General features: G+C 40.4%; 1 protein-coding gene across 7 annotated transcripts; it reads right to left on the reverse strand.

Annotated features, from left to right (window-relative positions):
• Positions 1–24,467: 24,467 nt before the first annotated feature.
• LRRC3B (leucine rich repeat containing 3B) lies at positions 24,468–111,174 on the reverse strand. 7 transcript variants are annotated; one of them, XM_074312746.2, is made up of 3 exons: positions 110,581–111,171; positions 90,819–90,954; positions 24,468–25,763 (listed from the first exon to the last, which is right to left on the reverse strand). In XM_074312746.2, exon 3 carries the CDS (start codon positions 25,567–25,569, stop codon positions 24,790–24,792), a length of 780 nt encoding a protein of 259 aa, XP_074168847.1. In that variant the 5' UTR covers positions 25,570–25,763; positions 90,819–90,954; positions 110,581–111,171; the 3' UTR covers positions 24,468–24,789. The 7 variants fall into 7 exon arrangements, with proteins under 7 accessions (XP_074168847.1, XP_088654437.1, XP_088654438.1 ...); XM_088798311.1 differs by lacking the exons at positions 90,819–90,954; positions 110,581–111,171 and adding exons at positions 108,337–108,592; positions 110,012–110,153; XM_088798312.1 differs by lacking the exons at positions 90,819–90,954; positions 110,581–111,171 and adding exons at positions 100,943–101,027; positions 108,337–109,709.
• Positions 111,175–144,179: the final 33,005 nt, after the last annotated feature.

Here is a 144,179-nt window from a genome sequence, read left to right on the forward strand (position 1 = left end):
TCTGTGTGATTTTTTTCTTCAATGAATCAGACTTTATATGAATCAATTGTCTAAAATTGGAACATACCTGTTCAGTTTGCTGTTCTTGAAACATGCTACAAATTGACTTAAACGTGAAACTTCATTAAAATAACAAGATTGAGACAAAAACACAAGCTAGTATTTTTCTTGGCTGGAATCCTTGGGAACCCTGAATAATCCCACTTAAATATACAATCATCTGATTTTCTATGTAAATGCTTATTTATCTTCTTCTTTTGGGGATGTTTTTGAAAATATTGAAATCTCTCCTATGCTTTTTTTAGTAACCTTCTCAAATGGGACTGGCAAATGTCCCTTTTGCTAACCAGTGAGAGGAAATGACTGAGGTCACCTTTTAAAGTATGAACGTTAGGTTTTCCTGATGAAAAACAAACTAAATAAGACTCAGGAAGCTGTTTCTGGGGGTGAGGTAGTGTTGAGTAACTATCATGTGAGAGGTGACTCAAGGACACATTTATTTCCATCTTGAAGCCCGAAGGTTCCTTGAGCATGTGCCAGTCAAAGACAAAATGAAGAAAGTGTGAGGAAGGTATATGGGTCTGTTTAACCACCTAGGACTAAGGATGGACACATCGCTTACCATTAGCCAGAACTGGTCATACCAATCTGTATAGATGCAAGGGAGCTGGAAAATGTACTCCCTGATGGATAATCATTTTCCATCAATTACTATGGAAGGGGAGAATAAACCATGGATGGTCACTGAACCATCTCTGCCACATAATCAGTAAGCAACCACTTCAGAAGAATTTTCTCATTTAATCTTAAAAAAAATCCTTGAGATATTATTATTTCCTTTAATCTGCAGATAAAGAAAACAAGCCTCAAAAACATTAACTCACAAAGTTGTGCAGACACTGCAAGGGGCAAAGCCAGGATTCAAGAACATTTTCAGACAATTTATATCCTGGAAATGTATACAGTCTTACATAGCGATGGTTAAAAATCAAAGAAACAAAAAATGAAGAAGAAAAGGGACGAGCACCTAAATTTACTGTTGCAAAGATAGATGGTGCCTCACCTTTAGAAAGGATTATTTACAGTCTTAGGGAATAGGGATGACTGTGAAACACAAGTGTCGGAATGTTTTGTTTGCAGCCCTAGGGGCATGTTTCTTACTTTACCTTCAGTACCCCAGGGAATTTGTTCCGTCCTCACAACAGTATTATTCAACGTTGGGGAAGCTCTGTCTGTAATTTAACTTCCCACCACAGTCTTTACAGTGTCTATATTCTCTTGGCATTTAATCCATAAGAAAGTTTTAATGCTGAAAAATCAAAATCAATGCAGGTGCGAGCAGTTCATTAGCATTTTGTTTTCGTCTTTCTCCCTCCCAGCAGTGTTGGAGGGTCCCATGGCTTCCCACTGGATTTCCCCTCCTACTATCCTGGAGGAGAAGCCAAAATAATCCCAAATTTTGCTTGTGGGTGCCCCACACTGGGTGATTAGGTTGACGCCTACCTTTGAGCCCAAGAAAATTACATTTGGCCCACCCAGATAATCTAGGATAATCTTCCCTCTCAAGATCCTTAACTTGAATACATTTGGAAATTTCCTTTTCCTAGGTCAGATCACATAGTCACATATTCTAGGAATTAGGATGTAGACATCCTGCACATTTTAAGGGGCCTCACACTTTCAATTACAAAGGAGAAACATCATGAATATATACAAGGTGGACAATTAAGCTTGCAAATTTATCCTAGAAAAAGTGCTGCATACCTCATTGCTGAATATCACTGTGCTCACCTTCAAAGTACTCCCCTTGGGAAGCTATGCACTGACGCCAGTGCCTAGTCCACCTTTCAAAGCAATTTGGGAACTCTTTCTGGAATGGCCATCAGAGCTGTCACTGTATTACCCTTGATCTTCTGAATGTCATCAAAATGTCTTCCTTTCAATATTTTTTTTTTTTTTGCAGGTAAAGAAAGAAGTCATTGGGGGCCAGATCAGGGAGTAGGGAGGATGTTCCAATACAGTTATTTGTTTACTGCCTAAAAAATCCCTCACAGACAGTGCTGTGTGAGTTGGTGCCTTGTCATGATGCAAGAGCCATGAATTGTGGGTGAAAAGTTCAGGTTGTCTAACTTTCACATAGCCTTTTCAGCACTTCCAAATAGTAAACTTGGTTAACTGTTTGTCCAATTGGTACAAATTCATAATGAATAATCCCTCTGATGTCAAAAACGGTTAGCAACATTGTTGCAATAAGTTCGTGAACTTCATTGTCAGACCTTGTAGCAGTCTCTGCCACCGATTGATTGATTGATTAATTAATTAATTATGAAAAGATAACAAGCATTCCCCTGGGTAGATAAGAAGGTCATATTTGACTTTGTTCAGCAGATTACAGTTTCTTAGCAAAGTGATTAGGGTTTAAGGAAGAATTACAACCTTGAGAATCAAACAAAGATAAAACAGGGTTCCAATTTAGAAGAAATGGGACAAGCGTCCAGCTCCTGGAACTAGAGGGTAATGTTAGGGTTTCCTTCCTTCCTCCCTCCCTTCTTCCCTCCCTCCCTCCCTCCCTCCCTCTCTCTCTCTCTCTAAAAAATGAAGTAGTAGTCAGTTGCTAGGATGACCTTTGGCTAGCTCTCTTGTCTAAAATAAATATGGGTGTCTCTGCCTCTCAAATTCCTTCCAAGACTCAAGCCATGATTTATATATGTTGCCTCAATCCTGGACTTGAAAAGCTAAGAGTCCTCCAGCAGAAGGTCCCCAGAAGGGCAAAATGTGGTTAACACTATTTAATTTTACAAATCACAGTTTAAAAATAGCTGTGTTTGCAAATTAGGAGGCTTTCCTAATAATAGTTAAAATATCATTATTAACTTTTGGCAGGCAATTGATGTTCTTAAATTAAAGAAATAGTTTTAGAAGAAAGGGTCGGAAATATTGAAGGAAAGTAGATTTTATCTCCCCCAAAAAACTTTGTGACTGTATAAACCTTACATACTAAAGTACTACGTTGACTACAATCATAGAAAAAGAAGTCTAATTTTTTCAACTTTATATTAGAGATATCACATAGAATTAATTATATTTATTTTTACATAGCTAATTTATTTTTCTTTAACAAACAATAAAAATAACACCTTTTACCTTTTCCATATGTTCGGTTAAATCTAAATTTAGTGGTTCTTTTTCATTCTCAGAAGAAGGCTGTGATGGAGCACTCTTGGTTGAGGTTGTTAGTCACTGACAACAGAATCCACTATGGCTATTAATCAAAAAGAGATATGAGGTGGTATTAAGCAGCTCACAGGGATTTAGGCTGAGATGTCACTCAGTGTAGAACAATGCAGCCAAATGGATCAAAACATGCCATGGTGCTCTCTGCTAGAGACATGATGCTGATACCCCCTACCCGTCAGCAATATGAGGCTAAGGCCAAGACCTTAGAATGTTCCCTATGGTCCAGAATAACCATATATCTGCTTGCCAAGAATTGAGTCTTGCATTTTCTCCTTTGCCCTCTAAGACACATGGGATTCTATCTGCGTAGTAAAATTTAGTTCACTGTGGATTTCTCTCTTCCTGGCAGTTTTTAAAATGTAATTATTTTTTAATTTTTTTTAATTACAGTTGACATTCAATATTATTTTATATTAATTACAGGTGTACAGCATAGGGGTTAGACATTTGTATAATTTAAGGAGTGATCAACTTGATTAGTGGCGTACCCACCTGGCACTATACAGAGTTATTACCATATCATTGACTGTATTCCCTATGCTTTATTTTATATCTCCATGACTGTTTTGTAACTACTGATTTGTACTGCTTAATCCCTTAACTTTTTCACCCTAACCTCCAACCCCCTCCTATCTATTACCCCAATAAATCTAGTACCCATGTGACACCATACATACTTATTACAATATTTTTTACTATATTCCTTATGCATACCCTACATCTCCATAACCACTTTGTAACAACAAATTTGTACTTCTTAATCCCTTCTCCTTTTCTCACCCAAACCCCCAACCTCCACACCCATTTTGCAGCCATCAAAATGTTTTCTCTATCTATGAGTTTGTTTCTGTTTTGTTTGTTTATTGTGTTCCTTAGATTCCACATATAAGGAAAATCACATTGCATCTGTCTTTCTCTGTCCAATGCTCCACTCAGCACAACACCCTCCAGGTCCATTCATGTCACCACAGATGGCAAGAACCTATTCCATGGCTGAGCAATATTCCATTGCAGATACGTATGGCCGCCTCTTTATGCATTCTTACATTGACAGATACCTAGACTACCTCAACATCTGGGCCATTGTAAATAATGCTGCAATGAACATATGGATGCACATGTCCCCTTGAGGTAGCATTTTGGGTTTCTTCAGATAGATACCAAGAAGTGGCCTTACTGGGTACTTCTTTGTCATTTGCTATAGCCTTTGTTTTAAAGTCCATGTTTTTTTCTGGTATATAAGCAGTCATATCCCAGGTTTTTTGTTTTGTTTTGTTTTTTCATTTCTATTTTCATGAAATATTTTTTTTCCATCCCTTTACTTTCCATCTGTGTATGTCTTTCAATCTGAAGTGAGTCACTTATAGACAGCATATGTAAGGGTTTTGTTTTCTTCTCCACTCAGCCACCCTATGTCTTCTGATTGGGACATTTAATCCATTTGCATTGAAAGTAATTATTGATATATATGTAGATATTACATTGTATAATTCATATTTTTTATCTTCTTCTTAATGAAATTCCATTAACATTTCTTATAACACTGGATTGTTGGCGATAAACTCCTTTAGCTTTTTCTTGTCTGGGAAGCTCTTTATCTGTCCTTCAATTTTATATAATAGCCTTGCTGGGTAGAGTATCCTTGGTTGTACATTTTGCTTTTCATCTCATTGAATATGTTGTGCCAATCCCTCCCGGCCTGAAAAAATTTTGTTGAGAAATCAGCTGACAATCCTATGGGAGCTCCCTTATAAGTTCCCAGTTGCCTTTCTCTTGTTGCTTTTAGGATTCTCTCTTTGTATTTAACCTTTACTATTTTAATTATAATGTGTCTTGGTATACACCTGTTTGAGTTCATCTTGTTTGGGACTCTCTGCACTTTCTGGGCTTGTATGTCTATTTCCTTCACCAGGTTAGGAAAGTTTTCAGTCGTTATTTCTTCAAATAGGTTCTCAATCCCTTGTTTCGCCTCTTCTTCTTTTGGAATGACTATGATGTGAATGTTGTTATGTTTCATGTTGTTCCAGAGGTCTCTTAAACTATCCTCATTGTTTTATTTTCTTAAATTCTTTTCTTTTTGCTGTTTTGATTGGGTGTTTTCTGCTACCTTGTCTTCCAAATTGCTGATTAGATCCTCTGCTTTATCTAATCTTCTGGTGATTCCTTCTATTCATTTCAGTTATTGTAGTCTTCACCTCTGACTAGTCATTTTTTATGGTTTATATGTCTTTTTTTAATGCTTGCTATCTCTTTGTTGAAGTTCTCACTAAGTTTCTTAAGCATCCTTATAACCAGTGTTTTGAATTCTGTCTCTGGTAGGTTGCTTGCCTCAATTTTGTTTAGTTGTTTTTCTGGAGTTTTCTCCTGTTCTTGCATTTGGGATGTATTTCTTTGTTACCTTATTTTGGCTGCCGCTCTGTGTTTGTTTCTATGTATTAGGTAGATCTGCTATGTCTCCCAGTTTTGCCTGGGTGGTCTTATGTAGTAGGTGCTCTGTGGGGCCCTGGGGCACAGTCTCCCTGGCCATCTGCTTCAGGTGCTCCAGGAGTGTCCCTGGTGTGGATTGTGTGTACCCTCCTGTTTTAGTTGAGCCTTGATTGCTATTGACACATCAGTCTGTGTGGCATTACCAGCTACTGTGCAGGAGTCTTACCCTGCTGAATGGGATTCACCCCAGTGGGTTCTGGTGCCTGTTGAGACCACCCTTCGTCTGTGCTACTTGCGTGGCTAATTGGGTGGTGCTCTGCTGTGGTCTGAATACAACATCAAAGTATGTTGTTTCTGGGGCCTCTTGGGAGAAGCTCTGGTGCAGGTTCAGGTCACCCACAGCTTATGACCACCCAGGGACTACCAGGTGGGAATTACAAAGTGATCCATAGTTGTTCAGTGCCTGTGTTAAACCTGGAGGCACGTGGGAGAGGCCACGCTGTAAACCGAGGATGGCTGCCACCAGTACTGAGCCTGGGATAGCTTCACAAAAAGCCAGGACACCCTGAGGCCTGCTGCCACCTACTAGCTCTCTTAAGGTTCAGCCACTGATAGCTTCAGGTGTTATGTGTGTTGGGAGAGGCAGGATCTCAGGGAGTCACTAGAGTGGGAAGAGTTGTGGTCACCAGGTTAAGGCAGATTCTGGTTTAATGCCAGTGCTAATTCTGGACCTACTCAGCAAGTCTCCGAGCACACCGAGGCCCGTCATTGCTCACCTGGGGCCCACGGACTCCAATAGTTTTCCAAGAAAGACTACCATGTAGGTGGGGCTGCTCCTCACTGAGAAAGTGCCTCTGTCACTGGGGGAGTTAGGTGGGTTGGAGTCCCAGCAGAGCTCACTAGACCAATTCAGATTCAGGTTTGGTCAAGGGAGTTGGGGAAGGGCTCAACACAGAAAAGATGGTGCCTGCCCTCTGGCTACATGGGAGAAAGACCACACACAGGGAAAATGGTGGCTATCCTTCAGCACTTATCCCAAAGCCACACACCTCAGTCTGCCCTCATATGCCTCTGATGCCCCCCGAGTCACTGTCCATCTGCCAGAGCCTAGTGTGGGTTCTGGTGAGTGAGTGAGTCTGTGTGCAAGCCCTTTAAGAGGACATCTGGGTTTCCTGTAGCCTTCTGTCCCACCCAGAGGCTCAGAATCCCCATTGTTTTTCACAAGCAGATATTGTGGCGGCTCCTCTTCCTGGCACCACTACTCTGGGCTAAGGAACCTGGTGTGGGGCTGGGGTCCCTCACTCCTCCAGGGGGAACCTTCATGGCTGAGATATCCCTTCTGATTCTCAACTGCCTAAATCAAGGAGATTTAGGGCCAGGCCGTTTTGTATCTCTTCCCCTCCTACCAGTCTCAATGTGGCTTCTTCTTTAAATTCTTCGTTATAAAACTTCTGTTCAGTTACACTTCAGATGGTTCTCCAGGTTGATTGTTCTATAATTTAGTTGTAATTTTAATATGTTCACAGAAGAAAGTAGGCACAGTTTTTGTCTACTCTACCATCTTGGATCTTTCTAAAATGTAATTTTTAGTTTGACAGATTCTGTAGCTTAGGGAAGCAAGCTAGAATCTCTGTTGAGTCAAGCAGTGTATAATATATGCTATAAGTATTAGGCTTCCCTCTTTTAGAGTTATTTTTTTCCCCTAAAAATTAAAATGTTTGCTGAGCATAGAAGGGCTTGTATTTGGCATTGTGTATGTATGCCAGGACGAAACATCAAAAATAAAAACTACATGGGCCCTGGGTACTCTTGACCTCTGCCAGATCCGCAATGATTCTCTGGTATCTTTGTGAAACAGTGACTTGCTACTGCCCCATACTGAAAAATTCTATCTTCATTTGAATGCAACATCACATTTATCTCAGTCCTACATTTCAAAAATCAGAAGAAGAGAAGAATTTTGGCCCCAGATATTGTGGAATATACATGCCATGGTATGAGTGAGGATAGCAGCCTATGGAAGCTCAGACATTTGGAATTTGGATGTGTTGTTTTTCCTTCTGATCTCTTGTTGTCCATGAGGACAAGCATGAAACCTGTCAGGGAAATGGAGCAAGAAAAAATTATATTAATACACATTTATAGAGCACTTCTATATTTACAAAGCACTTTTTTATATATTCTTGAGTCTTGGGAGGTGGATAGTTGCAAGGTAAGTCTGAGTTCAGGTAGTGAACAGCTGTTGGAAGGGAAGAGAAAAAGCATAGAGTAATGCATACAATACAGTGTGGTAAGTGCTGGTGTAGAATTAATGTGCAGCATTCAGAGTAACCCAGTCAACATATTTAATTGACCAGCATAATTCCTTTCTAGATAGTTCTGCGTAAAAGGGAGATTGGCTGTGTCTTGACCATGAATTGAGCTATATGTAGTTCTTGGCTAAGTTGACCACAAGTGCCAAATTCCATCATGATGGGTGTTCCTGGAGCTGACCACTTTTTTCCCCCTGGTGGATGTCTTCCAGTTGAGTTATAACAATCTCTGTCTTTTAGACACCTAATCATTCTCTTAGAAGAACGCTGTAGAATTCCAGAAACCTGTCTAGTGAAAGCAGTTTGTCCTTGAAAGGGCATTAGTTCTCCAAGATTATCTCAATTGCTGTGGATTTCTTTCTTCCCCTTTAGAAAGGAAATGGATCAATCTTTGTCCTCCTGAAATTTTAAAGTGATAAAAATCACCTACAAACAGCTGTCCACTATAAGTTTTGCAGATAAAAATAGAACACTCCCTGCCAGTCACCAGTTTCCATTCTTCCCCTTCATGTCCAGATCCAAAGCTGAGAAGTCTTGAAGCATCCGACAACCTAAGTGCCACATTCCGTTATGAAGGAGATAGGATTGCATGAAAAAAAAACACACCTGCTGCTTTGAAAATTCAGGTAAAAAACATATTTCTTTAGAAATTATATACGGAATATGTGATAGGGTAGCTCTGCGAGGTTTAATTTTTCTTCCTGGATTCTCAAGTTTGGATAACTTGAAAAAAACTATTCCTTATATTTATTTAACTTTGGCTTTTTCTTATGAATGAATAGCGTGGCATTATAATGACTAAGAAAGCATTCACCACTTTCCCTAAGTTACATCCAAAAGAATTTCACATTACCATAACAATGAGACTCTCTAAACCCAAATCACAAACCTCTAATCCCTGAAAAAGCCTCAGTCACCAATGCACAATGTTAGTCATGGAGAGTTTTTTTGTTTGTTTGTTTGTTTGTTTGTTTGTTTGTTTGTTTGTTTGTTTTAAAAGCTTTGGAGTCATGGAGAGTTTTAACTAGAGGAAGGAATTATGCACTTCTAGATTATTTGGAAATTGTGAGATATTGAGACATAAACAGATAAAATGTCAGTTTGGTTTAAAAAATGAAATCTCTATTCCCAAATAATAATTAGGGAACTCTCTCTCTCTCTGTGTGTGTGTGTGTGTGTGTGTGTGTGTGTGTGTGTGTGTGTGTGTGTGTTTAGGTTAAAAATTGATACTCAGAAGGTATTTACAGCAGACATAGAACATTTAAAAATATTGGTAAATGGTCTGCATCTTTGCTATCTACAATGGAGTCGAGATAATGTCTCAAGTTGTAACATTTTTTTTTATTATTCTAAAGGCTACCAATTCTTTTTAGGTTGCTAATATTATTTCATCCATTAATCCAGGCTTCAGAGACTTTATTTCAACTTCTGATTCTAATATTTTGACATAGAACCACACCTGCAGAGTAGGAGAGAAAGAATTGGCTTCATATCTTTTCCTAGAAGCATGACTCCTGGTTTCCTAATTCTATAATGGGAATTTTTTTTGAAAGTTTGAAAGGTACCATTATTTTTCTTCAGTGATCATATTTTATGTCACATTTAAACTTTTATGCCTCAGATATTTGTCACCTCAACATTGGTTTGTCAAGTCTTCATTGTACCATGGTTCCCTTTTTATTCTGCACATAATGAAAAAGAGCATTCAGGGAAAACCGACACTTTTCATGAGTTTATCCTGTGGTAGGAATTCATTTATATTATATCAATGATATTTGAGTATCACACTGGGTACACTGAATTTCACAGATGAGAACATTTAAAATTAATAATGTTGCTGTTCAAAAGAAAGCTAAATGGGACAAAATTAATTGCTGTCTCTTTTCACAAGATATCCTTTGATTTACTTTGCATGCTTTGAGTATGATACACTGAAGGTGATTCGTTTCAAAGGCCCACAAGCATTTCCTGGAAGACAACATACGCCTATTCATCTACGTTTTTGCTTCCATCTTCTGGAAATAGGGGGTAACAAACATGCAGGACATTCTCCAGTGGGAAAGCACAGGCATTTGTTCACCTCTTTCCACTACCAGCTGACTCTTTGTTTTCCTCTCATTCTCTTTTCACATCTTTTCAAGACTCAGCTTGATCCCCCACCTTCTTCAAGGAGCCACCACCGACTCTTACCCCCAGTTCCACGTTTCTGATTTTTGTCTCCTTAAGTATAGGGGCCATGTTTCATAAATCCTAACACTCTTATAGTGTTAGGGGCATAGGAAACTCATTTCAGTTTTGCATTCATTCAATTGATAATTCATTCCACATGTTTGTTGAGAGCTCTCTAAATGTGAGGCATTACACTAAGTGCTGTGAAGGCAAGAGTGAACAATACCGTCACTACATCTTATTCAGTGTAATGACTGAATAAGTCATTACAGTGTAATGACTGAATAAGTAACACTTCTTCGGGAAGAAGTGTTCCCTAGGAAGAAGAAGCAGCCAGCAACTGACGATCTGCTGACTTCATCTCTAGCCTCCAGAGAACCCACGGAGGTCTTCTTTGCACTCAAGTTTCTCCTCATTCACCTGGGGATATATATCCAGGCTTACAGACCAGGAAGCTCCCAGGATGCTGTGACATAGCCAATAATAGAGCCAGGATGCTCTGACCAACCCCTGGGATGGTCCCATAGGATCACAGTGGGGAAAGACATCCTAGATCTGTTGAAAGATGTATGGTGATTATGGAACCTGGCTTTTTATTTCTGTTTCCTTTACATTATTGGTCACATTGAGCAGCAATCATAGAGACCAAAGGCCATTTAGTTTCTCCTCAGCTGTGGTCCTCACCCCTCTCCTCTACTTCCAGTATCTAAATGTCAGCTTCTGGGTAACAAAGGACAGAAAACGACCACTTCTCTGCTTTGGGAAAAGTGACTTAACGGGGTTTCTAAGAGGCTGAAGAGTAGTATTAGGATTTGTTTTTCTTGAAGATTATGACATCATTTTTCATTTATTATTTGCAATGTGTTAGGTATTTGTTTTGATCGTCTCTTCTTTACCACACTGTTAAGAAAGAGATTCCTGCCCTATAGGGATGGCCAAATACAAGACATCCAACAATAGGCAAATAAGGTTGACAGCCTTTTATTAGTCACATACATTCACAGGCCAGGGGAGGAAAGCAGTACCCGCCATGCAGGGTTACACAGGGGTTGCACTAGGAGCAGAGGAAATAACTAGGGGCTGTGGGAGGCAAGCTTTGTAGGACCAAGAGGGTGAGGCGCACGATTCCCAATAAGTGATTGGCTTGTTTGAATAATTCTGTGGGCTACCAGGAAACTGAAGCCCATTACTCAGGGACAAGCAAGGACTATGCCCAATCTCCATGATAAAGGAGGGTTGTTTGGCTAAGGGATCTTATCCATGGAGCAGAGTGTTCGAGAGGAAGATTAGCAATTAGGCCATTCATGTCCTGTCCAATTTTGCCAGATGTCAAAGCAGCACATAATATTAAACCCTTATCTTAGGTCTTGTATCTCAGTATTATACTATGCACTTGACACCCAATATCTCATTTAACCTTCATAATAACCCTATAGATAGTTACTATTATTTTTTCCACTTTACAGTTCTTGAAACTGAAGTTCATAGAATTTAAATCACCCCAGGTTACATCCCAGGAAATGGAAAAGCCAGGATTCAAAGCTGGATCTACCTCACTCTGTAGCTATGACAAATGCATTGATACACCTTGGGAGAGGTTCTTTGCAAATCATACCAGCCCACACTTCTGACTAACAATGCATTTTGACGTTGGGATGTGAATGAGGAAGTGAGGCGGAAATTCTTGATGTTCCTGTCACCTACTTGGTATCTTCTCAATGAGCCGCAGCCCTACTGATGGGAAGCCCTTGGGTACAGTGAGTAGCTTGGTCCTTAAGCAAAATGCTAATTATCTTGCAAAACCTCAACATAGTCCATTCCCCATGGATTGATTATGTGTCCCTTGAGTTTTATGAAGTTCTCCGGCAATCTCAGAGACATGGTTTAGATAAAATGTAGACGTATAGCTTGGAATATTTCTGATCAATTTATCCATGATGATTTTTGATACTGAGCTGAACATTTGCTGATATTTATGCCTATAGTCACTTTCCTTTTATGTGAGAATCAGATTGAACACACTAGAGTGATGTTTTGTATTGATGGTTTGCCCAAAGTATTTTACAAAGGAAGAACATGGATTGTTTCTATGTACATCACACACATACTATATATCCCCTTAAAATAAAGAGTCCCCTCCAATCTTAGAAGGCAGTAGCACTGATCTTTTTCTCCCCGTTGATATTGCGGACCATTCTACTAAAACAGTAAGCAAATTCTGGAGGGCCCTCTTGCTCATCCGTCTGCCTTTAGGTGATCCTTTAGGGTTATTTCTTATGGATCGTGGTAGTCAGCTATTGTTACCATAATACTGCATAACAAGACACCTAAGCATCTCAGTGGCTTAAAGAAGTGTTATGTACTGAATTATGTCCCCTTAATATGCATATGTTGAAATCTTCACCCCACAATGTGATGGTATTAGGAGGTAGGGCCTTTGTCAGGTGATTAGGATCAGAGGAGGACAGGAGGGCAAAGGCCTCAGAAATGGGCTCAGTGCTATGACAGGAGTCCTGAAAGAGCGGGCTTTTGTCTGCTGTCTACTATGTAAGGTAAATGAGAAGATGGCCACCTACGAACCAGGATGTGGGCTCACACCAGACACGAATCTGTTAGGACCTTGATCTCGGATTTCCCAGCCTCTGAGAGTTTGTCGTTTGCTGTGTAAATCACCCGGCCTATGCTGTTTTTTGTTATAACAACCCAAACAGACTAAGCTATGGAAGAAATATTTCTTTTTCTTGCTCACAGTTCTGAAGGTCAGCATGGGAGACTCTGCTTCAAGCTACCAGATGATTTATTTCAGGAAGTCTGTTTCATGAGTCTCTCATTCACCTTAAACCAGTGGCTTCCTGAGATATGTTTCTCTCGCGACGAATAACAGGAGCCCAGGAAGGTGAGTGGAAGTACTTCATGCCTCCGAAGGCCTAGACTCTGAACTTTCACATTGCTACTTCCGTACAGGACTAGGTGCTGCAAGACAAAGGACACTGGATGAGCCGTGATGGGAACACAGCCCAATCTACTACAGGAGTATTTGTTTTCTTCCTATTGGAGTTTTACATGGTGCCTTCTGATTCTTATACTATATATATGGAAAGCCTCTTCCAAATGTCATTTAATTTAAGTGTGGCAGAAACTGTAGGAAAAAGGAGACAAAATCATATGGAGATTACTTCATCCCCACAGCTTCTATTTCAATTATTTTTGAATTTTTTTTTTCAGATGAGTTATGAAGTTGTGCTTTGGAGGTATCTCTCTTTAGGAAAAATCAGACACTAATTTACCGCAGTTTCCCAAAGAAAAGAGTGTATGTTATGGCTAAAGCACTCCCTCTGTCATAGAGAAGAACAATTGGGACCTTCATGAATTAGAATTCAGCATGTACCCATAATGTGATGATTGTAACTTACTGTCTTAATTAAGAGCTTTACCTAGACGATGGCTGTCAAGCCTTGAAATGGTTGGTAGAATCTCAGGATTGGTGGTGTATGACAATACAGGTGAACATCAAACATTAATGTTGCTATTCAATTGTATAGCCTATTACTTATGATGAACAAGAGCTATTAAGTCATACAACTTGGTTAAGACATAGAAATGATTCACTTTGATGAAGTCCATTGTCCCTTAATTTGCAAAATGCCCAGCCGTACCTCCCCATGACAGGGGGTAGCTAACTCCAGAAGAGACAGTCAGACTTGGGGTGGGATATGTGATGTTGATATAAGGAGATGCAGCACAGAGCTCCGTGTGTCAGAAGACTGACGTTATGGTCCCTCTTCTGCCTTCCTGACTCGGGGACCCTGGGGAGTCACTAAAAGTTTTGGGTATACATCCTTACTTATAGAATGTGAATGATAATGAAGCATAGTGTTCTCAGGCTTAAATTAATTAACCTGTGTTAGTGATTATGATGATGAAACACATCGACCCGTGTTCTCCTGGCACGGAGCAACAGTACTGTGAAGCTTCAGCTCGATGACATGTACTCTGGAGTTGGATTGCCTGTACCAAAATCTCTGCTTTACCCTGGAGAAGGTGTTACCTCAGGTGAGTTAATTATCTTGCCTGCTTCAGTTCCCCCATCTGTAAAATGTGAATCATAAGAGTATCAATTTCAGAAGATTGCACTGAAGAGTAACCAAGAAAGGCATGAAAAGTGCTTAGCATGATACTTGGCACAGAGTCATTGCTTAATAAATGTTATCAGCTAAAAATGATTATTTTCATTACATTGTGGTATGTGTTCAATTTCTGCAACATAAAAGGGCCCCAGAGAAAATTTTATTAAATGGAATCTTAAAAACAATGCATTTCATCTTAGTTTTTGACAACTAGAATTTAATTCTCTGTAATGTAACAGTTTTGATTGGCCTTTTAGACTCCACGAGATGACATTTGAGTGGGATGGGAACGAATGTTTCAGTTGCTTCCATCGACCCTTAAAGAACATCTTCTTTTGTGAGCTCAGGGCACAAGCATCTCAAATTCTAATCTCCTGAATGATAGCTCAGAGGTTGCCCAGGCCTCCTAAGACACAGGTCTCCAATGTGTGGAGATGAGGGAGGAGCTTGAACGACACGACAGAGCTTTCAGTTGACGATGACTCTCAGGTCAAGGATTAGACAAGACATTTAATAAATTGCATCAATATGAGCTCCATCATTTCCCTGCAAGGTGACAAGCAAGTGCAGTTTTTGATTTAAAGCCTTCATTAAAAGAGATCTTCAAGTAAAATGAACTTCATCCTTTTCTGACAACCAGAAGAAAAGATTTAAGATCATTTAATCTCTGATGATCTTTAAATCAAATTTATTTTGGGGTACCTCAGGTTATGACAATGAAACCAGGTTGTCTAGCTAGAATAATTAGCGCGGCTTTATGAAACCTCATCTATTCCATTATTTTCGTGTATAATCATTAAACTTTAGGGACAGAACACAACTACAACAATAACAGCTACGATGACTATGGTGATGATGAAGATGAAGATGAAGAAGAAGAGCATCTACCGATGCCTGATTGCATCTCCCAAACACCTCTCAAATCCTTCTACTTCCTGTCTCCACTGTTACAATCTCTGCCCAGGTAACTAGCTTATGTCACTTGAGTTTAGTGTAAAACCTGAGCTAATCATCCCCCACCCTCCACCCCTGACAATTCATCCTGACCACGGCTGCCAGTTAGTTTTCAGAAATGCAAAGTTGATCACGCTCTCATTTCAGCTTGGAACTCTTCAAAGTGTGTGTTGTGGGCAGGAGTTTCCACGATTTCAAGATAGGAGAGGAACCTAGTGGGTTTTGGGGACAGAGGCAAGAGATCGTTCTGGAAAATTGAACAGGGTTGATCAGGAAGGGCCATGTTAGCATAAGGGGTCTGGCCTGGACATTATTGAGGGGTAACTAGGGAGCCATTAAATGTATCTGAACAATGTGCATAGTACATCTCTTTTACAGAAAATTTTACAGATGTATGTACAGGGAGAGAGGTCCAGAAGAAAGGTAAAAATATTCAGAGTAGTTACTTTTCAGTAGTGGGACTTGGAGTCATTTATACTTTCTTTTTCATGTCCTTTGATATTACTCTCATTTTCCACATAAGTCTGTATTCTCAGATTTTTAAACTTTACAGTTATTTTCAACAAGTCCTGTACTTTAAAAAAAACCAAACATATATATATATATATATATATATATATATATACATTTACTTATTTATTAACCACACCACAAGGGATATTAAAGCACAGGGTTAATTGGCCCCTGCACTTGAGGCTTTCTCAGTAGCTGAATCTGTGGCCCAATGAACTGTCTTCTAATAGGCTTCCCACTGTCTCTGGCTGAGAAATTTCAAGTCTTTTGAGTCTCTTACGGGCTGAACTGTAGTTGCTGCTAGTGCGTCATTGACCAAATGGTAAGCCAATTCTAATTACAGTGTTTTCATTGCTCTTTGAGAGGTGAGAGGCAAGAGCCATCATTTACCATCCTGGTCAGTTTTCTGAGCCACTAATCACAGAATTGATCATTGGCTTTGTAAACTGAGCTGCTCTTCTGTGAAAATTCCTGCAAGGGAACTAATAAAAACCTTCTCATTGTAAAGACCTTGCTTCTGAGGGACAACTATTTTAATGGAATAGTTGGGATTTTTAGCTCTGAGGAAAATTCCTAATGAAGCTAGGACAGGAGGTAGAGTAGAAATTCAGATGTAATTCAGAGGTAATTAAATATGGGGCACAGGGATAATTATACCATTCTTTTAATTAAGATGTTTTATTACCTGTGGCCATTTTTCCCTTTAAAGTAGTTTTCATTATCTGGAAATGAAGCCAGCACAATCGAATCATTTATTCACTTTGTCTCTTGCTCTCAAATATCTATATGGACATTCTCTTTTCTCAGAGTTATTGTACATACTTTTCAGCATGGGGGCATTTCCAGATGACAGAAGTACATCCATTTCATAAGGAAAATTGTCCCTAAAATCTAAGGGCAACACTGAAAGATAAGTGATGACATTAATTGATTAATTGCATATCCTAAAATTTTCTCATGTTGCCTCTCAAGAAAACTTTCCAAAATACTCCCTGGAAATCAAGAGTTAATATGGTATATTATTATTAGGGCCGCCATAACAAAATACCACAGACTGGGTTGGGTGGCTTAAACAACAGAACTTACTTTCTCGTAGTTCTGGGAGTTTAAGATCAAGGTGCCAGCAGATTTGATTTCTTCTGAGCCTCTCTCCTTGGCTTGCAGACGGCCACCTTCTCGCTGTGTCCTCCTATGTCCTCTGGCTCACACGTCCCTGGTATCTCTCTCTATGTCCTAATCTTCTCTTATAAGGACATATTGGATTAGGGCGCACCCTAAAGGCCTCATTTTAACTTAATTATCTCCTTAAAGGCCTTATCTCCAAATATAGTTACATTCTGAAATATTGGGTGTTAGGACTTCAACACGTAACAAGTCAGCTGGTAACATAGGGCACCAGTTGGAAAGAGTAAATGGAAAAAAAAAACCCAAAACAATAAAGCATGGAAATATTCCTTGTTGTCTCATAATATCAGCAAAAATGACAATATAATCTGCCAAATTTGGGTAGAGATGAACGTGAACTTTTTTTTACTTCCAAAAACCTGAGTGTTCTCTTGAACCAGATCATTACCTTTCTCCTTGCAATTAGTCCAAAGGTATTCATGCCTCATAAGTGAGAAGTGGATAGAGTGTGAGCTTTAGTGTCAAGAGAGCTTCTTGTAAGTCCCAGCTCTCTCATTTATTACCTGGGGAAACCTTGGGAAGGTCACGCAGCATCGCTGAATCTCAGTTTCCTCATTTGGAAAATGATGTTATCATACCCTCTATCTCCTTCCTTCCAAGGTTGGTGGGAAAACCAAATGGCAAAAAGCTACTAGGGACTGTGGGATTGTGAGGCTTGAACTTCTGGCTGATCCTGAATCCTGGTGATTCAGGTGTAGTTTCATAGAAAAGGATGGTTGGATATCAAACTTTTCTGGAACATGAAAGCAAGGGGAAACAAATTATAAAAAATCAGAACTGAAGCAATACAGAATAGGAAATGAGTCTGGAACAATCTATAAATTTGAAGGAAATGTAAACGGCAGCAAATAAGTAAATATGTATGTATATATTTTCTGTTTAATTACATAAAGAGTTTGAGAGGTCTTAAAGAAATACTTATAATAAAATAGAAAAATGCAAATAATAAATTTCAAATAATCAAAATAACTGATGACATACATATCACAACAGATCAAAAGTAGAGGAAATTAAACTGTAGATAGATGGGCTATGAGATCATATACAGTTACTAAATTAGAAGCACAGATTTCTTTTTTTTTCTCTCTCTTAATTTCCTGGAATGTGAGGACAAAAAAAAAAATCTTATTATGGGTTCACATGATACTCATTCTCCATGATGGGACAGCAGTTCACTTTTTCAAGGCATTACAGTTTTGTCAAGCACAATGTTTAAGAAGAAATTTCTAGTTCAGGATCTCCTCTTGGTCATTGATCATTGACTGTTGATCCTAGATTTCCAAGGAAAGAGGAGCCAACAAAAAACAGAGGCCAGAACCCAACCTCCAGGGACTCCAGTTTAGTATGTCTGAGTAAGGCATAAATACTTATATCTTTGAAAAGTTGTCTTAATCTGTCAGATCATTAGCCAGGCATGGGCAACACTGATGTAGGGTATACTCAGGTATCTTAGTTTGGGTTCTTCCAATAGGCAGACACCGAGACAAGGATTTGAGTGCGAAGAGTTTATTTGGGAGGTGAGGGAGACACTGATAGGATAATGTAGAAATGAGACAAAGGAGAAAAGACAGCCAAAATAGTGCCTTACCAAGCCCATTACCACAATGGGCAAATGGAGCTTCATCCTGATGGGGAAACTATGCAACGCAGAGTAGGATACATACCTCTGAGAGCAAGGGAGCAAGGTACTTATACACCAAGTCCCCAGTAGTCATGGGTTGAAGGTGTCTCATAGAGGGTGGCAACTCCCTGGAATCTCCAACCTTCTGTGTAAATGGCAAAGTGTGGTGTAGTGGCCAAAGAAAATGCTTATGCAAATGCATGTAGGAGGGGCCAGTGGAATTTTGCTAGTGGACACAGAAATGGTTGGAATGAGAGTAGACGTGGCTTCCACAAAACAATGCATTGGACACCACCCTCACCACCATCCCAGAAGCAACAGTGGAATCAAGGGCCATCGTTCCCATGATCGAGAGCTATATACATGTCTGACCTTCCCAAGAACATAGTTTACTCTCTGTACACATGGGATTTCAGGGCTGGGCACAGAGGGACGGGCGTGAAGAGAGGATGAACCACTGTGGTCTCCAAACACCAGGCTCTGTTAACTGGCGGAGTGAGCCAAGGCCTGTTTTTTTTTCTTTTGAACCTCAAATTAAGAAAAACATTTTGCCCTCTCCTCCTCCATTTAGTTTTATGGACCTGATGATGAGACTTCATAAAACGAGAGGCTGATGCGTAGGTAGGAAGTGTGGCTTAGGTGGAGCAAAGGACTTTGCACATAGCTAGATCTGGCTCCGCTACTGCACATTAGCTGTGTGATCTTAGGCAGAATACTTTCTGGGACTTAATTTTCTCATCTGTAAAATGGGAACAATGATAATGTCGACTCGGCTGTCATGAGAACTAAGGAAGGTAGGGACAGATGGAAGGAACACTATGCCAAGTAAATGATAACTGCTATTAGGGAAAGGTGAAGTCATTTGACAAAAGTTTCTTTTATTTGTAAACAATTCTTTATCTGTGATTTATACACAGGAATTCCTCAGTTCATGTTTCAATGTGAAGACAGAAGTTCTTGTTGATAAAGTGCTGAAAATGTCCGTTTAAGTCAGTCCTACGTGTTTCCCCAAAGCCTTGCTTCTAGGTAGCACTTCCCAAGATTTTCTTTGTTTCTCATTTCACATTCTTCTCGTTACTGCAACTCGCTCCTGAGAGAGACAGGGAACTGGCAAGACTGTCTGTGAGGATGAAAGACTTTGAGAGCCGACCAGTATCTTTTATGTATTTTTCTTCCAGAAGAAATGTGGGCAATCCTAAGGAAGCTGGATTAGCCCCATCCTATTTCCTATGATCCACTTTATTTTAAAATCTGTTCAGCAATCAATGCCGTTAGCTCAACAGATGGCTTGTTAATCTTTAGACCAACAGCCAGACTTCAGATTGCCTTCGATTTTGCAAACTCTTCTCTGAAGAAAAAAATTAATGAAATATCAAAGCAAACATTAGAATGTTGCTCCTAACCCCAGAGTGACCCACAGTGTATTCTTTTCAGGCCTAGCTTTTAAAGTCAGATCTGGAAAACCTTTTTCAGTTGGGTGCTCACACATCCACAGGCAAAGAAAATAAATGCATCGAACCTTTTATTTTTGAAAATAATGAGCCAATTTCAAATATTTGTCAGCCAAAGGTGGAGCACAGCTCACAAACTTGATCAACTCAGTTGCCATTAGTGACCAGCACAAATGTTTTCGCTGAACTTGCAGACAGCCTTGAAAATATATCAAAAATTTCCCCCGAAACCCGAAACCTGGGCCTTCCCTAGACCAAATTACTGACAGGTAGATTTCGTTTTCAGTGTTCTCACTATCTCTTTTCTTGATGCTCTCAGGACCTCATTCTCCATGTTACACCCAGGTGCCCAAGGACACACACACACACACACACACACACACACACTTATTAAGTGATTCACACTAGCTCTGGTTCTTTTAATGTTGAAGAAGTTAGAGCTGTAAATAGAGGTGCATTTCCTTTTACTGTACCCCCCCTCCCCCCGGGGACTCTATGTCTACCTTGTGACCTTAAGATCATAATTTCCCTGTGTTGGAAAGAAACAGTCTTAGATATTGAGTCCGCCTTGCTGTGTCTATATGACCCACTAATTCATTTAGTGCACTTGGGACCGTCCATATAATGAGTGTGGGCAAATGTGGGATGAGGAATTCATGTCTTCCTTTTCCATAAATTCTGATTCGCCTACTTGGAATTGGGAAAGGATTGGGGAGGGCATTTAAACATGTGTGATAAATGAGGTTCCCCCTGGTTTGTTTTGTCTGGTTCAGACCCAGCCCACCTGCTGAATCAATGATACCACTTTGGGAAGACACGCTGATAAGAACACTGGAAATGGAGGAGAATACTCACCACCCTCCTTCCAGCAGGGCTGTACTTGACACTCAGAGTTTATGTTGCTACACAAGGAAACACATGCTAACCAACTCTTCCTTCCCAGGAAGCTGCACCAGGATCATTTTCTCCATCTCTCCACTGAGAAACCAGATCACAAACAGCGTTGAGATATCCAGGAGCTATTAGTGAAAGGGAAACAAATCCTCATCACGTCTTGAAGAAACAAGAAGCTTTTCAGAATCGTAGGTATTCTTTGTTCCAACTCTGTGACAACGTAGGAACCTTAAATGCCTTCTGAATCCTCAAAGAAACTGCTGCCGATAGCCGGTAACATTTTCATAGTGTATAGTATTACGCTATTCCGTTTCTTTGAAGATTGGGAAATAATTTATCAGAAGAGCCCGTCAGTGTCCTGGAAGGGACTCTGGCTGGGGACTATGGAGGCATGAGTGCCAACCCCTAAGCCTGTCAGGGTTTCGATGTGAACACCTGTAAAATCAGTGGATGAGATCGTCTCCAGGATTCCTCCAGTCCTGACATTCTAAGAGGTTGCCTATCTCTGGTACCCTGAACATTTAATTAAACAGGATTTTTCCTTTGTAACTGTGCCAAATAGATGAGAGAACTTACTGCATGAATTTAAGTCTCAAGCCAACAAGGAAAACCTACCCACATCTTAGACTACCTTATGCTTGTTGATATCAGAAAAAGAATTATTGTGGATAATCAGAGCAGGACCTAAAAAAGAACAGCATGTACCTGGCAGAATTTGTATATCAGTGTGTCACAATTTGCCCGAATGTTCTTGAAAGTTAAATCTTCCATTATATAACTTTTTTTTTATCACTTTCTTAAAAATGTTCCCGTTGGGTTGGCAAGTTTTATGATTTGCCTTGCTTCAGAGCTAAGCACGTTGTCAATGATTAGGCTAAAATCCCCAGGTATTTTTGGATTTAAAAGGTTGAGGTTTAGATGCTAACGGAGAAGGTTGAGAAAGAAGCTGCTATTTAAAATATTTAGAAGGTAAGATGGTATGTGCCTCTGAGGAGTTAATTTCAAAAGCTTACAGTTATAAAACAGATAGCTCTCCATGTATATAAACATCTGCAAAGATTTGGAAAATTAAGAAGCATGTTGGGATCCAAATCAGAGCATCCATGTAGGGCCTTTTTCAGTATAGACGTGAGCCTCTGTAAACTCTTTCCACTCGATGTCATCAGACTGTCTGTCAGTGGGGTGAAGCATCCCTACAAATCTATGGGAAGAGCATTTCCTTTCAGTTCCAGTCATGAAGGAGTCCTATAGCCTGTTATTTAGTAAACTTCTTTTTTTCTCCTCCAGCTGGTTTTATGTTAAAAAATTTTCACTCTTAAATAGTGAGATGGAGCTAACTTATTCTTTTTAAAGCGCTCACACCTATGGCATTGTTAACTGAAAATCTACGCAGAGAAATCAGGCAGGGAGCTGATCATTAACTTAGGCAGCACCTCTTAACTCTATATATGCAGAGAATTACAAACTAACAACTTTACCACAACTAAACAAGACTATGACTATACTACAAGACTGCTCAGAGATTTTTCCTATATAGGTACTTTCACTGGACCAATGCAATTGGCCACTAGCAAGACAACCTCTTATTAGTAAGAATATAAAGATTATCTTGGAAGGAGAAACCTGGAATGAATTATGTAATGTGTGAGAGCTTTTATAAACTGAATGCTACTCACACAATCAAATAAACACAATTTATTTAAAAGTATAAAGGGTTACCTTAGCAAAGGCTTGATTTTCCTCTTCTTTAGGAAAAGAAAGGTGCATTCAGTTAGCATCTTTTTATGGTAGTACTTACAGAGATATATTATAACGTTGTCCTCCAGGGGGCGTTAAATCTTCAGCAAAGCTCCAAATTGTCTGGAAGGTTTTTAAATTCAGTTAGCAAAAACAGTCTGGCTTCCTTCTCATTGGAATTGGGGAATTCTGAGACCCGTATCCTGAATTTCACGTCTCAGGCTTCTAGTGTATGCTTTACACTTTTTAGTAAGGCCAGGGTGGGCATGAAAAGCCCATGGCCTTGGGGTGTGTGCCAGTGTAGTCTGGCCACATTGTTCAGAATGCCCGGCTACTGGTCTTGGACTGGTTGACTCTCATGGTCCATGCTGGTAACCCTTTAATAGACTATTGATACTATTGATACGGATAGGAATAGTGCTTTCCAAGGGCAGAAATGTGATTCCTGGAGAAGGCCCTTGGGTCAAAAGGGTACGATACCTCCTTCCTAGTTAAGCCCCACTAAGGGCTGTTTTCGCTGCTGTTTTTTAAGGCAACCATCACTTAGGAGTCTGCAAACCTCTAGGTCTGGGGAACCAGCAACTTTATGTAGTAAAGTCTACGACTGTAAAGAAATAGCGTACAGTGGTTAAGAGGTCCATAGGTTCCGGAGTTGACTGGCTGGGTTTCAATATCTGTTATACTTCTTATAAATTCTTCCTCATTCACAAAAGACTATCTCATAAGGTAATTGTAAGAATTAACTAAGACAACCACAAAAAAGTACTTGGCGCTTAGGAAGTGTTTCATGAATGCTATCGTTACTCTTATTCCCGAGATTCCCCATGATATGGCTCCAACTTATCTCTTACTTCTCCCGTACATAGACTCCTCCATCCCAAATACCTCTCTACACTTTTATCCCTTGGCTCCCTCTACTTCGTCTGTCTTCCTTAGTTACAGCACCCTCTGATGAGATCCCACCCAAATTTCAAGGATTATCTGTAATGTCACTTTAAAACAAAACAAACAAAAAAACAAAAACTGAAACAAAACCCCACAGTTCCCTACTCCAACAATTGAATGAGCTTTCTCCTATTTCTGAACAATATCAGGGATACAATATCTTTATATATATATATAAACTTATAGAACTGTACACTTAATATTGGTGCATTTCTTAATATGTATATTATACCTCTATAAGCCAACCTAGTAGGAACATAATAAGACCTCAATCTTTGGAGAGAGGAAGACTTGGTTCAAATTTAAGTTCTGATAGTTTCTACCTAGCAGTACATTGAACCTCGGTCATCTGCAGTTTCCCTCAATGTAAATGGGGGTGTATTTGTTACTTTGTCCTCTTGTAGTGAGGGTTTAGAGACATAATAATCGTACAAAAGTGACTTGCACTCTGCTGGCACACAGTTAATGCTACATGGCCCCTAGGACTTTCCTTTTCATCACAGCTATTTCTATGTTTGTCACACACCCATCTACCACACAGTAATGCTGAGGACAGAATATGTGCTATCTTTTTCTTTTCCATGTGTCTAGCATAGAGTAGACACATGGCTGAACACACCAACTTTCAGGTAACAAACACCTAGAAGCATGCCGACTTATTAAGTCTCTGCAGGATGACACACTGGGTATTATCACCTGTGTTTGCTAAGGCTCAGCGTTCTGAAGTCTGACAGATACTTTACTTGGTCGATAATCTGGCTATGGCTTCTTAGTGTACAGAAAGGTTTAATAACACATCTTTCATTATGATAGTTTTTTAGGTTTTCAAGGGTTGTCTGTTTCTCTTTAAAGCATGGAATGACTGTAGTGTTTTCTTGACCAATAAGTCACTCTGTTTTCCATGGTTCAAAGTTAAGCTTTTATTTGGTTTTAAATTAAAAAAATAAATTTCATTATTAAATAGTGAGATGGAGCTAACTAATATTCAGATAGTAGCTTACTCAGGAATATACCACCGGGGGTACAATTAAGGGGTGGATCACCTAAACTAAAATTATTTGTTATGTTGTCATGTCTGTTAAAAGTTCAACAGTGGCATAACTCAAAAGAAACTGAGATACAAAGTTTTCAATGTTTACAATGGATGGGAGAAGTAAACCACTTATTCTACTGCAATTGCAAACAAATGTCTTCCTCTGCGCCAGTCAGTTCCGACACTACACCACAGTGCTAATGTCGTCGGGTTCATCTGCTTTCTTTTGCCTGCTCGGCAAGGATTTCAAGTATTCAAGGTGTCTCCGGGCATCCTCCTGATTCTGCCTCACGTAATACACCACATAGGAGATCACCATGGTGAACCAGCCAAACATGGTGACTAGCATGGCATAGTCGGTAGTTTTTTTAGGGAGGTTACAAAGGTCAGCATCATTGGCAGCATTGAGGAATGGTCTCCCGGCATGCTCATCCAACACAGAAGTCTTACAGATCACATTGTGGGCTGTCTCGTGATTGGACGCCATGCTCCTCAGAACTTGCTGTAGAGTACAGTCGCAATGCCAGGGGTTGTTGGCAATTCTGGCCCTGGCCTTCAGGTTATTGAAGGCATTTTTGTGCACGCTTTGAATCCGGTTGTCGGACAAGTCCAGAGTCTGCAAAGTTTCAGCTACTCCTTTGAAGGCATGCTCATCAATAAACTCAATGCCATTTTTGGACAGGTTGAGAACTCTTAGTTGATGGAGGTCCTTAAAAATCTCATTGGGGATAGATGTGATCTGATTCGAGTCCAGATACAGTAAGACTGTTTCAGGAGGAAGATCTCTAGGTATTTCCTTGAGATTTGCGTTGCTGCAGGTGACGTTTAAACCCCCCGAGGAAGAACAAAGACAGCCCTTGGGACACATACTGGCAGAATGAAAGCACAGTATCATAAGAACAAAACTTTGTAGGAGGAGACACATGGAGAGGGAGCGGGTTAACCACAGGTCTACCAGATTCATGCTGGAATGTCAGCATAATCACAAGCCCATTCCTCATTGACTCCAACAACCAAGCATAGCAACGGTTCCAGCCCTGTCCACACGGTTGATTTCCACACGGTTGATTTCCACACCGTTGATTTCCTTCTTGGGTGGTTCAAAAGGTTGCAACTAACACATGTGTCTCTTCATTATTCCTGTCCTTGCTTGGGTACCTACAGGAAAGGGAAGCAGGTGCAATTAGCTCTTTTGCAAAGGGAGGTACACTGCAATTAAAAGTGTTTCTAGACATCTGGCATTCTACGTGGGCTGAGGGTTGGTTATGCAGGTAATTTCCATTAACACCACTGGGAGTTATCTGTGTAATGGGAGTCTCCTATTTAAATCCCAGGTACTGGGGGAGAACACTGTCAATAAATGACATTTCTGAATTACATTGCCTTGATTTTAGTTGTGTAGAATTAGAGCAAACAGTCCAAATTTCTCTCATCTCTATCCTGAACCTGTTATAAATTCTATAGCAATGAAGTTTAATTACACCTATCTTACAACAACAGATGCATCAATGCAATTTAGCCCTGCATTTGGGTAGCAATGAGAAATAACACTAATATTTCACAGGTAATGACCAACGATAGCAATATCTGCCATGGCTTTTGAATGGCTTTCCAATTTGGAATATGTTCTCTAAAGAAACATCTTACTTAAGTTAAGAAATGAATGAATGCATTCTAACCTTGCCAACAAAATGTTGCTAGGAACTGATAGCCCAGAAGCTCCAAAAGAGTTGCCTCCCTGTGACCTCCTGAGATTACATTATACCTGGGAGGATGCCCTTAACTGAACTTCCAAAGCATTCTGTTTTCTAAACAACAATTTCCCTCCTCAGTAGATATTCAAACATGACACATACCTCGAAGACGTTTTAAAATGTAAGATGAGAAATAAGAAATATTAGGCTCTAAAACTCCCCCAATAGCCTACTTTTTTTCTTTCACATCATGTATTATTAGTCTTGGAAGAGGCCTCAGAAATTGCAAAAAATAAGTAATATGAACAAGGTTATGAGCTTCCTCAAAAACAGAGATGAGAATATAAATTAACCCTCAGGACGACTCTCTCATGGAGAGAAGGCCGGCATCTTTGGGGCCAAGTTGCAGAGGAGGGGAGTGGATCTTGGAAAGATTATGTGAGTTGCCCAAGGTCAAATAGCGTGTAGGTGGTAGAGACAGGACTTGAGCCAAAGACTTTGTTCTGACTCATTAATCTTGCACCTCTTTCCATTACCCCCACAGCTTTCTCCCAATTCCATCTGCTCTAGGAGGACAGTCAGGATCCAGGGAGCATTGCTTGTTGTGATTTCTGATGCTGTTATTTTGCAGCTCAACCCAAAAGGAGGACCCCGTGGAGATCCACTGAGGTAGCTCTCTGCACTGTGGAGAAAGTCCAGGCCTGACTTTGGGGGATTCTCTCTCAGGACTGGAAAAATAGTCACTCCTCTTACAGGAATGAGCAACAAACGTCTTTCTGTGTGAGCAACAAATGACTCTGCAAACTTATCTTTTCTAATGATCCCAGATGAATAAATACAGAAGGAAATTACTCCAAATGTTACCAAACTCACCGAAGAGAAGATTAATGTGAGCTGAAAACATAATGAACTGGGTTGTTAATCATGGAAAAAATGAGATTAGCCAACAGCAGAATGGAGTGGATGTGCTGTTGGAATCCTGAGTCCCTTAAATGCCAGAGAATGCTAAAGAAGGACCCCTAGGCTTACTAAGCCATCCATCAATAACGCATTTCATTTCCAGTGAAATTTTCCCTCCCTTCCATACTTTTCTTCAAAAGTGCATTGCATGGTGTTTAGGGAGTCTAGTAATTGTCTAGATGGGAGAGAGAAAAAAAAATAAACAGGTGTGGAGGGGAAGACACTCAGAGAGGAAAGAAGGCGGCAGAAGGACAAGGCAAAGGATGTTAGAAGGGGGACATGAGAAGGTACAGGAGCTGAAAGAAATGAAAATCATTAGAGAAAATAAAAGGTGTCCATGTCATCAAGCATCTGCCACTAACTGAGAATGTAGGGCCAGCCTAAATCCTGCTGAAAGGTGGGAAAACTCTGGAGGACATTCCACACCTCCTCAGAGATAAATTAAGAGTCTATCTGAAGAAAAGTGTTCTCTAATTTAGCCTATAAGCTCCATGAAGGCAGAGGCTTTTTTGACTCATGCAGAAACAATAGTAAACAATTACAATTTGGGAAGTACACTGGGTTTGTATCCCGACTTTAATCCTTATTAGCAGTATGCTGTTGGGCAAGTTATTTAACCTCTCTAAACGTCAGTTTCCTTATCTTGCATAGAAATTATAAAAGCACCAGATTACAAAGGTGGATTTGACAATGATATGAGATAATCCATGTGACGCATTAAGCACAATGCCTTATAGGGGGTTAAGCGCTCAATACCTGTGAGATATAGTTACTATTATTATCTCAGATACATTCCCAACTTCTAGCATAGTGTTTGACATGCAGTAAGGACTAAATATCTATTGTATGAATAAAGTATTGAAGAATCTAGCTGTGCTTTTTCTTCTTGATGGTAACTATTTTTATTATTTTTAACATAAACATTGGCTCATCAAATGTCTATTGGTTTTACATGTCAACATGATGGTTTTGGAAAAAAATTTGAGTTCAGGATACTAGTTGATGGAAGGAAGAATGGAACTCCTTCTCAGTAGGCTCCTCTAGAGTTAATCATGGTTTCTCCAGAATGGTCTACCCAATGGTCATGGTCACAGATAAGAAATGGTCAGGACATGCCTTGAGTTCTCAATATCAGAGTGAAATTCCTCTTGAAATGGAATCCCTCATGCCTCACATGGCCCACCTACACAATGGGTGGAATGCCTATTAGGAGTACAGATACAGCATATCTCTGGCATTCAAAGAGGTTGGACTCAAAGTATTTTATGTTCTCACTATGATGCTTGATAAAAGGGGAATAAAAGCTCCTAGGATTGGCTAGATTGCTGGGCTGCTATGACTCAGCCACTAGAGCCTTCACCCTCAGTCAGGACAAAGTGAAAAAAGATGCAGGGTATAGAAAGCTGAGCCCATGGATGTCCAGGAAGCAGAGAGTAAAGCTAAAGATATTGCGTCAAGGTCATCTTTGGCAGGGAGAATGGAAGAACTGCCTCTCCACTCTATTATGCTGAATTACTGTTTCGAAAGGGATTGCCATCTTGATGTTGCCCGAAATTACTGGATAGGTCAACAGTGGTTCTTAAAAAAGAAAGACGTGGATTTGTGCCTGAGATTTAAAAAGTGGGTATTCTTCTGACATCGGTTATCGTCCAGCAGAATACAGAGCTAAGGAGGAGTCTGGAAACCTAAAACTCCTTGCTCCATCTCCAGTCAGGTTTACCCACAAACCCAAAGTCGCATACAAGCTATCCTGCTGGGGTGGGGGTGGGGGTGGGGTGGGGGCGGGGATACCAGTGGGGTACCTGTTTACTAACTTCAGAATAAGTGGGTAGAACATAAAGAAGGCTTGAGGTCCCACTGTTGATGGCAACAGAGTCACTGCCTGTCTTTCTGATAAGCAATAAGCCCTACCAAAAGAACAGACCAAATTAAACTGCATCTTTTCTACTTCCTAAGTGCCCCTCTGCAATTCTCATCTCATTAGACTACTCTTACCCCCTCATTCCCTTCAAATATGTCTGGGAGAATGACGAAGTGACAGGATTTCTGGATGTGGTCTCCAGGTATGAGTTGTGCCACCAAAGAGGTCCATGTTACCCCTAAATCCATGCCTTGCTCACATTTTCCTGTCACCAATATTTCTTCACTATAGCAATTAATGCTGGGATTGGGTGGCAGCCATCAAATTCTGTTTCCAGAAGAAAAAAAAAAACAAAAGTGCACTTATCAGACTGCCTGAGTAGATAGTTCTTTCAGTGGCTGATTAAAATCTCTGTCTTGATTTCTGTTTCTTTCTTCTTGTTCTTAGGGGATACTCAGGGACACTCAGGGCTTCTAACCCAAAGGTGTTCATTAACTCTTCTGACATAACACACTGCACCAATTCAGAAAAAAATACCAGACACACCAGTTTCTTCCAATTACATTCCATACAACTCTGCTACCAAACAGAAGAATTTGATTCAACAGCAAAAAATAGCAAAACAGAAAGGCCTTTCAATTCAGGACATAAAATTCAAATAAATGAAAACGCCTGTATAACTTTAAGTACTCAAAATTAAAACTTCTATATGGCAAAAAGGAAGACCATATACAAAGTGAAAGGACAAATGATAAAGTAAAGGGCTAATGTCTTTAACATACAAGAGGTTCTTACAAAGGAGTGAGAAAATGATACAATGGAAAGATGGACAGAAAAATGACGTTTACAAATGACCACGAAATCATACGAAAAGATTGATCTCACTGACAGTAAAATGAAATACTAATCATCTTGGTTTAAATTAGGAAAAATATCTAATGTCAATAAAAGTAGGAAGAACAAAAGTACTCTCAAACACTTGATCAGGGGATAAGTTGGCACATTTTTGTTGTATGAGCAATTTAGGAATATCTATCAAAAACTGAAAATTTAAAAAGAACATAGGCTGACTTGTACCGATGTAAAGATTTCCAACGATGACCACAAAAAAACAGCTTGACAGAAAAGGGTTCTTATAATCTCATTCGTGTAAAACTTTTAAAACGAGGAGATGAATATGCAACTATGTGATTTATATGTTTACATATGCATAGACCATTTCTGAAAGGATGTGTAAGAAACTATTAATAGTGGTTAACTGAGGAGTGGAACTCAGGGGCTGGCAGGAGAAGAGGAATTGTCTTTTTGGTTTATACTCTTCTGTAGAGTTTTAACTTTTTATGGTATAAAGGTGTTTTGTTTGTTTTTATTTTACAATAAAGATTTAAAAGATTTAATGCAAAAGGACCAGGGATTAGCTGGAAAACAGATCCAAATACATGCCTCAGAAAGCAACTGCTGAGCACATGATAGAGTTGGACAATGGCGGCCAAGAGGGTCAGGCAATTAAGAAGACAATGAACTTTTAAAAGCTGTACATGTTTCAAAATTAGACACTGAATACACAAAGGGACAATGGTGAGGCCATATATAAAAATAGAGCGCTAACTCACAACCTGTAGCAACCAACCCAGGAAGCCAAACTACAACCTCTGTAGCAATTAATCCAAATCAGGTAGATCTTGATCAATAACTGCCAGCTTCTCTAATATTTGCCCCTTTTTCCAATTTAGGACTAATCGAGGAAAGCCAAATCTGCTCCCCTAACAAATCGCAGAGGACGCTCTCATGCTAATTAGCTTGCCGCCAGCTTCCCCATGCCAAGAGGCTCCAATCAGAGCATATCTGAAGCTTTTCATTTTCCCACTATAAAGCTTTTATACTCTCCTACCCGTGCTTGGGTCTCTGCTAAATTCGAGGCATGGTGGCTAACTCCCTTGCTATCAAAAGCTCAGAAAAAAATGGCCTTTGCTTATTCTCATTTGGGTCATGCTTGTTTATCTCCACAAAGTTTAAGTTTGTGATATTTTCAATGAAATATTTCCAAAGTTAGCTTTATAATCTATTATAGAAATTATATGCTGAGTTTTTGGTATATATTCTGGTTTTCTGTAAACTAAAGCCATCGATGTACCGTGTTTCCCCGAAAATAAGACCTAGCTGGACACTCAGCTGTAATGCGTCTTTTGGAGCAAAAAGTAATATAAGATCCGGTCTTATTTTACTATAATATTACATTATATTTACTATTATATTATATTATATAAAACCTGGTCTATAAAATTATATTTACTATTATATTATACCCGGTCCTATTTTACTATACGACCTAGTATAATATAATAGTAAATATAATTTTATAGATCAGGTATAATATAATATAATAATAAATATAATATAACATAACATAACATGATACAATACAATATAATATAATATATACCGGGTCTTACATTAATTTTTGCTCCAAAAGACGCATTAGAGCTGATTGTCTGGCTAGGTCTTATTTTCGGGGAAATGGGTATGTCATTCCTGACCAAAACATTAGGGAGAGTTGGGACCTGAATAATTCATGTGAATGAAACGTATAGATAATTTTCTGTACTGCTGTTCTTTGATGTTTGTAGATACACTCCTTAATTCACATCTTTAGCACTGAGGTCAGCCATGAATTTTAGTTTCACATTTCTACTCACAACTACCTATCACCAGAAGATTCTACCAGGGCTATAAACTGGGCATACCTAAAAGTAAAATCATTTTCACCGTTCATCCCCACTCTGTTACCTTCTTCCTACACCATAAGCCACCTGTTCTTCCCTCCTAATTTTTTAAAACAATTTTCAATTTCATTCTTCCATCTACTTCTTTTTATGCTTTACATTCCCATTGCATCTTTCCTGTTCAAACCTCCATCATGTTGTTCTGAAAGCAAAAAAGCCTCCGTTCTGGACTGCCTGTGTGCAGTCTCTCCCTGCTCCCATTCTCCTTCTAACGTCCATTTTAAAGGAACACTCTAACCATGTATTCTCGCTGGTCAAAAAGCTTTCATGACTCCCCAGTTCTTTATAACAATCCTCCAATCGTATCTCCCACCATACTTCCTTCCCCAGACACAGAAACCCGAGCTCAGTCAACATAGAGTAATGATTAGAAAGCTGCTGATGAACAGCACTTCATCCTAAAATACGAGATTTATCAGAAACCATCCCACCTGAAGACCTCTCCAGCTTGGAATAGTTTTCCTGGTTTCGGCCATGAGTCATTTAAGTGGTGCATTACTAACAGCAGTTACGATCATTTAGTTGAGGATATGAACTGATAAGGCAGACAGATACAGGAGGAAATTGAGGATCCTTATATTTAAAAAGAGTATAATCTGCTCACAGATCCAGAATTGTTTAAGGCAGGGAGCTCCCAAAATCTCCAAACTCTCTCTTCTCTAATATCCTGGCCTCTACTATATTATTTACCATTTTCTATTCAAATTAAATACATCTGTTTATGTTTACTACCAGACTATGAGCTTTCAGAGGGTAGGGTCAGTATCTTACCCATTTTTATATTCTCACATTGCCCATGATAAGAATTTAATAAATATTTATTGAAATGAATTAGGATTCATTTTCATTTCATCACAAGCAGTTATCATTTATTTAGTACTTATTACACGCCTGGTATTTATTAAGTGATGAACTCCTTTAACAAGGTGGTAAAATTGAAGTTCTGACTAGATTCCTGGTTAAATGAATATAAGATTCCAAAGTGAGGTGTCAAGCTGCCATGTGAATGTTGGCTGACACACGTTCTGTGAGTCCAACATCTGCTTGTTCATTTTGAGAGTAAAAAAGTGTCAAGAGGTACCTATCCTGTCACCTCCCCAAGAAGAGAAGAGAGGTATTACATGACCCCTGGAGCTGGCAGGCAGAATATCGTAAAACAAGAACCAGGTTGACCTACTGTTTGGTGATGGAGTTGGGTTATGTTTTGATGTTGGGGTGAGCCTGTACTCCTAGTTTGTCAAACAGGGATAGGAATCTGTTTCCTATGGGTCCAAAATGGCCACCTGGGTAATGAGCTCCCCAGTGGAGAGTAGTTTGCATCCTGTCTCACTGTTCCATAGGATTCCATGGCAGGGCAGAGGGACCCCAGCAACAAGAAACTGAATGGCAGGTGCATAGATGTCATGCGGGAGACCCTGCTCGCTGCGCCATTTGTCATGCAGGGCATCCGGCGGGGCCTCTGCTCCCGCTCCCCATATAACGCAGGATATGGTGAAGCCAAAAAGGAACACCCATGGAGCCATAGGTAGGGGAGTCATACCACTATATTCTCTCTGGCGGCACTATACTCTCACTGGAGGCTGGATCCACACTGTCCGCAAACCGCCATCCACACTTGCCAGCCCAGCCGCCATCTTCTTGCTAGCCTCCATTCTTCTCTTCTCCTTCCCTTCTCTCTCTCTGCTAGCATAACCACAGCAGTTATATTAGTGGCCAATGGCTCACTGGTTACAGCTGACGGCCAACTAGCCACAGCTGATGGCCATGCAATCACAGTTGGCCATTTACTACCTGAGCCAGCACCTGTTTATGTGAGGCTGAGAACCTGGAAACTACTTTCTGGGGCTCTGCCCCACAATAGATTTTGAGTAAGTGACCATCTGGAATATATCTACTAGCAGGGTCAGGGGAGACCTATGTGTGGGGGTGGGAGGTACGAAAGGGTCCCGGGAGAGAAGCACCAGGCTCCTCCCATTTTACTTCCCAGTGAGCCTCAGAGCAGAGCAGCTTAAACCCAGTTATGTCAATGGCCTGGGAGAGGGATGGGTGAAGGGACAGAGAGGTGAAATCAAACCAGCCAACCACACCCCTTTCCCCTTCCCTGTAAGCCTGGAAGAAAATGGAGGGGAGAATAGCTGAACACTGAATGAAATTCAGAGTATTGGTAAATCTCTTGAACTAGACATTTAAATTATCATATTTAATTTGTACTTTGGTTTAAATTAATTGAGTTTATGACAAAATCATGGTACAACAATCTATTATCTACAACTAAGCACAGAATTATGGGGCTGACGTTTTCATTCAGGGACTAGAAGGGGATGGCCACTTGCACAGAATAAAGATTGATGGATGGTGGAGGTAAAAAGTTAAGTTGCATTTTATTCTGGATATACATAAATCACCCTACACAATCCTCACAGCATCGTTGAATGGTGTTAATTATAACCATTACACAGATCAGCAAATCGAGGCATAAGAGGTTAGGTAACCTGCTCACTGTCGCAGCTGCTCAGTGACAGACAAGATCTTAACTCAAGTTCCTTGGCTTCCAGAGCTTGTGTGGTCAAACATGGCACCACATACCTCTTCACAGTTAAACTATAGTCTTTTTTTTTTTTTTTCTCCTTCTCAACTGACTCCACTAAGATGAGGAAGAAGGACAAGCATGGATTTTACAGTGGGGGAATTATTGTGTGCTAAAAAGAAAGACTGGCAGGATACGGGGAGGGAGGCAGAAAGGCTTCAGTATGCTTCTAAAACAAACACTCTAAAATTATATAGTTGCCTTACATTGTGAACTACATTAGATGCTTGTGGGGCAAGTCCATGGATATGCTCCCATTAAATTATCTCTACATAACCCTGGACAGTAGAGGAATTCACTGAATGTCCTGCAGGATAGGTCCCGTTTAATGCTTATTGGTATATGTAACTCTTTTACTTGCTACTTTTGGATATGGAATGTCTGTAAATACAAGTGCTGAGTTTCAAACGCAAGCCAGCCCTCTGTTGACAGCTTCCTACAAAGTTTGGGAAAGTCAATAAAGGGGCGGAAAACTCCCTGTTCCTTGGAGAATCTCTTGGAGGCCCCGTTCAGATACAAAACTTTTATCAAAATGACATGAAATCCATTTGTTCCAGATCTCAGTCAGTTTCAGGCACTTATTTCCTCTTTTCAAACCTATTTCATAAAATAAGTCTCTAAGCAAACCCTCAATTTACTGGGGGGAAAAAAGAACCCTTATGAACATGCAGCCTCCTTCCTACACGATCTAATGCTCATAGATCTCCAGAGTGGATTCCAAAGTTCTTTCTACACATAAACCCACTGGAAAAACAAATCAACAAACAAAAATCAGTTTTTTTTGGAGCCACCACCTATCTTTTTGTGAGTACTAAGCATAGAATAAATAGAAGACTACATCTTTGTTAACATCTGTACTTACTATTCAACATGCTGCAAGTTTATAGGGAGACTGAGTTGGAACCCATTTCAGTTTCTTTCTGCTTTTTCTATTATTATTTCCCAGCAAATGCCTATGGCATTTACAACAGTGAGAGCTCTGCAAACTCTTACCGCATTGTCTACATAAATGTAGGCTCCCATGGACTCACCAGGGCCCAGAGGCAACTTGAAAGCTGCTTTGTGAACCCACTAAATTATGCTGAATTCACTTGGATTTCTGAATAAGATAAGTGAAAGTGACCATTTTTAAAAAATTTACCGTGCTTAACCCTATCCATTGACTAGGTGGGAAAAGTACAGGATTGAGATCCAAAACCAAGGTCCAGAAACTGGATTCAAACCCCAGCTTCTGAGGAATAAATTCCAGGAATTTAGCAAATCACACGTCCATAATAGTGGCCCTAGGACTATGCTTAATAATATCCATCTCGTTGGTTTCATAGTTATGAGGATAAAATGAAATCAATATATGTGAAATGTGTTTCAGAAGCTGTCACTGACCATTCAAAGATTATGCTCTGTTATGGGTTTTAATATTTAATTGTTTTCCTAAAATATCACACCATTCTTTTTCCAGAGCCTCACGTTTCTTTTTCTTAAATATAATTAACTAGGAAATGATTCTCACATCACCTATACAGTATTCACGCCAAAGTATGTTTAACCTGAATCGCATCAATAGGAAAGGATCTGACCAATCCAGAACTTAAGATATTTTATACAGTGACTGATCAGGGCTCTTCAAAGGGTTATTGAAGGGAAACAAACAAAAACAGGCTGCAGAGCTGTCCTAAACTAAAGGAAATAAAGACATGACAACTAACAGCAATGCAAGAGAAGGACTTCTGGATTTTTAAAAAATGCTGGGAAAGGGCACTATTGGAACTGGGTAAAAATTGGAATACAAACTATATGTTAGATATTATTGTGCCAAATTTAAATTTCTTGGGCTTTATCATGATATACGTAAGAAGGAGAGCGTTCTTGTTCTTAAGAGGTACATGCTGAAGTATTTTGGGGTACAGTGTTATGACAGCTGCAACTTTCAAGTTGCCAAGCAAAAACAAAACTTACATGGAGGAATGGAGAGACAAATGGGTAAAAGAGTAACAATTGGTAAATGAGAAGTGATGGCTATAAAAGTGTTCATTGTACCAATTTTTCAACTTGTGTGAAAGTTTCAAGTTTTTAAAATGAACATTTAGAGACAGGGGATTCTATGCTTAAAAGTAAACAACAAGAAAAAACATTCAGGAGAAGAAATCGCTTCCCAGGGAAGCAAGAGAGTTTTAGGAATACTAGCCAAGGTATGGCTAATATTCTCATGGTGACACAAAATAGAAACCGAAGGTAAAATGACCCTCAAATTTTAAACATTGTATTTCATGTATGCCAGGATTAGAAAAAGGACTGGCACATTAATATAGGCCATATGTCCAGGGTGGATCTGCATTTAATTGGGCTGCATGGAGAGCATGGCTTGGCCACTCTATCCCACAGTTTTCTCCATTGATCATAGAGGCTAATAATAGTTTCTACCCTGAAGGTGTTTCCCAAGGGTTAACTGAGGAAACACATAGACAACATTCTGTTACATGATGAACCCTCAGTAAGAGTTACTAGTACTGTAACTTCTACTACTACTATTATTGACATCATCACCATCATCACCATCATCATCATCAATTAATACCTTATCTTCTCCCTGCTGGGGCAATGTGGGGCGTATGGAGTGCGACCCTCCCCTTAATGCAATAAAGGAAATAATTCTGATGGTGGCTAAAGTTTCTTGGGCATCTACTATGTGAAAGGCACTGGACCAAATGCTTGACTTTGAAGATGAAGGGATATTTTGCTCCAGGATGAATCATCCCCAGAGTATCCCCATATCTGTCTTAGATGATTTAGGGACTTTTTGGAGATTTGGGACTTTCGAGCTGATGCTATTTAGATGAGATTTCGAATTTTGAGTTGTTGCTACAGTGGGTTGAGACTTTTGGGGATGTTGGGATATGATGAATATATTTTGTGTGGAGGATGGATATGAATCTTTGGGGACCAGAGAGTAGATTGTAGTAGGCTGAACCTCCCCCCTCCCCCCAAAAAAATCTAGGTCCTAATCCCTGGAATGCATAAATGTTATATTTTATGGAAAAAGAGACTTTGTAGTTGTGATTAGGAATCTTTTATTTTATTTTTAACTTTTCTATTAACAGTTGGCATCCAGAATTATTTCATATTAGCTTCAGGTGTACAGCACAGAGGTCAGACATCCACATAACCTACGAAGTGATCCCTCTGATCAGCCCAGTATTCATCTGGCGCTATATATATTTACTATAATATTATTGACTACATTTTCTATGCTGTACTTTACATCCCCTTGACAATTTTGTAACTAGTGATTAGGGAATCTTGAGATTCATGGATTATCTGGATGTTAAATTACAAATGCCCTTATAAGGAGGAGGCAGAAAGATAGTTGACACAGAAGAAAAGGAGGTAAAATGAAGTAGAAATTGGAGTGATGTGGCCCTAAGTCAGGGAACGCTGGCAGTCACCGGAAGCTGGAAGCAGCAAGACGTAGATTCTCCTCTAGAGCCTCTGGAGGAAATGGCCCTGCTGACAAACTGATTTTGGGTCTGTGAAACTGACTTCAAACTTCTGATGTCCAGAACTATCAGATAATAGATGTGTGTTATTCTAAGCCACAAGGTTTGTGGTAATTTGTTACAGCAGCCATCAAAAACTAACACAGTCGTGAGCAGGGAATACAACTCAAAGGCAGTTCTATCTGACTCCCCATTGCACTGGGTTAATTTCTGGGCAGCCAAAGGAAGAAGACAAGACTGTCAAATTACAAAATGGCCATTACTTAATATAATGAAAGATGAGTAGTTATTAGTGGAGAGAAAGTTTTCAAATTTTCACAGTTTTTAAAAGAGCACGTGAAAGGACTACCATACAACGTAATGGACAGTATCTTTACAATTTCCCTTATGATGCACGATATATTCTTCTTTGGCTTTAAGTACAAGGTGAAATCATTGCTCTGTGAAAGACTTACAAAACCACAGAAAGCTCAATTATCATCTAAGGACGATGCATACTAAAGATGCATGATAAAACAGGGACAGAATGGAAAATGTGGTAGAACAGGATGGTTAGCATGTCCCTTATAGTGAGGGGGTCCATGGAACTTACTATGCGAACAAAGTTACTCTGACAGTGAAAAGCAGTGCTGGTAACAATTGTATGGTGACCACAGGATCAAAGAGGAACAGTCCCAGAAAAATGAGACACATGGACATCTTATACACAACATCCTGAAGAATTAGGAGAGAGCCTAGTCAAATCTACAGTGTGCCATTTTAAAAGAATCTGTCAATCCCTGACCAAGACTAAAATAGGCTTTTGTTGAGGGCTCACATTCTTCCTAGAAATCAACATAAATTATCTTCTGTGGGCTATTGACTTTTACAAAAATGTTATAAAACATATTTTTTATAAATTAAAAAGACTATCCAAAATTCAAACATCTAACAAACCTACTATGTTATTCTTCCAGGCTTTATAAAATATGTGTATACAAATATCATTTTATAACAATTCTTTTTCAAGGTTCTAATCTGTCATGACATTTATCATTGTAATACCTACACAATGCCTCAGTGAATGGAATTATATATTAGATCTACTTAAACATTATTTTTTGTTAGATATTTTGGTTTTCTCCCATTTTTGCTAATGATTTACCATAAATAACTTGGACCTGAAATGAATGTTTTGAGACAATAAATTTTCCCTTTCAGGTCATTTCTTTAAGATAAATTCCCAGAGGTAGAATTACTTGAGTCAAAGGATTTCCAACTTCTCACCTAATTCTACATCATTGAAAGTGCTATTGCATAACATGACAATGTCTTTAAAATGAAAGAGTTGGTTACATCTGTCCAGTTTATATTGAATCTGTGTCCATAGTGTCAAATCCAATATAGAGTTGTTCCACAGGGAAGGTTGGAGGCTGAGTCTACTTCTCCTGGTTTTAGCCATTGTGGACCTTAGTCATAATGGCATCTGATAGGACCACTGGCTCAGTCCATTTGCTCCCTTATCAGAGCAGAGCAAACCAGAGAAGCTGGATACTATTTTTGTCAAAATTTGTATTTATAAAAAAAAACACTGTTTATATACATTTCCTATAACATTTTCTTGGCAATAGTCCATTATTTTTCCTAAGAGGAGGCACTGGGGAAAAATGATGCCTTGTATGTTTTTGTTTTCTGTTCAAAACATAATTGTGTGAAGATATACGTATAAGATTGTTTCTTCATTGAGACACTGTTATAGCAAGAGGGAAAAAATAAAAAGATAATCTAAAATTACCCTAAAAGTCCATCAATCCATCACAAAAGAAGATTAAATGTACTATATCAATACAAAAGAAAGAAGTGATTTACAAATCCTGATAACAGAAAAGACCTCAAATATATATTAGGTGAAAAATGTACATGTATGATCCTATCTCTGTAAAATGATAGAGAAAGATTTATACACACACACACATACACATACCCACCACATGTATAGTTAAAAAATTAGGGAAGAACAATAAAAAATTGATAATAGTCTTACCTCTAGGGGATGGTTCTGGAGCTGATGGTATGGAGAAAAATTTTTTGCTTTTATCTTATACCCTTTTCTACTATTGCAATTTTGGGCCATGAGCATGATCATAATAATATAACCTATTTTCTATTAGGAGTTAGAGGGATTACAAATTATTCATGACACGGTGTGTCTTCTGACAAGCTGAATCACCCTGGGCACTCATTTAAACTTTCTGAATCTCAGCCGAGTGTCCGGGAAACACCGTTGACCTGAAGTCAGGTAAAATCAGGTTCAACACTCAGTTGTGGTACCAACTCTGGGATCTTGGGCCAGTGGATTAACTACTCAGTTTCCTCAACTGTAAATAAGGAAAACATCTATTTCATGGGTCTCTGATACGGTTCTGATAGTGCCTGTGTTATGGCAGGTGCTAGACAAATACTATTAATGCTACACATAGCTTTCAAAAGGCTCAGAATCAAGTTCATATTTTCCAAGGGTTCTATGGAATTCTAGGTGTCTGAGAGTTCCACCAAATGAATGTTCTGCAGTCACATAAGCCTGAGACGTGCCCTCTTTGAGAGTCACAGTGGGTATTATCCTCTTAAATGTCCTGAGAAATTACAGCAAAGTAACATGTTAACTCAGAATTTCCCAAAAGTACTTGGTACCCCTGCCAAAGGCCTCCCCATGCTCCATTATTTTCACAGCATAATCACCGACAGAATATGATATTGGCTAAATTCAGATCTCATTAAATACCATTTACTACTACTACTACTACTGTGTTTCCCCGAAAATAAGACCTAGCCGGATAATCAGCTCTAAAGCGTCTTTTGGAGCAAAAATTAATATAAGACCCAGTATTATATTATATTATACTAATTATATGATACCAATTATATGATATGATATGATATATTATATTATATACCAAGTCTTATATTATAGTAAAATAAGACTGGATCTTATATTAATTTTTGCTCCAAAAGATGCATTAGAGCTGATTGTCCGGCTAGGTCTTATTTTTGGGGAAACACAGTATACTCTTACTTTACTCAAATATTCTGTAGATAACAAGTTTTGCAAATGAGAATTCTATTTGCACTTGATCCCTCTCAGGCTGTATAATATTACCAAAGAGAAACACCCAACACAAACTAATGTCTATTGCAGGCAGAGATGAAAAAGTGAGTAATCCATAGCTATCACTAAGGGTCATTTTGTTAAATTAAAGGAATGCCCCTTGATTAAAATTATTCCTGCCTATAAGTAAATGAAAGGGCTAGTATTATTTTTGAATTTTATCGTCTCATTTCCTCATCCTCAGATACCACTTTCATTTTTTGAAAAGATCCATAAAAACATGAATACTTAAAGACTTTGAAAACCTCACAGAATTGTGTTTTAAAGAAAGGTCTTTGGCATTAGACATACCTAAGTTAGTCTAACTTTGTCATTCAACTAATTTGTGCTAGTAATTTATAACTTATTAGTTTTATGATTTTTCAGGCATGTTACTTAACACTGGATATCAATTTTTTCATCTATAATGGGCCTATACTTATTTCAATGTGGTATGGTAGATTTTCAAAAATGGTTTCCATTATTCCCCATCCTGTATTACCCATATGCTTTTGCAAGGCAACCTTCAAGCTCCTCCCATCAAGAGGTAGAGTCTATTTCCTCACCCCTCAGATTTAGGCTGGCCTTGGGAATTGCTTTGACCACAGATGAGGCCGAAGTGACCTCAAGCCTAGGCCTCTTTAAGAAGCCATACATACTCTTGCTTTTGCTCTTGAAATCCGCCCCACACCCCCACCATCGTCCCCAGCCGCCATGTGAAAATCCCTGGCTAGCCTGCTGGATGATGAGTGATCATACAAAGAAAGACCAACTGTCCTAGCTGAGGTACTCCAGCCTAGAGCCAGCCTCACCCCCAATATGTGAGAAAGCCCAGCCTAGATCATCAGGGCCAACAATATGACTGCAGCTGACCACAGATTCATGAGTGAGCCCAACTAAGACCAAAAGAACCACCCAGCTACTCACGAATTTGTGAGCAATAATAAATGTCACTGTGTTTGGGGACACTTGTTGTCGTGCGGGGAGGCCTGCAAGGTCTCTGGTCCCGCTTCCCACATAAGAACGCAGGACACGGTGAGGCCAAAAAGGAACACCCATGGAGCCATAGGTAGGGGAATCATACCACTATATTCTCGCTGGTGGCTGGGTTGGAGAAACAGGAAACAGGAGCCATACAATTCTCAACCCTCATTGCACCGCTTGCTAGCTCAGCCCCCATCTTCTTGCCAGCCCCCATTTTTTTCTCTTTCTGCTAGTGTACCCACAGCAGTTATATTAGTGGCCAATGGCTCACTGGTTACAGCTGACGGCCAACTAGCCACAGCTGATGGCCATGCAATCACAGTTGATGGCCATTTACTACTTGAGCCAGCACCTGTCTATGTGAGGCCGAGAGCCTGGAAACTACTTTCTGGGGCTCTGCCCCCACACTTGTTATGTAGCAAAAGCTAGCTGATACAGATGACTATTTTAACAATTAAAAAAGTTAATATATTTATGTTTCTTATCACAGGGTTTAATTGAAATTTAACAACTAATAGGAGAGTATGCTTTTTAATAAAAGTATAATAGAGACTTCTTAAAAAATGTAATTGCTTAATGCTGAAGGACATTAGCAGTTACATTACCATTAGAAACCACATTATTTAATTCTATTTGCTGACCATGATAGTCAATAATGTTCTAAATTGTTATGGTGACCTCCAAGTAGCCCAGAAAAATGAATACACAGATGAAAGATATCCACCCAATTCCAAGGTCAAATCTGAATAATACATTTAAATATTCTTTGCTTGCACATCCCTAGTGCCTAGCACAGTGCCCAGCATGGAGTCAGCGCTCCATCATCATAGGCCAGTGGTTAGGAGCAAGGCCTCAGGAGCCAGGTTATCTGAGTCTGGATCCCAGTTCCTTCAATAACTTCACCTTGCCTCAGTTTCCTCATCTATAAAGGAGGATAACAGCTGTACTTACTTCTATTTGTAGTAAGGATTACGGGCGATTCCTTAAAGTACTTAGAGTAGTACCTGGCACAAAGTTAGTACATAATGAATGTTGGCTATTTCTCTCTGTTGAGTGATTTTTGTTTTAAACCTACTCATGAACACAGAGCCTGTGTGGTACTTCGGGGCATACGTGTGTAGCCATCCTAGTACTTGCTAGTTCTCTCAGGCTTTTAGAAGCTATTATGCAAACACAAAGACACACATCAAATTGATGACTACAGAGAAAGCAGAGTTTCCAGAGATTCAGTGAAGAATTTAAATGGCATGTCCTAGCAATGGTGACAAAACAGAACTGAGATAAATAACACTGGATTAATTTAGGACCTATGGCCAGCACGCTGATACTTCAGGGTTATCACCTGTTGTTTCATCTGCAAAAGGTTCCCATCAAATGGAACCCACTCTCCATTACAAAGGCCTAAAGAGTAGAACCCGGAGGGACAGGTTTCTCCAATTTCATTTTGGCCTCTCACCCATCAATAAGCCTGCCCAGACCTCTGACTTCACACAAATTCTCACCGAATAATCCAGGATGGTGACCTGAGACCCAGATTTCAATTAAAGGTGAATGGAGAACTCATACGCACTAAGATTATCCTTCCTTGTAGAGCCTCATTTTTTTTTCTTTTCAGAACCACTGTCTATCAAACCAAGTAGCAGTGCTACCCCTCCAATTTGTTAGCAGAAACCAAATGACATATAAATCATCTGCGACCTTCATGTAATTTGCCTTGATTTTGCATTTATATTCTCCGTTCTGTCAAGCATCCTAATGTACATTTTCAAGTTTCATCCTCTCAACGATCATGTGGGGGAATCACACAAGATCAAAGTTTTTCTCACTTATTTTATGCGATATATATATTAAACTTAAGTATTCCTTAAAGAAGAAGACAGAATGGAAAAAGAAAACAATATCAGTAGAACAATAAAGTCATACAAAGATACGACTTTATTAGCCACATCAGGCAAGCCTAGATACTAATGATGGCAATTTAATTCTAGCAGAAGGACCATCAGACAGGTTGCCCCGTTTACCTAATTATACCAAAGGATGAATGAGGCGGGCCTTTTTCCATCTAGTCTAGAAATTGTCTATTCCTGTTCTCCACCTGAGCCCTTTACCTTCTCAATTAAACATAGGCTCCTCCGCTCCCCCCACACAAGAAAATTTTTCCTTCTGTAGTAAGGAAATTCCACAATAGAAAATGACAACAACAACAACAAAAACAACAAAAACAGAAGTTAGAACTGAGATTCATGATTTATCTTTTCCATACTGTGTAGTTCATTAAAGTTCCACAGGGAAATATGAGGCACTGAACTGGCTTGATTTTCCTCTGGGAATCATCCGGAAAAATTAACAGCTAACCAGAGACTTCGTTTTTGTCAACAGCAAACCAAATGAAACTTTCCAAACTCATTTAATTGTCTGTCGGATGCAATAGGGCTTCCCCTACTTCCTTGCTCAGACATAATATGCCAGTTTAAATAAAACTGAATTGGTGTTCTCCATCCTAGCATTTACTCTAGCTTGGTGAACCAATCAGCCAGGTAAGAGAAGTAAGAAAGGTAAGACGCAGTCCAGGGAAAGCTAAGGAAGTCAAGCAGATGAAAGAGAGACATTTCCAGAAAAAAATAAAATAAATTCCCATCTTTTCTCCTCTAAATGCTTGCACAATTTTTAAAAAGTAAACCATCTCTTGTCACCCCAGCACTTCTTTCCCCTTCTCTCTTTCCACTTCAGCAATTCCTAAAGTCACAAATGGGAGGGTTGGACCGAGCAGAGCAAAACATCCATGTGTGGATGGGCTGGTGGACCATCTGAATGTCTCAGCTGTGAGGATGCCCATGGCTGCTTTGGGGCCAGTGTCATATAGGTGCTCAGGATATATTTGCTCAGTGGCAGGTTGGGTGGCTGAAAACACAACAAAAGCTCAAAAACCTAAGAATCTGATGGGGGAGGGGCTGGGGTGCTGGAAGTGAGGCACCCTCCTCTTACCAGTGCAGACTCCCCCCTTCCCCCTCTGTGTGGCAGTCCATGTGGGAATGGAGGAGGAGAGAGCACTGATTGTGAGCTGCTTCCTGTGCAATCAGGTTCGACATAAAAACAGAGGGCCTCTCACACTGGGGAAACAGAGAAGGCAGTGTCCAATTCATGAAAGTCAGCATCTAGCAAGATCAGGAGGATGCGCCTGCTCCCCACACGCCACCCAGGGAGGCCAAGGTCACAGGAGGTCGGGCTGTGGGATGCCTTGTTATTGTTTAACATGTCAGGACGGGTGCTGGTGTCCTAGACACACTGTCATTAAGCCTGTGACACTGGCCTGGTCCATGAGTTTTAGAAACACATAGCCAAAACATGAAGGTAAAATATCTATGGGGAATGGAGCGGCAGAGAGAGACTGGATTTGTACTAAGTAGATTTTTCACGTTAAACCTGCAACATTTTCCTCTGCCTGTACTGTGTCTCAGCTCGACAAGGTAAGCTCTCATCAGCCCTGAGGGAGATGGAGAGTCTGAGAGCCTACAAGGCCCCCTGGTGCTCAGCTGCTGGGATATCCCTGGAGACAAAGCAAACATGGCTGGACTGCAGACACTGAGTTCTCTCCAGCTGCAGAAACAGATGTCACTCATCCCAAGATGGGGAAACTGTGGCTCTTGGCCACGTGAAGCACTGATTCTCTACTATCTAGGTGGAAGATTCTTGTCTGTTTGGGGTTCCAGGTAGGTCTTTTCCAACTGACCAACAGTTTTACAGGGCAGTGGCTGTACATGCCCATCTACAGCCAGAACTAGGAATGATTCAGAAGTGTACTCCAGGCCACTGGGGGTGGAATGGAAGTGGTCCTTATTCTCTACTGGTGCTGGCAAATAGTCCCCGACGAGGCTGGATGTTAACCCCTTGGCACAAGTATTATTCTTTCTGTGGTCCTTTATCTAAAATGCATGCCCGTCCTCTGGAGGGGAGCATTATTATTCTTATCTGCTGTCCGGAGAAGAACCGATGCCTGGGTGTCTGGGTGTGGACATATTTTGAAAGGTTCATCTCTTTTCTATTAATCTGTCATCGTAAAACTTCCAAGTTCTGTCTTCCCAGGTGCATCTGGGGCACCTGAGTCTTTTCTGAGATGACCAAGATGGAAGCTTCCCGGAGGTGTCTTTATCATGTCCACAAAAGGAAGAATCCGACAGACATTTTTCCAGAAACGACTCATGGAACATCTCCTTGTTTGGTGGCACCGTCCAGTGGCTGCGTGAGAGAAAGCTGTGGGAGATGAAGGAACCAAAGCTAATTCTTGATTATTCAAACTATGGATTATCTCAAACACTGGATTCTCTCCCCGTCCCACTTGTCTCCTGGGTCCTAGTTCATTTTCACCAGCACCAGAGGGAAGGCAGAGGAAATGAAGGGAGATGAAATTCAAATGAATCAATTCTGCCACTTGTTAGCAGCTCAGCTCTCAAGTATACAACAGGGAGGCAGCTGCGGCTCTTCTGTGGGTTTCAATTCTTGATGCTATTCTTGTCCCTTCTGCTGCCAGGCAATATCGAGTGGGCTGTATGGAAATGATCTGTGGGATGAAAGAAGAAAGGAGGGGGGAAGCTCCCTCCAACAGCACCTTCTTCAAAGAAAAGGAAAGGGAATTATATGCTCAGTGGCAGCATGCCACACAGAGGAGTCCAAGTTTTACTAAACAAACTCATGTTTGGAAGCATCTTATCCCCTCAGAACTAGAGGAAAAGAGATGCTGAGACCATGTTTAGAGCAATTATAATGCAGAAGATGCACTGATTGTCATAGCAGCACAAAGAAAATGAGAAAGGACTCTTCAAAGATTATGCCAAGGACAGCAAAAGCAGAAATAAGAAAAGAATGTCTCAAAACCTGAAAGAATAATGAAAAGGAAGAAAAACACATTAAGACCTTTTTAAATCCACTATCACCGACACAGGTAGGATGGCACGGAGCAGATGGAACCCTGGAGCAGAAGGAAATGTCCTTATTTCCCCGAGCTTATAAAATAGGACGGGGTTGGACTATGGTAACCGAGGTCTCCCCCTGCCCTGTGGTGGGCACTGTGATGTGCCACCCAGATGTCCCTGCAATGCAGGGCTTGTCCCAGCTCCTGGGAGTGCTGATGGCAGAGAACTTTCAGCTGTCAGATCCTTTGGGGATTATTTCCACAACATAGAGCCACATTGCCTTCCAGGGACAGCCTACATCCAATGATTGACCAGTGGAGGAAGAAAAAGGCCTGGCCATCTTGGCCTAATCTGGGTCAGCTCTGAAGGGTCATTCTAGACACAGGGCAGCCAGTGGGTTTAGCTGAGGCTACCACTAGGTATGCATCACAACTTGACTTCTCCTTCTCTCCATCCCATCCCATCCCATCCCATCCCATCCCATCCCATCCCATCCCATCCCATCCCATCCCATCCCATTCACAAATACTGATTCCCAAGGGTCCTTCTTAATAAACCTCCTGTGTGTGGTACCCCATCTCCACAGTCTTCTCCCTTGGAAGTTCAATATGCAGTGGTCACCACTTTTGCCTCATCCTGCCTGGGATGTATAGCTTATCGCTTTTTCTGAGCTGAAGATTCGCTTTTGTATATGAGGTTGGTATATACCAGAAGAGAAGTGAGGAAACAAATTGGGGAGGTGAAGGATACAGGAAATAAAAAGGCTTTTAATGAGCCAAATGGATCAGAATAAAGAAATTTGGCTTCAAATTTAATATTAAAAGAAACAGTGCTGAAGTAACCATGAGGAACATGGAACACCAAAAAGTCACACCTACATCATTCAAGAAATATTTGTGGCACTCAAATCAGGTCCAAGCATTGGGAAGAGAACAGTGAAGGGGACAGCGTGCTGTTTCCCTGGGAAAGGCAAGGGGCATAGGCTGGGTGAATCCTCTGCCATAGCTGAATCCATTAATACGCAGGTAAGCTTTTTTTGGCTAAGCCTAAGAACGCGGTACTTTCTACTTGGGGAACTGTTTGCAATACAATCTTACAAAATAAATCACCAGATAAAGATATCAATAGCAGAGAGACTGGACTAAGTTATTGATTAATCTGGACATCCTCCCCTACTGAATGGCATTAGACACAGCTTTTAGACCCTGCATCCGAGAGGAGTAAAGCAGAAAACAGCTCAATCAATGCAGATTCATGAAACCAAGATCTTTCTGAATTGTCTTATAGGAATTTTCCATTAATTGAACTGCCTAAGAAATTTAAGATACAGACAAAAAATAAAATAGTGTGTAGCTGTTTTTAAAAACAAGATGAATACACACACCAGCGCACACACACACACACAGTCTATCACATCTTAAAAGAAAAAAAAAGCTGGTTGTAGAACAGTTATATGTGGTAGTATAATTCCATTTAATCAGCAAACACATATACAGCACCAGGTACTACATCTGATAATTTCACAATTACTAACTCATTTAACAAACAAATACTTTTTGAGAAATTTACATTTATAGTCCCCATTTTCCAGGTGAAGACATTGAGGCACAGAGAAGTCAATTAATTTGCCCAAGGTCACAAAGTTAGTAAATGTCTAAGTCAGGATTTGAACCAATGAAGAATTCCTTCTAACCACTATATTGGGCTTTCTTTCCCTTTGTCATCATGCCTGCATAAAGAGCATTTAGGGGTTTGTTTAAAAACCTCTCTCTCTCCCTCCACCACATTGAAGCTGGCCCTTGCAAAGACTAAGTACAGTGACACCACCTGACATCTGGGTGATGTCTTAGGGTTTACCCTGAACTTCACAGAGGTAAGGCTGTCATTACAGTGCTTCACCAAATTTTCAGTCCTCCTTCTTCACCCTCTTTGAAGTTAGGTGTGGCCATGTGATCACTTTGGCTAATGAATTCTGAGCAGAACTTAGGTGAGGTTTGAGGCCTCCTTACGTCCCCCCCTCAATCATCCTGGGTCAGTGAGTAACTGAGAAAAGCAGAACCCCTCACTGACCCCCGCTAGACATACAGCACAAATGAGAAATACACTTTTGTCTTTTTCAGCCCCTGAGATCTGGGATTTATTTACTATTGCAACATTACCAAGCCCATCCTCACCATTACAGTTGCTTAACCTCCTTCCACAGACAAAGAAACTAAGCTTCAGAGAAGTTTCATGATTCGTCCATGGTCACATACTAGTAAGATGGGAAGTCCTTTGACAAGCAGAGATTGGGGGCAGGATCATTTTAGGAAGAAAGAACAACTCCAGCAAAGTCAAGAAGGCAAGAAAAGTATTTTTGAGCAACTGCAAGTATCCAGTGTATGTAGGAATGTTGAATTGCTGACTGGGGTAAAATCGGAATGCTAAATGCCACAGGAAGGAGTTCATTCTGAACTTATTAAATAGAAAGTCAATAAGAGAGCTGCTGCAAAGAAGCAGACATTATCAGAGACGAGACAGAAAAATGTAAGCATAGGTGCAATATATGTCATGGTCAAGGTTAGAACATCATCGAGATTTTCCTCCCAACCTTCCCAATTCTTGACACTGCATGGTCCTTTTCACGGCCATGCACATTGACACTCCGACTTGATTTCATGGGAACCAGCTGGACTGACCATTCCCATACAATCTGCTTTCACCTTTTGGGACCTTGGCCACTATCAGAAAATGCAAAGCTTTCCCAGAGAGTGCTGGAACTTTCCCAACTTTATTTTTAAAAAGAGGGAAACAAAAGCTTCCAAGGAAATGTTTATCCAGCCATGATCCTGACTGAATAACCAGTAAGCCATCTAAGCTTAGCAGAAATGGGACAAGGGCCCAGCACACAATTCAGCCGGAGCATCCTGCCACGGTATTGAGAGGATCAAGCCCTATAGACTAAGGCTTAACCAGTGTCAGACATTGCCGTGTGTTACACTCAGAAGGGCCTGAAGAGCTGGGGCCAAGATTGGCCTGGCAAAGTGCAGCAAAGTAAGATTAGAGGTTTATTCATACGACATTTTGCTGCAGGTAACTTAGGAAGAGTGGGTGTCCCAGCTCTGCACAAATAAGCAGAGGATACAAAATGGAAGTCTGGCCAGTCTGCTCTCTGGAGCCAGAAGAATCATGAAATACAGGGCCACAGAGTGGAAGACGCTGCCCTGCTCTGAGTAGGCAGTATTTTAGGAATGGGATCTGGAATTGGTTTCACCGTTTCAGTAGGGTAGAACCCTTAGGCATCTATAGGTCCACGTCGCCACAGTCCTTCCATATTGGACCAAGCCTTTGAAAATAGCTGTGCTTTCATTCCTGACCCACAGCCTACAGCCCCGGCCGGGGCCCTGCCGTGACTCTCTCTGGTCCTTGGGGGATCCAACAGCCTGCATATCCTTGCCAACCCCTTCTTCACTTATCTAGACCGTGCGAGAGCCTATGCTTGGTCTAAACTGATGGGGCCCCAGGAACTTGATGCTGCAACTGCTCAAATCTGGCTTTGCCAACATTGGAGATTCCAGCTGCTGCTACTGAATCTTACACAACAGATAAGATGGCTGTACTGTTAATGCCATCCTGCATCAAGCCAGTGTTCACCCTGCCCCTAGAGGTGTGATTTGAACTGCTTACCCCTTCGGGGATGGAGAGAGGGAAGCCCCATAGCCTTGTTCGTTTCCTTTTCCCAGATCCTGACCTTTCCTAACCTCTTTCTTTTCCAAAAAGTGCTGCTGAAGTCTCAGCATGCCTTGGGACTAAGCATGACTAGAATATAAAAGATCTCAGAATTGAGTTGCTCGGGGTTAACTGGTATTAAAAAAAAATGAAGACAGAATTGTTTTCGCGTGTCATTTTTGATACACGCTGCAGAATGCCTGTGTAGAGAAACACGGGGTGTAAATTAGGAAATCTCAGTTCTTGCATTGTTTTGGGTAAACACAATGGAAAAGTGGAATAGGAAATAGAGAGCTAATTGATGCAGAAGAGAGAAACACAGCAATCTTTCACACTAACATTCTGTGGGTGAACACCACACGTGATATGCAACGGGAAGGGAAAGAACCAGCCCACTGGGGTAATGATACACCCAATGTGAGAACCCTGAAGTGAGGGGCCTTCACAGAGGTCCAGTGGGGCTTTAAAGTGAACAATGCTGCCACCAAACAGAGCGTTTGACTTTTCTCCAGGCTGGGGACTGCCTTTCTGGTGGCACCTGGCCAGGAAACGTATTTTCCCATCTCAGAGACAGGACTTTCTGGGGGAAAATAAATAGCTCTTCCCACCAGGAACAAAAGCAAAAGGAAATGTAGTTATGCAGTAAACCAAGTGATTAGAGAGCAACCAAAGAAGTTCTCTTCTGCAGGTGACAATGTGTGTATGCATGTGGGGGGAGTGGGTGAGGAGGGGAACAAAAGAGGGAGTGAACTTGAGAGTTTATAAGAGAAAGTGGCAATAATGGGATGGAGGTTACGTGTACAGGGGGGTCTAAATCTTAGGTAATGTATAAGAAAAACAAATTTAGCAAAAAATAAATGGGTCAGACAAAGAGGATAGGCTGGCTACAAAGCTGTTGCCAAATCCTGAGTGAGAATGAACTGGGGCTTAACTGTGTAATTTGGCTATGGTGTAAAATGGATCTAGTTAACTGCTAAATCTGGTAAACACTACACATACCGATTTATTAAATGAATTATTTTGTTTACATTTTCAATTCAAGAGCCTTGGCCTGTTCCACAAATACTTTCATTTATACTACATTCATCAACCATCTAATTGCTATGATAGTTCCAGGCAGCGGTTGACATTAATGATAATATAGTGATAGAATGACTAATTGCAGTGGCTGGCGTTTATTAGCCCTTACTTTGGGCTCTGTGCTTTATACACATCACCACATCTTATTCCACCCCCAGAGCTACCTAGAAAGGTGTTAACCACTATCACTCCTGTTTACGGACGAGGAAATCAGGCTCAGAGAGGTTTGCCCGAGTCAGTTGCAGATCCAGAGATGCTGACTACAGAGCCTGCGCTCATGGATGTTGTGGCACATCGTCTCTGGCTGTGCAGAAGTACCAGGGTTAAGGTCTATTCTTCTCTATGAGACTGGGAAGAAAAGTTTCCTGTGCTGCAAATAGTTCTCATACATATCTTTTATTTAGCCTTGGTTTTCAAATCAATTTTCCTGTTATAACTACATACTCGGTAGTACACTTTTTTTAAACCATAAAATCTACACCTATAATTATGTTTGCCAACACAATCTAGTGCAGTGCCAAAGGACTGACATTAGGCCACCTCTGCCTAAAAGAGCTGCCACAAGCACAGAAGAACAATAAGGACAGGCAAATGCCAAACGAGAACAGAAATTCTATATTCATTAAGTCACCTTCTAACCCTTCCTTACTTCTTTCTCACTCCCTCAAAAGCTGTATGTTAAAAAGCCTAATCCAGACCACAGTATTTAAATTGTCCTGTGTAGCATGTAAGTCACAAAAATACATATTTTAGAGAACAAAAGACCAGGTTTTCTCTCCTCCATCCAATGTTACCTTTGGGTTTTAGTTTCAAAAGGAAAACCCTATTAATAATAAAATAAGAAGGATAAAGTATCTTTCTAGATTAGGATACTTCTCTGAAATATTTGGAAATCTGTGTTTTAAGATATGCCACAACAGGTTTCCCCCATCTTGGGCTGGACTGTACTTTGATTCTTTTGATCACAGTGAAAACAAAAGATCTTGGAGACCAAGAGGGAGGAGCCAGCTATAGAGTTTACCCTACCAAGTGTAACAGCCCAAACAATTTTTGCATATTACCCACAGGCTTTTGGCATTCTGTCTGAAGGTGCAAAGGGTCAATTGTTTGAACAATTCTGGACTGCAGAGCAGGAACTGAATATTTGTGATTTGGGGTGACAGAGAGGCTTCTGGAAACTACCAAGGTGCCTTATGTGTGACATTTGGGGGCTACCTTTCCAGCAAATAGATAAAATGTAAAATCGTATTTCCCAGGCCCACCAGAAAATTTACAATCTCTGCCCATGGCCTCACCCAGAAAACATGCCACCAAAACTTCCTTTTACTTTATTTGTAAAACAAAGGCATAATTGAGTCTTAAGTAGATTACTGAGACATGTTTCAAAAGTGCAACTTAGCAGGATTCCTAAACATAGAAAGTTCAAGCAGAGCATTTCTACATGCAATTTTTCTTCCCTCAGCGAGTATTTTCACCAGGGAAGTTCTTGAGACCTTGGGACAATAATCACAATTTATGGGTACCTTTGGATTAATATAAGAAGGAACAATTTTACACTGCAAAAACCAGGAGATTCAGATTCCTATGGAAAATTTCCTGAGATCTCCCAGCAATTTCAGTTAATATTAAAGCTCTATGCATCCCTCTCTGAATAAAACAAACAAACAAACAAACAAACAAACAAAGATGTGCTCTCCAGCACATCTTTTCCATAAAAACAAAATTGTTATTTTAAGCCGGAATCTTCAATTTACCAGCTATGTAACTTCCAGCAAGTTACTTTAATCTCTGTACCTCAGTTTCCTTATCCGCAAAATGGGGAAAACAACTGTCCCTACCTCAAGATTTACTTACCTGCTTCTATAGTCATTCTACTAATTCTCTGTTTGACTTTAGGTAGAGTAGCAAGGACCTGTGAGCCAAGCCTGCAGGTGAAATGTAAGAGAATTTCGTACTGGCCCGGCAACCTTGGCTGTTCTTGCAAAGGTAATGCTCGGAACATCCCTCTCATAGAGTAAAAATTAATAATAACTTGCAGTGATATGGATCCACTGGGCAGCTACTCTCTTCTGCAGCCAGCCAAACATAACATGGATGCTACCGATATTAATTTAATATACTTCCTTGAAGCTATAAAAGAATAGATTTTCATGCTGGCTTGTGATGTGTAGGTGGTAAAGTGGTGGCTTCTAAATTACAGCTCTCATGTGTAAAGCTCACCTCTGGGCTAGGCTTTGCTTCTCTTCCATGTTTCTCTTTGGGGAGGGGCAGTAGGAGAGAAAGCGGCTGAGGGTTGAAATAAGGGATACTGGATGAGGATGGCAGGGATGCCTTGTGTCTCTTGAGTTTTGGGGTGGAGAAGGGAATAAACTCTTATTGGAGGATGTGGAATGCTCTTGGAGGGAAAAAATGTGACAAGTCACACACAACTCCAGTGCGCCCTACTCTTTTTCTTAGCACAGGTGTCGCTGTATCCTGTGAGTCCGTAACCATTCCCCTTAAAATACAATATTCATCATAGCAAAGAGGAATGGCATCCATTCATTCAACAACTATGTATTGAGGGTCTACTATGTTCCAGGCACTGACTAAGGAGTTGTGGATGCAGAAATACATACAAGAGTGAGCCCTGCCTTTATAAGACTACGGACATCACACAAGCAGGATGGGTACCACCTCCCTATTTAACAAATGGTTCCTATGTCTACATCTTAGTGACAACAAGGCATCATAGGAAGGAAGAATGAGATCAAGGTTAATGGACTTGCAGCCCAGGCTCAGCAGAATGATTCTGGGTAGACGACCTAACCACTCTGAGATTCTGTGAACTTATTTATGAAATGAAAGCAAGACCATATGGTCTTTCATGTATCTTTAGTCTTCACCTGTTAATTATAAATAAAAGACAGAGAGAAGACATTTTCTTGTTCTGGCAAGAAAATCTTCAGGACAATCAATATAGGAAGCTTAACACTATCAATATAGGATTCTTCACATTGCCCCCCACACAGGGCTCATTTCCTAGGGGAAAAGATTAGCCACCATCACATTTCACTGGCCACCCCAGGACTTTGAGCTGTTCAAGAAATTATCCAATCATGCTAACGTGGTATCAAATTCCCAACCAGACTGTCACAGTGGGTGTCTTTTCCCACAATCAGTAGAAACAGAGTGAAAAGGATAAATAACCGTTTACAAGTTGATACAAAAAATGCATTAAGGAACTATCCAAATAAAAAGCTCTTATGTTATTTTGGCTCTTCAGCAAAGATGAGACACATGGAAATGGAAATTATGTAATTTTAAGAGAAGAGGAGGACCCAGGACAAGCTTTTTTCTTTCCCCTTGAAATAAAAAATAACACCTGGGAAAACAAGTTTATTTTTTCAAATAAAAATAGTCAGAAAATATAAATTCCAGAATTCCAGTAGTCGGGGTTTTTGTTATTTTATAGTTTCCTTGACCTTTAATAACTTTCTTTAAAAATAAATAAATAAATAAATAGCATGGAATTAGATCCTTAGGAGAACTAATTCAGGGGCCATTTTCCTTAGTTGCCCTGGGGAGAGAAGCTGGTTTACACTGGGGACCCGCTCTCTGGTTATCGCCTGTGCATTTCACAGATCATGACTCTACCTCACCTGAGACCCAAAGATGGGAAGAGGGGGTGGGTGGGACCAGGAGGATGGACAGGGCCCTGGTGGCTTTGTTGTCCTTGTCTTTCCCAGTAGCATTGACATTTTTAGAAATGCAGAATCTCAAGCCCCACCTGAGACCTGTTACTATGTTTCCCCAAAAATGAGACCTAGCCGGACAATCAGCTCTAATGCATCTTTTGAAGCAAAAATTAATACATAAGACCAGGTCTTATATTATAGTAAAATAAGACCAGGTCTAGTATTAATGTTTGCTCCAAAAGACGCATTAGAGCTGATGGTTCGCCTAGGTCTTATTTTAGGGGAAATATGGTATATAAGGATCTACATTTTCACAAGATCCGGGTAATGTGTTCCGTATTCTACATAAAGGTTTGATACTCTGCCTCGGCCTCCTCTACAGGCGGAAGGAGGGAAGCAAGTGAGCACTGAGGGTCTGGGGTAGTGGCCGAAGGAGAAAATGAAACCAAGGAATTCCCTACTCTCCTTTATGTGACATTCTTTTGTTTTTTCCCCACCTCAGTCCTTGTGTCACTCTACTTCCATTCAGTCATTTGCTCTTTCAACAAATATTTTCTTAAGAGCCTCCTGTGTGCCAGGCACTGCTCCCCATGTTGAGGATACAGCAGTGAACAGACAGAACAGGTCCCCGTCCTCAGAATGCTGCACATTCTGGTGCAGGAGGGCAGGACAGACAGAAAGCAAATACATAAGCAAACTAGGGAGCAAAGCTCCTATGAATAATAATAAAGCGGAATAAGAAGATGGAGCATGTGGGGGTGTAATGGTATTGTTTCAGGTAGGAGGGTTGGGAGAAGCCTCTCCACGGAGGTAAACTTTGAGCAGAGAATTGACTCAACTAAAGAAATCATCTATGAAGATAGTGGGGGCGGGGGGCTCAGTGTTCCAGGCAGAAGGAACAGCATGTGCCAAGACCCTGAGACACCTCAGTTTCTTTGAGGACAAATGAATAGTCCAGTGAGGCTGAAGTAAAGCAGGCAGGGCACAGTGGTATCGACAGGTTAGAGAGCTCCGAAGGGGCCAGACCACAGAGATCCTCAAAGATCTCAAGGGTAAGGGGTTTGGTTTCCATTTTTAACATGATGAGAAGCCATTGTAGGATTGTGAGCAGAGAAGCAAGATGGTCTTATTTTTACATTGAAAGGAGCACTCCGGCTGTTGTGATCACACGGAGGCCACACTCCATCATCTCTCCTGCAGAATCACCTACCCTGCCACAGACTGTCTACCCTTGAAGATTCTGTAGCCCCTGTTCAAATATTTGATGACTAAATGAATAACTGAATGAATATGTGAATGAGGGGTCCTAGTAGCGAAGATTTTGCCCATCTAAGGTGAATAATCCTATGCTATGTCACATGCATTAAGATCCTTTCTCATCAAATTTATTTGGATTTGCTATAGGACAACAGAAATGTTGTCAACAGAAAGTCCACCCAAATATTCCTGGAAGATCTGAGCTTCCTAGAGGAAGTCCAGTTCTCACTTTGTCTTTAATGGGAGATATTGGGGAAATGTACATTTTTCTCACAGTCAAAACTTAAGTATAAGAAATTCATCACCCTTCCTTCCAGAAATCTCTTCTTTCCTCTTTACTCTCAAAGGCCTTCCCACTAACCTTCTACAGACTATGAATTGGGTATTGGATGACCTCCAAAGTCATTTTTTTTTACCTTTGGTTCTACTAATCTATGATTTTGTGTTCTCTGATTGTGGTGATTTTCCAACCCTTCTTCCAGGATAAGCTTCAAGAACCAGCATCATGCTTAGCATGTGGCTTTGAGGCTTGACTGGCTCACAGGTGCAGAATCTGGTTCCTTGGGCACCAACACTGACCCGCAATCCCACCACTTCTGCCAGATGTTCACAAGTTTCACCACGAAGGCCTCTCTTAAGGCTTTCGTATGTGCCTAAAACAACTTTTAAAAATCCTAATCCAGCAACTCATCACGTTGGTCACACAGTTTTGGCTAACAGTGAGCATGTATTACATGCATACAATGTGTTTCTTAGGAACGATAGCTTTATTGTTCTTACATACTTCGAAAATCTTCAGATATGACATTGGCATAGGGGTGCCCCCAGTGCCCCTCAATCAAATGGCCCACTGGCCAATCTGCTTTCACTCACACAGATCATCCCTTCTTCACATATAAGCCCGCCAGTCCCTCTATAGTGAGCCAGAGCCACAGTGATGGAGCCTGTCCCCTGGCAGCAGTGCGAGCTCCATGACAGGCACATACCCCCTCACCATTATGACCATTGCCAGTCACTGGCCAGATCTCCCTCGGATTCACCCTCATGTGGAAGCTTCTAGGAAGTGTACTCTCTGCAGCACAGGGCATTAAGGGTTAAATATTTTCAAGGTCAACCTACACACATTCCCGCTCCCCCAAAGAAAAACATGGCTTCCTTGTGTGATTAATGCCTTATTTTTGTTTAGCACTATACAATTTTCAATGTGCTTCATGCACATTATTTTCTTTCTTTGTTTAACATGCCTGTGAGGAAGGTGGATACAGTTTTTCTCTCCATTTTGCAGATGAAAAGATTGATGATTCACCTTCATGACAAGTCAAGGATGGAGCTTGAATGAGAATCCTACTCTCTAACCTTGAGACAAGTGCCAGGCTATTCAACCAGGATACCTCACCCAACTCCGACTTAACACTGTGATTGCGAAGCACAAACACCTCCATCCTACACGTCCACCCAGGGAATGCCTGCAGTGAAGCTTAGACTCTCACATTCCAAAACCAAGTTTCTAGACTACTGTTCATGGACATACAAAATGTCAAAATTAAACCAAGAACTGATAGAGGTTTGCCACATTTTATTTTGCCAGCTACCACCATTATTTCATAAAAGTGACATCTTCTTTTGAAATAGGATGGGAAACATAGAATAAGGTGAGCCTTCCCCAAGAAATTACTGTTAAAAGCATTTTATGTCACTCAATTTTTGAAAATATAATTAAATATTTAAATTTAAAATGCAGAAAAATGTAAACAATTTTTCTTTAACTGTTTTATATGTAATTATTAATTGACACAAGTTTGTCAAACTGAATATATATGTATATTCAACAATGCAAGGAAAAAGTTATTCCAATGAATTTCCTTTTTATCAATATCATCATCAAACCTCCAATTTCACACCCTATTTGGCAAAAATGGAAACGACATTCACTGTGGCTTCTTCACACCACTTGGAATATTCTTGGAAAAACTGAAAGAAATTGAGAATTGTTTCCACGCCACCAGTTGCTTCTCTCCCTCTCTCTCCCTCCCTTTCTCCCTCCCTCTCTCTCTCTCTCTCTCCAGGAAGAGAGTGGGCAGTTGTCCCTCATCTCATGTGCCAAAGATAGCAAGTGCTTCAGGAAGAGGAATGCTTCACCGAGAGTCATTGCTAAGATCCAGGGCCACTGGCATGAGCCGGACTCAGAACCCGATAACCCTGTCAATGAAAAGTTAGTTCATCTGATGGGTCGAAGACTCCTACCTGGCAGACCTGATTTTAAGAATCACTGGCTTTTCTTACATGTGATGCTTCAACGTCTCAATTTTATTTTAACAACATGACGAGTTCCTGCCTATGTGGTATCTACCTACTTATACAAGTGTTCACCTAAGGCAATAGAAATAAGGTGGGAAGAACTCCATAGGGAAGACATTCTACTAAAGTATCCAAAAAACACACATCAAAGACTAGAATATGTTGAGAGAAGGATTTCTTGTCCTTTCTGCTTGCGATATCCCAAGGTGTTTTCTCTTTTTTTCAAGTCAAGTCATGGAACAGCAACACAATAGCTTACCATAAAACTACTCTGAACCCATTTTAAAATTGTATTTAAGCACATGCTATTTTCTAGAGTCAGGAGGGACAATGGGCAGGACTGGGTCCATGTTGACACTCAGCTGCCAGGCCTGGTGACTCTTCACTGAGAAGGCTGCTGTCCTATGAGCTAAAGCAGGGATGGGGGAAATCTCAGGGAGGTAGCAGCCGGGACCATTCAGGGCATATGACACAATAGAAGGCAGAGCAGCCAGAGAAACTCAAGTCAGGAAGCAAGAATGAGGGCATGGCTTCCACCCCACCCCATGCCAGGGGACTGGAACCACTGGAATATTCTCTTTTGTCTATATTGTAGGTTGGGAATGGGTATGAAAGAGGTAAGCACTCACTAGTCAGTATTTCTATCCACCCCACCCCATTGCACTGCCCCATTTCTGAGACTGCCACTCAAAACCTCCCCAAGCAGCTGAGAAAGTCTTACGAGAAGTATGTTTTCATTGTACCGTGGGTCAACTCTGGTGCCATTTTTATCCCTATGTACATGTTTCATAATACCCGCCTTCAGCCTCATTGCGTTTTCATGTCACCCAAATTATGTCCAAAGGCACAGCGCTACAGCTACTGCTTGAAATGAAAACTTTAGCGTACAAGAAATAGGTGACTGCATAAGCTCAGTTTTAGATACTGCATGATTTGACTTTTTTTTTTTTAAGGATATGAGTTCTAGAATAAAAAATAAGAGCAATCTATGAAAACTTCCATTTTTCTTGATGTGACATTTGTACAGAACATTTTGCTCACTACTACAACAGACCTTCCTTTGGACTATTCAAGAGTGATCACTATGATTCATCTCACGAGGCCAGGTTTACATTTGCCAAGGCTGCAATGGGGATGCCAAGTGCTACGAGGGTGGGTGAGTGGAGTGAAGCTTTTGAACGGGGAGTAAACCGGCATCCTCATCTCATGTGCACCCTTTATGTTCTCTCAGTCATCTTGTACAGTAGCTTTGGGGAAATGATAAAAATATTGTTACTCTCTGAAAAGTGGCCCCTAAAAAAGTATGTTTTGTCTGGAGTTGTTTCTGAATTAAGGATTTCAAGAAAGACTTGGATATATTCTATTATAAATGTATTTCAAAGATATGAAAAGGGAGAAAGATCCAGTATGTGCAATGCAGAAATCTTAAGTAGCTGCCAGGGTAGCTACCATAATATGATAGATGTGGGGCTCAGGTTTCAGTCTCTGATGAAAACTGGCGAATACAGTTGAGATTTTTTGGTCTAATAATCAAAATGCTAGTACCTTTAGGATAACCAGGTTGCAGGTTGGGAGCAGGGACAGTATGAGCTGCCAGTATAAGTAGTGGATGGTAGAACTAATGTTGTTTACCAAAAGGCAGGTGGTCTTCCTGGTGTCATCACCTAAGTGAAGGGTATGCTTTTTTTTAATTTCTTTACAATTAACTTGAAATTATGGGGAGACATTTCCATATGGCTGCATCATAACTAACTCTTACTACAATTAAGAACTGACCTAGTGACTGTGGAATGAAAATAATGAGAAATGAGACTGTGATTTCTAAGATATGACATGATTAAAAGCTGTGTCCTTCTTCCTTGGTATCTCCTGCTTTGCCCTTTGAAAAAATCAAGATTATTCTCTTCAAAATGCATTTGGTCTTCAAGAAACTTATTCAATTTTAAATTTAAGGATTGAATTTAAAAAGACACATATTGCCTTAGGAGGTATCTATCATCTGTCTATCTATCATCTATCTACACATACATACATATATATTTACATTTGCTATATTTTGTATATATATATATATATATATATATATATATATATATATATCACAGACCCAGAGACACACACAAAGGGTGCCAAAAAAAAGGTGTATACATTTTAAGAAAGGAAAAAACTGTATTAAATTTACACTGATGCTAACCACTTTGAACACCTCTTGTATTAATAATTGCAGATGTGAAGCATGACATGTATTCATCTTTTGTTATCGATATATATTAAGTATTATAATTTTAATACAGTTTTTTCCTTTCTTAAAATGTGTATACATTTTTTGGCACCCTCTGTGTGTGTGTGTATGTGTGTGTGTATTCAAATAGAAGCATTTATGTATGTGTGTGTGTATATATATATATTTGATATTTTATATTCAATATTTTTCTGTAAATTAAAACATATACAGAATGATATAGTTGTTTTACCTACCAGAAAGCAGGATTTTTGGGAGGTGGGGGCAAACATCTCAATTACTGGACAACAATTTATTTCAATGGTGTCGCCTAGAGCACAGACACCATGTTTTTGAAAGGTCCACGAAATGAGTTTAACAATGAGTCATTGTTACTCTATTGGGTTTTCCATTTTCTAGCAACAAGATAGATCTTGTGTTCAAAATCCACACCATTTAAACTCTTGGCCTTGCTGTTAGGGAAGGATGTGAAGCTCAAGTTTGCAAATGTAGAAGAAAGAACTCCAAGACAAAAACTCGAAGGCCCAGAATGGTTAAAATAACTTGCTTCACAACCCTGAGCCTCAATTTCTCTATCTGCAAAGTGGGGATAGTCTTGATACTCTAAATATAGAAACTATTTTTGTAAGACACATGAGAAGAGGACTATGCCCACGTCTCCCAACGGTGAGCATACTACGCTACAACTAGCATAGTGTACAATGAAGACACACGGAATGAAATAAGTGAAATCTCAAAATTCTCCTAGCTAGTTCTTTGTATGGAATCGGAAAGACATTAATGGTTACTGAGCTTTTATTATGTTCCCAATATCACACTGAACTCTTTGCGATCATTGCTTTCCATTCTTCCAACCCAAGGACATAGTAACTATGATTATCTCTTATTTTATGCTTGGGGAAACTGAGACACAAAGTAGTCAGATAACTTGCCAGAGGTCACATAGTTAACTGATAGGACAGGGAATTCATACTTGGATTCATTATCTCTTTCTACAATAAAGAAACAAATGATTTTTGCATTCAGCGTGTTATAAAAATCTTTGATGTAGTAATGATTCCTGACATTTTTATAGCATATGTGGTATTGCATGGGATTCCCAAACAACTGGGGAATATGACTGGCTCCATTTTATAGATGTAAAAACCCAAAGCTCAGAAGGAAGAAACAATTTTCCCCAAGATATAAGTGGCAGAGTGAATAAGAATTCAAGACTTCAGAATAAAAATACAATGAACAGCCCCCTGTATCCCACTGTGACCTTCCAGAAAGCAATGGTACAGGAGGGAGGGGACAGGACTCAAATCAAATCTCTTTAGTTATTTTGGGAAACACACTAGTAATGTGTCTCTCCGTATTCTTAGGAGAGTGGTTCGTGTCTTTCGTTTCTGAAAGGCAAAGTGATGAAATGACTTCTCTTTGAAACTGAACATCCACCAGGAACTGTACAATCTTTCCTAAACCACCCTCTCTTCTCCTGTGATGAAAAAAACAGATTAATTAACAGCACACACAAGATGAAAATGAATGGGACAAAAGAGAGAAGTGATTAGAATGCGGTGCTAAACTGAAAGCAAATTCAATCAGGTACAAAAAGGGAAGGGATATTAATTCAAATAACTTAAAGCTGAGCAATGTGGAGGGAAGAAAGAGCATTTTATTAAGCTCAGGGAAGTGTGATTAAAGTTGGAATATAAGGAAGTTATCAAGTGGACTTGATCTTTCACCTGGAAGCCAGTCCCTACCCGCCAAGTAACAGAAATGAACCCAAACAAACTAAACAACTAAACTAAACTAAACTAAACTAAACTAAAATAATTGGCTCAGAGTGGTTTCTGTTAAGACATCCTGCTTATGGAAAATCCAAGAAATCATCCTTCATCAGCAACTTAATGACTTTAAGTAAGGTTCAACTTTAGGGAAAGAAAAGTAATGAAGTGTGAAATAGTTTTTTCCTTAGAATGGCAAATAGGAAACCTCTATTATTTTCTAAGTTATTGGTTTGCTCTCTTCAAGCAGGACAGATTTTACTGAGAGCAAATCTTAAAGAATAAGGAATAAATGATAGTGGAAGTTGAGTTTCAGCTACATGATTCATGGGGTAAAAAAGTAATAATCACCATCTACTCATTTCACAGATACTGGTACACTTATACAATATTTTTGCTTCAATAATCAAATCTTTCATTTTCTGGATCTAGTAAGACAGTTCAGGTTTGTTCATCCATCTATGGAAGAAGGATCACCCAACGATGGGAGCAATTTGCTTCCCCTTAGTGAAAGAAAATAAATGAGAAAATCAAAGGCAAAGGAGATTGTTCTGGAAGCATGCAACGGACATGGGCTGAAGTATGACATGGTGGAAACAGCACCGACTCCAGAAGTCACTCATCCCCTTATCAAATTTTTGTTTTCACCTTCATAAGCACAAGGACCTCCTTGGAATATCGGTATATCTGTGAACCTACCACAAAATAGTTGAACTTATTTATTATTTATTGACTGAAAAAATAACTAATGGAAGCAAGCTACTCTAAATTCAGTAGAGCTTTTGAATGAATTTGCATTTATTAATTGCAATGAATAACATCTTTGTATGTTTACCCAATGGTTGAGTGTCTGTGTGTGTGTGTGTGTGTGTGTGTGTGTGTGTGTGTGTTTGTGTGTGTGTATGGGTGTGTGTGTGTATGTGATATTATTTGTTCGGTCTACAGACAATGTTTGATAAATGTGTGGATTGGAGGACCCTTATGAGTAATCTTGTGGCTCTCCAGGATTCTTCAGCTGCCAGATGCAAACTACTAAACTTGTTCTTTCTAATAAAGACTACATGGTACAAAAATAGATTTTTAGAAGACATTCCAGCAAAAATTTGCAGTCTATATGCATCAAAGAACAGCCAGAGAATCATACAATGAAATGGTAGCAGTATTCATTGCTGGCTAGAATAGTTTAAGGAAGTTAATTTCCAAATTATCAATAATAATTATTTGTCCCTTTCAAAGTAAAAACAAACAACAAAACTTAACCAAAGGTCTCCACACCACTACATCAGGAAGGCCCTAGCAGTCCTCTGTAAACTTAAAAACCCAGATTCTGGGAAGATGTCCTCGATAGCTGCTCCTATTCTCTCCCGGAGACCCTTTCCTGCAAAGTGATGTAGGAAACTATGGAAATCTAAATGTGCATTCTGCGACCATGACATATTCCACAAAAATTGAGTTTCTGGAAAGAATAACTACATTTTCATGCAAAAGTAATCCTGTCACACTTCTGCCTAAATCCTTCAATGGATCCCCACTGACCTGAGTAATTTCATGGCCCCAAAAGCTTTCTGATCCTGCCCCATTACCTTGCCTAGCCTCATGCCTCACCACTCCGTTTAGTAACCAGCTTGGGATCTCTCCTGGCTCTTCAGAGCCATCTTGCTCGCTACTTGGAAGGGTCTAGTCATTTCCCAGAGCATATCCTCTGGAACAACAGCTGTGCAATTCTTTTAACAGGGCTCATTTTTTGTCGGGAAAAAGACAGCTTCACTCTGCTATGCATTTCCAAAAGATATTACAAAGAAAGCAAGCCCATTTTTTTAAAGATTTAACTGCAAACCAGATATGCCTCCATCATCTAGTTATTTGAAAAGTATAGGTCCAAAACACTGTTTGTGCAAAAATTTATGACAGGTCTAAAACAATGTTGAGTCCAAAAACTCCACATTGATGGTACACTGAAAATTGTTAATAACCCAATTATCCGTCTATATATGCAAGAGGGATTGTACAACAGCACCAAGTGTGGTAGTGATTACTATTTATCTTCCGATTTCCAGTCAACTTTTGCTAGACACATGACCACCTAAAATAAAAATCATATAGTACAGCCTCCTTTGTAGTTGGGAGTATCCCTGTGACCAAGTTTTCCTCAAGGAGACATAAATAGGAAGCATTGTGCTGAACTTCCAGAAAATCTTATAAGTGAGAAGGCACACCCTTCTCTTGTTCCATCACATTGCATGGCCTGTGGATGTGATGAATGATGAATTGAGTTTTACCAGCCCATCTGGACCATAAGGATGAGGCCACGCTCTTGGGTTGGCAGGAAAGTGAGCTGGAAGGGGCTTAAGTCCCTGAATGAATAATTTCTGTAGCTGTCATGCTCCGGATTGCCTACTCTGAATTGTTTCTAGGTGAGAAAAGATGATGTTTATTTAGATCTCTGTACTTGATAGTCATTAACGGAATGCAGCCAAACCTCATCTTACAGAATATACACAGCTTTGTGTGAAAACCAGGCATTTTATCAGAATACAGAATTAGAACCCTTAATAAAATTAATCATGTACTAAATGCAGTGAGTGAATGTCAAGTGTTAGCAATCCTAAAGGATTCACTTAGGCGGTCAGCAACCTCATGAAATCTCCCAGGGGCTGAAAGGCCAACAGACTGGGTACCCACATAAAAGCCTGGAATTTGGGTGATAGTGATGTATCAATTCTGGAATTTTAATCGTGACCAATAGACTCGGCTAATATAAGATGTGAACAATCCAGAGACCTGGGTGAGGGTACAGAGAAACTCTGTTCTATCTGTAGAACTATTTTGTACACCTAAAACTATTCCAAATTTTAAGATTTCATTTAAAAACATAGCAATGGTTATTGATAAGTTTGAGAGGACTAGTTAAAATAACAGGTAAAAAGCCAGGTACCTGTAGAAGGTATCCGATAAATGGCAATGTCCTTCCTTCCAAGCAAACTCTTAAAATCCCACCAACCCTTTTGTTGTCAGATAAATTCTTTGACATGTACTTCTATGTTGGTATGACTGAAAAACTCACTTCCTTATCATAAACTTTCATAAATTTGAAGATGTTTTCCTGTCCTTTTCTTCTCCACCATCAATAATCTATGTGTTGTCCGCTTTTCCTCATCATTACTCTTCTTTTTTCTTTAGTCTTTTCTCTCTGTAGTCTTTTTAAATTCCAGTCATATAACTAGATTTAGGATTCAAATCATACTAAGTATTCTCACACAGGCCTAGTAAGCTACTTAAGGGCAGAATTCCTCTTTTCTCCATGGTTCTCTCTCCTTTCCCTCCCCACGTTTGACATAGAGTAGATTCTCAGTATGATTCTGCTTAATTGATTTAAATTAATGAACACTGAGTATAGCGAAAGAATTTTTTCATGATTCTTGAATGATTTATTACCTTTGCAAACATTTCAGCATAATGTCAGATTTAATTACAACACTAAACTTTTAGCTCTCTCATATTTATTTCAAAGCACCAAGTTAGACAGATTTTCCAGTACATGAGTGAGTCTTGTGAACATTGAACGCCTCTGGGAGCTCCATGAACTCTGTCAAACAACCAGGATGAAAAGAGTGAAGGAAACCCTCTTTTAGTAGGTATGATTTTAGTAAAACAAAAGCATACCTAACATTTGACCAGATTTCCCACATTGCCAAAACATTCATCACTTAACTTCCAAAGAGTGTCTGGCAAATCAACAAACTGGTTATTTTATTTTATTTATTTTTTTAATTCTAGATCCTATCTTGCTCATTTAGCCAATTTTAGTATCTGGTTATTGATTTGTTATTCCATATATATATAGATATAGATATAGGTATAGATAGATATAGATACATATATCCATATCCATACCTATCTATCTATCTATAATTTATTGCCTCAACTCTCTTTTCTAGTTGTCAGTACTAACCTCCACTCTTTTCTGTTAGATAACAACATTTTGAAGATTGTTTTGGTAAATTATGATAAAAGAGAACACACACAGAGTCAACTGGGAAGAAAAGCATGTCAATAAGACAAAGTAGTGATGCCTCTAGGAAATACATTATACACTAAACCATTTCTTCTTATCATCCTTGTTCTCGTCTTGTCCTCCTCATTCAGTTCTGCTAATATATATATATATATATGTATAATAATATATTAGCATAATATATTAGCATAATAATATATTAGCATAATAATACATATAAGCATAAAAATATATATATTAGCAGAACTGAATGAGGAGGACAAGAAGAGAACAAGGATGATGAGAAGAAATAGTTTATTAGCTGCGATTGTCAACCACAGCGAAGTGAAGTTTGATTTAGAAGTTAAATACTCAGGTAAGTTAGTCCTCCAAATTGGGATCTGGCCTTGGATTAGAAATGGACCCAGCAGTCCTCAGCTCTGGGCAGTTCAAATCTTCTTGGGCATTAGTTAGGAGCCAGTCCCCAGAAGCAGATGCTCTGCCCTCATCACCATGGAAGCCTCAATGGTCTCAAGTACACCAGCTTCTGATGTGCTTTCACTTCCTGCAACTTGTACCCACGCCTTCACTGTAGGATGACCCTCGGGGCTGCTGGAACCCATTTTGCTTAATCTAGTAGTTCTCACAGTATGATTTGCAGACCAGGAGCATCAGCATCACCTGGGGACTTGATGGAAATGCAAATTCTTGGGCCCTATCCTAGACCTACTGTGTCAGAAACTAGAGGGGTAGAGTTCAACAATCTGCATCTTAATAAGCCTTCTAGGTGATCCTGACATGTGATCAATTTTGGGCCCTACTGCCCTGTATACATGGAAGGCCACATGACTGGAAGTTTCTATTTTTGGGGAGAGGCAGCCCTTAGCTAATGTCAATAGATGTGGGAGTATCAACACCCCAGCTGCCTCACCCCTGGTGAGGTCAAATCAGAGGTGAAACCCAAACTGTCTCCAGAACTCCCCTGTAGAACTGAACCAAAATTATCCTCTGCGGCATCTCTTGATAGTACAACTTTACCTGGTCTCCTTCCCATCACTTCCTTGTTTCACTGCCCCATCCCCCTACCAGTTTTTCCTAGGACCATATCCTAATAAATCGTTTCACATGAATCTTCAGCTCAGATTCTGCTTCCAGGGTACTAAACCAAAAATACCTCTTTCAGTGAAAACTTCAACATCATTGGTTACCACCTAGTGGCCTGGCATTTAATTATCAATTATTACTAGACTACAGGCACTATGTACCGGGGCTGCCAAATAAAAACATATACATATGGTTTGTATTCATGTTTGTTAACGGAATATTTTGAGTATTACAATTTTAACAGTTTTTTTTTCCTTCTTAAAGTGTGCATACATTTTTTTGGCACCATCCGTATACTAGAGGCTGGGCATAAAAAGATATATAGGATTCTCTCTGTCGTCAGAGAACTTAGGGCTAGTGGCAGTAGTGGCTGGGAGCAGACACATGAATGGATATTGTCAGTATAACAATACTAAAAGTTTCAATATTGCTAGGAAAACACTTTTTTCCAAAATTCCTGATATAGGCAAGAAGTCAACCTAACTGCTGAAGTACGGATGAGAATTGGTGAGTCAGAATATAGAAAGTGAAGAAAATATTTCAGCCAAAACCATGAACCAAAAAGTGGAAGTGAGAAACAGAGGAAAAACCATGCACAGTTTGGTGCTCATGTGGTGTCAAGTTGAAATTGACGCAAGGCAGGTGACAAACTTGAATAAATGGGGAAGTTCTAAAGCATAGGAAGGGTTCTATGCCCTGCTAAGCAGCGTGGGCTTTCTTCTGTGGATGATGGATATCTGCTGATGAGTTAAGCATGAGCGTAACATGTTTGGAAGAAAATAGAAATATCCTTCTGGCTGAATTAACAAGGGCAGTTCTATTAGAGGAGAGACCAAGCCAAAAACTATAGTGAATGTCTAAGCAAGACATAACAAGGGCCTGAACTGGAGGCGGGTATAGAACCCAAGAAATATTTAGGAGGTGCAATTGGCAAGACTTTGAATACATGCAGTACTAAATGACAGGGGGGAACTAGGTGAGGACAAATCCAGGCTTTCTGGCTTGAGGGATAAAATTAACTGAGACTCATAATCATTTTGATTTTGCCAGTTCAGAATGAGGACTGAAACAGCCATGCTGAGAATCGCTTCCCTACCTTGGGGAAGCTAGATACAACTAAAATTCTAAATCAATACAATTGGTGGAAAACTTTGTCAGAGCTGAAAGACACAAAGCAGCTCTGATTAGCACTGATACAGAATTACCTAAGCAAAAAAATACCAGGCACAATTAATAGCCCTTTCAGTTAAACACAATTTAGCATGATTACTTTAAATGCAAAAATTTATGAAATTTTCAAGTATTTCTTTTTTTTCCACTAGTTTCAGGTGTACAAAACAACTAAAAATGTCCAGTATTTCTTAATTAATAAAATTCTGAGTCTTGAGAAAATTAAATGTGGAGATATGTAAAAGTTTACTAAAAGAACACATGGTAAAATTAAGATGTATGTGTGTGTTACATGAGGGAGACAAAAATATAATCAATGTGAGCTGTCAACGAGTCAAACTGCAAAATGAATTCCATAAATTATCATTTGGACAGAAGCAAACACAACATCTAAGTCTGGTACATAAATAATCACATCAAATGTGCCCCTTTCTCAAAGACAGAGCTTAATTTATTAATCAGTACAGAGCTTTATTTACCAATCAAGCAGAACTATTTATTAATCAGTACTAATGCATTTCAATATTTCAACAACTGGTCTGCTGGTCCCACACATATTAGATGAATATCGGTCCTAGTAAATAAGAGTATTTTTCTACTATTAATCTCTCTCAATCAAGCCAAGAGGTGCCTGCAAAAAGGGAGAAGCTTGTGGAAATGGCTGAGAAGAGGTTTATTCCTGGTGTCTTTGTGCCTGGGTGGGCCTAAAAAACAGTCCAATCCAGCCCCATCCCCTTGATCCTGCTGCACTGGAAGCAAAAGTGACAGAATGGCCAAGCCAGCACAAGAACTTAGTTCCCTTTTGGCCCAAGTATACGGTCTTTTGATTCTTAGAAAGACCCCCTGAGTAATACAGATGCACACGCTCACGTCTCTCTTCTCTTTCTGCTCCATTTAACTTCAACTCCTTGGTATCCAAAATGAGAGAAATAGCGACAGGGAAGACCAGTTTCAGGCTTTTTCAAAAATAACAAACATGTCAATTGGCCTCCTCATGTCATCATAACCTGAAAAGAGACTGCTAAAGAAGCAGGCTGAATTGGTAAGATCAAGAAGCAGTGGTAGGAATGAAGAAATAGTCCCACCAGCAAAGGAGCCACACTGTCCAAGAAATTTGTACCGTGTTTCCCCGAAAATAAGTCCTAGCTGGACAATCAGCTCTAATGTGTCTTTTGGAGCAAAAATTAATGTAAGACCCGGTCTTATATTATATTATATTATATTATATTATATTATATTATATTATATTATATTATATTATACTCGGTCTTATCTACCGGGTCTTATATTAATTTTTGCTCCAAAAGATGCATTAGCGCTGATTGTCTGGCTAGGTCTTATTTTCGGGGAAACATGGTATCTATCACCTATCTACCTACCTACTTACCTACCTACCTACCTACCTACCTACCTACCTACCTACCTACCTACCTACCTAAAGACATGGACAAAAACCAATCAGCATGGACAACGCCATAGCTACAGCAGAGTTGAGGAGCTGGATAGCAGAGAGATTTCAGAGGAGGGCTGTCATGGCCAGGGTATAATGGAAATAGGAGAATTTAAGGGCTAAATAGGAGCCCCTTAAGGAGACATAGTGGCAGAAATGATTTATTAATCAGTACTAACTCATTTCAGTATTTCTGGTATGCTGGTACCATGCGTATCAGAGGAATATCAGTCCCAGCAAATGAGAATGTTTTTCTTATATTAAAATCTCCAAATCACAGAATGTGGAGTACAAGTAGGGCATGGAAGAGAGTCTAAGGACAGTAATGAATTAAATTGGCCATAATGACCTAGGAAACAAAAATTATACGGCAGGCTAGCATTCATAGCTAGAAGAAATGACTCTATTCCCGAACTCAAGAGAAGGATAAAGGAGGACTCGCCCTCAAAGATCTGAAATTCACATTTCTTTAATGGAGAGGTTAATATGGCCGTGTTTCTGAAACAGATAAGTGAATGCCGAGGTGATATTTAAGGACCACAGCATTTCTTAGAGGAGCCTCAGGATCCTCAGGTAATTACTAGAAGATTTTGAGGTTCACAGAGATCAGAACCTATAACCTAGAGAACGTAGTTATCTGGGCAACTTATCCGAACAGGATGAATAAACTCTCTCCATTCTGGATCTTTCTGCACTTTCCTGACCTTTTAGTCTTTAAAAGACACAGAAATGTCAGAGACCAACTTTGAGCTGGAGGAATCTAAGAAAATCAGGAAACGCAGCGGCAGACATTGACGGCAGCTGCATCAGCCCACTTCCTACTCTAATGACTACCACCGATTTGGCATACGCAGGACATGGGCACCACTGCCACAAACACAGAATCATTAACATGCACGAAGATGTTCATGATGATAGTGAAGAACTGGGACGTAAATATTTTATTCTACAAAGTTGGCTAGACAAACTGCAACTCATCCACTCAACGTGATTGTTACACAGGCATTAAAATATTTTTATAAAAATTTTTATCATAATGCTTACATTAAGATAGTGAAAAGAGAGGATATAGACTTACCTGCATGATATGATTACAGCTAACCATAACAAAGTACATAAAGACATAAAAATCACCAAAATATTAATAGCATTTGGGTGTGGGGATTGAGATTTTGAGTGGCATTTCTTTGTCCTATTTATTAGTATTTTTCTAATTTATTTTAACAAATGAATTGAAAAAAATAGTTTGCTTTGGATAGTGTGGGTACTTATATGACTTATAGAATTCTGTAGGTAGTAAATGTGGTCTTTAGAGAAGAATTACTTTTGTGGTGCCAAATTGAAGCTGTAACACTTTTTATTCTCTTCACACAAGACCTTCCACGAAAGAAAGGCCAGTGTTAGGGTGTGTGTGTGTGTGTGTGTGTGTAGTGAGGGTATTTCAATTAAAGATGCAGATACCTCTGGGGTCAGCATTTGCAAGGACTGGTTTGAAAGACACACATAATCCACTCAGGATGTTTTTGAAATTGTTCAAATATCAAAAAAACATTACTGGAGCTATTAAGATCCCACATGGATTAACAGTAGATCGAAGACAAAATTATCTCCAAATTAAACCTTAAGAATTTTTATTTTTTAAAGAAATATAGGCTATGTCACATACTATGATGGTCTGATCCCCACCAGAACCCCCTGAGGTCGGTGTTCTTATCATCATAAGAACAAGAAAACAGAGGCTTAGGCAAGATAGGTAACTCATTCAGGGTCATGCAGCTAAGAAATGGGAAAAGCATGATTTGAACTGAGTACTCTCTGACCTCAAATCCTGCATCTCTAATCACCATTCTATATTTTCTGCATTTTTGGACAGCAGAAATACACACCTAGATACCTCGGAAGTCAGTAGTCCTCACAGACTATCCTTGTCTCTCAATGTTTGCTCTAGAACAATACCAGAGAAGGTGAGCAATGCAGTGGAAGACCCAGACACATTAACTACTAAAGTTTCTTACACTGGCCATGCCAAAAGTCTAAATTATCCCTATCTGAGAAGCCATAGTTAAAGGAAAATGATAATGTAATTGCTTAATGGTTCTCTTTTTATTAAATCAGCTTCAAAGTGTTACCCATTTGCATGCATAAAATTCATTCCGTTTTTGTTCTGTTTTGAATTTGCTCATTTATTTAAGACAGCTAATCGCCTCTAACTCTAATATTTACCCTGAAAGACTTACCATGATCTGTTTCCTAAAAGGGAACAAATTCTGATATGGCTAAATGAAAAGAAATAAAGTTCTGGTTTAAAATTCACTTGCTGGAAGCAAGAATTTACGGTGGGGTAAAGACAGTCTGTCTATTCAATAAATGGTGCTGGGAAACCTGGACAGACACATGCAAAAAAAATGAAGCTGGACCACCTCCTTACACCATAAACAAAAATAAATTCAAGATGGCTTAAAATTCACTTGCTTTACTACCATGGCTTTCTGACAAAGAGAAAATTAATTTCTAACTATAATTTTTAATTGAATAAGCAGGAGGTACCTCCACCACATGCATCCAGGAACCAGAGTCATCGAAATCTTGGCCCAAGAAACACAAGCAAAACCTCCGTAAATCCTTCCTTTTTATAATTCCCTATTCTGAATTCCCCTCAGTTCTTGGGCTGACTAGGGATATAGTAATAATACAGTGATGAGGGGAGCCCTGTGTTACCGCCTCACTAAAATTCAGAGGGAGAAAAGTGTGTGCAGCTGGAACATTAAGACTCTACAAAAAGTGAGGGCTTTTGCAGAATGAGAAATATGCTGGAATGAGACAAGGCAACAAGAAAAATCATGGGCTAAATCTGAGTGCAAAATTCTATGGTGAAATGGATTTCACCATGAAACACCTTTCCAAATGAAGAGCTAAATGCAAGAGGCGTTGGAGAATCATTTCCCTCCAGATGGGCTAACACTGCAGAGAAGAATCTACAGGGAATAATATTTTACAAAATGGGAATGAATGAAATCAGATTATGGGTCTTGTATTGGTTTTTAGCAGCTACAGAACGTTCTATTTTCAGAAAACCTAAAGAAAACAAATCCAAAAAGAATTTTTTTCTTGCTTTTTGTCTAAGTGTCTAAGCAAAACAAGTTCTTCCTGAGGAAGCAGCAAAAATATACAAACATAGACTAAAGAAATATAAGTTGGCTATTTACACAATATTACTTAAAATATCCCGATGCTAATCAAATGCTTCTGTCTGATTCTAGAATCTGTCTGCACAGTTGTATATAATCTATAAAATTTCACATGCATTATCTTATTTCAACTTCCCAACAATCCTGAAAGGTTGCCAGGGCATCATTAGACCCATTTCATAAATGGTGGAACTGAGACAGAGAGACTAGAGGACTTATTAAAGGATAAATGTAAATGGCAGAACCTGAATTTGAACTCCCATGTCCTTGTCATATGCAAGTCCAGGAAAAGCATGGTAGGAGAGTGTGCTCATCAGCCAGTCTGCCCAGATTCAAAATCTGGGTTCTACTGATTGGGGCAGTATAAGAAACTAACCTTTCTGTGACTCAGTTTCTTTACCTATAAAGTGAAGATAATAATAGTACCTTCTTCACAGGGTTGTTGTAAGGATAAAATGAGTTGATGTTTGCAAAGTTCTTGACACCCAGTAAGCACCATCAATATGTCTTTATTATTAACATACATACAGATATTTGGTTCCTCCTCCCCTTTTAAATGTAAAAAATATTATCTGTGAAGTTATGTTCCCGATATTTATACTTCCATATCCTAAAATTCTCAACAGGCTGAGCACAATCATTAAGCAAGTTAGCATCTGATACCAACCCAGATTCTTAATTTTCTGTGGATCCCGACACAACCCTGCTCTTACAGGTAACCATCCCTTGTATCAGGTGATTCATTACAGTCCTGTCCAGACCATCGCTCAGATGGAATCAGATTTGTTATCTCCCTGTTTATTGTCAGCATAGATGCAATTTTAGAATTAGAGCTGCCTAGATTATGCAAACTCACAATGACCCAGAGGAAGTATTGTAAACTACTGTAGATTGAACAAATTGTGAAGATGCCACTTTCCTCCTGATTGCATTGAGAAAAAAAATCTATTTCCACAAATGCAGCTTTGTTATTTATTACTCCTTATCACAGAGACCACATCATCAGAAAATGTTTTGTATAAAGAATGAGGCCATGGTAAGAGTGGGCTTGCCTTACCCACTCTTCCCTCCTTATCAAAGTGTGGTAGCAGGACCAGGCCCAGGAGCTTCCCTGGGGAGCCTGTGAGAAATGCCAAATCCTAGGCCCCACTTCAGACCATCCATATTTGCATTTTAAGAAGATCCCAGGTGACTCCTGCACACAGACAAGTTTGAAAAGCTCAGGGCTACTGCTCTGCAGGTAGTTTACTTGCAATTTCTCTTTTATTGGGGAAGGCATTTCAAGACCAGCACTCTGCTAGTTGTTCAGTGGGTGAGTAAAGTCGAGATTACCCTAAATTTGATATTCAGAACTACGACACATTTCGGCAACCATTCTAGCACTAAAGGCAGCCAGTCTTTCCCTGATTTCCTCTAATGTCTCTTGTTATTTACTTATTAAAGTTTGAAAAAGCAGATGCGGCCTCACCTGCAACAACCCAAAAAAATAAAAGTGTGAGTCATCCTACTCCACAATTAGAAGAGCAGGCTTGCCTGTCGATTCATCGCTGGGTGAGCCCAGAAATGAATGAAAAGCCAGCCCAGACAATTATCCTTCTGCAAAACTGGGCTCAGAAGCCAACCTCGAAGGTAATGAGCACCTTGGCTGGAATTAAGAAGTTTCAAGAGACTCCAACAAGAAAAAAAAGAGGGATGGGGAGAAGATAACTTAATGAATCATTCCAATTCTGGAACTACTCAATGCATGAAAGAAAGTATGAGTCTGTTTAATGACTAACACCATCAATTCAGAGAAGTGACTTAGCAAATAAGATAATTGTAACCACTCAGGATTGTGATTTCCCTCCAAGAGAGAAAAAGGAGCTGCAAGAGCTGCAAGTTAGGTCCCAGAGGAGTCATCACTCCCTAGTCACTTTGTCTTTGGCCAGAAAGTATAGTTAAAAAGTGAATATAATTCAATTAAGTGTCCATCAGGCAGTAACTATATACCTTGCATGGTGGGAATTTCAAAGATGGAGGTGACTCAGGCTGTTCTTTCAGGAATTTGCAGTCACTCAAGGTATGTACTGAGAGTCTCTATTTTAATATTGTGAAAAAGTTATTATTTTCATGGATGGATACTCTACTTCATTTATTGAGGAGGGGAGGGCAAAGTTGGGAGTTTGGGGTTCAGAAAGGACTCTCCAGACAATAAGTAGGTCCTTAAGCAGAAGGTCCAATGATATATATATATATATATATATATATATATATATATATATATATATAAGAAATTTCATATCTCTTTGACATTTAATGGCTTTCAAACACTTACACATAGGCTACTGGTTTGTATAAACTCTGGATCTCTATAAAGAAGATAAGGGAGGTGTTTTTCCTTTTAACAGAAAAGGCTTTGCAGCTCAGAATGCTAGTAAGTGAGTCATGCTTGCACAGCTATGAAGGGGCAGAAAAAAGAATTTGAACTTGGATTCTGTATCCCAATCTAGGTCTTTGTCTACTCTCCTATGCTAAGTCCTAAGTTGCTTGCCAAAAATATCCATGTACCTTATTTCACTCTAATTTTGATCATAAATTATCCTGTGAAGCACAAAGCAACAGGGTCAGTGATTCTACTTTTGAGATGAGAAACTTGTGAAGCGGCTCAAGCAGTGGGTCATCAGGACTGAAACCACAATCTTTGGATTCCTGGACTGGGGCTCTATCTTCTGCTTCCCTGGCATGAGCATTCTCTAAAATCCATTCCTCGTCTTCTTGGATACCTGGCTTGACTATACTTCATAGCCTTCCTTGCAATTATATATGGCCACGTGACTTAATTCTGGCCAATGGAAAGAGAGTGCAAGGAATGTGTGCTCTCCTAAGGCTTGGTCTATAAAAGCAACACATATATACTCCTCTAAACCTCTTCTCCTTCTGGCTAACTGGAATGGAGACAACAGTGATACCTTGGAAGTCAGCCTAGGTCTCTGAGTGACAGCATGGAGCAAAGTCACCTTCCCCTTCACCTCACCACCAACGTTAAATTGCCCTGCACAATCACGCGATTTAGAAGTAAACTTTTGTTGTGTGGAATCATGACATGTTGTGGTCAATTTGCTCTAGTGCTTAGATTATCTTGGCTATGATACACAACTATCACTATATGCCAGCTCAGGGCAGCAGACACATACCCCATGCTTGGCTTCATAGACTATCAAATCTATCCCTGCAGTGATTCTTCAGGACACTCATAAATCACTGAGTCAAAATAACTTGGGAGAGGAGCAACCAGACACAGCCATTTGGAGGCAGTGTAGAGAAGTAGATAAGATCAGCCTTTGTGAACAAATCTGTTTTGCAGTCCAGCTCTATTAGTTATTAGCTGTGCAAACTCTGGCTGGTCCCTGCCTCTCTGAGTCTTGGTTTCCTCCTCTGTAAAATGGTAATAACAAACAGCAATAAGGTTATGGTGAATTTTAAGCCGTATCACAACTTATGAGATATGCTTGGCTCAGACCCTGCCACATAAAGGACACTTGGCAACCTACAGGCATTATTAATATTTAGCATGTGCCCTGCTGACTTTTTCTGTCACCACAACACCACGTGAATTGTAGCTGAAGGTGATATGGGTGGTTAATAATGGAGAAGTAGAGATATGAGCTCTTCTTCATCTGGTATTCTAAAGAGGACACAGCTACAAAAGACAGTGAAGACAATTCAAAAGATAAAGGTAGGTGCTGCTGATGCAAACAGGACACCTGAGTTAGCGAAATGAACAGAAGCATATCTGTCTCTGGCACTACTACATTTTACTAAGAATCCTAGGTCAATATGCCATGTAAGATCTACGTGCCAGAAAAATGCCTTAGTCATGCAATGGTAGGAGGCACCTGGATTGGAGTTTACTAATAGCTTACATAAACAAAGCAGTGTGTAACTCACGATACAGACATTATTACGCCTCTATAGGCCCTAAGAGAGCTCCAGAGGGTTAAAGAGAGTTATATTTTCTTATCCATTGGTCACGGGCTGTGGGGTAGGGTCATAATGTTTGCTCGACGACTGCAGGCTTATTTCTCTGCCTAGTAATTTTGCAACCTGACTTTAGAAAGTTCCCATTTACCATAGTACTTGGTAAACATGATACAGACACACATATGGACACCGCAGTGTTTCCACTGCTTCAAACCTAATTAAACCATCACCAAAATAAAATGTGCTCATATAAAACTATAGCCATCCAGTACACTATGCCATTCCATGACATTCCAAATTCTCACATGATTTGACATTGCATTTTTAAAATGACAACCTCGAAATTCAAGTATGTTTCGTGAGATTCCATGTTACCAGTTAAATTCATTCATATTGAGAGCAAGTACATTTTTCCTGGGATTATCAAACGCCAAGAGCTGCCTTTTCTGCAGGCAGAATAAAAGGGGATGATTAGATCTGAAAGCACCTTCACAGATCCGCTCTTCTGATTTTTACCATGTTTCTCAGCCACATCCCTTGTAGGTGTTTCAGCGTTAAAGCTGACACGTGGCAGACTGTGACGCCATTCTTTGGGGAAACACTGATAAAAATGCCCATCACCCCCGCATAGAGCCAGCAAGGACCACTGGACAAAGACTGGGTGTGTCTGCCCCTGTGCTGTCTCATTTCCATTCCTTCTCCTCCATCTCATGGCCACAACCCTGCTGAGTGCTACTCTGGCTTCGAGTCTTTAACACCATTTACAAATCTTCCATTTTCACCAAGAGACTAGGCCTCAAACTCAGAATCATTGGCAGGTGAGCGTCTCTAACAAGAAATAACTTTGTTTTATTTTTATGATACTGGTTCCTAAGGTTAAACTTTTATTTATGAAAAGTGATACTAGTTTCCCATGAAGGTAGTTATATAAGTATTTGATAGATGGATAGATACACAGACAGACATAGATATATATTCTTTAAAGGTACATTTAAGTAAAAATAAATAAAGCCATCTAAAGAAAAAAATATTTGGAAATTTTACACAAAATCATGATGATGAGTTAAGGTAATAACTAAAGTTACAGAATGTCATTGTAAAGCAACATGAGCCTCCTAATGTGATATAGGTTTACCTTAGCTCGGTGCAAAAGTAATTGTGGTTTAAAAGGTTAAAAATAATTGCAAAAACTGCAATTACTTTTGCACCAACCTAATACATACAAAATCTCATTAGCCTGGCATCCAGTCCCTTCACAGCAGCATATTCTGATATTCCCTGACAATCTCCCCGCTATTCCTTTATGCCTCCAGGCTACAGCCGAAAAGAACTTTGTATTGTCCCACCACACACTTTCTTATCTCTGGTTTTACTTGTGTTGTTCCCTCTGCCTAGAATATCCTCAGTACTCCCTGCCAAAGAAGTCTTTGTTATTTCTCCTTTATCTAAAGTACCCCTAGAGCATATCTGCATTGCTAGTCAGCATTTATTGTTCCTTATCTTGTTGTACAGTTTTGTGTCAAAACCAGCTGGGAGATTTTTAAAACTACTGATGCCTTAGCTCCAGCCCTAGAAATTCTGGTTTCATGTGTGTAGAGTGTAGAATGTGGGACTTGGAGGATTTTAGATGCTCTCCAGGAGACTCCAGTATGCAGCAAACTTTGGGAACCATTGCAATAGACACTTAAGATCGTCTCTAGGCGCCTGGTTTGGACAGTCAGCTTTTTCTGAGGAAAGACTGGAACATCCATGTCAGCATGCTGAATGGATCTGGGCCTGGGTTTGCTAAGTCCGTCCTGGCCTTATTCCGGCACACCCAAATCTCCAATAGATTTTCCATCACGATTCTATTAGCTTATTATGCAGGTTATTAGAAACAGACCACCAGAAACCGGAAGGCATCACAACAAATTCACCCAGGCTTTGGACTGCTTCCATGTCTAGGAAATGTATCATGCAGGCTATTTTAGGTTGTTAGACGCGAAAAAAGAAAAATAGCCATCTGGTGCTACCAGGTACAGAGAATAGAAACTTTTCTCCAATTCTACATGATACAATGTATATCTTTATAAACTAAATGCCACTAATCAGATGAACCATTGTTTTCAATATGGCATCTTTCAATATGACCGTGCCTACTTCCTGACACACACACCAGTATAGTCTGTTCACAAAAACAAACAGTTAAGAGCGAGTTTAAATGGGTGACATTATAGTTCATAGTAAAATCTAACACCTGGCCCTGAGCTTTAATCAGAGAAATGATCTAAAGGCCTAAATCACCCAGCATGATCAAGAGTTCTCAAAATCTCTGCTAGACTTCAGTTTACCTTACTGCTTTTTAAAGGACACTGTCAGCTTTCTTCATTGTGAGTTCTTCCTTCTGACAGTTTACAGGTTTTGTTTTATATTCCATCTCTCTCAGCTTCCCAGGGCTTAAATCAGTGAGAAATGACACATCAGTTTCTCCTAAAACATTATTAATGACAGACCAATCTCTGCAACATCTGAACTCACATGTCTAACCAAGCCGATCTTAGAATATTTTAAATCAGTCTTTCTGCCATCTTTGTTATTCTGCCTGTAGAAAAATGACAGAAATTCCGGATTTGATGGAGAAACCATCCAGATATAGACTGACTAACACATGTCAGCTGAACTGAATGTCAGGTAGATACAAGTCATTTCCCTTCCATTAATTCCCACTAATATCTTCTTCTTCCCCTAATTTTTCTCTTCCCCCACCTTTGTCTCTTAATTTTCTTTTATTCAGTCTTTTCAGTACTTTTGTTTTCTCCTCCTTAGTATATCCCCTGACACCTTGTTTATTCTTTTATCTCACAAGCCCAGCCTCTGGCTTGGGGGTGACCTCTCCCTGAGTGTGAATCTACCAGGGGGGCACTGTCCTCCCTTCACCTTCTCCTTGACCTTGGCAATGCCTTGCACTGGTAGCAGTGAAAAGAACTCCTTCCAGAAACAGATTCCAGCACATAAAGATAAAAGTTTATGACATAATAAAAATGTGTACACATATAGATCAGAACTGGAAAGGCAAGAACCCAGAAAAAAAATTGAAAATATTTTGTCATACCATAAAATTTAGGGAGATGCTTTGTTTACTTTCCTTAGTGTTATATTTTTATTATGTTATTCTAACTTTGTTAGTAGAATTTCAAACTTTCAAATTAAAAAGTATGCACTTTAAAAATTTTTGACTTAAAGTCCCTAAAACATCTATGGATTGTTTTCAAAAAAAAAAAAAGTTGGATTGTGGGGTGAGTAATTCAAAGAGTAAGATGAAAAATAATAACTTTGCAGAGGCCTACTCAGCACATGGACCTTTGAAATGGACTGTCTTCCTTATGCACAGCTGACTTTTTGGACTAAAGGCTTCTTTCACATCCTTCCCCCAGAGAACTTTATTTTTGCAGACTTTGAGCTGACACTGTTCCCCTGCCCCTTGAAGCCTTGCATTTAGTTTCCTGGCTCTTCCATGCTTTTCCTTTTGCTTCTCTCTTCCGCCCCACTTCACAGCTGTGCAATGACATCTAACACTTCCTGGCAGCATATGCTGGCAAGAGCAGGTGCCAAAGCAGCAGAGGCTGTGAGAAATGGATAGGATGCCACAAAGGGTTGGGCTCTGCCTCGCAGGTCCCAGCTGTCCTTTCTTGCCAGTCCTGGGGACAAAACAGGCCCAGAGGATCCCATGAGTAATGTCATTATCTCATCTAGAAAATGGCTTTTTTGAGAATTCATTGAGATAATACATATTAAACGGCCTAACTATAGTAAATTCTCAATATGTGGTAAGGTTTGCAGGCTGCTTGGATAGGTAAGGAAGTTGGGGCAATTTTCCATCAACTTCAAGAAAACTATGTTCTTTGGGAGAGGCAGAAAGGTACGTTGATGACCTCTTTGAAGGTCTGTTTAGATGGGCTCCAGAGAGAAGAAAATTAATGAAAGGTCTCTATGAGACATATCATGATGCTTCTCTCATTCATTCATTCATTCATGCATTTACTCAACAACTATTTATTGTGCACTGACTACCTGCTAGGTTATCTTATTAGGTGTCCAGGTACAGCATTGAAGAAGCAAATATCTTGACCCTGTGGAACGTGAGACTAGCAGAGGAAACAAATAATAACAAGTAAACAGAAACACACACACACACACACACACACACACACACACGCTCATATACAATATGTCAGGGGGTGATAAGTGCTATGGATAAAAACAAACTGAGACAAGATTAAGGAAGAGTGGGGTGGGTAGGTGTAGGGGCATGATCACAAATCTCAGATGACGGATCAGGGAAAACCTCTCTAATAAGGTGACATTTGTGTAGAGCCTTGGAAATTGTCCTTCAGTAAAACAAGCACATCTGATGCACAGGAATTCTTAGTCTATAGGACTCTCAGAGTAAATCATTTTTAACACACCCCTCCTCTGTATGAAAAACTGATTTTCAGTGATCGTCATGAAATGAAACAAATATACTTCATGTGTAACCTACAATGTGCACTCACCAAATGAAATCATGTATTTTGAAGTACCCAAAATTTAAACATAAACAAAAACCACAAGTGGTCACAGAGACTGACAGAAGTAATGTAACACAAGGTCAATTCATTTTTACAATCATTGTGCTCCATTTCTTATTCTGAATCTGAACTATTTAAATGCACAAATACATGGTGCCACAGAGGCTGGAGATACAAGCTGTACCTGAAGCAAGAAAAGGATCTCTGAACTGTTCTGTCCTGGTTGAGCAGATAACTGAGGCCATGGGTGCCAGTCTGCATAGTGAGGACGTCTCTGAATTAACTTCCATGTAGAATACAGCATTTATTTAATCATCATCATCATCATCAACATCATCTAATTTGGAGCTTATGTATATTATTAAAATTTAACAGTAACCACAGCAACACATATTTTGGGGAAGAGTTTTATATCATTGATGTTGTTTAGAAAGCCTAGTGTTTGGTGATAATAAGCAGAAGAACTCTTCGTTGGTTTTATGATAGTTTTAAATTATCAATGCTCCTTCTTACTGCCTGCCCCCATGGCATGCTGCTCCCACGGCCCTACCGTAGACAGGCCACTGATGGGGCGAGCTGGGTGACCCCTCCCTCCCCATTGCCAGATCTAGCATGCTACCTCTTCCAAATATGTTTCACGCTCTCCTTCACTGGCCTTTCAGACTTTGCATACAACAGCCCATATTCTGAACGTAAAGTGATCTGACACGGATGCTGAGGCTCAATAGAAAAGCTTACCTGACTCCCATAGGAATGGGAGCCGCCCACACTTCCTGTTTATTAGAAACAGCTTTTCCTCAGATAATTGCTGAATACCTATCACGTGTAACACAGCAAGCTAGGCAGTGAGTGGGGTACACTAAGCGGTCGTACATGGTCTTGGACCTTAAGACATACAGTCTTGGACATAGCTTACCAAAAGCAAAAAAAAATAAAAAATAAAAATAAAGCAAATATATCCAAGAGGTGAAAGCTAATTTAAAAGGAGGGATTACTTTAATCAGAGCTGGTCAAGGAAAACTCCTGCATTAGTATTTGACCCGGGTATTGAGAGGATGCAATAGCCCTGGATAAGTAAAGAGGAAGAGGAGGGAGAAAGTCTTAAGTAGAGACTACATCAAGGGCATAGACAATGCAGGGTCTGTTCAGAGTCAATCAGTAGTTTGAATCACGTCCAGCATGAGCATTGAGACGTACCAGGAAAATTATTAGGAGAAGGAGAATGGGGCCATGGCTGTCCTTGGATGTCAGGTTAAGAAATTTGACTTAATTGATAGCTGAGAGTTGCCAAATGCTTTAAGCAAGGAAGTAACCAACTCAAAGCAGTAGTTTAGGAAAATGAATCTGGCGATAATATGAAGTAATCACTGAGGTAGAGGGAGGGGGGTAAAGAAGGAGCAAATTTGGGTAGAGGCATAAAGTAATAGAGACCCGAACTGAGGAAATTCTCCTTAAAATATAATGGGAATGTACGACCTTAGGTCAAATATCATGAAAATTAAAATTCAGAGTTTGAATTTATTTTTAATTTGGGGAATATGAAGATCAGGGCCTGGGGAAAACAGTCACACGACTGGCTTCTAGGGAAGTTCTCTTCAATTTGTTGATGTCATATTCTGAAGTAAAGATGACATGTTCTGAACTAAAGTTTCCAAAGAAATAGTCTATAGAAGTCAGAGGGTCAAAGGTTGCTCTTTGAATGTTAGAGCTTAAATGTTAGTTTCTCCACAAAAGCCAGTGGAAGTTTTTAACCTCAAAAACAAGCACACAAGCAAAAGAATCAATTGCGAGACGTTCCCAGAAAATTTTGGTGGTGTTTGGTCCTCCCTGGGGCAGCCTGGCCTTGAGTCAGATGATACAATGTGAAACCCTTGGACCCCTTTAGGAATTTAAGTTCCGCCTCCTACTTCTAATTCTTTTCTTGAAAATGTAAGTAGCTTCAAAAAAAAAGAAAAAAAAAAAAAAAGAGGCGTGTTAAATCCTCTGAATGAGCTGTATTTCAGGGCTGCACTTAATTTGTGATTTCTCCTGTGGTAATTAATTCACCTCTCCTCTTTAAATAAAGCTCTCTATGAGAAAGTTTCAGTTCTCCAAAAGAGAAAAGTACCCTGTTCTTATTTGTGAATTGCCTTAAGGGAGAAAAGTAAGTTTAAGAGAGTGCAGATAGTTAGTAAATTTATCTTTATTATAGCTAATGTGCTCATTTTAAGGCATAGTACATATTACAAATTTGGTGTTGCAACTGTTCACTCTTTCAGTCGCTGAAATTGAGAATTAAAAGTAATTGAAATATTTTTTGCATTAAGCATGAAAATCCTTGTGTTATATATATATATATATATATATATATATATATATATATATATATATTTTTTTTTTTTTTTTTTTTTTTTTTTTTCCCACTAGGTACGAGCATTTTTGTAAGGATTTCTCTTGGGAGTTTAACAAACAGACTCCATTTTGTAGGAGGTGTAGGCAGGAATCTGGTCCTCTGGGTAGGGGAGAGAAGAAAACAGATCGGATGTACAATCTCCTTTTCTGATTCAGTTTACGAAAATCCTTATACTTCCAGAAAGAGGGAGACTATCCATTTTGAGAGCCATATTTCACTAATTCAGGTGAAATAGTTTTTCCCGAATTCAAAATTTGGCTTTATTCTCTTAAACTAGAAATTTCAACTTCCCCTGACACTTAAATAACTCCTTTTAATTTTCTGGCAAAACTGAGAGAAAGTGGGGAGGGAAGAACACACAGCACGCTTGCATACTGAGTCCACAAAGTGGCAGCGAGGAAGGGGTTTCACCCTCTGAAATCCACACATTTCGCTGCCTGATTTAGTCTCTATCTGGAATGATTTTCCCACTTGTAGAAAAACCCACATCTTTCTAAACATCATGAATAATGGATTGAGATTTCTGAAACCCCCCTCTTCCTTTCCCTCCACAATTTAAAAATCAAGCTCTTTCAAAGCCAGCCTACTACAACTTGATTGAAGCCTGAAAAGGTTATAAATAGTCAAGGTTGAAATTTTCCCACAAAAGTAGGTAGATGAAAAAAATAAATAGATAATCCTAGTATCCATGGGCAAGATGTCCCCGGCAGCGCATTATCAGCCCTATCCTGTTCCATCCCAGCTCTGCTGCGTTGAGGAACACAAGAAACAAAAATGGGCCATGGCCATGGCACCACTGGGCCTGCCTCCAACCTGAACCCTCTGCATTTATTTGCTGCCTCCCCCAAACCACACGTATGACGCCATTTTCTTTAAGTGAAACTTGGCATAGGGAGGCTGTGTATAGCATGAGTTCTTAATAGGTTCCCTCTGATGCTGGGCATTGTTTAAATGCTGCCTACTCTGTGTACTTATATCTGTAAACTGTTTGCTGAGTACCAATTTCCAAGCTGGAGGATTTTTTCCTCTTGCTTCAATTTCTTCCAAGTTTCGTTTGAAATGCCTGCCAAAGAGATGTGTCAGGAGTGGAGTTAGGTGTCAGAAATGCCGGAGCTTTACGGAAAATACTGAAAGAGTATGAAGAGGATACTTCAGGCTGAGGCAATGTGGAAGGGGTGCTTCATGGATGAGGTGGAGAAGACTTATTAAGTGTTATTTCCGTACTGTTTGATAATTTACAAAGCATTCTCAGAAACCTGTATCATCTGACCTTCAGATCAGTCATGCAAGGCTTTCCCATCTCTCATGGAGGTCCCACTAACTTCCAATGCAGCAAGTATTTATTGAGCAACTAGTATGTACTAGGTGCTGGTATACCATCAATAGCCAAGGCTTCTGCTTCCATAAAGCTGAGGGTTGAGAGCCAAGACAGACAATAAAAACCAACAAATGAATCATCAAGATAACATAAGACAGTGAGAGGAGCCAAGAGGAAAACCCATCAGGGTATTGTGTTAGAGAGTGATCTAGGACGGGAAGGCTGCTCTTAGTGGTGACATGTGAGCTGAGAACTAAAAGTGAATCGCAAGCCATGGGGTGACCTGAGGGAGGGGCAAATCAAGCAGAAGGCAGTGTAAACTTAGCAGCTTTGAAGCAGGAACATGCTTGATATGTTCTACAAACAGAAAGAAGGCTGGCGTGACGGACTGGAGCTGAGGGAGAGAATGGTAAGGGACTCCCTACTTGAGTGTGCGTGACCACGTACAAAGAAAGAAGACAGAGGCGGAGGAAATGAGGCTCATATTTCTTGAATGTTTACAATGGGCCAGGCATTGAACCAAGTTCACAGTCATAGGTGGTGGAGCTGGGACTCAAAACAGGTTCTCTGACTCGAAATCCTTTAGTTTTATACTATACCACACCGCCTGGCCCACACCCCACCATCTGGAAGGCCAGCTTGGTTCATTCAGGTGGAAACAGGGCAACTAGAAGGAACACTGATATTCTGAATCCTACGTCGGATCCTTTTAACCTGCCAGCCTATCTTGTGAGTGATTTTATATGTAGGCATAATGTTGGCCTGATTTTAAAAATTGGCATTTCTCTAATGCTAAGAAATATTGTTTCCATTTCCTGTCCTTGGTGGCCTCTGGGATGGAGAATAGCTGACGGATTCTACACTCTGGAGTAAATTCAAGCACTGCAGATAGAATATAATTATTAGATGTAACTGAAAAGGTGACTAAAAAAAAATAAATAAATAAATAAAACATACTTAATGCCTCCAAGAAATGAATCCAAATAGATCTCGATCTGTATTACAAGGAGAATGCAATATAAGTTATTTTCCCCACCTTCCTTTAAACAAGTTTGAATACTCTCTGTGTCACTGCTTTTGCGTGAACTCAAATTGCTTTAGAAACCTGTCATACTGAATTAGCAAAAGCAGATAGTAATTCAGAGGGGTGCCAATGTGGCATTATTGAAAATTGCTGGTTGGAAGTCTTCCTTGCAGCATTATTCAGGGACAATAACTCACTTTCATCACCTTGTGTCAGTATGAGCAAATGATGAGCTTTCTGTGGCTTTTGGATTAAACTTTCTTAAAAGCCCATCATGAAGATGAAAAGTGCACAGAGCGCATATGCATTCATCAACAAGAAAACGGAAAAACAAGAGCACACCCATACATTGGTCCTACTCTATAGTCACTTGGCATGAAATACTCCGGAAGCGCGGACCCTGTGGCAGCCCAGCAGAAGAGTCAGGTTTCAAAAGATCCTGGACCTTGACATTGGAGCAAACTCAAAGGCTGGGGGAATTAGGAATAAATAGCAGAGACATTTAAAATAAAATACTCATCCTTGTGATCTTAATGATCGATCATGTCCCCAGGGAAGCCCTCCACATCCATCCTATCTCACCCTGTTTCATCACTCTCTGTCTTGTTACCTTCATATTTTTTTTCTTTACAAGACTTAGCGATTTGTTATATCACCCAATTCATCTCATGACTTGCTTGGATACTTCCATCCCTTTCACTTCAGAACATACCAGTAATCTCCATGGCAAGTAGGATCTTAACCGTCTTCCTCCACCTCAGGAACTATTCCTGGACCACAGTAGGCACTCCAAAAATATTTATTGAAGGGCTTTGGGATTCCCTAAAATCTTATTATACCAGAGTAGAGGCTATTCTGTGTGTAACAGTATTGTTTTATCAAGTATAATGGTGAAGCCTGTGAAAGTTAGATTCCAGGCAGCCACCAAGAACAGTCTGTCCCTGGCTCTGCTGACCAGAGACCAGCTTTACATTTAATAGTTACTTGGCAGAGGGACTATTAGGGGTGGAATAGCTGCAGAGCAAAGGTGGGTCTCTGTACCTATATAAGCGTGTTCCTTACTAGGCTCAAGAAAAATGTTAAACAAACGATCAACAAAACAAAAAGACAACCTACTGAATGGGAGAAGCTTTTGCAAATGAGACATCCAGTCAGGGGTTAATATCCAAAGGATATGTTAAAAAACTCATACAACTTAACACACACACACACAGACACACACACACACACACACACACACACAATTAAATAATGGGCAGAGGACCTGAATACACATTTCTTAAAAGAGGACATACAGATGGCCAAGAGACATATGAAAAGATGTTCAATATCACTAATCATCAGGGAAATGCAAATCAAAACCACAGTGAGATACCACCTCATATATATATATATATATATATATATATATATATATATATATATATATAAAGTCAACAAATAACAACTGCTGGAGTGGATATGGAGAAAAGAGAACCCTCATAAACTGTTGATGGGACTGTAAATTGGTGCAGCCATTACGGAAAACAGGATGGGGATTCCTCAGAAAATTAAAAATAGAGCTGCCATACAACCCAGCAATTCCACTTCTGGGTATTTATCCAAAGAAAACAAAAACACTAATTTGAAAAGATATATGCACCCCTATATTCATTGCAGCATTACTAGTAATAGTCAAAATATGGACGCAACCTAGGTGGCTATCAATAGATGAATGGGTAAAGAATGAAATCTTGCTATTGGCAACAATATAGATAGACCTAGAAGGGTATTATGCTAAGTGAAATAAGTCAGACAAAGACAAATACTGTATGATCTCACGTGTAGAAAAAAATAAATAAGTAAACAAAACAAAACAGACCCACGGACACAGAGAACAAGCTGACGGTTGCCAAAGACGAGGGAGTAGAAGGATGGGTGAAATCAAAATAACGACAAAAACTTAAAAATGGAGTGGGTGAGGGATGAAAAAAAATAATAATAATAAAAGGAAAATTAGTAAAAGAGAAATGCCATCCAATTCCTCAACACCTACTTCTTGATTTACACCCTGAAATTCTTAGATTATCTCTGTGACCAGTCTATCTCAGAAAGCCTATTATTTTCTTGTAACTTTTTATTTTGAAAAGTTTTAAGTCTAAGTCTACGGAAAGGGTATAAGAATTGCACAATGAACACTCTGGATTGACCAATTGTTAATACTCTTTCATACTTGCTTTCCCTTTGCATGTAATATAGGTCTATGGCATGTTTTTATGTATGTGGGCAAGTATATCTTTGTGTCTTTGTATATGTATGTGCTTATTTATGTTACGTGTATGTATACATCTGTATGTTTATATGGGCATGATGTGTATGTGTGATGTGTATATATATATATATATATATATTTTTTTTTTTTGGCTTAAACTATTTGATGAGAATTAGTTGCAGACATTGATGTCCTTCATCCCTAAACATTTCAGCATGAATCTATTAAGACCAAGATTAGTCCCTTTCATACTCAAATTATCACACTAGGGAAATTTAAAATTTAGAACTATACTGTTTTCTAATAAGCAATTGGTTTTTGAATTTCCCACATGTCCTTTACAACTTAACTTTGACCAAGTGTCCAATCAAGGTTTACACATTATATTTAATTGTCATATCTATTTAATTTCCTTTAATCTAGAATGATTCCCCAGACATTTATTTGTTTGTTTTTTGTTTTGTGTGTCTGTGTGTGGGGGGATTGATTGTTTGTTTTGGTCCTTTATGACACTGAAATTTTTGTAGAGTCCATGACCAATTGTTTTACAGAATTTCCCTTCATACTAAGTACCTAACATGACCGATGTAAAGTAGATGTGAAATAACTCAGATTTCCAAAAGGAATTTTTAGGCTGAAATACCAAACCAATGAAGAATAAAACATTTCTGACATATATATCAGATATCACCTGATAAGACCTTTCCTGAATTTGTTAAAGGCCTCAGAATACAATTAAGTTAGTGCTTCCTACATATTAGTCACTCACATACTCCCTTCAGGAATTTTGCTACATTCAGGTTTACCTGTATTAGCATTTATGCAATCTTTTACTTTAATTCAATTGACTTATTTAAACTCTTTCTTATGCTAAGAAATAACAATGATATAAATGGTTTTGCTATGCCTGTTATAGTTTTCTAACACCCACCAAAGTATATATATCGTGTTTACCCGAAAATAAGACCTAATCGGAAAACAAGCCCTAGCATGATTTTTCAGGATGACATCCCCTGAACATAAGCCCTAATGCACCTTTTGGAGCAAAAATTCATATAAGATCTGGTCTTATTTGGGGGGAAACACGGTAAATACATAAAAAGAAATTGTATATATCTAAAACTACCTCCCATACCATAATGGAGTACTTGGGAAATACTGAGTAGAGTGTGGTCAAATAGGTTTGTGTGTGTGTGTGTGTGTGTGTGTGTGTGTGTGTGTGTGTGTGCACACGCGCACGTGTGTGCATGTAGACAGAGTTGGCACAAAAGGCCTTCTCAAGAACTAAGGAAACAAGAAGGTTCCAAGGTTGCCAGGCTAGGGACAACATCCAAACAAATGACAAGACTTGCAACTCCTGAGAGACAGAGCTTCTATCTATAGTTACCTGATGTCAGGGTGATTCCTTCTCCATTCATTTCCCAGTATCTCAACAGGCAAGATTGAAAACAGGAAAATACTTCTCAGGCAAACTCTGAAACTGATGGAATCACTGTGTCCTCTGGAAGATCACTCTTTGTGGCCTGTAAAATGTGCATATTGGATCACAGAATTCCTGATATTTCACATCCTCTATGTTTCCCAGAAGGGAGACTGAGGCCCAGAAACTCTTGGTGAGTTGTCCAAGATCATACTGCCAGTTGGAGGCAAACCAGGAACTTCATTCACCTGGAATGCCCAGGCCAGTTCATTCTACTTCGCACGCTTAGGTCTAAACCTATACAGCTATTTATATATAAAACCACCTATACATACACACCGTATCCATATATAAAACCATATATATATATATATATATATATATATATATATATATATATGCACACACACACACAACCACATACACACACTCACACACACACGTATATATGGAAAAGCATATTCTGGCTTTCTGAGTCCCTCCTAAATTCTCTTTCAAGCACAAATGTGGCCAGCCCCAAAGAGCAAGGCATTCTCTAAACCTCACCCTTGCCATCTTTGCTACTCACCTAGCAGCCATCTTTCTCTGTGTCACTGTATATGTGAACCATGCAGACTGGGACAGCCCACACGCAATGCTTTTAGTAACTCTGCCCATCCTAAATCCAATGTGTACTCATACTATAAAAAGTCAGCTATAGCTCTCCAGATAATTATCCTAGGGCTGGACCTTCCACCTTCTTTCCATCTCAGATTAAACCCTTGTGGAACAGAAGACCCGGCAGGCTCAGAGTGGGTTGAGAAACACCCCACGCCTTTACTGGCAGCTGGTAGGTATCCAGCTATCCATTGGCCCAGGATGTTCGGTTTCATCCCCACATCCCATTGGTTACTAAGTTGTGTAGCATCTGTCTCCTGAGCATCTTTGTCCTCCATCCTCGCTTCTCCTTCCCTCTGATATGCCTTGGTGAGGGCCTTTATTTTCCTCCCTAACACTGTTACAAGGTCTCCTTCCTGTATTCCTGACTACCTGCCCACCAAGCTACCCTCCACACCAATGGCTCCTGGAGGTCCCTAAGACCCTTATGGGGGATCCGTGGGAACAAGACTATCATACTGTAGACATGGTTTGAATGTACACATCATAGAGACTGTTTTCATAATGCTGTAACATAATACTAAAGACATAATTTGCCTTTTCTACCCTTATTCTATCACAAGTGTACAGCAGTTTTCCAAAGGCTTTCTGACAGGGGATATCACAACAGTGTGAATGTAGAAGCAGATCTGAGAATCAGACAGTCTTCTTTCAAGCCAGACATTAAAGAGATGTGCAGAAATGTAAATCAAATGTAAAACTCTTCTCACTAAACTTTTATTTTGGAAAACAAATTATTTTTCATAAAAATATGATCTTATATTAACATGTAATGGGTTTCTTGAATTAATAAACATGTTTTAAAATTTCTGTTTTTATTTTTGTATTATTTTATTGGGGAATATTGGGGAACAGTGTGTTTTTCCAGGACACCTCAGCTCCATGTCAAGTCATTGTTTTCAATCTAGTTGTGGAGGGCACAGCTCACTGGCCCATGTGGGAATCAAACCAGTGACCTTGGTGTCATGAGCTCTGCGCTCTAACCACTTAGCAAACCGGCTGCCCCGAAATTTCTCAGTTTTAAATTCTTATATGGCAAATATGGATAATACAACCTGCATAAACAAAAACTCTTTGGAATCCTCAGTAATTGTTGAGCATCAAAAGGTTTTTGATACCAGAAAGTTTGAGAACCACTGCTTGAGTTATTTTTTTAAAGAAAGCCCATGTTACCATGTTACTCCCCATTTATAATCCATTGCTATCCAGAGGATAAAGTCCCTAATATTTAGCAGGAACCTTAGGGCCATCTATTGCTTTATCTCTTCACAAAGGCTGACACCCTACCCTGACTGACTTCCCACTCCCCTACCCCAACAGTCCCTCTGCCCCACCCAGCCACCCCCAGCACAGGTTTCCTAAGCCAGTTTTAGTGGTTTTGTATCGTGTTTACTTAGCTCCATCTGAGCATGTGTTCTGGAATTCCCTTCCCTGTGGGGTTCAAGTTAAGATTGTCCGCAATATAAATCTGTGTGAAATTTGGAAGCAGAAGTGAACCGTCAGCGGTGTACATGGAAAGCTCTAGTGCAGCCCTCACACATTGTCACAGATCATCTAATTTAACCTGCCTGGGGAGGGCAGAGGTAGGCCCCCAGCTTGCCCAGCTCCCGCAGGGCTTTCACCCTCAGTTTCGGAATCTGTGTGAGCAGCTCCTGGGTAAAGTGCACCACGTCCTTCTACAGGCAAAGGTTTCAGTTCATTCCCCCAGGTTCCCGTTTATCCTTGCCTCCCCTCACTTCAGTCCTCTCTGAGCCCTGCTGACCTAGAGCAACGTCAGATCCACCAGCAGCAGCAGAGGCGATGCCTTCTGTTGACCTCCGCTTCAGCTCTTTTCATCATCCTTGCTCAGTGATTTCTCTCTGCTGCTCCACCTGGGCCCTGCCAGAACTCTGCATCCCAAGCAGCTCCCACAAATCTGTATGGTCTGATCCCTATAGTAAATCCATTATTCCATGTCATTCATGGGATAATGAATGACATGGAATAATGCTTCCTTGTTCACACCCTAATTCATACTAAGTCTCCAGGTGTCCTTCCCCTCCTGTCTAATGGAATACCAATTTTATCTTTCCTCAATCAACCCAAGGTCTCTGAAGCCCTTTTAAAGATATTCTCATCAACTCACAACCCAGGTGGACATGACACTTGTCTTCATGTCTTCACTGTACCCAGCACTGTAATGCTTTATAAACTCAGTTTTCCACGGATCTGTCTCTCCCTCCTATGTCTGCTACCTCTATGAGATCAGAGACAGTATCTCATGATCTATATCTTTGGATCCCCAGTCTCTGGAACAAATGGATGTTTGTTAAATGACCTGAACACAGGAGAGCAGAATAAATACAACATTGCGCATTTCTAAATGTCACACACGGGGAAAGAGGATGAATGAGAAAGCTTGGAATTGAAAAATTCCCTTTGCTTCGAAGCTGAAGGGTCTACATAAAGTTGAAAGCTTTTAAAATCTACTAGGCATGAGAATTACTAGGGAACTTGTTAAAAATGCAGATTCTTAGTGCCACAGATATCCTGTGAATAGTTGGATATTTCAGATATTCTGATTTAGCTGGTAAGAAGCACGGCCTAGAACTGTTCAGTTTAATAAGACACAGCATTCTGATGAAGGGGTCCTCAGAACACACCACTAGCAAAAACAATATAGTGGGAGGAGGGCTGCTTGGGCAGTAATTCTTCAATTAGGCTGTCCAAATTACTTGGTGGGGGGAGGTGGGGAGAGCACAAACGACTTGATAAAAATGCAGTTTCCTGGGCCCCACCCCAAATCTTCAGAATTAGCAGCAGAGGTGCTTTGAGTGTGGTGGGCATCCAGTGGGGTTTAAGTCAGGAGACTTTTCTCGTCTGGTTCAACTGCTTAGTCATAAGAACCTGCGGCAGGAGCATGAACGTCCTGTCTTCATCTCATCATCTAAACTCATCCCTGAATCTTCCATCTAGGAAGCAGAGACCACATGGTGCCTCTGGATATAAACGATGAATACACATAAGAGAAGACCCTTTGGGGGTGGTCATATAAAAGGATCCTAAAGAGAACATAGGGAACTTGGGGAAAAATACTGGATTAACAGACTGAAAGGAATGATTCATAGAAAGGACAAAACAACTGAAAGGATAAGCATCACCCCTTCATTTTTCCAGAGAGTTTAAGTGTCCACACTGTGCCTATGACTCCCTTTCCAGTTGTTTCCCCACATAATCCAGGTCTGTGCTTTTGGGAACTCCTTGTCACATGTGGCTACTGAGCACTTGAAATGTGGCTAGTGAGACTGAGGAGCTGAACGTTTAATTTTGTTTGTGATAAATTTAAATCTAAAAACTAACACTTAATTCAGTTATTTGAAAATATTTAAGTATATTTGAAACAACTTGGATATGTAAATCTGTTTTTCCAACTGTAAATTGTATGAACTCTAAGTATAGGTCAAATGTTTCTGATGAAAATTCAGCACCCAAAGTGCAATGTGCTGTATGAATAAGATACACACTGGATTTTAAAGACTCAGTCTGAACAAAAAAATTCAATAAATTTTAATTTGATTACATATAAAAGTGATCATATTAGATACAGTGGGTTAAATAAAACATATTATTAAAGTTAATTTTATCTTTTTCTTTTTCCATGTTTAATGTAGTTACTGGAAAATTTAAAATTACATAGGTAGCTAGCATATTGCTACGGTAAAGTGAGTTCTATTTAAAAATGTATAGACTGTGACTACCAAATGTTGTCACTAGATATTTTGAAGCCATCTTGGAATGTGACTTTATAGAGGGAAATGAGAGCCCCTTTATAGTAACCCCAGCACTGTAGGCTGAGTCCAATGGTACTCTCATTTTGGAAATGCTGTCTTTTCGGGGTCTCATCCCTTCCCACCTCCACCCACTATGCCTTCAGGGTAGCTGATGAGCCCCTTCCGAAATGAAGCCTTAGGGTTTTCAAGTCCCCATCTGGTGTCTACACACCTTAATCACCCTCTGCATTCAGCAGCCTTACTCCAAATGACTTTGGCTTATTTCAAAACACCAGACCCATTCCAGTTTGATAATTAATATTAATGAGAATATTCAAAACATATACCACTGCCTCTCAAAGAAGACCCAACATTATATTTTGAATCAAAGCACCGGTATCTCTCTCCAAAAGGGCCAGTTTTAAAGCCAACCACGCTCTGCAGGTTGAACTCTGGCATGTCTGTTACATCAATTATCAAACAGAAAATGACATTCTTTTATAATCTCTTTTATGGGTCTCATCTGTCTGAAAACTGCTTTGTAATTTCCCACATTATCAGGTGTATTGACTCGCACCTTGAGACAGAGGTTTTTAACTTGGAGTGCATGGTCCCCCAGTGTGGCCATGGCTAGAATGCAGGGGACCCACAACTGTGAAAGGTCTTTTCCAATTTTTTCCCCACTGATCTCCAATGAGAATTTGGTATTTCCTTACATTTTAAAGGCAAGGAACAGACTACACAACTATTATCAGTACCTATGATGGCACCAATTCAAATCGCAGCTATTTTTCATGTGACAGCACAGTTGTTCTAGAAATCCTGAAAGAACATTTATGTACATCATGACTTTAAAATCATGATAGTTAATTCTTCTGACGATAGCCTCTCAGAATATATAGAGGCAACTGCTGGTCAACGTTTCATCTAGTAGTCATTCAGCCACAAAAGGGGGCAAGTGCATTTCCTCAGCTAGTGATCCAGACTTCTGGGGTTGCTTTATGGTTTTCCCTATCTACACGTGTTTGTTCTTCATGAATACATGGAAAGACATCAGCCGTTTAAATTATTTGTTACAGTTTTGCAAAACTAGACAGTTCAAATGAGAATTTAAAAAAAATTCTCTTAAGTTAGCATTGTCTTTTGAAATATGATAAGCATGTGGGCTGCAAGTCTAGAACAGGCAAGTTTGAACACAACTGATGGAGAAGTTAACTATTAAAGTGTATTATTCAAAGTAATTTAAAAATATATATATTTGACAGATTGGGCAGTGATATAGGTCATGCAAAATGTGTTAAGTTCTGTGAGAATTAGTGTTTTGTGTAATATTTTGTTCTTTGTAATCCTATGTACTTTAACTTTTACATTTAACTTAAACAAATTTTTAAAATATATTAATTTTACATTTTAAAAAATAAGAAGGGTTACATAGGTTTCCTTAGACTACCAAAAGGGAAAATAATTAAAACCCTCTGACCTAGGCATTATATTACTAATCTAGGATCCCAATTATCCAAGTGTTTTTAACTAGAGATACCTACTACACGTAGAATCCACAAATGTTACCTCGCAATGGTCACAGTCATGCTCACACTTCCCACTCCACCCACAACTGAGTAGAAAGAAGGTTTCTCTGTATTTCTTTTCTATTGTTGTCAGCATAAAGGAAACAGTAGAGAAAGGAACATGACTCTTTAATAGAAGTCATAGTTAATGATTTCACATGAGAAAGTCTTAGAAGTTGATGATGACTTAGAGATTTTGGAGCCTGGGAAGCAAGCAGTAACTTCCTACTGTGTTTCCCCGAAAATAAAAATGGATCTTATATTAATTTTTGCTCCAAAAGATGCATTAGGGCTTATGTTCAGGGGATGTCATCCTGAAAAATCATGCTAGGGCTTATTTTCCGGTTAGGTCTGATTTTTGGGGAAACACATTAGTAACTCAATATATTACCATTAATTTTTCTAGAAACCAGTTGATTCTCCTACCTTCAATATGAAAAGTGAATTAAAATCTTGCCTGTTATTACTGAAGCTATTTCCCTCTGTCAGTTGAGTACAATATGAATGTATATTTAGAAACACTACAGCACCTTCCACTTAAAAAGAAAGCTATGCGGTACTTACACAGGAAAATGCGACTAGGCAGGAGAAAGTGACGCATATTGGAGGCCCATATTTCTCAGCACTGTTGTCCCAACAGTTAGAAACACGCCGGCGTAAAAACAACGCTGTCGCTTTTAGAAATTTTGTTCTTTTTTTTTTTTTAACACCAAAAACAAAATTCAGCCCACAATTTAATATTGCCTATACATATTCTTCATTACACAACTGGCATGCCAACTGTTACCTAAGCACTTCAGACTCTTCAAATCCCACACCCACACATTCTGAACTCATCTGCACCTAGATATGAATAAAGATGAATAGCTTCTTGAGGAAATAGCTTCCCCATTCTCAAATGGCAAAAGCCATAGAGCAAACTCTTTGTAGTGTCTGATGGATTTTTCAGAGGAACAAGAAAGAACCCTAAAGCCACCATTTTTATTTATTTATTTTCAGAAAAATCACATCCTTCTATGGCAACCTACCTATTGGGGATTTAAAATGAAAAGGGACCTCAGACGTCCTTTCCGGTATTGAGGTGCTATGATTCTCTTACAAATAAGTGACTTTTTTATTTTGTTAAACTTAATTAGGTTTTGGTAGGTGAGCAGCCCAACTCAGCATCACTTTATGGAGGATAGTTCTAGGAGAACTTGATGAAATTGCAAATGCTTAGAAACAGTCATTCGCTTGCACGCTGGGTAAATAGGAAACCATGCTGACTGTATTTATTTTACTATCATTATGTCTCCATGGGGTGAGCAAGTAAAAAAAGTGCAGGCTGTTAACAGCTTCATGATAAATATATACATACATATATATGTATATGTGTGTGTGTGTGTATATATATATATATATATATATATATAGAGAGAGAGAGAGAGAGAGAGAGAGAGAGAGAGAGAGAGATACAGACGTAGATATACATATACATATATATCTATATCTATATACTCACATATACACACACACACACAATATACTCTAAAAACATTTGTTTTTCCTGTATCTCAAACCATGATTATAGGAAATCCCTAACACTTGATGAATTGTTTTCCAAATGTTTGTTTATAAATTGGATGTTTTTCACTTCATTCATTAGTGTTCATTCATTCATTCAACATGTTGTTATTGAGTGCCTACTGTGTGCCAGGCTGGTGGTGAACATCAGATACAGTGGTACAAAAACAGGCACATCTTTGCTCAAAGAGATGTTTCACAAGGTGGCTAGGTGCCCAGGGTAACCTATAGTAACCTCCTATATTATTCAGCTTGGGCTGCCATAACAAAATACCATAGACTGGGTAGAAAAGGAATTTGGTTTTCACAGTTCTGGAGACTGGAAGTCCAAAATCAAGGTGCCAGTATGGTCAATGTTGGGTGAAGGCTCTGTTCTCGGGTTGCAGATGGCCATGTCCTGCTGTATCCTCACACAGTGTCATGCAGGGTGTCATACAGGCTATCCTGCAGGGTCTCAGCTACCACTCCCCACTTCTCTGCCAACCAACCAACAACCAACCCCCTAGCATAGCTACGGCAGTTATGCTAGTGGCTGATAGCCAACCAGTCACAGCTGGTGGCCATCTACTACCCGAGCCGGCACCTTTCCACATGAGGCCGAGAGCCTGGAAACTGCTCTCTAGGACTCTGCCCCCACACAAGGCCTTACTGCTGTGTGTGTAGGTGGAAAGAGAGGAAGCAAGCCCTTTGGTGTCTCTTATCAGGGCACAAATCCCATCATGAGGGTCCCACCCTCATAACCTCATCTAAACCTAATTACCTCACCTAAACCTAACTACCTCCCAAAGGCCTCTCCCCCAAATACCATCTTAAGAGTTAGGGCTTCAACATCTCTTTAACGTCAAAGGTGCTATTTCACCTATCATGTTAATTCAACAGACCTAAGTGTTTCCAATCCATCTCAGAAGAGTGGGACCTTGGCTTCTCTGGGGTTCGGCTCCTGCAGTGGTTGGTGGGACAGGGCCCCAGACACCAACAGGGAATGAGAGCTACAGCAGCATCAGATACCTCAGGGACCAGGTGGCTTAGGGCGTGAAGGAGAATGAACTAGACTCTGAAGCTCAGGTAAGCTCCTGAAGCAGAGGTGGTTATATCTCTGCAGTGGGGCCAAAATCCATAACTGATGGGCTTTTTAAGTCAGGTATTCTTACTTCAAGGTCTGCTTGCATCTGTGAAGCTTCTCATGATCAAGTTCAATCAGGCAATACAACAAAACACATAAAGATAATATAAAATCAGAATAACACCAAGACTCAATGGTATAATAAGCCTGAGGTTTTTGCAAAGCTGCAATTACACAGTGCTTTTAACCATGCGTGCTACAGTAGGCTGGGTGCATATCTACCTCTTTGCTGTGTGGAAGCCAACACCCACCAAGCTCAGCCCCTCGACTAGAAATAATTCAAGTCTTCTAAGGTTTGATCGTTTCCTTAAAAGCTTGCATGATCAAAGCCAGCCTGGAATGGAAAGGGATCAAAAGAAAGGAAAGCACCAAATGCAGGTACAGATTTTGAAATGACCTGGACTAACATTCAGTGGGGCTGACTTCTCAGAAATTCCTCCTGCACCTCAAAGAAACAAGCAACACACACCGTGCCGAGGCTGAGTGCCACTTTTCCCTGTGATCTTGGATCCATGCAGAAGCCATCAAGAACTCTTAGCTGGATCTTTGACATACAGACTTCCAAAATGGAATGCAAAACTCCTTGTGATGTTTTCAACAGAAATAAAAGGGAAAGAATATTCTCACATTTCTCTCCCCCCATCTATTGTTGAAATTAAAAAGGTGGGTGAGGACATTCAGGTATCTTCCGGTGACTCAAATCAGGCTTAGGGCTCTACTGAGTGTACGGCTCTGCCACAGCACGTAGGGCCTATGAATAATTCTAACACATGTCTGGTCCTTTGTGAGGGCTTTTATCTCCATGGTCCAAAGGGCTCCTCACAGCAAGGTATATAGGACAAGAAAACCAAGGCTCAGAGCATGTAAGGAACTCTCACCTGTGTTAATACAGCTAATGGCAGAATCATATTCAAAATCGGGCATTCCAACTGCAGAGCGTAACTTTACACAAGCTTGGGAACCTAGAGCTCCCCTCTCTGCATGAGGCTGGAGATAGCCTGTGGATGTGTTTTGTTTTTAACTAAATTGATTTCACCATTAAACATTAGGAGCTTTCACATAAAAAAAAAAATCTGGATTTCTGACTTTTTTTGGAAAATCCAAAGGTCCGACTCAGACTGCTGCAGGCAACAGAAAGACAGAGTTAAGAGGACAGTGTAGCTTACTTCCCTGTGGATCTTGCCATAACCCAAATATGATCAAAGACCCCCTCCCTCTGCCTCCGTGAGCTACTGCTCAGCTACACAAAACTCTAATACGTCATGCTGTTCCCTCTTTCGGGTCTATGCTCACATGACTTCCTTCCTTCTGGGACGGGACGCCTCTATCCGTCGTGCCAGTTTGATGGCTATAGGTAAGCGATCTTTCAGGATTCAGTTCAAATGCCCCTGGCTCCATGAAACCAATTCCGGTATCTCTGGGAAAACTAACCAGGCTTTGTTCGAGGCTCTTGAACATTTTCTTGTGCTTGGTTTATTGAACCTCTTTTCACATGTTCATAGTCAGTGCTGGTCACCTAGTGAAAAATTAATAATGCTGTGATCATTCCTAAAAACAAAGACAAATAATACTTCACACGTGCCAGATACTATTCAAAGCACCTTATACGTGTTAACATGTAAGCTTCACAACTACCTATTGTTATTCCCGCTCTACATAGAGCAAACTGAGGCATAGTAAAGGTCAGGAAATTTTCCCAGAGTCACTCACTCAGCTAGTAAGTTGCAGAAGAGAAATTAGAACCGAGTCTGGCTACCTCTGGATAGATGGGTGGATGGTAGGTGGACAGTTAGATGGAAGGGAGGGAGGGAAGAAGAGAAAGAGAGAGAGAGGAGGGTAGGACAGATGAACTCTCAGAAATAGGGAATGGCAAGCCAAACAGAGAGAGATGTGAAGGAGCACATTCTGTTGTAGGAACTGCAAGTCTTTCGGTGAGGAGGAGGAAATGCTGTGTGCTGGTCAATTTTAACAACAGACTCTCTAGGAAAAAAAAACACTGCTTTGTAATGTATGTTAGTTGCTATGGTGTAAATACTCCTGCCATAGCTGATTTCAAGCTACCAACATAATATCACCGAATGCAGAGCTGGAAAGAAGATATGTGAACAATTGCCAATACTAATCAGTACTAACACACCAGCTTTAACACATGGGGGTGTAGGATATGCCAAGGAAAATGACAGATAAAGAGATAGGTAGGACCGGGTGATGAGGGACTTATTAAACCATACCAACGATGTAATCCTCCTCTATGAAACCAGGAGTAATTTAAAAATTGTCAGTAGGGAGTGACATGATTTATGGATTTAAAGAGTTGGACACAAGACGGGTACACAATCAACATTTTAGAAATTCACCTTTCCTACATCTTTCCTGCATGACCGTTATTGCTGCAGGGAAACTGGTCAGTTATTTCACTCCTTTCCTACTCTATCCCTCTAGCTATCAGTTATTTTGCCTTCCACCTCCCCACTCCCATGCCCTTATTCTAGGCTCCCAGAAGTGTTCCAGGTGTCACAGGCCCTCAGGATCGTAGTGTCTATCTGTCATTGTTGGGTCTGTGGCATGTAAGTGCTGGAAAGCCTAAGCAAAGAAGTGGGCCTGACCCAGCTCGAATAGAGAAGCCATCATGTGGAGTATAAATAAAACAATCCCAGACACGTCTTTGACATTATCGACCATAGAGCTGGAAGGGGCTTTAGAAACCACTTAGAATCCAATCACCCTCTTACTGAGGAAGAAGAGTGGAGGGCAGGCCACTTAGCTAGCCTAAAGCCACCGAGCTGGTGAGGGCCAAAGCTGGAGCTAGAACCGGGTTGCCTGGGTCTCAGTCAAATGACCTACATGGACATAAAGAGTGTGTTGTCTGAGATGCTGCCTTTATCCTGCAAAGCCAAAGGCTTTCTTAAACGAGCTTTTTCTTCTACTAAGAAGGTTCCACTTCATCAATTAGAACAGACAGAAACATGGCACTATCCAGAGCAGGGACCTCCTGTCATCCTCCCCCAACAAGGACAATGTGAGCTATCTGTTTAGGAAACACTCCGTGACCACAGTCTCCTCTCTGTCACTCAAGGCCTTATTACCCAGTGTAAGAATTCTCTAGATCCTGGCCTTTTCCCATGGGTCTCTATCCACCTGCCAGCACTGAGGCCATTTCCTGATAGTGAGGAAGTGGACAGAGAACAGCAATAAACCTTTACAAGCCACTGTGGCAGCTTTGCTTTGAAAAAAAAGAAAAATGTTGGAGGGGAAGTTAAAACTTTTGGCTGAAACGCACTGTAGTCTGATAATTCAACCGCACTTCAGGTGACATTGGCCAAGTCTACAGGGCATCGGGCCACCACGGCCACTGGAAACTGAAGCGCAGGCCAGGGATCACCCAGCTAGTAGCCAGAGGCTGATGCTGCTCTGCTGAAGCCCATTTTCCAGTTCTTACAAAAGCATCCCAAAGCCTGGCTGTGGCCCTCACATGTGACCCTCTTTCGGCTAAAACGATTATTTTCCACTTCCCGTGCCCATTAGTATCCACAACCACCATCCCTGTGAATAGGGCAGAGAAAGCCAATTTCTTGGGCCAAAGAAGTGAAAACTGGTCTGGGGAGAAAGATCTGAGAGAGGGAAAAGCTGCTAACGGGAGCTTTGTTACAATCTGCCCAGGCTGTCCCAAATCACATTTACTGTCTTAGCGTAACAGCTATGCTTGCTTTCATCCTCAAAAGTAGTGCAGTTGCAGACAGTACATTATATGGTTACCCTAGTCTGGGGTTCTTAGGGTCATAGACCTCCAAGGCATTTATCAATATCATTCATGGGATTCATTAACTCATTAAATGGAAAAAAGTCACGCATTTACATGCTAACAATGAGCAACAATTTAGCACTACGTGTTATTATAAATGCAGGCCACAAACTCCAAGTGCAATACCAGTACCAGCAATTTTGTCAATATAAATCAGATCTCTTCATATCACCACACAGCTGGTACTGTAATCTCACAGCATTTGGGCTCATCCCTACTTCAAAAGAACGGTAGCCATTCGTCCCATCATTAGAGCTTGTTATAAAAACATGGGTAGGCCACAATGTTTTATATAGTCTATATAATCATCTCAATAAAATGTACATTATCATCGTATTGCTACATTTTATTCACTTAAACACATTCTGAGGTCCTGAAACTTGTCAGACCACCAAAGGGCACCATGGCATAAATAAGACTAAGAGCCCATGGCCTGCGAAAAGGGCTCTTCAATGAGCAGCCACATTAGCAAGAGATGGGAAGGTGAGAAAGAGAACCACACCCTCTGGCCGAGGAGCTAGCCTGCCTTTGAGTTATCTAGACCATGAGGAATTATTGAGGAATATTATCTTTCCCAGTACAGAGCTTCTTCTATGTCACTCCCATTAGCTTTCTTTATCTTCATAGGCCTTTGTTTTTCTTATCCTTCAGTTTCAGTTTACTATCAACTATCTCTTAATCTTCTAATCGCTGGGTTCTTTTCCTTTGGGGGTTTGTTTTCCCTAATGGACTGCCTCTTTTACCCCCATTCACTTTTTTCTTCTACCCCCACCCTCTACTGTTTCTCTGTTGCCTCTCTCTTGACCTGGCTGCCTATCTACCACACCACTTTCATGGTTTTTGTAACAGATGCTTGGGGCACTGAGAGTCCACACTATCCCTTTCATTAGGGAAGGGTATTAATTTCGTTTCGAGAAAGTGTTTTTGAGAAGCCACTGAAAAAAACCCCAAAAAACTGACCACCCAGATAAATGACTATGAAACAGTTCATGGCAGGAGGCTACATAACTTTGCAACCCCAAGCTTGAATATAATTTGTAGACAGGATGGAAAACGTTCCTGCTTGATACTGCCTGATGACCAGATGCCTAGGGAAGGTCAGCAGACTGGGCCAGGATTCTTCTCAGTGCACAAATTCCCAGTCTAGCAAAAAGAGCATGGACTGCTTAGTCACTGCTCACAGGATGAGCCCTATACAGGCCTAGACAAGGATCCCTTTCTAAATCAGAACTGAGGTTAGAGGACGAGAATGGAAAACAGTGTGACTTCATGACCTTTGTGTTTTACCTTTAGACAAACATACAAGAGCCCTGTACCTTCTCCCCACCCCACCAGGGGAAATATTTGTCCTGAAAGAGCCATCTCTCCCAGCAAGGTACTGAATACTTACATGCAGGCTGAAAATTCTATCAATGATGAGAGAGCGAGAGTGAGAGCGAGAGAGCGAGAGAGCGAGAGAGCGAGAGAGCGAGAGAGAGAGAGAGAGAGAAAAGGAGGAAGGGAAGGAGAAAGAAGAATAAAAGAAAGAAAAAAAGGAAACTAATCTATACTTGAAAACATAATTGTTTTGTAAAGTATTACTCCACGTTTGAGAATGACTCACAATATTTTATTTTTTTATATTTGTTGCCATTTTAGTTATAATAAAAGGTACAAATCTTTGTTTAAAAAATTGTCTGAAAGTGTCGTGATGCTTGCACTGGACCAGTGTTAACATAAAAAGTAGCTCAGACAGTTTAGGATAAAATGAAACCGTAAATTATACAAACTTTACCAATCTATTCATTTATCCTCTTAAAGGAAAAAAGAAATGTTTTTATCATGTTGGTTCTTTTTAATATTTACTCATTTATCTATTTTAAATGAATTATAGGGCTCTTACTGTTAACTTATCCCCTTTGGGAAAATAGATGTTCCAAGCCTGTACGTGCTCGAGAAGATTGCAAACTTCATTCTCATAAAAAAATAGCCATTTAATATGACATGTTGTGATGTATTAATTCCCTAAGTTTTTATAAAGCATATATAACTATAACTAGTATGTAAGATATAAAAGCTTCCATCCTGGTTCCCAACCACTTGTAGACTATAAAGCTCATCAAAATCACAATCTGTAGATAAAATACAAACTTCATTAATTTTTATGGGTTATTCAAATCTAAATATAGAATAAAATATTATATTTTTATTTAAAATAAAATCCATGAGGATAAAGCTTCTCAGGTTCTACTTGGTCATTTTTCCTCCATTGCCAATGTCTTCTTCAAACTCCATAGAACCTTATTATTTGGCTCCTCTTGTTATTAAAAATAGGTCAAGCTCAGATTCTCCGGTTCTTGATTATTTTTTTTAAATACCTAACTGAGAACTGGAGTTCACATTATGTATTGCATAAACATATTTATTCATTGTTTTCTGAATAAATTTTTTTCATCACCTTTTTCCCAGAGCTTATTGCTTACTAGTAATTGTCATAAAACAAACTCATATTTACACGATATAAGATAAACACACACCCAAAGAATTGCCCTATCAGAATTGTTGTGTGGACACTTTAACACGTCAGCACACAGAAGAAAACTAAGTAGAGGGCATGTGGATCACAAAATTAGGATGAGGATACAGCTAACTCTCCTACAATCCCAGAAAAAGCTAGAAATTGGGAACCAAGCTATATGCCCTGGTGCAAAAAGATGTTATTTCTGCAGTTCCTAAAAGACAGACCATTTCTTTTAGATTTTGTCTTACCTAATTTCAGCGTTACACCTTTTTTTCCTCTAACACAGTTGTAATCCAACTAAACCAGCATCCCCACATTACCCTTCTGGGGTGATCTGGTTTTTAATGGTTTTCCCTGAAGAGTGGGGCAGCTGTGCATATTTTCACCTACTTACAGAAAAACAGTATTCATTTCTAATGAATTCTCTAGAAAGTGAATGCTTTCTTTGAGATAACTGAGGACTGTGGCATTCAGACCAGCCAACCAGACACAGATGGCAGATTGAGGTGGTGGGAAAGAGGGGGAAGGGAGAAGAGCCATTTCTGTCACACCAAATCCCTTTAGCAGCCAAGCCTCATCTCCCCTAACCCCATGCCTCCATGACAGCACTGTTCCCTCACCCTCACCTCTTCCTCCTCCTCCCCTAGTTACTGCTGGAGGGCTCTGTCCTGGCTTGTCACAACATCAGGGACGACAATCCTGTTCCAGGTGACACAAATGCACCACGTTTTCACCATCTGCCTGTAACTCTTACCCCCTTGATGTGATTCTGAGAAACAGGCTTTTCCCAGTCACCCTCTCTAATTATGCCAGATGACTTTTTGTGGGTTTGTCTCCAGCAGAAGGACATCTTGGTACTGTAGCTACAGAGAAAAGACATGGGATGTTCTTAGACATCAGAATTCTGTCCTACACGAATGCCTAAGAGTATATGGAATCCCTATGCTTATGGAGAAATTCCCCTTTCTTAAAGGGGCTCAGTGGTTAAGAAATCTGCAAAGAACTATTTTTCCCCTTTCTGAGCCCCAAGTATATCCACTGGAAAGATGATATTTTGCCTCAGATTTACATCAGCCTAACATTTCACCCAACGGTCAGAAATCCAGAAGAAATAACACCAAATCATCTCATTGGATTCAAAGGGATTTTTCTCTCTGATGTACTACGTCTTTTCTTATTTACACAAATACCTGGGTGTGGTGCAGGACAGATCTACATAACGGAAGTTTGCCAAAATAGTTGCGAATCTATTTAATCTTTATTTAGAATAGTCTAAAAGCTAAGTAGAGTTTTGTTGATTTGAGGGCTTGTAAGTATTCTACTGCAATCATTTGCAAACAAGGTACATTTGTGGTGGTTTATCAATTATATGATAATAACTTTTTCTGGTTATACTGATGGAGGCATTTATGAAAAATTAGTAAAATGGTCTATTTTTTAACAAACAAGTTTTTCCCTAATTAATTAATTTTCCCTAATTAATTTTAATATGCTGAGACACAGCAGCAGTGAACACCATGCATATAGGCACAAACACAGTTTATTTTGACCAAGGGTCAGAAGACAGTGGTTCCAGGATTAGTTACACTAGAGACACACTGAATGGCCCTACATCACTGAATCTCTGAATTGGGAGGACTGATATCTGAGATCCCTTTAGTTCTACTATGTTGTGATCCAATCACCAGGAAGGGACTCCATTGCAGAATACAGTCTCTGCAGTTTGAGACCACAGAGCAAATCTCTGCTCACATTTGTATTCCCTCCTTCCACTTCTCCTCACCTTTAAAAAGGAAATGTCTACCAAAAAGTTCAGAAAAGCAGTCCAATGCCAGCAGCCAGTTCCATAAATCTGCTTCCAGTACCAGGATCCATCTTAACCAACATTCACCCCAACAGACCCTGAGGGGAGGGGAGATGTACCATCAGTCTCCCCAGTGCCACAGCCACAGGGGCTCACAGGTAAGGGCTGGCACTTACAGCATGGCCCTGGGATCTGGAGTAAAGGGCTGGAGGCCTCACCCACACTTCCATGTGGACAAAGGGTCTTTAGTATCAAATAGGGCTGGGAGCGTGTAACACTCCCAGTGTTCTCCACCCACGAGAGGACCCAGTCCCACCGCTTACTGAGTGGACGATGATGAGCAAATGATTTCTTCATGGCTTAGTTACCTCACCAATAAAATGGAAAAACATAACTTTAACTTTCTTCCGGGGTTGTTGTGAGGATTGAAACTAAAACAGCGCACATACAATATCTAGAATACGGCCTGGCACAGAGTAAGGGCTCAATAAATGCCGGCGCTGGTTAATACCTGTCTCCCCAGAATAGCTCAGCAACCTGAAAGAAACCCTCCTTGGTGAGGATCTGGTCTTCCTTCAAGTGTTCTCAGAGGCCATGTTCCAACCTGTTTCTAGGCAAAGGGAAGTGGCCTGAGCACAAATCCAGGTAATAAGCTCCCAGAAGGAAACCGGCGCTGGGGCGAATCTTGCCAAGTGAGGGACTTAATTCTGGGGTCCTACCTCAGGTATCCAGGGAATTCGGAAGAAGCCAGTGCTCTATTCCCCGACGCCTGGCCTGTGAGGGTGTGGCCTTTGTGCTCAGGAGCTGCACCGGGAGCCTGCTCGGAGGGAATCCGGATTCCCGCTCCTTGTGGGCTCTGAAGCTTGCAGCGGGGTTACAGGGAACTCGCTGCTCCAGGGCTGCCCCGGCATCGGAGGACAGACCTCGAGATTCCTCCCGGGAGCTCTGGTCTGTCGACGTCTCTTCCGGAAGGATCTGGCCAAGGCATGGGGCCCCCCAAAAGGGGACTGCACTGAGCTCTTGCTTTCTCCCACCTGGTACGGGAAAGCAAGGCCACCGCAGACACGGTTGTGCCCCCAAAAGCCTGCGCGTGGGAGGTTTGAACAGGGAGGACCAGAAGGTTTTATACGGCTCGAGATCCACGCAACCTCCAAATTCTTTTATAGGTACAGTAGGAACCGAGAGCCGGACTCTCAGCCAAAGACGCTGCTTGGAGAGGGGCGTGCACCAACTCCAAGAGAGAAGGGTTAAGTGAGGTGCGTCCAGGCCTTTGGCAGCCCAGGATATTCCCCACCAGAATGGTGCCCGGGGGCAGTCCCTCCTTTGCAACAGCAGTTCAGGCCCCCTCCCGCAAATGCTCTTCCATTCCAGATTGTCGGGGTGCAAAGGAGGAAAGAGCCTCGCCTTCTGGCATCGGCCAAAGCGTCTGGAACAACCAGAAGGATCTACCTAGGGGCTGCAAGGTGGTGAGACCCACCTCTGGGAAGGTCCCAGGGCCTGGGAGCCGGGTCTTCCCTCATCCGATGCCCACACTCCCTCGACCAGCGCGCCCTCCAACTTTGCGCTCTAGAGCCCCGGGGCTCAGCATGGGGCTCCTCTACTCCCTCGCTCCGCCCCGGTGCGATTTGCGGAGGGGTTGGGGTGGGGGATGTGTCTCCCACTGCAGCCTCCGCCCCTTCGCTCTCCTCCAACCAGTTCGGACCACTGTCTCCTCACCTGGCGCTGGGGAATTTCCCCCTACTCTGCACACAGGCCTCCCTCTGGGGGCCAGGAACCCCCTTCCCACCCTGCGGCTAAGGAGACATCCTTAATTCTGGAGCGCCCCGCAGGGAAGGTGGGCGTGGGTCTATGGACCCGGCTGCGGAGATGGAAGGGTGTAGAAGCCGGTGCCGGAGAAAGGAGGGGACTACGGTCCTCTGAGAGCCAGGAAAAGCATCCCCGGTCCATGATCTAACCACTCAGTCACCGCCCAAGACACCAACGCATTCAGAATCTCGCCGGGAGGTTTCTCCTGGAGAAGAAGAGCGCCCCATCCCAGTCACCCAGAAGCCTGCCTTCCCAAGTCTCCCGGTGCCCCGGCGTTCCAGGGCTCCATTCCACCTCTCTGCGCCGCCCCAAGTACCCAGCCCCTCCCCCACCTGTATTTACACACCCGGGCCAGCGCCCTCCCGACTCAAATCCCTTTTCCTCCCTATCAGATGACTGGGGCTGGCTCCTCGCCCACATTAGCAGAGCATTTTGGTCGCCCCTCAACCAGATCAATCCCCGACCCTCAGCTTTCTCTACCCGCACCGGCAACCTTTTCCCTCTCAAAACCACTTACTTCACCCACCCGGATCTGCACTTGCCGTTCCCACATCGCACAGCCGCAAGCCCCTCCAAGGGTTTCTTTACCGAGTTGGGGGTGGCATACTCAAGGATGGACCGACTCCCGCCGCGCTGGACAGAGCCTCAGGGGTAGCCGCAGCCTTCCCCGACTTCCCACCTCTCCTATTCCACCATCTCGGCTCCTAACCAGCCCCTACAGGCAGGATGAGCACTGCTGTGTCCCAAACCCTCGCCTCTCTAGCGGGAGCTGCAGGGAGTGAAAAGTCGACTGGCAAGAACACACACAGAGAAATGGGCAGATGTATACGGCAAGGGGGGTAGGGTGGGGAAGGCGCACGAGAGAACTAGACGTGCAACTTGCACGGCATGGGGTGAGCACCGCGCAGGGAGGGGGATCACAAAAGTTTGCAGACTGTTGCACTGCAGCCGGCTGCAAGGGGTCAAAGAGGGTCGACTTCCCCTCGCCAGGAGGGGTCTCTCCAAGGGTCTGCGCCAAGGGGAACAGGGGTTTTGGACATAGCTCAGAGCTGGTGTGATAGTTCTCTTCTACTTGTTCAGGTAGGAACGGCCTAGGCACCCGGGAAGAGAGGGAGAATACCGCTCTTTGCGAAAAGCAACAGGCGGCAGCACCTTACCTTGCGCCAGTCCCGGGCCGGGGTGGTTGCTCCATCCTCGTGGCGCAGGGAGGAGGCGTTGGGTGCGTATGCCTGGGGGTGTGCGCGCTGCCAGAGCTGCAGCGGCCGCTATCTGCACCCGGCTGCTAGCCCGGCTGCCCACCCCTGACCCGGCGTGCGGGGCGGTATGATTTCTCGGCCGCGGCGGCGGCTTTGGTGCGCCGCGGCTGGAGCGCGGGACGCGGGGCGGGCGGTGAGTGGCTCCGCTGGCGTCCTCCGGCGCCTCCACCCAGCGCGGGTGCGGCCCCGGGCGGCGGTGCAGGGCACGGTTTGGCTCCAGCGGCTGCGGCGGCTGCTGCAGACCCTACGCCGGGCCCGGGAGCCTAGCAGAAGGAGGAGACAAAGACGTGCGAGAGGCGAAGCGCCGCTCGTCCAGATGTAGTCGGCTCAGTCACTAAAGGGGAATAGCCTCCAAAACCCAACTGGGGATAAGGGAGGAGGTGCTAGGAGGTCGGAGACGGGAAAAGCAGCCGGGAGTGAGCGTGACAGAACCCTGCCACCGCCTCACCCTCGCTGCCCTCCGACCTCCCGGGTGGGGGTCCGGAATGGAGAGAGAGGGCGGGGACTGAACGTTTGCTGAGGGAGGAGATGAGCTGAGGTGGGAGTATTAGCATCCTCTGCCGCCCTCGCCTTCCTTCCTCACACCCCCTTGCATAGCTCCACTCGCAGGATGTTACGGCCCCATTCTTTCCCCAGTTTTACTAACTACTGAGATCAGAGCTAAATTTAAGCTGGCAGAAGAAACATACCATGGTGATGGACTTGATTGTCCTCTAATGAGGAAAAAAGAGGATGCTTAAAATCCACTAGACAAATGATCGCCTCCTGGGTGCCAAGTACTGTACTAGGTTATTTTGGGGTGGGGGGACGAGTAAGGAGGAATACCCCCCTTGAAGACTCCATGATCAGATCTCAGAGGGCTCATCTGCAGTTTCTGAAACCCAAAGTTCTGGGCTTGAGTCGTGGCCCCTGATCCCTAACCCCAGCCAGTTCAGTTTTTCAAAGCAGAAGGTGTTCGAGGAACTCAATATTTCCTCTTCTTCCAGGGATAACTATGAACGTGCAACTGAAATGGAGTGTATAGGCCCCTTAAAAAGTGTGTTTTCAGGTTAAAGCAAATGACTGGTTTTAGTAATGTTCTTATTTCATGACTTAAATGACCAGATCTGCACCAGAAACAAAAACAAACAAAAAATTGGGCCAGAGAAATTGCCTTCCCAGCTTCTACAAATACCACCTTTTTCATAGCCCTTTTGCATCCCCACCCCTCACCTCTGACCCCAGGCAGAATTAATCCTTCCCTGCTCTTTGCTACCACAGTTGTATTTGCCAATCACTTGCAGCACTTACATATTTATAGATTTTTTTTTTTAGATTTCTATTGCTTCACTCTCCTGTATTATTGTTATTTTTATTTTTATTTTTTAAATTTTATTATTTTATTTTATTGTATTTGGTTTCCACTGCAACATCCAGCATTGTTTTGTATATAATGGGTAAAACGAAGCTTAACTCGTTGAAGGTCGTTTTCTCCTATAAACATGGCTGAATCCCAGTGTCTCTAGAATTAAAGGGCCTCAGTAATGAAATTTGAAAGAGTCTGGGGGAGGAGAGGACACACAAAGTTATACCCACAGACCCTTTAACCTAGAAATGTGAAACTCTAATTTATTTTTGTTTCTAGGCAATCTTCTTCTCCCACGGGCTACCCCACCTCTGTTTGCTGAATTCCCAAAGGCAAAGGAAACCAAGCTGTTGCTCAACTGCATAGAGGTCCAGGTGGATAATCACCAAAAAATCTTTACCATTTCATGACCTGTGTCAAGTATGTTGAAAGCTCGCCAAGGTTTCCTCATTTCCACTGACACGCTCTTATTCTGGATGAATTTTAGAATACTTTGGGCAATACTTCATTACTGGAAGTAAGAAATGTGCTTTGTAGTCTAAGGCTATTTAAAAATCATTTTTTTAAAATTTTCTGTCCCCATTTCCTATAAATTATATAGGATGGACACCCCAGATCAAGGATGCACTATGAAAAAGGTCCAGACTGTATAGGAGATGAGAAAAAAAAAAAAAATGATGCCTAAGGTATCTTCTAAGATGATACTGTGATTGGAAAGGTTGTGGTTTGAAGTTTTGTTTATTTATTTATTTTTTTAAATTAGATTTTAAGGACCCAGACACAGATATATAGGGATGACAGGTACGTAATTTGGTATAATTTTTCTGAAGGGAAATTTAGCATTACTATGGAAAGCATAAAATTTTTGCATGCCGTTGTCTCAATGACTCTACTGGTAGAAATTCACCCTCAGGAAATAATTAAGGATGTTTAAAAAGATTTATCTACAAGGATATTCATTGCATTGTTGTTTTTACTAACAGAAAATTGAAAACAAACTCAAATGACTAACAAAAGGAAGGAATGGTGAAATATTTTGAAAAGCTGTAAATGGAATACTAGTCAGCTATTAAACTGTTATTGTAAGTGAATAGGGGAAGATTGTCATAAATGATGGTTATCATATACTTTTAGTTGAAAAAAATCAGATGCACAAGATTAGAGGTAGAACAGTAAAAATTACAATCTGGAGTTAACAGGTCTAAGTTTGGAGCCAGACATTTCCACTTGCTAGCTGTGATCTTGATCTCAAAGACCTCAGCTGTATAATTGGGTTGATGCTATTTACCTGTTTTAAATAAAATTGTATTTATGAAGCACTTAGTGCAGTGCCTAGCATGTAGTAAAATCTCAGTATGTTTGGGGGTTTGTTTTTGTTTGTTTGTTTGTTTTTGGTAATTATTAAATGTATAAAGGTGAGTTCATAGTATAATGCATTTTTTTACATATATATACTTATACTCATGTCTGGAGTAATATGCAGTCCAGTTTTAATAGTGTTTACCCTGTTAATACTGGGATTATGGGTTTCTTTTTAAAAACTTGGGTAGCAATCAAAAGCAATGGAATTTGTTTTTAATTTCGTTTTCTTTTTGTTAAAAAAAACCACACAATTTCTATCTAACTATTGACACAGGAAATCTCTAGACTTGGATGTTTTCTGCTTTGGTTGATTCACATAATAATCAACAAGACTTGCTGACTATTGGTGTCACCCATGCTATAAAAAGGATAAATGACAGGGCATGGAGTTTGTCACCTCTGATATAAACTTAGATTTGTTTTGTAGCAACCAGGAGTCAAGTCCAGCTCAGCAAAATACATTGTTTAATATGAAGAGCTGATTGGTTGCTACCCTGCCTTGTCTTGACAGCCAATAAAAAAAAAAAAAAATGAGGAGAGAAGAGGTATCAGAAGCTATATTTATAACTTTTGATTAGTGAATTAGAGAAGAAAGCCTATCATTGAAGAGTCATGAGATTCAATGACCTTAACATCTACAGTAGTGGCCTCTCTGGGTCAGAAGTGGAGATTTTGTAAAACTTGTCTGTGTATATTACAAACATTAGAGAACTATAGAAGCAAATATCACTTATTGGTGTTTTCAGTTTACTTTTTTTTTTGAAATAGGAATGCATCGTTTTAAAAATCACTGTTTCAGAAATTTTGCATTTAAAGGACATTCCTTGAGGTTTGAATTGTATTCTTCCTTTGAAACCCTAGAGAGAAATGGAAATGCATTCCTATGAGCCCCTGAGTTAAGTTTCTGAAATCTGAATATTAGTTTCTCAAACCCTGCCCTCGAATGAATGAATGAATGGGATCATGTCATGAATTCTTTGTGGAAGGTGCTCCAGTTAACTATTCTTAATAACAAACCACCCTAGAACTTCTTGGCTTCAAATAATAATAATAATCTCTTATTAGCCTGAATCTGGAATTTGGACAAGGCTCAGGGAAGAAGGCTCCATTTGGGCCCATTCGGTGTCAGCTTAGGGCCATTGAACTCAGAACGGGAGGATTTGCTTCCCAAATGGCTCACTCCCATGCCTGGCAGACTGTGCTTCCTACTGGCATTCAACAGGAGCCGAGGACCATGAACTGCAGTGTCTTCCCACGTGAGCCTCACCATGTGTATCTCTCCACAGCTTCTCAGAGATTTCCTCACTTCATGGCAGTTAGATTCACAAAGAGAGCCCCAGGAAGAATCAGCCCTTACCTGGATAATGAAAACCTGAACAGTTAAGTGTTGCCCATTATACAAACAATCTAGTCTTCCTACGATATTATACATTTTCATCCAGAACTCACACGCCAAAATAAATCAGTGAACTAGCTCATCAATTGAATAATTTAGGCAAATGGATCTTTTTTTTTTCTTTCCATTTGTTGAGATCATTTCATTAAGAATTGAAGGACTAGCTGCAAATGTAAATTGGTGCAGCCACTATGGAAAACAGAATAGAGGTTCCTCAAAAAATTAAAAAATAGAACTTCCATATAATCCAGCAATTCCACTTCTGGGTATTTATCCAAAGAAAATGAAATCACTATCTCAATAATATGTCTGCACCCCTATGTTCATTGCAGCATTATTTATAATACATGGAAACAATTTAAGTGTCCATTGATGGATGGATGGATAAAGAAAATATGATACATACACAATGGAATATTATACACCCATAAAAAGAAGGAATTCCTGCCATTTGTGACAACATTGATAGACTTCAAGGGCATTATGCTAAGCGAAATAAGTCAGATAAACAGACAAATACTGTATGATCTCACTCATATGTAGACTTTAAAACAAACAAACAAACAAACAAACAAACAAACTCTTAGATACAGAGTACAGATTGGTGGTTTCTAGAAGCAGGGGTTGGGGTGAGAGAAATGGGTTTATTTATTTAAAAACATTGGAGGACTAGCCATTTAAATGAATTCATAAAAATTTCTCTCTATATATATACATATATGTGTATTATACATATATATATATATACGTATATACATATACATATATACGTATATGTGTATATAAAAATTTTAATGATGATTTCTCATAGTGAAGACAAAATTTCTATGGTTTTCATGGGCCTCTGCCATTGAACTTTCTTCCCAGCCCTATCTCATAGCTTCCTCTAGCTTGTCACAGTTATCCATCTTATCTGGGCCTTATGTTGACTTCTATTAGCTGTTGACAATTTCACCTCTCCTACTAGGCTATACATTCTTTAGAAGAAGAAACTTTATTTCAATCAGTTTATAACCCCACAACCATCAGTTCAGAGCCATGCATGGAGGGGTTGCTTGATACATCTTATTGAAAAGATGAATTCAACACCCCTTGCCTTTCTAACTCAATCATTCCATCTCCAAAACAGCAATTATTGCTCCTGAGCTGCTCCACAGGAGAGCTAATTAATTCTGTGAACCTGGAAACTGTTTTGAAGTTCCACAGTACTTAGAAGCACTCAAGAACATTCATATGTGCAATGAAGACGTTATTATTCCTTTTCTGACACATAAATGGTGAATAATCCATTTTCAATGTGTTTATTTTTAGTATACTTGACCAATTTGCAGGAAGTGATCTACTCACAGATACCTGTGTGGACTGAATAAGATGTGGTCTCTTCTAACTCTAGTGTTTGTTCATTTCTCTGGCTTTTAGAGCTGCCATTTATATATGTTTCCTGCCAGAAAGGTACCCATGATGTGAGAATCATCCTTCTGCAGATTCCATGCCTTGACAGGTAATATGGGTATCTATGGGATTCCATGAGTACACTCATAGTCCGCCAGCCATATGATTACTGTGGGAAATGTCATATAACTACAGGGCTGAATGCTCCAATAGAGAATCCCTTTCCCAAGCGGAAACTATCAGAGTCTCTTCCCTGGGAATTTTAGATGAGAAAACTGGGAGAGTTGGGTTAGTCTATTTAATGGTTAAAGCTGCAAGATGTACATTGTAGGAGCTATGAGCAGGCATGCTGTCTGCCAGGTGGAGAAAGCCACACTGCAATGTGAATGAAAAAGCTGCCACACAGGGACAGATGTGAGAGGTAGAGTGATTTCCCATACAGTCTCAGTCCCTGGTTGCAGCTGTTTGGAGGTCCAGCTAAGTCTTTGCTTTTCCCTACAGCATTTTATTCATCCCTTCTTTTTAGTAAATTCTCCTTTTTCCTTAAACTACTTAAAATTTGGTTTCTGTCATTTGGGACCAAAATAATTCCAACTAATGCAACAGCAAAGAGAGAGTTGAGAAATGTTTCTCAGAAAATGTTTGATTAAACATTGAAGAGAGAGCACTTGGGGACTTTTTGATATGAGGCTTACATTTTGACAAGTTAAAAGCCCAATGTTAACCTAAATAAAACCCTATTTTTCCAGACAATTGAAAATGGGATCTGGTATGTAAAAACAGGATCCCAGTGTTTGTGATTTACTAGAATGGTGGTTTCTTGAGGACAGAGATTTCAATTATTTGCCACTATACCCTAATGACTATAATAGAATTCTGCATATAGTAGGGGTTTAATAAATATTTGTTGAATGACTTAATGTATATTTTATTGCAGCTCTTCTTTACTCCCAGTAAGAAATATTAAAAACAAAACAAAACAACAACTACTACTTATTGAATTCACACTATGAACCGGCCACTGTGCTAAGTGTCATCAAACATCTAGTATTTCATTTGTTACTAGACTGTGGAGTGGAAGTGGGGAAACTATGGATTGAGAGAACTTTTTCTCAGATATTAAATCGTTTGTTCAAACAGTTTGCATATAGATTCTACCTGTTGGGGTCAGGATTTGAACCGAGGAGCATCAGTCTCCACATGACGTGCCCTCTGTACTGTACCATAATCACATATTAACATTTCTCAATAGGGCAGAAATCTCTTCAGGAGCAATAAGCGAAAAGGGGTAGGGCTGGACTGGAATATTGCTTCATATATTATTCCAACTCTAATTATCACGAATTTAATGAACACAGAATTAGGCTTGATTTTATAGACAAGTAAGGGCAGAGCTATGGTGCTTGCTCCAGTACTCACCTGTCACTATCTCCCTGGAAAGTCTCATTATTGGGATGGAAACCCTCTTCTTCTTTCCCCTGCTTTTTCATAAGGAGCCATCATAACACTCCCAGTCCCTTCTAGCTGTCAGTGCTCCACCCCATTCCCTGGCATCACCATTCCCAGGCCCATAGCTTCCTACTGCAAGCACCTGTTACTCTATGCCTGGTTCCTTGAGGAGTAGTCTCGACTTACTGACCCACCCCCAATGACAGGGGAATAAATGGATAGATACCTTACACACCACTCCTGTTGGTATGACTGTAAGGCATGGTCTACACTGTCTCCTAGCGATCCTCGGTGTGATTGTGCCCCAGTTACCCACAAATTTAACTTGCTAAAAAGTGAACTCTTTAATGGCTTCCTTCCCTTCCATATTCACTTCCCTAGACCTCTACCAGAACTTTCCAAATAAGCTACTTAAACGCTCACCTTTATCAAAAGGGTCTGCTTTTGGGGTAACCCAATCTAAGTCGTCTTTCTTCACTACTGATCCCTAAGGGAAAGGGTTAAATTACCGTATCAATGAGTTTGAAAGAAGAAACTGAGCATTAACCACTACATTTCTCTCTTTTGGAGAAAGCAAGTCCATAGGACATGCATATTTGGACTCTGCCATAAGTTTAGGGGCTTGCCCTCAGGGTAAGGTCTTTAGTTAGCTCCTGGATGAATACGTCAGCTTAATTTAGGAGTGATGTATTAGGACACCCTCTAGGTCTTTATAGATCTAAAATCACGTTCTTTAATTAGCTAGCAATATAGTGGACATTTTGATTCCACCAAGATTAGGTGCACATGATTCATAACAGTCAACAGGTGAAAACAAGCCAAATATACATCGACCGACAAATGGATAGACAAAATATGTTCTATCCATACAATGGAATATTATTTGGTCATTAAAAAGAATGAAGTACTGACGCAAGCTGCAACATGGATGGACCTTGAAAACATGTTGGCAAGTGAGAAAAATCCAGTCACAAAAGACCACATTACAATTCTATTCATATACAATGTCCAGGAGATCTACAGAGACACAAAGTAGATTCGTGGTTGCTTAGGGATGGAGTGGGTGGGGGGGAAGGGGGAGGGAAGTGATAGCTAAAGGCTATGGGGTTTCTTTTTTCTTAAGATCAGCCAATGATTGATCATATTCTTTCTTTTTTTTAATAAATTTTATTGGGAAATATTGGGGAACAGTATCCAGGGCCCATCACCTCCAAGTCAGTCAAGAGCTCGTGCTCTAACCAACTGAGCCATCCAGCCACCCCTCCGGAAGCTCAGCGGCAGCTCATTGTATTCAACCTAGTCGTGGAAGGTGCAGCTCACTGGCCCATGTGGGAACCGAACCGGCAACCCTGCTGTTCAGAGCTCTTGCTCTAACCAACTGAGCCATCTGGCTACCCTGGGGTTTCCTTTTGAGGTCAGAAAACATGTTCTAAAATTGACTGGAGTAATGGTTGCCCACATCTATTAATAATACTAAAAACCACTGGAAGATACACTTTAAATAGGTGAATTACATCTCAATAAAGCTCTCAAAGTTAGGTCCACATGGTGATGCAAAATGTTAAAATTAGGGGAAGCGGGGGAAATATATATGAGAATGCTCTGTTCTATCTTTGCAACTCTCTTGTAAATATAAAATTATTTCAAAATAAACAGTTTTTAGGGGTCTAAATTTGGGAGGGCCCAAACTTGCCAAGGTTCAAAACTTCTCCGACTCAGTTTCCCTACCTATAAAGGAGAACAATACTATAACACTCATCTCATAAGGTGTTTGTAAGAATCAATTGAGAAAGTGTGCTTGATGCCAATGTATCTGGCAAATAGACTTAATCTCAATCTCTCTCTCTCTACAATAGGAACATAGGTACATAAGACGAATTACCACTGTGTCTCCAGCATTTCATTTCTTCTTGAGATCTCCATTATCTTCCATGTCTCCCTGTTAATCTCAGATGTAAGATTGGGCCTGACAAGGCATGGTCAGAGTTCAAGCAATGTGGTTAATATTCTTATTACTACAATTTAATAGATACAATGAGTCAGCTCAGTTTTCAATGCAAGAGATGTGTGTGGGGGGAATAAAAAAGCAGGGTGACATTAACAATTGATGCAAAAGTGACCCTCCTTAGCAATTAGTTGTTCTTATTTTTTTGCCTCCCCTCATAGTTATTTTCTCTATTATTTGTGCTTTATGAAAATGGTATCATCCCGTCAGACCCAAATGTAAGTCTCTAATTGCTGATGCAGGCTTTCCCCTCCTCCTTCTGTAGCACTTATGGAAGCTAGCACAGTATTTATGTTAGTTGGTCTGGAGTCAGTTCTGGATGTAATTATGGGGTTGATTTTCTTCTTTTGTATTAAAGTTTTTTCCACCCACTGGGGGCATTAGGGATGTGACAAGGAAGCTTTCCCAATCATTGTAAGAAGCCCAGTGTTGCGAGGAAATGCCCTTGTGGGTGTGGGGGCTGGGGTTTCAGTTTTTTCTCCAAATTTAAGGGCAAAAGGAAGCCGTGGGCAAAGCATTTAATTCCCCAGGTTTCACTGTTTTCCTCTGTAAAATGAGAGGATTGGCATAAATCATCTCTAAAGTTCCTCTCAGAGCTGACATTCTCCAAACTACAAGCATTTTCCTGAAATTTACTGACAAGTAGTTACCAAACACCAGAGGAATGCTGATATGTTGTTAGCTAATATTATCTCTCATCTGCTTGCAGTATCTCAATGGAAAATCATCAGTGCGAGGAGCTCTGTGTTCTGGTGTCTGTTCTGAGAAAAGGTTTAGAGCTCACAGGAAGAGGCAATAATGGGGAGGATGGGTCCCTCCAACGTGGACAGGGATAGTGTCATTTTGTTATGATGCTGAAATGCAGAGAAACCCGTGGAAGGTTGGTCTCAGTGCCTGGAAGATGAGTATTACATAAGTGCAATTTTACCTTCTGTGTTAATCTTTGCTGAGGTAATTGCTGTCATTCTATTTTCAGTGTGTTGTTGGCGATGCTGCATGGCCTACTGACAGTTGTTCAATAAAAATAGAGATTTGACTCATGAGGAAAGTACAATATTCACATGTGGCCAATGTTCCGTTTCTATGAGCCATGGTACTCAATTCCTCATGAGTTAAGTGGGGAGGGTTTTACCAGGCACTTGCTTTGAGTTCTATTTACAGGTTGTTGGGTATGTCTGGCACATAACTTTATACACAAGGAGCCATGCAACAATTTCAGCAAGGGGGGGAATCTTTACAAAATGAAGGAAACTGGAAGTCATAGTCTTCTCTTTGCTCACCACATATTCAACCTTAAGTCATATTCACCCTTACCCACCCATAGGTACCACCAAATAGAACCAAATTTACCTCCTAAATATCTCTCTAATGGTCCAAAACCCACTAACAACCCCCGCTCCCGCTGTCTTGATTCAGCACATTACCATTTCTCACCTGAGTAGTGTAATACCCTCCTGAAAGGTCTCCATGCCCCAGCTCTCCTCTCAACCTCCCTTCATTCTCAGTACAGCCACTGGAGTGATCCCCTTGCCTGCAAACGTGACCGGCCTACTGAAAATCCTTCAGTCATTCATAATAAAATCTTAACTTCATTATGCAACTTACAGCCTCATTATGATCTTCTGCCTCCATATTTCAATAGCCCCACCCTTTGCCACTTTCCCTTCTCTTAGGGTCCAGCCAAACTTAGCTGCTCCCAGTCTCTCCAAGTTCACCTCACTGTGCCTCTCCCTGAGATACTGTCTGGCATCTTCAACTCATATAGCCAGCTTCTCCATACCCTTTATGTGTCTCTCACCAACACCATCCCTGAATTGCCTTTCGTAACTCTCCAGGATGACCTAAAGACCATTTCCTCCCCATCCTCAATGTTCCATGTATGTACTTTCAGTATGGCGATAACCAAACTAGCATTGTCAAGGTGAACTCAAGTGTGATCATCTAAAGGCTAGGACCGTGTGTTGGATCTTCAACTCTCTAGCACCAAACCAGATAAGAAGGAGAGAATGGAAAGAGCATGTAGTAAGCACGTATAATCTATTACATGTCAGGTTCCATGCTTGTGATTTTGGGTGGTGGGAGACAGGAAGGGAAAGTAAGCAGTCTGTGACCACATCTGCCAGTAATGAGAGGATGGGAAGAGAAATAATAAAAAATCATGCATATTGAAAATGCAATAACCTAGAATGTCCTCTAGTCTTGGGCTGAACTTAATAAATCATGGAAGGGAAGGCAAACTAAGGTTAATATTAAGGAAATACGAATTTTCAAATAAGACTCCAAATGAATTTCAGTCCTTCAGTGAGTGGAAAGACGCTGGAGTCCTCAGTATTAAATCCTCCTGGCATATTTGAGGATGATTGTGATGATCAGACATCTAACCCATGAAATAGACTGGAAAATACAGATGTTCCAAATCAAGGGAATCCCAGTGATCAGTCTTCATGATATTCAAAGGAATTCTTAAATAGATGACTTTATACCCATAGAATTTAATCACAGGTCCTAGGAAAATTACTCTCTTATTCTTTAAGTCAGACTTTGACTTTCAGTAGAGATTGTTGGGAGGTGAGGCTGGACAAGTAACAGAGAGAAAATTCTGATGAGATTTGATGACTATACTATGGAGTTAATATTTTATCATAAAGTGTATGGGGAACCATTAAAGAATTTTGAACAAGCTACACCACAGTCACATTTGCAGGGTAGACACTTCTGACTGCTAGATGTAAGATAGATGGGAAGTATAATTGGAGGAATGGAGACAGTGAGATCATTTAGGACTCTATTATAATACTCCAAGTGAGAAATATTAATGTTCTGAATCAATACCACAGAAGGGGTGATGGCAAGTCATGGGCCAATAGAGAGATGATTATGAGGCATCTGACATTATCTAAATGCCCATGCTATGATGGATTCCAATCATCCCTTCCGTGTGGGGTATCCTTAGGTCTTCAAGATTTCCATGGCCAACAGAACCCCGGACCCACTGTTGCAAGTTTTGTTGGCTATCCAACCAAATGACCACTTTCCTTCCCACTATTTTTACAACAGAGCCCATATCTCACTATAAAGGTTGAAAACCTGCTTTCCCAGGAGACCTTGCAGTGAAGGATAGGCATCAGACATGATTCCAGTCAATGGAACCTAAGGGGAAGCTTGCAACTAGTAATTGTTTAGTAAAGACCTTTCTCCCTTTAAAAAGTATCACAAAAGGAAAAACAAATATCCCTCTTCTACTAGTCATGCACATTGCCATGTCTGTGTGTGATGCGTAGAACTGTGGCAGCCATTTTGAGACCATGAGGGAAAAGCCTGAAGATGGAAGCTATTCTGTTGAGGAGAGATAGCATGGAAAGAGCCTGTGTTCTTAATGATGTTATTTGAATTATTAAATGAGCCCTGTAACCCTCTACCTCCAAACTTGTGTTATATGAGATAATACAAAGCCTTGCTTTAAATTTTTTTCCTACTCAAAGGGTGGTCACTGGACCAACCGTATCAAAGTAACCTGGAACATGTTAAAACTGCAAAATCTTGGGCACTATCCCAGAAATAATGAATTTAAATCTGCATTTTAGCAAGATCCCCAGTACCACACCAATTTAAGCCACTTTTAATTGGGCAGTTTGCTACTTGCAGTTGGAAGTATCCTAATTAATATACTCACTATATAGAGCTCCTTTTATAAGTTAATTAACTGTGCTTTCTTCTGTTATTCCATACTATTTGACCACCCCTCAATTACAGAATGCATTTTATTTTGTCATGCTTATGTAGTACACTTAGGAATATCCATGACAGTCTGACCCATACAACTTCATACATTTCTTAAGAGTAGGCCCTATGCCCTATTGACCTTTGTATTCCCCTTTCTGCTCAGCATTAAGCTATGTGAAGACAAATATACAAATGTCTGTTGAACAAAAGAATAAGGAGGGTAATCATTTCTTTGCAATTCATCTAGTCAATGAAAATTTTAGAACCTTCAATGAACAGACATAATTCTAAGGTATGGTGATGATCTGCCTATAAATGTATTCTGTTTTCTTATTCAACCACTTTTTCAGATAGAGCTCTGCTCCACCAAGCTCTTCAGAGTGAAGATGCTCAATAAATCTTTGGCCACATCACAACCATCTTCTTAAAACTTAATTGCCTTATTGTTATTAGAATAACAAAAGTCATCTCAAGGTTTCCCGTATCGAAGTCACCAGATCTAGCTCTCTGAGGAATACTCTATAAATATGGTGTCTATTTTAAAGTAATCAATGTCACAAATCAATTTACCATTTAGCATCCAGCAGTAACCACTGAATATGGCTATGAAGGAAATCCCTGGCCATCTAGAATTCAGGAAAAGCCAAAAAGGGGCAGGCACATTGAGCTGACTCGGCTTTTCTTAAAAGGCTCTGGCAGTGGCCAAGCTTAGTGAAGCTAGAATGCTGGGATAAATATAGAAAACTGATTTACCTTTTTCATTTAATAAAAAGCATCCACAGATTTCATAATGTAGAAACCCTGCATTATATAGGTCATCCAACTAGAGGACAGACACACACATACATGCACGCACACATGCATGCATGCACGTAAGTACAGACACACACACGCACACACAGAATAGCTTTTAGCCATCTTACAACACAAGCACAAATATATAGCAATACGGTTTGACTTTCTGTTTTAGCCATGATTTTGTAAATACACTTTCGTAACCAACCATACATCTGTGTGCTGGCCTGCTTCCTCAACATCTGGCAAAGCAACAGACCTTGTAGGTGTGGTGAGCACATCCCAAGACCTAGGCTCTGACCCTAACTCCAGTCTGATTAGAGGTAAGAGGTGAGCCTACATCATGTCAGACTCAGTTTACTCAAATGAGTATCATCCTTTTGATGATGAGCAGGCTTCACTTTCAAATTTTAGGGTGGATAAGAAAAATCATACAATTATTTAGAGGAACCAGTTTCACACAAATGTTGGGAGACGTATAAGATAATTTAGAAGAGGTTGGTACAAAATTTTTCTGTTTCAACAACTTTATCTGTTTACGGACAGCTCTAATTGGGCAAAGGAGCAGACGTGCTGCACCAAAATAATCCCCAGCGGATCCTGCCATAGTTCAATATTGTCAACCAAAAGCTAAACTTTGTTGGACCAAATTGCCCAATAAGACCCACAAAAAACACACACATGGACAGCTGTGGTTATAACTCCTCAATTGTCCTTTACAAATACGGAAATTGCAGAAGCTATTTCAGAATCTTGGAAGCCTATTAACAAATTTTCCCTGTTCAAATTATGGCCTAGACTGAGAAAAATCAGTCCTATAATTGGTGAGGGTATTTTTTCACTTCCAGAATCAAAACTTTTTATGTTTATATTAGTAGGATATTTTTGAGACACTATTCATTTGAAATTCAGTGGAAGTTAATTCAGTTAATTCCTCAGAAAGATGGAGTTGGTTAACTAATTCATAGTTTCCAACTTGGGTTAATAGACATCTTACTCATGCTTACGATAAACACACAGGAAGAAAACAGAGCCGTGAGTGGTTCAGTGGCTTGCCCAAGGTCACTCAATTAGTGGCAGAACGAGGACCACAGTCTCACAGCCACTTTTGCTTAGAGCAGTGATGTTCAACAGGGGGCACTTTTGCACCCCCAGGGACACTGGACAATGTCTGGGGACATTTTTGATTGTCACACTAGAAGGAAGGTACCACTTGAATATACCGCTGGGGTAAAGGCCAGGGATGCTGCTTAACATCCTACACTTCACAGAACAGCTCCTCAGCATAGCAGTGTGAGACTAAGAAACCCAGGAATAGAAGTAACATTCAAATGCAAAGGCTTGTGTCACACACACACACACACACACACACACTCACACACGACCAGAGGAGGATAAAACAGTTGTCTACATTTTCTAACACTAGCTTAGAACAAGGACAACAGCAAACCTTAGAGTTTTCCATGACGCTTCTCTTTCACTCACTTCCCTTCCAACACCAGCACATCCTGCCAGTTCCCCTGTCAAATTATATTCCCAAACCAGCTGTGTCTTACCACTTCCAGTGACATCTCCTAGCTCTAGCATTATCTTTTGCCTAGACCATTGCAGTAGCATTCTAAATGGTGTATCTTCTTCAACTCTCCACCCATCCAATCTCTTTTTAATCACTGCATCCCCAGTGACTGCAACAGTGTAAACCTAATCATGTCACTTCCTTGTTCTAAAGCTTCCTCCACTGAGACTAATTCCATATCCCAGGGTGCTATTGGAAATGAGTAGGACAGGTTTTGGTTGTATAATAAGTGGGGTGCTACTAGCCTTTAGTAACTGGGGACACAGGAAGCCAACTGTCCTGGACTAGAAGGAATTATGAAGAACCGACCTGCCCAAAGTGTTTAGCACGTCTGGGAAGATACAGCAGCCTAGCTGCTGACCCCACTCTCCATCTTTCTCTCTGTGCTACAACCAGTAATCTTGGTGCTTTTTAAACCTGGATCATGTTTCAGTCTCAGGAATTTGGCAGTAGTTCCTCCCTGCCTAAAAGCTCTTCCTCAAATATCCATATGCCTTGCTCCCTCATTTCATTCAAGTCTTAGCTGAATTGTCATTTGATCAGAGAAACTCTATGTCACAATCTTATCCAAATTATTATCCCCTTCATTAAGGTGAGGTGTTATTCTTCTAAATGTTCCTTCCTTTCATTTATCGATATCCGATATCTAATATATGTTTATCAGTGTATTCTTTTTCTTATCTATGTCCCCATTATAAAGTGATCTCCAAGAGGGTAGGGGTTTTGTCTGTTTTACTCACATGTGCAATGAATAAATAAATGTATGTCTTCACTTAGACAAAAAAATAATTCCTCTGGAAATGTATGGTCAGAGTAGAGCTAAAAATCATTATTTTTCCTTTAACTTGATGACTGCGTATTTTAAAAACCTAATATGACTGGGGAAAAAAATTCTGCATTCACCAAGGACTGCTTGGAAAATTATTTTTAGGAAGTAGTCCTAATTGTTATTTTAATTATTTGGTAACCATATCTGTCTTTGTGGACTGAATAGTATAAATAGGTCAAGATATGTTTCAAGAACTTCAGGAATCATGGAAGAAAAAAAGTAGAAAAAGATCTACTCACCTAAGATATAATTAACAGTTTTATTGAGGGGTGCAAAGTTTCATGGACTCTTTTGTGCTGACAATCGTAAATGTGTAAATTCAGTAGGAATGGCAAAGTAAGAAAAATTCCTCTCCATTAACTTTGATGGGATCTGGGTATCTGGCAAAACTGAAATTGCCTTGAGGCCTGGTTTCAGGCCAACAGAGCAAACTGCTCCTCTCAGGGAAAAGCTTGAGTTTGGAAAGACAGCTCCCAGCAGTCCTTTGATCAGCAGACAGAACTCAGCATTCTCTCTGACTTTTCTGAGCTCTGATTGCCCCTGCATCTCCTTTACCCACCAGCTAAAGAACAATAGAGATACAGTGGGGCAAGGAGAATGTCACTGTGGAGGAGGTACCTGTAATACTCATCGTGGTTTGGATGTGTTGACCCCATGTGTTTTGAGTCAAGTTCATAGAACCAGAGCACTTGTGGGCATTTTGGTGAAAATGGTTTAGTGAGGGCTGCTCTCATGAGAAGAGGAGTGTAGGAGGCCTAACAGAGCAAGGGAAGAAATTCTAAGCAAGGATGTCGTCCTCGCTGGAGTCTAGCTTCAGCCTGATCCCATGGGAAGCTCTGGAACGTGAAGTGTACCACGGAGTTGATCCTCTTTAGGGCAAGAGGACCAGCCTTTCATACCATTTTGTCATAAGTCGTGGCCCTTTGACTGCTCAATAAAAAGGGGTATGATTTCCCTGGGGCAGCTGTGAGCCCTTAGCAGCCAACAATCACAGAAGCTGGGAGTGGGGTGCCCCTTGGGAGTGGGGATTTGGATGAGGCACCAATAACATTTTCTTCGTGTCTGCCAGTCCCAAGGAGACATGAATCACAGTATTTAAAAAAAATACCCAAGAGCACTTTCTGTAAGTATCAATCCTTGGCACAGCATTATTCATAGTGGCCTTGAGAATCATGTCTGGCATCTTGAATTTCTTCTGAGAGAATTCTGCTAATGTAGGGCAATGTCAACATGGTATTTACAATACCGAATAACATTTCCTTTTCTCCTTGAAATGTTCCAAGTATTTTACAAAGAGCCATATTAACAAGTCTCAGAGAGCAGTGGAAGAGGTTAAAAATAGATGGTCAAACAACTAACTTAACGATTTAAAAAAGGAGTCCGTTTTATCAGCAACTTTGAATAACAATCAACAGAAACCATTTCAACACGTCCTTTAGAAATCTTATTTGCATTTCTTTTCATTTCTTTTGTTTAGGGGAAAAAAAAAAGGTCTCTGAAGCAGCATGCTATGGCCCAAGGTTCTCAACCTTAGCACTATTTACATTTTGGGACAGAAAATTTAGGGTTGTTCTCTGAATTGTAGGATACTTACCAGCATCCCCTGCCTCTAACCTACTAGACTTTAGTGGCACCCCTGCCCCACCGCTCCCCACACTCATATGTGAAATGCAAATAATATCTACCTTACAGGACAACGATTGAATAGAGAACACTGGTAGAGCATAGAACCTGGCGTGTAAGTCAGTGTGTATGTGTGTCAGCTTTCTTCCTTTCCTTCTGGACTGAAATACTTTCAAAGGTGGTTTGTATTCTTACAGGTAGAATAGCGATTAAAGGACCATTTGACACAAAATAGGACACGAAGCATGGTTTTACTTCAAAGATCTAAGGTTGATTGAAAAAAACAAAACTAATTCCTTCTCATTGGGAAAGATGTCACTCGTACTTGTCCCCGTCTAGTTTTTACTAAATAGTCTTTGGGGAAAGCATATTGGGAACTTAAATAAGAATTTAAAATAACATCTCTGAATGTTTAATTGTGTAGCAGATACTGATATAAGCACTGTATGTGGGATATGTCTTAAGTAGATACTATCTCATTAAGTAGATACTATCTAATTTATAGATGAGAAACAGGAGCAGAGAGAGGTTCAGTAATTTCCCCAAAATAACAGAAAAGGATGAGGCTGGAACTTATACTGAAGTCATCTATTCAAAAGTAGAACAGCCAGCTTGGCATCGAAAAGAGAGTTGCTGATTTGAGAAGAGGACTATACCAAGAGGTGTAGACACAATGATTTCACAACTCTTCGTTGGCCTCCCTTAAAGTCTAGTCCAGAAGCCACAATTCTTCTTTCAGTTAAGATTTTAGAGACACTAAGCATGGAAAAGTAGCCACCACATTCCATATGCAGTTTAAATTAAAACAATAAAAAAACATGAATTCGATTTTAAAAACACCAAGAAAGCCCTAATTTTCCCCATGATTATATTGATGCTTTTTTGAAAACATCTAATGGCGTTTTTTTCAAAGATATTTCCCCCATATTTAGCTTGTCTATTGGGTATCCAGTACGATAATTCTGCGTTTTTTCATCCTCCTGCAAATGTCTTGATATTCAATCAGTGACCTTGACCTTAGCATGAAGGGTTCATGACTTTGGACTGAAAAAGTTAGCTTCATTCTCCTAACCTTGGTTAGACACCCTCATTTGGACCCTCCATGTCCCTTTTGATCTAGGGCAGGTACCAGCAGACTTTATCTGTAAAGGGCCAGACAGTAAAAAAATTAGTCTCTGTGGGCCATGGTGTCTTTGTCACAGACACTCAGCTCTGCCTTTGTCGTTCAAAAGCAGCCCCAACAATGTATAAACACATTGACATGGCTGTGTTCCAATAATATTATATTCCCCCAAACAGGCAATGGTCCAGATTTGGTGTGTGGGCCATCATTTGGTGACCTCTGATCAAGGGCCCTGCTATGCAACATTAGGCAAAATTACCAAATTAAAAACAACAGAACTTATGAGAAAATAAAATGAGGTTCAGGGAACAACATTCGAAAACTCTACCTGTGACGCACATAAAAAGATAAGAAGCTAATAAAATCAATGTTACAATTTACATATGTTAAATGGTTAAGAGATACACAAATACAGTAAAAAAATATTATGCTTTACCTTGAAAAAGATCTGAAGTTTGCCTACAGAAATGTGCTTTGGACCCATTGTAGTTTGTGAGCTATTGTGAACCCTGGTATCACACTGGTGCACCTGGTCACCTGGGCAAGGTGCTCATAGCCTGTTGTGGGGGGTTGGCGGGGAGGTGTTGAGGTGGCAGGAAAACATGAAGTTTTAAAACTTATAACACAACATCACTAAAGAGAAAAAAGGTGCTGTTCAAGTCTACCTGAGCAGGACATCCCATCAGAGTATAGGTCATCACGCAAAAAATGTCCAGGTATTGCAGTCAAGCTAAATATCTCTCTGTACGGATTTATATTAATATGCAAATGAATCAGACCCTGGGCCCCCTTGTGGACCACCAGACATCCAAGATTTTTACCTGCTTCCCACACATCTCATCTGTGCTGCTCATTGTATGCTTACTAGTAAATATATTTTCTTGCTTTTATTAGAAACTAGTTGTATTCCAACTGTAGATAAAAGAGGTATTAAAAAATATTTAGATTTATATTGAGTATTTCTTAAAATTAAGAATTCATGAACACTGAACTATCACTAATACTGGGTAATCCCATGCATTTTTCTTTTCCATTTAATCATATCTTTATGAGGTAGGACTTCTGAGATGACGTTGATAATTTTAGATGAGAAAACTGGGGTTCACAGAGGTTAAGGAGCCCACAGAAGTCACACAGCTAGAAAGTGACAGTGCCATTTGTCTGTTTAACTCCCTGATCTAACTACAAACTGTATTAGTTAACTATCTCTGTCCAGGCAATTACCCCAAAACTTAGCAGTTTAGTATAACAATGATGATCTCATTCAGCTTCTGAGGGTCAGGAATCAGGGAGCATCTTCGATGGGCGTTCCAGTTGAGGATCTCTCTCAAAATTATAGTCAAGATGTTGTTTAGGTCTGTGGGCATCTCAGTGCCTCACTGGATTAGAGATCCAAACTCACTCACATGAATGTTGGCAGAAAGCTTTAGTTGCTCACCATGTAGGACAACCCATAGGGCTACTTACTAGTCACAGTTGGATTCCCTAGAGTGAATGGAGAGCTCGATACCAAGACAAAAGTTCTAGGAGGTATTTCACCTAATTTCAGAAGTGACATGTCGTCACTTTTGTCATAAAATGCTCTTGGTCACAAAGGCCAAGACTAGTAGAATGTGGAGGGCACTGTACATGTGTGTGACTCCCAGGAGGCAGAGAGACTCTCAAGGGCCACCTTGGAGGTTGCACAGAATTGCCTAGCAGAGTTGAGGTGATCCCTTGAAAAGGACCCAGGAGACCCCGTGGCTTGAGGTCTCCCTAGCAGCTACATATCAGTGTGAAGAATACAGGGGATAGCTTATCTAGGCATCTTTTTCTTAGTAGAAGACCAGAAAAAGGGAAAGAAAAAAGCTACATAAATTAGTTATTTTTGCATCCTTCACAGTGCATCAGATAACATTGATTGGCTGTGACATGTTGAGGGTAGTTAACACTTCTCAGGACAAACACACGTCCATTTTTTAATTTTTCTTTTTTTTTTTTTTTAAGAGAGAGAGAGAGATATTACTTTTCCAGACTCCCTGGACACAGACTCACCATCAGATTTAATACTGTTTTTCTTATATCATGGCAGGACATAATCTTGCTTGGGAACTAAGAAAACCTGATGGGGAGAGAAAGGGAGAAATGATCCATAAATGTTGGAATTATTCCGCAGCAGCAACAACTGATAAACTCCCGCTGTTCCTCTCATAGATCTGTAACCACAATTGCACTTGTCCCTCTTAAAAATAGCAGTTGGAGTCAAGAGTATTTCTCAGATAGTAGAGTGTCATCTTCATTTTTAAACATGAATAAGCTACACAGATGAAGCCTGTGGGGGCTAAAGCATTAGACAAAAGAGACAGAGTGGAGGGAGGGGAAGAGGCAGATTTTATAGGGCATTCCAGAAAAGAGTTGTTTATTCATTCACTCCTTCAACTAGCATTTAGGTAGCCTCTATTGTGAGAGGGCCAATAAGAATTTGAGGGCATAAAAATATATATAAAACTTAGGCCCTCTTTTCTAGAAGTGAATATTATTACTTGATTCCCACAGATTTAATAGACATAATCTTAATCACGTATTTGTTCATTCACCAAATTTTACTGTGTCAGGTATTGTGTTAGACAGTGATGTGGCAAAGATAAATAAAATAAGTTGTCTGTTCTCCAGTGGAGGGTCAGAACTGAGATGGATCCAGAATGATAAGAAAAGAAAGAAAGAAGGATGCATCTAATTCTGTTTTGGGGAGAGGATGGACGGGGCTAGAGAAGTTTCTAAGGGGAAGCGTACTAAAGCTGAGTCTTAAAGAGAAAATTTAAATCAATCTTTAGATCCACATCTGTATAACTGACTTTCCATCCGTCTGTCCACTAAGGAGGTGGCTTACAGATTATAATCATGGACTCTGGTTTGAATCCAAGCTCTAACACTTATTAGCTGTGCAACCTTAGGTAAGAGAGCCTCTTAATGCCTCAGTTTCCTCATCTTTAAAATGAGCATAATAATAGAGATTACTCTGTTTGATCATTATGAGAATTAAATTAGTTAGTGTCAGCAAAGTGATCAAAAGAATACCTAGAACAAATAAGCTCTATGTAAGTATTACTTATTTCTATCTACAGAGAGAGAGAGAGAGATAGTAAAATATTCCCCTGGAATGCCTCCCAGTTATGTTCCCAGGTCTTGGGAATTAAAATTAGAGTCTATGAAAGGGCAAGCCCAAGATACAAATTGGAGAGGGTTCCAAGAGATAAGGTAAGGAATTTTTAGTGGCTGCCCATTGGGAAACGACAGAGTTGCAACTTTTTGAAAGGTAGCAGGGACCAGAGCCAGGATTCCCATTCTTCACAGTGTCAGAGGCCTTAAAGAGCAAGCTGTTGTATTGACAAATTCATGGATATTTCTGCTTATATGACCACAACCTGCAGTAGCAGGAACACTTGGGGGTGTCTACAGCAGCCTTCTTCTGGGAGGAAGGTGGCAAATGAAAACTTAGCTGACTTCAATATCCATGTCTTCATCATTGCTCCCCTTCCCCAGTCTCTCCCTTTGGGTGGCCCAGAGACTGAACCCACTGGCGAAACTGAGGCTTCAGTGTATGACATGTGTCCAAGTAACTGCTCTACAAAGTATAGAGTGAGAAATCTTATTTGTAGCAAAGGAAATAAGAGTAAATGTTAGAGTATTTTGTGGACATTGTGGTACCATACTATATATGCATCACTGTATGTCCTTTAGCTCCAAATTAGCTTCCTGAGGAAGCTATTATTATCATTCCCATTTTAGGATGAGTGAGGAGCTATTCAGAGCAATTGGTAACTTTCCCAATGTTATTATTAGTAATTGGAAGAACTGGGTTTTGAGCCTAGATCTATATGACTCTAAAGCAAGTGCTTGCAACTTCTGTGATATGTGGTATCAGGACTAAGAAGTTATGCAGCTTTAGAGAAGAGATAGAGGGGGAAATGGTGAAGACTTCCCTGGAAAAGTGGTATTTGAGTTGAGGATTAAAGATGGGCAGGGTTTACATGTGAAAAATATAGAACACATCGTTGTCAACCAAGAAATGCTAAAGGTTATGAGGACATGAGAATCATGAACCTCCCAGTGGAATGGGAAGGAGCCTGGTGTGCCCAAAGCATGGCGACGGGAGATATGGCTGAACAGGGTCCAGTTCAAGAAGGGACATTTGTTCCCACAACCTGATGGAAACTCAAGCCCATCTCTGGGGGTGGATGGCAGGAAGAATGGAGGGAGTGGCTCCGTATCAGATGATGAACCACATGCGGGCCTTTTGCCCATGGTTGATGCCCAGTTTCTGCATCACTGTCTGAAGACAATGGCACAGAGCCCAGCTGCTGGAACTCGAGACACTGCAAGTGGCCCAGACGTCTGGATTGGACTTGATGATGGGAAATGAGCAGCAGGAGAGAAACCAGTAAGAAGTTGAAATTCAAACCTGACCCTGATGGGTCATGAAGCAGAAGGGGGTGCGTGGATGTAGGAAGGGATCCCTTCTGGCTCCTGTGGGCAGCACTGATGATGTCCCACAGAGATGCTAGTCTGGACACAGCTATTCCACAGACAGCCAATGTTTTCTTGAACTGTGGTTAATAGAGATATCAAGTCTAGGGCTTGTTTTTAATGATCCTATTCTTCTCCCATGGCATCCTAGACTCGAAATCATCCCCAACAAGCTGGTATGTCATTTTCAGAGGTAATGTGAATCCAAAACAACAAAACTCTGTCCTATTCATTAGGAGAGTAGATATGCTATCAAAAAAAAAAAAAGAAACAAAGAGAGAGAGAGAGAGAGAGAGAGAGAGAGAGAGAGAGAGAGAGAGAGAGAGAGAAAGAAAGAAAGAAAGAAAGAAAGAAAGAAAGAAAGAGAAAGAAAGAAAGAAAAGATGAAAACCACAACAAAGCATTGACTGGTTTTATAACCATCGTTTCAGATTCAAGCCCCAGCTCTTAGCATTAAGCAGTGCTGTGATCTTGGAAAAAGTGGTTATCTTCCCTCAGCCTCAGGTTTCTTAAATGCGAAATAGGGCTAAGAAAATACATTTCACAGGAAGGATGTGAGCAGAAATGAGATATGCACGGAAACACAGTGTGATTTTAAAGCAGTGAGCATTTAGACTGCATGAAAGATAAGAGAGCCATTTTAGAATCTAAGAGAAATGTAATCAATCTACTTCTGCAGTCATGACCTATGAGGTGTCCAGTGTGATGCTCGCAGACACTATTCTATGTCCTGCTCTGTTAGCTCCACAAGTATAACAGTTGCTTCCTTCCAGGCAGGGGACAGAAGGGAGAAGGGTTTGGGGTACTGATGGCTCCTGCTTCAGGCAAGGCCTCTGATCACATTTATGTCCCTCTGTGTCCTAGCAAATGTTAGAAATGGTGACATCCCGCAGGTGGATTTACATTTAAATGTGCCTTGAAACAACAACACAGACCCAAAAAGCTCCCTCTCCACTGCCTTCCTGGCATGGTTAGTTACTATGTTTGTACTTCTGTGGTCTTGACAAAGGTTATTTAATCTCTCTGTGCCTCAGTTTTCTCATCTGTAAAAGGGTACTATTAATAGTACCTCCTCGGTCATATTAATATTTTGAAGAATACTTACCATATATATGGAGAGTATCTGGCACATAATACACACTCAATAAACATTAACTATTGTTAGCATTGTCATTACCCCACTACATTGCAATCCTATCATTCCTTTACATGGAGGTCTCAGCACCACCAGACTGCGTGTCCATGGGAACTGGGCAGGAGGAGGGGGTCTGGCATATAGCAGATTAAGAATAAGTGAACCAGAAAGGCCAGCCATCCCAGTGGACGGGAGTGGGGAGGGAACACGGCAGAAGAACTACTTGGAAGAGCAGAAAATAAGCTAAGACTTAAAGAATGCAGAAGTCAAGTCATTGTCAGGTGAGGAGGAGTGGCCAGAGCATCACTCTAGGGGGGGGCTCAGTGACTGACAGGAGGGCGGGGCTTCGGGCTTCCAACCAGGAGACAAGACACTGAGTGGAAGATGAGGTGGTAATCAAAGTGGTTGGAGAGGGAGGTGGGAACTGATACCGGAGGTCTCCAGGGGCATGAACTGTATCTCATGGTGTCAGTATATTCCAAACTTCCATCAGTCTCACCTTTACAATTTTTGCGAGATCTGAATAACGCAGTGTCCCTTATTGAACCTCTTGCTTAATATTTTCTTTAAATTTATCTTATTTTGATTTAAACTTACTTTATAAGAAAATTTTATTACTATTGTAAATAATAATACATATTATTTGCCATAAGTATAATGGTGAGAGAAGTGAAGTAAAACCAAAGTATCTTAGTACACTCTTGCTAGATACTTTTGCCTGCAAAGGCTCTGAGCCCACTGTCTCTTGTCTAAAAAGGGAAATCAGTAGGTTTTCAAGGAGTGTGAAAGCCATCAAGCACATATGGCCAACTTTTCATTTAGAAGGATGGAGAAAAGCTGGGGAGGGAGCGGGCTTGCTGCTGTGGAATCTATCATGAGGTAACACTGTCACCACGGATCTCTAAAAGCAGCCTCAGAGCTGCCAGTGGCAAGGCTTCCACAATTAGGGAAGCCCTCATGAGGTGATGGGGACATCTTCGAAAGATTTTAGGGAAGGAAATTTACCCTTTTAGAGCACCTTTCTGGCTACATTGTGAGATGTGCGTTTACAGAAACGATGACTGGTGGCCAGGAGATTAAGTAGACAGAAACTGCCACAGTCCAGGTGAGAGGTGATAAAGATCTGATTGAAAAGTGCGGCATGCAGGGTGGGGGAGGAGATAAGCTATTGATGGAATATTCGGGGAACATGGATTGTGTGTGGTGATTGACGAGGCAAAGAAATAATCTATGATTACTTCCAAAGAGTCAACTTGAGTGAGAGGGGAAAATAATGGTGCCACAGTGAGAGAGAGAATTCTGCAGGTGATGTTCTGACTTCTCTTTTCTGACCTGATCTGGTCAGTTACTGCCAGGCTCCCAGACTCTTCCTGCTGATTTCCAGGGTGCTCAGACCTCAGGATGCCCCCAGTCAGGCCTAGGGAACAGTTTACACTCAAACCCATCACCTTGTCTAGGACTCTCAAGGGAGGGGGCAGGCTGAAGACAAATCACTCTACATCTTTCCATCTCCACTTCACTACTATTGTACAGTGAAGAACTGCTTTAAAGGAACATTCTACACAGGTGGAAAAGGACCTTCAAAATTCACCCAGAGAATCCCACAAATCCAGGTGTGGATTCCAGGAGCTGACCAACTTCCTTTTTCCAGTTGGTGTCTAAGTGCAGCAGAGAAACTTAGAGTATAAGTGCATGTGTTTGCATCTTGGACAATTTCTTAGTGTTGCTGAGGAACAATTTCTTTGGCCCCAGGCTGTCATGCTTCACTGCTCAGACATCTTTAATTGTCATCACATCAATTTGGTGTATCCTGGAAATGACATATCCATCTTATTCTCCATGATCTAAATGAAAATAACAGCTGGCAGTCACAGCAGAAAATGGCTGACAAACTGGTTCACACTATGGTGTGAATGACTACAAACAGGTTAACTATCTAATATTCAGCAACAAATTAAACCAAAGCAATGGATATCTTATGTGCAGTACCTTTAGATCCTTGGGGCTTTATTTGCAAGTGGAAAATACATCTTTTCCTTCCTGTGAGGTTACCCTAAATCAACAGATATAAGGCACTTAACTTACATTGATTCTGCAGAATGGGCTATAAAATACACTCCTAAGAGAGTTACTGGCAGTGTACTTTCAAATCCAGCCACAGAATCAACTAAGTTCTGAAATAAACACCTTCTCTTTCTAAGAATGATCACACCCATTTCAAAGTGAAAACTTCTCATTTGGTGATGTTTTAAATTGAAAACACACTAAAGCTAGCGGCAAAAATGCATGAAGGCTCTCTGTGGAAGATCAAAGTGTTTCCATGCAGTAACTTTATTTGTGGGTGGACTAGTGATGTAATCTGACATTTCTTATGGAAATTCAAACATATTATCTGAGTAGGAAAATGGAAGAGAACATAGGAGAGCGTGATAAACATTCCAGGAATTAAAGGGAACCCATGGAATTCACTATTTTGAGACAGTAGTGGTTTCTCTCTCCCTCATTATAAACGTGTCAATTATCTTTAAGTGGTCAGCCATTGAATTTGTTCTTGCTGACAAATTTCCTACTTTCCTACTTGTTGATTCAATTTTGAACCTCTCCTACTTGAAAAGATTCAAGAGGATGATTCTCATTAGGTTTAAAATACTTCTTAGCTCTGAGACGGTAGGTCAAAGGTGTTGCAAATTGTGGACATTCAGAATCCATAAGGTCAATGTCAGCCAGCAGGTCTCTTTTTTTTTTTAACCTTTGGGGGGGCAAGTAGCTTAAGCATGTAGCTGTATTACTCCCTGCTATGCAGAAGAATCAAAATTAATGATATGGTCCATAGCACATATTTTTTTCTCCATCAAGCTATATTTTTCTAGACTAGAAGTACGTTCTTTGACATAGTACTTGGGTTATTCAGTCAAATCATAGACTCCTAAGATAAAAGTGAACTTACATGTACCTCTAACCTGTTCTGCTACATCTAAAATAATGGTTTCCAAACCTGGATGCTCATCAGAATTGCATGGGGAGCTTTTAAAGAAGTGCATATGCCTGAGCCCTGCTCCTGAGCTACCACGTTATTATCGGTGGGCCCAGGCTTTGGTATTTTTGAAAGTAACCCTCCACCTCCCTGACCCTGATGAACAGCTAGGGTTGGGAACCACTGACTTGAAAATCAAACTCATCTCTCTCTACTGTTCAGAACTTGCTTCTAAGTGTCAAATTCAAGCAACACTTGGCTCATCTATAAGGGGTTTAACTTTTAAAATGAGCACTGAGGCAATGTTTCATTTGTTTTACTCTTTCCAGGTACAGCATGAATGTTCCCTTTCTTCTATAGTCAGGAGAAGAGAGTTTGACTGAGCAAGGATGAGATTTTGGTTGAGTGGGAAAGGGGATTGGGGGCAAGGTCCCCACCACCACTTCTTGGAAAAAGCAGTGAGTTTCCCTCTCTTTTTCACGGTTCCACCAGCAACAATCAATGAAGCCAACTATGGTCTGAGCAGAGAGCAGGGAGCTAACTCACTAGATCCCGTGTCAACTCAGTGTGGTCTGGACTCGTGCGCTCTGGCTGCCATTTTATGCCCTGGCTTGAACAACAATGTAGTTCTGCCTGGGGAATGGGCTACAAGAAACTCTCTCAGCCTACAAGCCCTAATAATAATAGTTGTAAGAGCCAAAGCTCAAGGAAAACGTTCGTGAACGTAATTCATATAAATTAAAACTTATTCTAGTTTTAGGATGTTGGTATGATGCATTTGTTTACTGGCACCTGCAATATTTACTCCCTACTCTCAAAAAGAAGGGTTTGGCCTTGGAACTTAACAAATCAATGAATAATTGTTGACCTTCCATTGTGCTTAACAGTGTACCAGGCACTTTAGTGAACAGAGTATAGGATAGGAACGACACCCTGCCTTCAGAGAGCAACTATTTTGTGCACCTGTGTAAACCCATGAAAAAAATGGTGAGTTGAAAGACCAGTAATCTCTGGGACTTTGAACACTGACCAAAATAGAAAGGACACATAGCAGAATAAAAAAGAAAAGAGTTGGACCAAAACAGGGACGTATTAGGAAGAGTCCTGAGAATCCAACAGAGGAAATTACACTCTGTGAAGGGAGTCACTGGGGGATATGATGCCAAGGAATGCCCTCATGAGGTTTTGAGCAGCAGTAAAAGCAGAGAGACACTTGGGCTGTGTGGAACGAGGGAGGGTCTGGGGGTAACTCCAGCAGATGTGATTACATGACTTTGTGGTAATGGGATCCCATTTTTTAACGGGAAAAATAATAAGAATTTGTCTTTGGTTATGGGGAACTAAAAAGAATGAGTCAAAGAAGATGCAAGCTTTCTAGGGTAAACGAGAGAATACGAGTAGTCATAGGCGTGAAGTGGTGTTGGAAAGGAACACGGACGTTTGTTTTCAACACTGAGTTTGAAGCCATTCTAGGACATCTAAATAAAAATCCCCAGTTGGAAGTTGAAAATAAGAGGTTGGAGTCAGAATAAAGAGAGATCCTGTATTTTAGATTAGGAAAAGATCTACAAAGAGGGTAGTTGAAATGAATGGGAATGATGAATTCTCTTCTAAGATTGAGAACCTAAAGAAAATTTTAAAAAGCAGAGAGTTGCACAGAGTTTGGGGAACAGCCCAGGAGACGAGATCATCAGTGAGCTCTGCATGTGTGAGAGATATGCTCGTGTAGTTATTTATGTGTGTAAATACCTCCTATGTAGTTTTATTTAGACTTTTGCCCGAAGCGACTCCATCTTATACTATCAATTGAAAATTTTCCATACAGAGTAAAGTTCCTTTTGCATATGTCAGGGAGAGGGAGATTTCCCCCTTCTATTCTTCTTTAGTTTTTATGGTAGACTAGTAATAAAATGATAAAATTGACACAAGACTAGGTTAACAGGAGAGACACTAATTTAATAATATGATGCTCAGATCACAAAATGAGGCTCAAAAATTGATCGAACCAGGCAACATTTTATACGTTTTAGACAAAGAAACAATAAATTTGTGAGAAATTGACAGAACAAAGAAATTTAGTGCGTATTAGAAAGGAATCTAAGGAAGGCTTGGGCTTCAGTAGTAAATTAGTAGAGGCATTACAAGGTTGCTTTATATAGGCTTTAGGACTCTGGATTTTTGACTCTTGTGACAAGGTTGTCTCTCAGCCCTCTAAAGCAGGGAGGGCACCTATCACAAGATTTATTTCTTACATTTAGAGAGACAGAGAAGAGTCTGAGAGCTTCTCCACTCCTGTTGCTTTGCAAGTGATTTTAATTAGAAATAATCAATATGCCACTAGGGGATATCTTGGGGCAGCCTGCCCTGGTCCCCCCACACAGTTCCCTGTGTTTACCAATTAGCTCTAACAGGACATTCTGTCAGGCAAAAAAAAAATCTGTAAAAGGGGAGAGACAATTACCTTTTACAACTGTGACCTTCCCTTTTTCATATTTTATTTTATTTTATTTTTTTAGCAAATACGGTTAAACTCACTGTTATTTAAGCTATATTGATAATTCGTTGAATTCATGGGGGAAAACATTGAAACTTTATAGTATTAAGGACTTTAACCATCATATTTACTTTTAATTAACTAATTATTATTACTTTTTTATCTACATGTCAATCAATCATAGCTTCTTTTTACTCCAGAGTATGAAATATGGAGCAGTCCAGGGGTACTTAGCAGAGAATCTGTGTGTAATGGGATTCAACAGGAAATTGTACAAAATAATCATTATCTCTCTCTGAGACTGAGTAATATAACTAACCTATCTGGGCCAATTTACTTCATCTATAAAATGGGCCTAATGAGAATTGACTTGCTCATTTAATAGATTTTCTATGAAGACTAAGACAAAGAAACAAAAATGTAATAACATATAAAAGAACTTTCTAAACCAAGAAGCCTATAGTCATGAAAGTTACCGCTGTTGCAAATGTTATGATTACCAAGAAGAGTCCTCTATCAGCATAATGATCAGGTAGACAAAGGAGTATTTGGTGGGCAGATCATCAAGCATTCCCTCAGTTGCACAATGTGGGTATGTGTGAGATGTTTGAGTATCCCCACAAGGGAGGCACTAAGGTGAAGGACTTTGCTCATGTTGTTTCTTTGCAAAGTGCTGTGAGGGAGTGGGTAAGGGAGACAGGGGGGAAAGACAGCAATAATAAAGACAGCAATAAAGGATAAACAATGAGCTGTACCACTGTGAGCACCGAAGGCTCAATCCCATGGGGAGCCTCTGAAGGACTCTGCTTAGCCCTCTTCAGAATTGTCCACTGCGGGTGACAAAGCTCAGATACTTAGTCACCAACTGCCATCTCACCCAGGAGGGTTACACCTGGGGTCTGAACTCCTGAAACTTCCATTTCATGACATATAGGAGCTGAAGGAAATCTGAATACATCACCGCAAAATATACTTCTTTGACAGACAAATTATTTTGAGCTGAAGGCAATTACTAAGCGGGAAAAGCTCTCTACCCTCTCCCTTTTTCTGCCTAAAGGCAGAAGATAAACTCTCTTTTACTGCAGAGGTACCAGAGGAACCTACAAACAAACCTTACTCTACTAGTTTCCTGCTATATATTTACCTTCTCAGCTTGCCACCCTTGGGAGCCAAAAACCACTTTCCTTTGTCCTGCCATTTCTCTACAAATTTATTGTTCTTTGTTGAAGATACTATATACCCCTGAGTTCTAAGTCACTTCTTTCAGTTACCCATTTCTCAGTACTCCCATGTGTTACATGTGTGATATACGTGAAACAAACTTGTTTTTTCTCTTGTTAATCTGTCTTTTGCTATAGGGGCCCCAGTAGAGAACCAAAGAGGTAGAATCAAATTTTTTCCTCCCTGCAGAGCTGAGCACATTCCCGCTGGGTAAAGAGTACCATCAGATAGAGATGTAAGAAACCATGCACATGTACAGGAACATCTGCTGGTGACCTACAGGGTGGACCAAGGGCATATGGGAAGGCCTGTGTATCTGTTTTGCAGCCTGACAGATGTGGTTTTGAATCCTGGGTCTGCTCCTCATAGACTGTCCTACCTCAGCACATTACTCAGCTTTCCTAGCTTCGACTGCCTCAGCTGTCAACTGGGAACAACAGTTACCTTGCAGAATATTAAATAAATGATTATGCATCCTTTTGATGACATATACAGTAGCCAATGTTATTAAAAATTATTGAATATCTTGGGAAAAACTCATACTGTAGAATTAAATGAATATAGGAAATCATGTTTATTTGCAGTATGAGTCCAGTTTTGTAAAGTATACATATATATGTATATATATAATACATAATGGCAATAATTGGAACCCATTTCTTGGGGCCCTTGTGAGGATGAAAGATACTTGTATACAAAAAGGATTTATTACAGTGCATGACACAGAATATATGCTCAATTTATGACCCTTAAAAAAAAGAAAACGCTACTAATACACATTACTTACTCTGGGGATAGCACTTTACATTCATGTTCTCCTTTAATTCTCATACCAGTCTTATGTGGTGCTGGCCTTACCACTATGGTAGAGATGTGGGACACTGAGAATTATTAAGAAAACTGAGACTTATGAAACAAACACCTTTCTATGTCTCAAAACCCCTCAGAAGGGCTTGGGCACTTTTAAACAAATCCTTCAGAATAAAATTCACTTTTACTTTTTTATTTTTTAAACTTCAGAGACCGAATATAGTTTTAACAACTGCTACTTCAGCAGAACAATGGTTAAGTTTAAATGTCAAAGAGTAGTCCCTGGGTCACTGCAGATGGTGGGTAGAAAGCCAATGGCCTCAGGAAGCTTTCAGTTTGGCCTGCAAGGTAAGATTTCTGTGCATCTCTGAAATGCAATTATCTTTTCTAACAACAACAAAAAAAGCTAGAAATGGCATTTCAGCCTGCAAAGACTCTCATCCCAAAGATGAGAATAAAAAAAGAGGCTGCTTCTTGGACAGCTTTGTGGCTAGCCACATTAAAACTACAAGAAAACACCCGACCATGCCCATTATAAGCCTAGCATGAGAAATAAAGGAAGATTTGTACTAGACAGGCTGGTGTTACTTCATTTTTATCTATTTTGCTGGTAGTAAAGCTGAGGCCCTTCTCTTTTTTTTTTTTGTCATTGTTGTTAGTCTGCTGTGTTCTCTGGAAGCATTTAGAATTTAATTAAAATAGTTTAAAGGGCCATAGTCTGTCAAGATTATAATTCCCCTTGAAAACCTCTCTGTCCTCCCCTTAGTGAATTTCATTATAAAAGAATCGAAGCGAAAACCTCTGGAAACTGTCACCATAAAAATAAATGGGGAGAGGGGTGGTGGGGAGGGAGGGGAGTAGAAGTGCCTGCATTTGTTTGGATAACAACACAGCCATTTACATTTTTCAGCTTAATTCTTTTCAAATGACAAGGGGCTTCAGCTACTGCTTTGTCAGAAGTGGAGGCCTTTGAAAATACGTAGAGAGCACTAGGTCTGTATTTCCCCGGCACCTCTCTGCTCTGTTTCTTGGATTGGGAAGGGAAGGGAGAAAGAACAACAGCTTTGCTTATTGCTCTTTTGATTTAAAGTGGCAGGAAAGCGGGTAAGCTCTTTGAATACATGCTCCCTATAATTTGAAGGAGGCTCCTGTGAAGATGAGCAAAAGACATTATGTCCCATGATGAGAACAAATGTCGATACGTGAGAGATGTGAAGACTGGCGCTCCCACTAGTGGGTTCATATTCGAAGATCTCATCCTTTGTGGTGTTAAGAAAACTCAGAATTAAAATAACTTGTTGTATTGATTTTAGCATTATTCCTAGGAGCTTCATTTTGTGACACTTTCCTAGACTTTGCCTATGTTTTCCCTCACCGTTTTCTAATATATATTCTCTTGTGGTATTTTATGCATTATTGTGAGCTACCTTCAGCTGTTTTTGGAAGAGAGTAAGGTCTAAAAACTTAAGAAAAAAATTGTTTGTAGGCAATAATGAGGGATCTACTCAATACCTGGAAAGAAAGCTGTCCTCCAAGAGTGAAAATCGAGGGAGCCCACACTGTGGAGGGGACGCTATGTCCCAGGGAGTATGGTGGTATATAGCCTGTTTCATCTGGAGAAGGAATGCTTCAGTTGAAAGGAGTAAGTAACTCGGATAGAAAACCGGGTTCCAAGATGTCCACTTGACAGTCCACCATTGCTGCAGAGAGAGTCCTTAAACCTGGGGGGAAAGGGCTGTCTC

The sequence above is a fragment of the Rhinolophus sinicus genome, chromosome 5 (genome assembly GCF_057876585.1).
Source record: "Rhinolophus sinicus isolate RSI-liver-muscle chromosome 5, RSI-T2T, whole genome shotgun sequence".
Taxonomy (NCBI): Eukaryota; Metazoa; Chordata; class Mammalia; order Chiroptera; family Rhinolophidae; genus Rhinolophus; species Rhinolophus sinicus.

Bases quoted from the DNA above. Each gene is read 5' to 3' on its own strand.
- LRRC3B (XM_019745302.3), bottom strand. From the start codon at position 25,569: ATGAATCTGGTAGACCTGTGGTTAACCCGCTCCCTCTCCATGTGTCTC.